Source organism: Helianthus annuus, chromosome 3 (assembly GCF_002127325.2).
Source record: "Helianthus annuus cultivar XRQ/B chromosome 3, HanXRQr2.0-SUNRISE, whole genome shotgun sequence".
NCBI classification, from domain to species: Eukaryota; Viridiplantae; Streptophyta; class Magnoliopsida; order Asterales; family Asteraceae; genus Helianthus; species Helianthus annuus.
In genome coordinates, this window is record NC_035435.2 from 75,347,782 (window position 1) to 75,491,960 (window position 144,179).

The window sequence follows — 144,179 nt, forward strand, 5'->3', positions numbered from 1 at the left end:
AAGTGTCTTGTTGGCTGCTGTTTGCAAATTCAGGGGCTGTTTTGGTAAATTCTTTGTGTGGTGACCAAGTTATCTCTTCTCCAAGGCATGCTAGCTGTCCCTAAACACATGTATGGTTGTGATTTAATGCTTAATGACCAAGAAAACCACTTGTAATGATCACCACAACTATAAATAGCCCATCCATTCACTTCATTCCTTGCTCATTCTCATTCTCTCCTCTTCACATCTGCTTTGGAGCTCTCCTAAGCTGATTTGGGACTTTGTCTTCTTGTAGAAAAGATAGCAAGGACCCTTAGTGAGCATTCTTTCATTCTTTTTATGGCTTTTTCCTTATGTAGTGCAGAAAGTCAAACGTTTGGCCAACAGTTTGACTTTCGGTTTTGACCATCAATTAGTCAAGTCAAAGTTCAATTGAACTTTGAAACGTGATTGTAATCACGATAGTTATAATCCTTCGTGATTATAACCGCTGATTACCACGTTAGCTAGTTGTAGTGTCGAGTCAAAGTTTCGGTCAAAATGCGTTTTAGCACGCATTTTGCCTCGGAACTACTTTAGGGTATCAAAACACTTTGTTTTGATACCAAATCAGTAGGTTAGACATGTTTTGACATGTCTAACTCGACACTATTAGTTTGTGCTTGTTTAGGGTCGTAAGGTAAGCGGTCTAGACAACCGCTTATACTTCCGAACCCGACCCGTTTTGTCGATCTTTAGGATCCGACCAAGCTAAGTTAGTGATCATAGTTTCATGGGGAATAACCACTGAGGTTATAACCTTATGATCACATAGGATTGGTTAGTCATTTGCTAGTTAGCTTGTATGCCCATAGGAAATGACCAAAATACCCTTTCGAAGCTAAAATCCGTATTTTGATTATGTGAACATATTTTTGACATATAATCTGATTTAGTAACATGTTTAGGGATTATTGGGCATGTAAGACTTGGCATAGCACATAGTTAACCATCCGAACATAGTTTTACGCTAATGACGCCTTATAGTGACTTATGTTACCATAATGTGTCACAACGGGTCAAAAGCACTTAGGTAGGCTTTCTAATCAGAATGTTGGGACTATTAAATCATACCATCTGAGTTCAATTACTCATTTGATTTATAGAACCTCATTCTATCCTATCTCCCGATTTAGGAGCCGATTTATTAACATAGTTACCTATACTAGGTGCCGGTTGATTCCGTGACCCTTGGAGCTTAAATTGGTCTTATTCTCAAGACTAATTAGCAATCCCAAGTGAGTACATAGTTCCCCTCTTTTACCGTTTTCAAATATTTTGGGGTGATACACATGTACCTACATGTTACTTTCATGCTTTTCATGCTTTTATGACATAAACTTGCTAGTTTCATCTAGTACATATTTAGTACATGTTTTCACTATGTTTTGCTATGTATGTTAAGCATGCTAGCACATTGATTTGTTACACATTTGTTGCATATGTTTACTTAGCATATGGAACACATTGTTTTACATGACATTTCTGCTATGTATGTTTACTGAGCATGCTAGCACATTGTTTTTACATGAACATTTCTACTAGGCATGTTTACTTAGCATTCCTAGTACATGGCTTTCACATGCTACATTGGTTATGACATTTGGTATGTTCAATCGGGACAATAATACATTCATTAACATTAGCTACGCCGCTCGGACTTATGTAATGGTACCATAGGAATTGACAACTCCCGTTTCCGACTTCCTAGGTTTGTTTGGAAGTTGGGAATGACAGAATCCGACTACATAACTTTAGATGAACCTTTAATTCGTTTAAAGGTTTGTCGCCACAGTCGCAAGGCTTGAATGTATGCGATTAACATTACTGCATAAATGTTTGTAATCATAAAGCATTGTTTTTTTTCTGCAAAACATAACATTTGATTTAAACTTAGGTTTATTCAAAAACATTGTTTTGTACATTTTTACTAAGGGGTTGAGTAACTTCTAGTTATTCATCCTACATGACACAGTTTATACATTGACATTTTTCACATAGTTTAAGTAGATGATTTCCTACTTGCTATGCATTACATTGGTTATACATGATACATGTTTCACATGACATTTAACATGGTTTTTCACATAAACATTTTTGGCATTAAACATGACATTTTGGTTGGTTATTGATAAGTGACTTATGTAACGGGGTTATGTGTTATATGATAAAAGCATGGTGGATACGCCGCTGGTACTTCCTATATATAAGTGCTTTTATTTTATTATACATTGTTCCGTTATCTAAACCACTTGGGCAAGACATGAAACAATTTTATACAAGAACAAGACATTGTTTACAAAGTACACATTTTATCCAAATTCATTTTCACTTGGTTATTCATTAACCACACATTATCATTTCATCATCATTTGATTTTTATTGATTTTCACATGGTTTTACAAAGGAAAACATTTACAAGATTCATGACTACATTTTATTAAACACTTCTTTCAAATACAAGTCATGAATCTGCATAAACAAAACCTATGTATCTCACAGGCATTTTTATGCTGACGTACCTATTTTTACATGTGTTTCAGGTGCTAATGCATAAGGGTGTTTGTGCTTCACTTAGGCGGACTCGGGCCTTAGTGACTTAAAAGACAGTTATTATATAGTTTTAGTTTGAACTCAAGACAATGTAACTTTAATTTTAATAATACAAAACTTTATTTGCCATGGTTGTTGAAACAATAATTCTGTCGCTACTCACCTCCCCGGCGTTTCCGCCACGGCTTTCGTTGTTTTACCGCGGCCGGGGTGTGACACTGTGCACTGGGTTTTTCTAGTTGTTTGTTTGTATATTGGCTCCTCCTTCAGGGTTAGCAAGATTCCCTGTCATATTTATGTATGTTTACTTTGTAATTTATACACAGAAAGTTTCTCTTTTCCGGTGTGTATGTATTAGCTCTTTTTGTAGTTTGCTTACAAAAGTGTGTTGTTTTCTTTTTATGGTTTGCCTTATAAACCAAGATTGTCTGTTCGAGGACAACCTCTGGACAGATTTATAATGTCAGATTCTGTTTTCTAGCATGTTTGTCCGTTCTTTTTGAGCTAGCTAGGCCCTGCTCTCCCCCACAGCCGGGCATTTGGTATGTTGGGTATACCTTTTACACGTGTGTTCGTTTGTTATTAGGTTTGTAGTTTTTATCAAAAGGAACAAGTGGATTGTTCATTGCCATACATTTCTTAGGGACTATGTCCTCCAGTACAAGACTTTACAAAAGGTTTTCCTTGGGGTAACCCCTTAACTAACAGTTAATTTTTACAAAAGTGGCTCCTTGGCCGTAACACCTCGAAAATTCACGTCCTATAATGTATTGACACGTGTCATAAGTTAGAACGTGAGAAAGAATACTCTAGAGGGACTAAAGTTGACAAACATAGAAAGTATGTGAATACAAGGGTTCAAAGTGTCAACAAGGAATAAATATACTTTACAGTAACCCTACGTGATGCTCATACCTTCAAACGAATAAATCATGGGTCATACGGAACTAAATGTGGAAGAAAGTGAGAGATTACAAACTACAGGGGTTAAATGTGTCAACATGTTTAAGTTATACCTCTGAGTGACCTTTTAGCAAACCCGAAGCTTTGTAACGGTAAATTATGCTCACTAGAATGCACGACAAAATTTCGTAAAGTTTCGTTATAATATGAGAAAGTTATGATCAAATTTGTATATAAGGGGTTAAAAGCGTTAACGTTGAAAGTTATGACTTTTTGGGTTAACACGAAGTGATCAAGGACTTAACAAAGTGGGTATAGGTCTTGAGGCCCTTATAAGTAAATATGGAGGACTCAAAATGCAAGAAACAAAGTGTGGTTGACCTTTCGAAGAACCAAGAGCCAAGGGTGCAAACTGAAAAACTTGTGAAACCTGACCACCACCTTCTAGCGGGCCGTGTAAGCCCAGGAGGACCCTTACGCGGGCCGCCTGGCACGCCCAGATGCAGAAAATCGTTTCTTTTGCCTGTTCAGCCCATGTAAACGACATATATGGCCCTTAAACACTTCCAAGAGCTGCCTAAACTAATCCTTAGGCCTTAGGGACACATGTTTAACATCAGGGATCATGGATAGCCTTATGTGTCATGATCTTATGCAACCAAAATCACTATAAAAGGCCACAAGGCTGCAACCATTTCTTCACACCTTCATTCTGCAATTGAGGAGCTTTCTGGAGCTTAAAAGCAGACCCAAGTCCTTCCCTATCAAGCATAGGACTTCAGTAAGTATGCTTGACCTTTCCTTTTTGAGTTTTCGCTTAGTTTTAGCTTAGAAGTCAAACCGTCGTAATTAACGGTTGACTTAACGATTAATCACTATTGGTCCAGTGATTAGTCGAATCAAAGGTAGTTATAAGTTGGTAATCATGTGGGCTTTAAACCCTTAAAAGGGCACTCTCTGATTCCCAATCTAACTAGATCCAATGTCGGGTCAAAGTTGTTTATAAAAAGTCAACAGAAGCTTAATTTTCGATTTAACGCATAAGTAGCGATGTAGAAGGCGTATAACCTATTTCGTCACTCATATAACCCGAATTAGACAGGTTTAGAAATGCCTTCAGGCTTCCTTAGGACCATGTTACATGTTGTTATAACCCTCTGAGCTTGGTTCGTTGTTGCTCCTTTCGTTTAAGCGTTTCCATTAATTGCCTAATGTTGACCAATATGCCCTTGTGACCATAAAACGAGAATTTTTGAAATGTGAAAGGACAATAATCCTTATTACTGATTTATAAAGTTGTCCCTAAAATTTCACATCAGTTGGAGGTATGGATTAGGAGTTATGCTCATTAGCGTAATTATAACGCCTTTAAGTAATTAAAACGGCGCAATTAGCATAGAGCCTATCTAAACCCAATTTTTGACAGCAAACCTTTTACCCACTGATGAAATATAATATTTTGAGATTTTTAAAGATTTTTAATTATTTTTAAACTAATCATAACCTAAGGCTATCGCCTTAAATCGATAAATACCGATTATACCCTTTTTTATGTATAAAATAAGTTTTACATAGTATTTTGACACCAATCCAATTGCTACTGATTTTATATGATAAATAAAGTATTTGAACTTTATAACCTGATCAGAAAACTTAGATTTCCTGTATAAACCGGAAATCGCTTAAAATGACTTTTTACGCGTATTAAACGTATAGTTTGGGTTTAAAACCATTTTGTCACACAAGACTTATCATCAACTGATGTCACCTGTTAAAATAAGTTATTTTACTGATGTATTCAGACCCAAGTTTCAGAAGTATAATTAACGTCCTTTATAATCTTTAAAATGACCAAAATACCCCTACGGGGCGTATTATGAGGTTAAACTCGTTTTGGGCATAATGGAAGGTATCCTAAGGATATCACAACATATTTAGAGCATATTGACTTAGGAAACCTGCATAGGACTCTTACGGTTACCCGTTACGCTATTTACGCGTTCGGTTCGGTTTATGTAACTAGTTTGCATAAATTAGCCGAAACGGGTCAAACCTTGTCGTTTTTATCTCAAAATTCAGAATGTGTTTAGTTTACCCATATTGTACAAGTCTCCAAACTCGTCGGGTCTAAATCACATTCTATTCCGGTCTTCGCTTAATCATGCGTTTTGAACCGTAAAACTTTCCTTAAAACTAACCGGTCTAAGTTACGACTTAAATAAGACCCGTTAGGAATCTAATAGGTTAATAAAAACCTTCGTTCCAGATTGAGAGCCCCAGTAGAAGTACTTGTGCTTGCTGATTAGAATATACGGCTGAGTATAAATTGCATTGCTAGCTCAGGTAAATACTTTTAACTTATTTTCCCTATACGGGCTTGGGATACGGTATTATAATAATACCGCTTGGTCGGGTATTGAATGTTTAGTCGTACTGTGATTAAATTATTGAGGTAACCCGCTTTAATCTGTATTGTTTGAAATAAAAGCCTTTAGGGGTTAATGACCATGTCCCGGATATCCTTGACGTCATTGTATTATAAAATGGCCACGTCTTATGCACGAGGTGTAGGCATACCCCTGACAGTGCATAAGGGAAACGGTATCTCAATCTCTTGTGGGCCTATACTTGTGGCGTGTCTGTTAATCTTGACTCGGTTTCTACATCGGGCCCTGAACGTATAACGAACATGTAAATCTGTATACAAGATTATAAAGATAATTGTCCCAAGTTATAAAAGATATGTTGTGCCTTGTGCATCCAAATCAATTTTATTAAAAACTTTTCAAATGAGTCGGTTAATTGTATTTACCAGTGTAAACTGACGTATTTTCCAAAAAGGTTAAGTGACAGGTACTGAACGTAATTGGCTGGAAGCTCAGGGCGTTAATAAGGAATCTTGCAAGTTCTAGATGCCTAAAGTCTGTTGAACAGTTTTCTTTTATTTGATCCGCCTGTGGATCCTTTACTTTTCGTTGTAATACTTTGACATTACTTTATATTCGGAATGTAATATATTTATCTTTTGCTTCCGCTGTGCATTTATATATTGTGTTGTTTGACCATGATGACATCGACTACGTCACGATACTCCCCACCGGGCCCACCGGTGATACGTGGAAATTCATGGTGTGACAGGTTGGTATCAGAGCCAACATTGAGTGAATTAAACACTAGCCTTTTGTGTTTAATCTCAATGACACAGTAGCACATTCCTTATAAAAAAAAAAAAAAAAAAAAACTTCTGAGTCTAGACTTAACATAGGAATACTCTCAATTCTAATCTGGAATTTATTGCTTCTAATTATTTTTATATATTGGATACGTCGCCAAGCGAAGAAGCTGTATTAGGATTTCTCCTCATCCGGAGCCTTGACATGCTGAACTTCGTACCACGACTAGGATAAAACGTGCATCCAGGGAGAAAACATTCAGTGATAAAGTGAAAACTCCTTTTTGCTGAAGATAGTATCTTTAATAAGTCCTTGTAAGGACATGTTTATCTTTTAGTCCCTTCATGGACAACATCATTCCTTTCAAGTCCCGTTAGGGCAATTATGTACTCCTTTTATCATTTTGTATGAATATAATATATCAAATAAATCAAATTATTATCCCTTTTCATAATTGATCTACCAGTATATATATTGAAAGAATCTTAAAAGGTAAAACCTAGCTTGAATGTCATTAAAGACCTAGCTATGAAGGAAAAACCTGTTTAAAAGAGATTCAGATTCTCGTTAACATCCGCAAACATGTTAACACTCCTGACAACAGTAATACGATAAAATTACACTTGTCATCTTTACATTGGAAAATTCCAAACCCTTATCTAGCCTAGTAATTTAGAATCATGGCTTAAATCATCAAATGAAGATGATCATATTATAAACATCCATTAGTGATGAAGTGCCTACGGACCAAACTTGTTGTCCGATAAGACAACGACCATAGTGGTCAATTGACCCCGTCTAAAGATGTTGGACTACGTCCAAGCATAATAGTTTGTATGATCAATACGATCCTGACTGATATCATCAAATGAAGATGGTCATATTATAAACATCCATAAGTGATGGAATGCCTACGGGCCATACTTATCGTCCTAAGGGACAAGATACAGTTGATGTCTTTGACTCTCTGTCAATAAAAGGTAATGAAATATGTTCAAACCTTAATGCCTAGATTCTCTGAAATCATGGCTTATAAATTAAAACAGTCCTTGTGACTAGGCCTTTTGCGCCACTTTAATATCCTTAATGTTTTATAACTAGGATAAATTATAAGGAAAATATAACTAACAAATTTACCAATATGGGTTATAGTACCATGGTTGATGAATCGTCAAAAATGATGAATCCTTTATAACCCCTGAATGAATCATCGTCAATGTTTATGTAGCAATCAAGCTACATGGCTGGATCGGATGAGGTCAACAGCCACCCGAGGGAGGATAATGATACTCCCAGAATTAATATAACTGGTGCGGAATTACAGGCATTAATAGATAAAGCTGTTACACAAGCTCTCGACAGACAATATGAGGAATTAAGTGATACACACTCTAAGACTCTATCTGTGGCTCGTAGTAAGCCCCCTTCTAAATCACCCGAGTCGAAGGAAGACGATGATCGTAACTCGTCAAATCAAAAGAGTGACCCGTCTAGACAGGTGGTGCTTCATCAAGGGGCACCAGTTAAGACCTGCTCATATAAATATTGTGTCTCCTGCAAGCCCAGAGACTTCACAGGAGAAGAAGGAGCCATCGATTGCATGACGTGGCTTGATGAGATGGACATTGTTGTTGACATCAGTGGATGTGCAGAGCAAGACATTGTGAAGTTTGTTTCACAATCTTTTAAAGGAGAAGCCCTAGCTTGGTGGAGGTCACTGATCCAAGCTACAGGAAAGATCCCTTTGTACAACTTGACTTGGGATCAGTTCATTGCTCTTATCAAAGAAAGTTACTGCCCTTAACATGAAGTTGAGAAAATTGAGACTGAATTCTTGACATTAGTCATGGAGAACTTAGATTGTCAAGCATACCTTACAAGTTTCAATACTATGTCACGATTGGTTCCTTACTTAATCACGCCGGAACCAAAGCATATAGCTCGCTTTATTGGGGGTCTAGCCCTAGAAATAAAGGCAAGTGTGAAAGCATCGAGACCTACTACGTTCAGGTCAGCGGCAGACCTGTCGCTATCTCTTACACTCGATATAGTCAGAAACAAGGCTGCCAAAGCCTCTGAAGATGGAAAGCGTAAAAGGGAGGATGAGGATTCTCATCGCTCCGATAAAAAGACAAAGAGGAACTCAGAGGATAAGAAGAGTTCCGGGTTTAAGAAAGACAACCAGCAGTCGGGTGAGAAGACCAGGTGCGAAACCTGTGGGAAATACCACCTCGGGAAATGCAGATTTGAATCTCAGCCTCTACCTTGTGGGATTTGCAAGTCTAAGGAACATAAAACCTTGGAATGCAAGGAGTTGAAGGACGCAACCTGCTACGGTTGCAACGAAAAGGGGCATATCAAGACTAACTGCCCTATAAATCAGAAGAAGCCCGAAGAGGTCAAGAGAACAAACGCATGAGTCTTCAGGATGAACGCCCAGGAGATGGTGCAGAATGATAAATATATAGCAGGTACCTTTCCTTATCAAGCAGTTTATGCAGAAATTTGTTTGATGCTGGCACAGATGATTCTATAATGAATGATAAATGTTGAGAACTGTTGTCTCCGCCTGTTTAGGACTCCGGTCATCTAATGCGAGATGGAAATTGGCCGTTGATACTTAAGAAAACGCTCCAACAAATCTTAGATTGATATTTTGTATCTATTAGGAATTACTCTTTTCCTGTTACCCTGATGACAAGCTTTCATGCTATCCAAAATTCATCAATATAATAAAGACAGATGTGACGTTTTGATCCCCTGTCATAAAGATGATGGATTAGGTCCAAACCTTAAATGCCATTGATGGTCTTTCGTGACCTAGGCTAAACATAATGAATATATATATTAAATAACATTCATTAAGAATGTTAGTACTATATTGGCCTGTATGGTCTATAGATACCATGGTTAGTATATGTTAAGGCCATCAGGATGAAGAATAGCAGTTGTTGGATTGCAGCTAAGAAATTGTTTTATTGGTGTTAGGAACCAATATCGAGTATGGCAAACTCAGATAAGACAGCTGTTGATCGTGTTATGAATGATGCGACACATGCCGATGATGCTACGATTGTGAGCCTTAGAATTTCCGAAGGTGTTCTTCAAACTATGATAGACGCAGCCATTGGGAAGGCTGTGAAGAAGGCTATGAAAAAGTTCAAGGAGCCCCAGGCTACTCGCTCCAAATTTTATCTAGGACCACATTTCCTTACTCATAAGGAGGATCTTGTTCATGCCTCAAATGCAAAAGATGAGCTAAAAAGGAAAAGGGAGGAAAATAACTCCTAGAGCTCTATGAAGAAGAACAAACAAAAGTCCAACCCGAAACCAGTATGCAAGACCTGCAAGAAGCGCCATTACAGGAAGTGCAAGTTCGAACCAAAATCCCAATCGCAGCCAAGGGCTTGTGGGATCTGCAAATCAAGGGAACATAAAACGTTGGACTGCAAGGACATGAAAAATGCAGTCTGCTTCGGCTGTAATGAGAAAGGCCACATCAAGACCACGTGCCCTAAATATGTCAAAGGAAATGCGGCTAAAGAAGGGAAGCCTAAGAATGAAAGCGCCTAAAATACCTGAACTAGTTCATAAATAATGGCCTCAGGTACGTTCCTTGACATTTTACCAAAGATTTAAATGCTAAGAGTTTTTATTTTGGTTCGGATACCAATAAATCCTTCGTGAACTATAGGCATATATATTAAGTGTAAGGTAAAACTTACAGGTAGAAAATTCGCAGGAACTATTCCTTCTATTCCTGTCAGAATTCTTCAATCATAAGGTCCTAATGTACCCTCTCTCCAGATAAAATACAACATCCTATAAAATTGATATCCCTTTGATCTCCATTGATTTCGAATACCAAATGGTAGGACAAAAGCGCCATATGAGGATTGGTGTATCTTAATGTGTCCCATAGATTGCTTCCATGCCTGATCAGTATGGAGATTTAATGCATGGAACCGCAAGGATATTCAAATAAACATATGGTACTAAAGTCAACCAGTGGTATTCAAAGAAGATATCCAGAATGGAATTTTCCAAGTAAGTGTCTTTGATTAAATCTATGGACTCGTACATGTGTCACAAGCAAGGATGGATGAACTGGAGCCTGAGATTTGGAAAATCTCTGTAATCTCCTTGGAACTTGATTATCTTCTCTTAAGACTACCCTGTTTACCTCCCGATGGGCGAGTAAAGTTAAGATTTATATCCCATTTAGGGCTGCATTATTATTATGAAATCTCCAAGACAGCTAGTACCATTGTTAGAAGGGTCGAAAACCCTGGTTAAGTAAGTTTTGAAATAGAGGATTCATATAGCCTAACTCAATAATTAGAGAGTTCGGTATAATTAATTAAGTAAGACGGTTTATTCTGCTTATGCAATATTACCGCAACCCTAATTAGGCATCGATTACGAAATTCCATCAACTGCCCAGGATCGTCGATTTGTTCGACTAACGACGAGGATTGTTAGTGCATACATCTGTCGACTTCATCTTGTATCGAGTCTTAGTATTAGAATGTTAGATTAGGGCTCATTGTACAAGATTTCCCGACATGTCCGTATGTGGGAAACTATTAGTTCCGCTTATGTGTACATGTCCGTATGTGGGAAACTATTAGTTCCGCGTACGTGTACATGTCCGTATGTGGGAAACTATTAGTTCCGCTTATGTGTACATGTCCGTATGTGGGAAACTATTAGTTCCGCTTATGTGTACATGTCCATATAAGCGAAACCTAGTCCCTATATATACCACATAAGCGAAATCATTTGTAACGTTCTTGTTTTCCATACCGAGGTGCTGCCGGTGTGAGATTTGGTTGTAAACGCTGTTATATCAATCAAAAAGTGTGATTTGAGTGAAGATCTAGCTGTTTCTACGTCAGGTACTTGTTTTTCGCACCTGTATCTGATCAAAACACCTCTGATAGACTCGTTCGGGTCAGAATTCGATCCTACAAGTGGTATCAGAGCTTCAGGAGGAGGAGTTCTACAGAGATTTGCTGGATTTCATTATCATTTCTTGCTTCTACACCTTCTTTCTTAAATTCAGAAAGTTTTAACGGTCAAAATTGAACCAAAATTTCACAGACTGTGCCTAATTGGATATAATCAAACCCTGGAAAGTTTCATGCTGAAATACGGACTAAAACTGGTTCAAATTAACCTTCGAATAGGTTTCGCTTATTCAGACATTGTATAGTTTCGCTTTTGTGACACATTACACATAAGGTTTCACTCCAAATTGCTTAACAGTTCCGTTTTTGTGTCACTTATTGAGAGGTTTCGCTCGAAGTTACATCAGAGTTTCGCTCATACATACACTTTTGACACAAGGTTTCGCTCATATGACCTTTGTAGTTTCGCTTATAGGTGCAACAAACCTGGTTTCGCTCATATGACCGTTGTGGTTTCGCTCATAGGTGCAACAAACATGGTTTTGCTCATATGACACACCTGGTTTCGCTCTTGTGTACACCATAATCCTAGTTTCGCTCATAAGGTCACATTTTCTATTATCGGTCCAATCAGTGTTTGATTATACTGATTTGCATGTGAAGGATATAATTGTGTCGACCACTTCTATTGATTAGTAAAATTAAAATCAAGTCATGAAAGATCAAAGGTCAAATCAGTATAAAATAAGCAATCGGCCCAATAGTAATAATATTAGTTTGTCGGCCACTTGTTGATAAGTTTGCATGTCCATTAATTGACTCAATACATGTGATTAAAATCTTTGTTCAAGGTCATCGGCCCAATCACAAAGTATTATCAAAAGTGTGTTGTCAGTTGCCTTTGGTCCAATTAAAGTGTTGTTTTTAAACGGCTCAATCATCATTGGATGAAAAGGCTTGCGGCCCAATCAAGGATTTTTAAAAGAGTAAAGTTTATCGACCACAATTAAGTGTTGGTCTAATCATCTATATTTTTGTTTCATTTAAAAGGTGTCAGCCAATCTCAGTACACAGCACATTCAAACATTTCTTTGAAATTGTGTTCGGCCCATTGAGTGTTATTTGAGGCCCAATCAGTTGTCAGTTTAGTGATTTTAGAGGCCCGATCAATTACAGTATAATTTGTCGGCTACTTTCATGTGAATATATCGGTCCAATTAAAAGATTTTAGACAAAGGTTGTCGGCCCAACTGTAAGGGCATTAAAAAGAAGATATAACGGCCTAATCACCATCAATTATTAACAAAGTCAATCGGTCACATTCTTAAAGTCAATTTGAGCAGCTTCATTGTGATTAATAAATGCGATCATCATTGAATTGCATGTGAAAGTGTCGAGTACATTTGATTCATGTGATCTAAAAGTTTGGTTCAATCAGCAATCAGTTTGCATGTGGGTTTGAAATACAATACAATTCAAAGGTCCAAGTCTCATGGTGTGATCATTCAAGGGTCCAGTCCACTTGAACTTTGAACCAGTTCGTTTGGAAGTCTGACAAGTTGATTGGAAGTCCAAGTCGTGTTTTTGTGAATCAGGTCGTTTGAAAAGGTCGCTTGAATTTAGTTTAGATTGCTTGAAACTGTTCTAGTTCGTACGGTTTGGAGTTCACAATTGTCAAAAGTTCATCAGGTCGTTCGAAAGTCCATCAGTTTGCACGTAGTGAATCAGGTCGTTTGAATTTGATCTGAGTCATTATTGTCCGCACAGTTTGTTAATCTTCAGTCCGCGCAGAATATTCATCAGTTCGAGTGATTCAGTTCGCACAGAGTATTAGTTTGATTCAGTTGCTTTGATAAATGTTTTAAACTGATTGTGTTTTGTTTGTTTGTGTTACGTCAGGTGATACAGGTGTTTTATAAGGAGAACCAGTTAGCTTGAAAACTTATTTGAAAAATTCTTCGATATCGAAACATGGATTCTGAATTCTACAATGCGTTTGCTACAACTCCGACTAGTCCATCCGACATTACTAAAACCATGACAATGGAGATTGAAACCGGAACAATGCAAAAACCTCCGAAACTTATGGGAATTGAAGATTATCACGGATGGAAGAAACGGTTTGAGAATTGGGTTCAGGCGAATCATCTAAAAGCTTGGGAAAGCATCGAAACTGAATATGAGAGGCCAAAGAATTCAATGAGAGTCGATAAAATCATTTCAGAATTCACGGAGCAAGAAAGAGAGAGTTATAAAGCAGAAAAGATGATGATCAATTTGTTACAACAAGCTATTAAAGAGGATATATTTGTGTTGCTTCAACATGATGAAAATGCTTATTCTATCTGGGAAGCTCTTAAAAAGAAATTTGAGGGAAGTACTGAGATGCTACAAAGTAAAGCAGCTTTGTTAAAGAAGGAGTTTGAACTGTTTACGTGCATGCCTGGTGAAACAACAAAGACTCTTATTAAAAGATATTGTCATCTTGTACGCACCATGTCACAGTTGAAGATTACTAAAACTCCAGCAGAATGGGTTGAAAACCTTGCTGATGCATTACCGCAACAGGAATGGGGTACATATCTGATGATATTGAAGAATTCCGGATAGTTTAGCAGGTTATCGATTGCACAGTTTATAGAGAAGTTGGAGGCACAGGATCTGGAGCAGCAGAAAATTGCTAGAATGAACAGTTCTACTCATCAACAAGATATTAAATTGTACTATAAAGGAAATGTTCAAACTGCTGAAGCAAGTCCAAAGATACAAACTGCATTTAGTGCTGGAAATCAATCTACACCAAGCAGTCAAGGATCAGTCAACACTAGTGGGTTCTCAACGGTGAATCCTCCAAGTGTTCAAAGTTCATATGTTGGAAATGGTCATCTAATTCAGTGCAACGTGGCTTTACATCTTCAAAATGGACAAAATTATTCTGAAGAGATTTTAAAGAATCATATGGGATTATTGGTTACTGCATTAGAGTCTTATGAAGGGTTGATTGCCGGAAAAATTGCTAATCCGATGCTCACAAAGGAAGATTATGACCAAATCGATGCAGAGGAGCTTGAACTGATGGATATTAAATGGGCTTTAGCGAGTGTTTTGAGGAGAGCAGAAAAGTTTAGATTGATTACAGGAAGAAATGACTTCTTGGATGCAAATCTTTCTAATCTAGGATTTGATAAATCTAAAGTTGTCTGTTTTCGTTGCAGGGAGAAAGGCCACTTTAAAAGAGAGTGCAAGAATCAGGAGCCGAGAGGAGCAAAGGAGTCGTCTGGGAAAGATGATTATTATAGGAAAACCATTTATCAGCAAATCACTCATCAACCAAATCAACAAAAAGAAGCTCAAACGGCACATGGAAGAATGATCGAGGATGCAAACAGGAAAGCTTATTATGGCATCGTTGATCAAGATGATGAGAAAATGGCTGAAGGTTTTAGCTGGGACAAGTTTATTCCAGCTGATTCAAATGTTCAAGCGTTTATTGCACATATTGTTCGAAAGCCAGATTTGCTGAAGAAATGGATAGATGTGTTATCTGATGAAGAGAAAAGTGAAGATGAAGGATTTGTTTCATCTGAAAACAGTTCATCAGAAACAAGTGATGATGAAGAAATGGAACAAATAAATCTTGGAAAAACTCATTTATCTTCTGACGCTTTTGAATTTTATTTTGCAGATAAACTGAAGAAACTGAAAGAGAGGAAAGCTACAAAAGATTTGAAAGAAGTCAAAGTGATTGAAAAAATTGTGGAAGTTGAAAAGAGAGTTGAAGTTGAGAAGATTGTTGAAGTCACAAAACCCTGTCTTACTTGTTTAGAGTCTTGTAAACAATGTATAGAAAAAGATGATAGGTTTAGTGAGTTAGAAAAGTTGAAAGAACAATTGTTGTTTGATGTAAAGAATTTGAAAAAGTCGTATGATGTATTGAACAGACATGTGAATAGTCTGGAGAAGACTAACTCTTAAAGAGAGAAAGCTTTGAAGATGATGAATGCTACCATGATGACAAAGCAGAAAGAGATCAACCTGTACATAGAAGAATGTGCAAAGTGGAAGAAAGAGTTGGATAGTGAAACAGCTGAGAATGAAAGAATCAGAAGATTTGTTGGTGCATTACGTCTATTGACTTCGTCTTGTATCATGTTATAGGATAGGATAGTTTAGAATAACCAGTGCACGAGGTTCGAGAAACGAGAAGTGGTTGAATAGCATGTTGGACCGCTTATATGGACATTGTCCATAAAAGCGATCCACACAACTTCTTGGACCGCTTTTGTGACATGTACGTATAAGGGGTTCCAGAATTCTATAAATAGGTGCATGGTTGATTCATTTGTAACGGCTCGAAACTTGTAACGAAGTGCTGCCGAATTGCTTCCAGGTTGTAAACATTATCAGAATCAATAAAGTGAAGCATTATATTTAGTTTGAGCGTCTAATTCACTGATTCCGCCTTTGAATTGGAAAACGACTCTTCTGATCGACTCATTTAGGGTCAACGACGATCCAACAAGTGGTATCAGAGCTCAGGAAGAAGAGTTCAGCTCAAATTTGATCCATTTCTGTCTTCTACACCTTCTTTTTCGATTTAGACAAGTTTCCACGGTTAAAATTGGACGAATTTTTCACAGGACGTGTATTATTGGACAATAACAAACCCTTGAAAATTTCAGACTAAAACTCAAACTAAAAATGGACAAAACAGCCTTCGAATGTAGGATCGCTTTTTCGAACATTCAGGACCGCTCGAAAGAAGTTGTTTGGACCGCTCCAAAATTGGTTTTGGACCGCTTATCTGAACAAATTAGGACCGCTTATTCGTACAATTTTGCATCTGGACCGCTCCAAAAACTGTCTGGAACCGCTCGAGTGTACATTCTTGGACCGCTCGAACGAACAATACTTGAACCGCTCGAACGAACAACACCTGGTCCGCGTTTATGAACCGCTCGTAGTACATCTTTGGACCGCTTTTATAGACAGTTGTGAACCGCTTATCTGACATATTCTGGATCGCTCATTTGTCAAAAGTTCTGGATCGCTTATTAGTCAAAAAGTTCAGTTCGCTTATGTGATCATTCCTGGTTCGCTTATTTGTCAACGTGGTCCGCTTTTCTGACAAATCTGATTTTGCTCGTTCGATCAATCTGTGTTCGTTCAAGTGTCAAGATTTTTACACGACGTCGAGTGTATTTCAATTTACTTGATATTGTTCGAACTGATTAAATTTGCTTGTTTGCTTCCAGTCATTGATTTTCAGGTATTCAAAGATGTCGAACGATAGAGAAGAGCATGATAGATGGTGGAGAAGAGACAGAGCAAGATGGGAGATTGGCAAGTTGTATGCTCCGTTTCAAGAAGCACAGAGAGCTGAGAGGTGGAGTGAAGAGTTGGAATGCTATTTGGATCCGTATGGTAATCCAGTGGTTGATCCAGCGAAAGTTGATTTTGATGCGGTAACTAATGCGTTTCCAAGTGAAGGCGTTTACAACACAAAAAGGCTCTCTGACAAAAATTATTTGATAGAATTCATGAAAGAATTGAAAGAGATTTTTGAGGCAAGCCTACCGAAGGTGGTAGAGTTGAAGAGGAGAAAAGAAGAAGATTTGATGAAAATGATTGAAGAAGTCAAGGCTGTGGTAAAGATTGATGCTGAAGAGAAGATTGAGAAGATACAGAAGACAGAGGCAGCCGATATGTCGTCGATCACTGAGGTAATAAAAACAAAAGATGCTGAAATGCATAAACTTGAAAATGCTTTAAAAGAACAATGTAAAGAAAGAATTGAATCGGAACAAAATTTGAAATCAAGAGTTGAGAAATTAACACAAAAATGTGAAAATCTTGAAAAAGAAAATATGGTTTTGAAAGAAAAATGTTCTACAAAATGTGTTGATTGCATTGAAAAAGAATCTAGATTTTTAGAATTACAAAAGCAATATGATTCTTTAAAACAATCAAGTCAGAGAGTGCAAGAAGCTTATGATACTTTGAAGAGCCAAGTCAAGAGTTTTGATCAACGTTTGTCTGAAACTTTAGTTACTAAAGATTTGTATGAACGCCAGTTTAAAGAAAAGCAAATTGAATTGAACAAGCGTATTGATGAAATTGCTAATCTTAAACAAGTCTTGGCTGAAAAAGAAAAGATTGTTACAAAACTTCAAAGTTATGATGACTCTTCGTACATTCTCGAACGTATTTTCAATATCACACCTGATAACAAAGATACTAATGTTTGTAAAAAGGGTATTGGTTCAGAATATCATCAGGTACCACCACCATTGAGAGACAATTATACTTTTTATGATGAGGAAAAGGTGGCAAAGGGTTTGAACATAGCTGACCAATTACCTGACAGTATCGATGTTACTTACACCAAATCTGATGATGCTGATGATTCAGAGGTGGTGAGTAAGGTGGTTGATAGTGTTTTGAAAGATGAGTCTACAAAAGGTAAGTCTGAATCACAAGATGAAGATGAAGGACATCTTTATGATGGATATCTGAAAGATACAAAATCTGAGAAAAATTTGAATGATGATTCAAAAGGATTGGTCTATACCATGATTGGATCGGACAAACTATTCTTGGATGTGGTTTTCCCGATTCAGAATGTGATTTCAGAGAAAATTGACAAAGTTTTCAAGATGGTTGAAATTGAGAAGTCTGAAATGTTGAAGTTTGCTGGTAAAGGTTTCAAAGGGTCTTATAACAAACCTGGTTCTAAGAAGAAAAACATGAAGTCTGGTTTGGGGTATAAGAAGACACAGAGTCGAAATAGAACTGAAAGGTCAAATTTTCAGACAAAAATGAATTTTGTTCAAGGAAAAAGTTTCACCGAAGAAGAAAAATTCAAAATTGGAAGACAATCTAATGCAGAGTTTGAGGCTATGAAAGAAAAACAACAACAAGCAAAGGATGTTTCAAAGAAAGTTTGTTTTAAATGTGATCAAATTGGCCATGTTGCACGAAAGTGTGAAAATCCAAAGTCTGTTGATGTTAAGACACAGAAATCTGAAAATGTGAAACCGAGGTCAACCAGATTTGATTCGAGACAAACTTGGAGGTATACAACAAACAAGTTTGCCTCTAATCAAAATTGGAAATCAAACTCGAACAGGTTTAATTCTAGACAGACCTGGAATTCTCACACATCATGGAGTCGGAAAACATCGGTTGGTGTGACAAAACCTCAAAAGATTTGGAAACCTAAAAATGTTGTTCAAACTCAAAAGGTTCAGAAAGAAACAAATTTTTACAAAAGAGGTACTCCGAAAGGTCAAGTGTGGTCTGTTAAAAAAAGTGTTGAGTTGATAAAAGTTGAGAAACAGAAACAAATTTGGAAACCAAAAACAACTTCTGAGGAATCAGATGTGGTTGCTTATGATGCAAACGTTCCACCGCTCAAGGCTGAAAATTTTAAAATTCAGGTTGCTAGAATCAAGGTTACACCTAAGGCTCCTGAGGCCTGGGTGGACACCATGTTTGATTAAGTGGTTGGAATTGCCGGAGCTTCCTGGATCGCGAAGCATGAATCGGCATCTATCTTTATTGATTGAAATTTTTATGACAAATTGTTTGTGTATTTGATAAAGTTTGAATGTGCAGGTACTAGATGCAGATGAAGATTGTGAGAGTGTTGCATGGAAAGAGATTGAAGATCCCTGGTTTTGGACAGACAGGGAGTTTGTTTGTTGTTTTGTATGATTTTGTGTTGTGTTTGATGATTAGTTATGTTTGTTGGTTGGTTTGGTTTGGATTGACGTTTGGGATGTTTTTGATATTAGTTTACTTAGAATAAGTGGTGATGGACTATGCCGAAACCCTCACGGCGGAACAAACATGATTACACACAGGTTGAAGAATGCTTTTCTAATGGTCAAAATCAATGGGTTGTAAATCATGGGGGTACGTTATATTTTCTGCAAAACAGAGCATGAGATGCAGAAAATGGATGGCGAGACAAAGCTATCAGTATCGGTTTGTCAAATTTCTTTAATGGTTTTGCATTTTAGGGGGAGAAATATTGTCAGAAAATACAAAAACATTAGAAAATTTGAAAAAATACAAAAACATGATAAAATCAAAAATTTGAGTTTTGCGTAAAAAGAGGAAATGATAGTACATCAGTAGACAGTTACAGTATGCTAAAGATATGTAATGATTAAACAGCATTAAGCAGTCTCACTGATGATATGTCGATAGGTTTTTATACATTTAGTAAGCTTTTTCGGGATATAAACCTAAATTCAAACTTACTTATTTTGTGGGGAACACTACTTGGATATATAGGTAACCCCTGAAATCTCGTTTGACAGGTCTCGTATTCTGATATACTAGGTGTTTATACTCTATGATGTCTGGGGTATTATTCCGGGACTTCTGCTGAACGGTGGTTCTGACCTAGTCCTTGGCTAATACTTTATTCCAAAATGCTTGAAATATAGCATAAAGCCCTCAGCTGATTAGACAATAAAATTGATACTCAGTTGTTGTAGCTAAAAGATTCTCTAAAGGGAACACATTGCAAAGTCGAAGCTGATATCTCTCTGCTGAACGGAAGTTCTGACCTGAGATCCCTCAGTTCTCGCATACCCTAATTTATGTACAGACATCATTGTAGTATTCTTACCTGTAAGACTGAATATTGGGATTCTGGATACGGGAGTATATTCAAGAGGTGGGACACATGAATGAGTTTAAGTCTTAAAACATCTAAATCGTATCCTGAATTAGTTGAAATTTGTATGAAAATTTAAGTGGATCAGTATATTGACAATCTAAGTGAATTGTTTAATTCTTAATGTGTAACGAAGCTCAACGGTACTTGTGACTTGTCAAAAACTGATATGATCCTCTGTCGCATACTCAAACAAAAATATTGTTTGTAAATATGGTTTGTATATATTTCTTTACAGCTTTATATTTTTTCAGAAAACACAAAAAGATTTTGATTTCTGCGTTATTTTCGATAAACCGATGTCTGAGTTGCTGAGTTTCAAAATCTTAGTATGCTGATTGTGTTTCTGAAAACAAAACAATTCATTAATTTGAAACTTGAAATTTCTCGGAAAATTTTCAAAAACATTTGTGATATCTTCAAGGTCATTAATTTGAACTTGAATGATATTTGGTGAGGAAGTTGGATTCTTTATATTGCCATATCTGTTAAGTTTGTTGACAGGGGGAGTGTATTAGAGAACATGTTTAATGAATTTGAAAATATTGTTACTTATGAATGTTTGAGAATTACAGGAAAGATTCAGATTACGATCCCAAAAGCTGAGTCTTAGGGGGAGTCTGAAGACGAGTTTATTGCAAAGAGCTAGGTATCGTTAGTTGAAAAGCAAGGTGATGATCCCTAAAAGCATGGAAGCTTGACGAGAGGGGGAGCTTACTGATGATGAAGATGATCAATGAGAAAGATTGAAGATTGTTACAATCTGAACAAGTTGGCAAAGTTGATCAAGACTGAAGAGGTGGCATAACAGAGGATGTTCACTGAAGACTTCGTCAATATCCGAGGGGGAGTCTGTTGGTGCATTACGTCTATTGACTTCGTCTTGTATCATGTTATAGGATAGGATAGTTTAGAATAACCAGTGCACGAGGTTCGAGAAACGAGAAGTGGTTGAATAGCATGTTGGACCGCTTATATGGACATTGTCCATAAAAGCGATCCACACAACTTCTTGGACCGCTTTTGTGACATGTACGTATAAGGGGTTCCAGAATTCTATAAATAGGTGCATGGTTGATTCATTTGTAACGGCTCGAAACTTGTAACGAAGTGCTGCCGAATTGCTTCCAGGTTGTAAACATTATCAGAATCAATAAAGTGAAGCATTATATTTAGTTTGAGCGTCTAATTCACTGATTCCGCCTTTGAATTGGAAAACGACTCTTCTGATCGACTCATTTAGGGTCAACGACGATCCAACAAGATTGCTGCAAAGTTACAAAGGTTGTGACTGAATTTATCCAACAGTTGAAGGATTTGAAGCGTTTAAAGGTGAAGAAACAAAGTCAAAGAAGAAGAAGGATACTGGTAAGAAACAGGGTGTCTGTTATAATAAGTGTCCGCCTCCGATTTGGGAAGGGTACTCACCTAGAAAACCTAACGAGGAAGAACTAAAACAGGCAGTCAATATTAAGCTAGAATCCGAGATAACCGATGTTCTACCGGACAACATTGACGTCACGTTCACAGTGTCCGACACAGATCATGAGTCCGAACTGATAAAACGAGTGGTCGATCAGGTGTTGGATAAGGATGAGGAGTCATAGTCAAAGTCCGATTCCGAAAGTTCATGTTAGTCAGTTGGGAGTTCGAGTTCGTCCGAAAAGAGTTCAAAATCGTCGGGAAAACGGGTTTATAGGAAAGATTTTTTGTTGTCAAAATCTAATTTGAATGATGAAACATTTGAAGTTGTGTATACTTTGAATGGTTCTGACAAATTATATTTTGATAAAGAGTTTCCAATAAGAGGTGTTAAACCAGAAATGATCAAAAAGGTTTTCAAACTTACAGAAATTAATATTTCTGAAATAAAAGATTTAAATCTTAATGGTAAACCTAAACCTTACACCTCAAGAGTACAACAACGTTTAAACAAGAAAAAGGGTTACAATTCTGGTTCTGGTTTTCAAAAGAAACCAAACCAAAATCGTAGCTACAAAAAGAAAGGACTTGGTTTTATTCCACCTGAAAACTATAAAAATGAAAATTTTTCTAAAAATACAAAATTTGTTTCAGGACCATCTGCTGAAGAGGAAAAGAAGAGCTCATTCTGGAGACAAACAAACCAAGAATTTCTTGCCGAGAAGAGAAAGAATGGAGCTTATGTGAAGAAAGAGACAAGAACCTGTTTTCGATGCAATGAAGCTGGTCACATTGCATGGAACTGTCCCAAAGCGACAAACACAAAAGAGGGAGTTTTTGGAAAACTGAAACAAGTTGTTGTTGATAAAACCGAACCATCAACTGAAAAAATTAAAGTTTTCAAAAATTCAACATTTGAAGTTGGTGAGTGTTCGAAGAGATTTTACAAGCGTAGTGTGAAACTTGACAACCAAAAATGGGTTGTTAAGAAATCTGAGGTAAAATCTGGTGATGAATCTGATTCCACAAAATCAGAGGAGCCACATGAGAGTGATGAAAACTCAGTTCCTTCAATGGATGATGAGAACTTTCCACCATTGAAGACTGAGAATTTTAAAAGGAAAGTTGGAAAGTCTGAAATCTCAAATCAGAATTATTCTGAAAAGGATAATTTTGATGTTGAGAAAAATTTAATGGGAAAGTAAAGAAGATTTTCAGAAAAATGGTTGATGGGAAGGTAAAAGGGGTAAAGGAGTTCTACGCTAAAAAGAAAGCAACTTACACCCCAACTAAATCCGAATTGAAAACACCCAAGGCTGGCCAGGCTTGGGTAGACATTTTTTTTGCTTGAAAATCCTGACTTGCCGGAGATCCCAAGTTTGTAATCGTGGATCAGGAATCGGCATCATTCATGTTTTATGAGTTTGTATGAAAAGTTTTTAAAATTGTTAAAACTTTACAGGTTGAATGACTACGCCGGAGCTTCCAGGTTGGTAAGTGCGAAGCAGGAATCGGCACTTTGATGGGTAAAATGTAGATGATTCGTTCCTACAATTGGTATTGATTGGTTATATCTACAAGTGGTTAGTCTTACAAGTGGTTTAGAGGTTGCTTGATTGCAAACAGTAAATCAAGGACATTAAGTTGTACTTGATTTACTACATTTGATAAAACTGACAAGATGATGAACCATATCCCCGTACTTAAACAAGTGGCAAACTTACAAGTGGTAAAAACAAACTCATTTTCCGAAAAAATCATTTTGATTAAAACAAACTTAAGTGTGTTGAAATCTAAATGAGAAAATGGTTTGTGAAAGGGGGAGTGCAGATTGTTTATGCCCAGTGAATGGCGAATTGAGGCGATTCGATGTCGGTTGTCGTGTTTCTGTATAGTTTGTTTTGAATTTTTCTTCAAGAAGGTCAAGAGCTTAGATAGTTTTCAAATTTCTTTAATGTGTTTGCATTTTAGGGGGAGTAGAAAATTTCAGAAAATCCAAAAACATTAGAAAATTTGAAAAAGCCAAAAACATGATAAAATTCAAAAATGAGTTTCGTTGTAAAAAGAGGAAATGATAGTACATCAGTAGACTGTCACAACATGCTAAAGAATTGGAAAGTTAAAATGTGATAAACAATCTCACTGTGGATATGTCAGTAGGTTTTTGCACATTTAGTAGATTGTGACGAGATATAAACTTAAAAATTCAAACTTACTTATTCTTTGGGTAACAATATCTTGGATATATAGGTAACCCCTGAAATCTTGTTTGAAAGGTCCCTTATTCTGAGATACTAGGTCTTTATGCTCAGTGATATCTGGGGTATTATCCCGGGACTTCTGCTGTATGGAAGTACTGGCCTAGTCCCCGGATAATGCTTTCCGCAAAATGCTTGAAACATAGCATCGCCCTCAGCAAGCTGATGAAACAATAAAATTGATAGTCGCTGCTGTTGAAATCAAAAAGATCCTCTAAAGGGGACACACCGAAAAGTCGAAGCCGTCATCTCTCTGCGTATACGGAAGTATCGACCTGAGCTCTCACGGCCCTCGCATTTAACCCCTGAACAGATATCATCTGTGGTATACTCACCTGTAAGACTGAATATTGGGATCTGGATACGGGAGTATATTCAAGTAGTGGGACACACGGATAAGTTTAAGTTCTTAAAACATTAATATCGTATCTCGGAACAATTGAACTTTGTGTGAAAATTTAAGTGGACAAATATACTGACAATCTAGGTAAATTGTTTAGAACATAAAATGAAATGAAGCTTAACGGTGTTGGTGATTTGTCTCAAAAACTGATATGATCCTCTTACACGAACTCACAAAAATATTGTTTGTAAATATTTCTTTACTGCATTTCATATTTCTTTATTACAAAATCCAAAAAGATTTTTAGTGTGTTTTAGCTTAAAGTTTAAAAAAAATCCAAAAAGATTTTTGACAACTTATATTGAAAAGCTGATTTTCAAAATTCTGAGTGCTAAACATGATGAGTATAATTTGAGGGGGAGTTTGTCTTTAAAACTGATTATTTTTATCAAACCTTCAAATGGTTCATCAGATTGAAAAAATCATTTTGTTTGAGTTTTGAGAGTGAGTCTGAGTTAGTGCATGTGTTTATGTTTGAAATATGTAGGTGAGAGAAATTTTACTTTGAGGCAGAGCTTATGCAGGTCAAGATGAGCCAGGTTATTCGTTCCTGAGATCCGAGCTAGATGAGAGCCAGGTTCTAATACCTGAGGACGCTGATTGGAGGTAGCCAGGCAATGATCTTGAGACATGAAGAGTCAGGCTGAATGATCCTGAAAAGTTGTTAGATGGAAAGCCAGACAACGATCCTAAAGCTGATGATGCTGATGAACTGAAGAAATGCCAGCATATCGCAAGGGGGAGTCTGAAGACCTGCAAGAAAAGATTGAGAGAGTAAAGCCCAGAGACAGATCAAGACTGAAGATGCAAAGACTCGACACTTAAGACTCGTCAACATCTGAGGGGGAGTCTGTTAGTGCATACATCTGTCGACTTCGTCTTGTATCGAGTCTTAGTCTTAGAATGTTAGATTAGGGCTCATTGTACGAGATTTCCCGACATGTCCGTATGTGGGAAACTATTAGTTCCGCTTATGTGTACATGTCCGTATGTGGGAAACTATTAGTTCCGCTTATGTGTTCATGTCCGTATGTGGGAAACTATTAGTTCCGCTTATGTGTACATGTCCGTATGTGGGAAACTATTAGTTCCGCTTATGTGTACATGTCCATTTGTGGGAAACTATTAGTTCCGCTTATGTGTACATGTCCGTATGTGGGAAACTATTAGTTCCGTTTATGTGTACATGTCCATATAAGCGAAACCTAGTCCCTATATATACCACATAAGCGAAATCATTTGTAACGTTCTTGTTTTCCATACCGAGGTGCTGCCGGTGTGAGATTTGGTTGTAAACGCTGTTATATCAATCAAAAAGTGTGATTTAAGTGAAGATCTAGTTGTTTCTATGTCAGGTACTTGTTTTCCGCACCTGTATCTGATCAAAACTCCTCTGATAGACTCGTTCGGGTCAGAATTCGATCCTACAAGGATTAACTATTCCTTAAAATTTATTAAGCAGTGGTTGGAATAACCATCTCACCTTAAAATAAGCTTTCTATAATGGTTGATATATAAGCATCAAGGCTGCTCCTTTGGAGACCTTGTATAGATGGAATGTAAAACATCTATTGTTAGGACAATAGATTAGTAAGTCCAATATTCAGGATCTGAAAGGTGCGAATTTTTGGCAGAAAATCAAGGATTAATGAAAATAGCGAACCTCCTAAATTCTTGATAAGGAATAAGGTTCAACAAGAGATATCACCCAGGAAGGGTGTGCCAAATTGTTAAATTTTCAGGCTAGTTAAGCTCTAAATATATATAGAATCATTCGAAGGAAATCGAATGTATCAAGATCAAGTAGCTTATAAGCTAAAACCTATTTTAGGAGCTTGGCGGAGCTCGTAATACATTGCACCCTAATGACTAGAAGATGTGTTTCGTCAATAAATCAAGGAGCACTACCCAGTAATGATATGCAGATTTATGATATGATAAGCATCCTGTATCAATTAAGAATCGACAGGTTAAGAAGCTCCAAAAGGATACATGTATCTAATATAGGGGTCACCTGGGGAGTTTGGGAAGACTCCAGAAGCGTTATAGAAGTTAAGTCCATTATGCGACAAGGAGCACTTCAAGCACTTTAGCAAATCTCGAGGTCGAGATTTCTTTTAAGGGGGTGAGGATGTAACGCCTCGAAAATTCAGGTCCTATAATGTATTGACACGTGTCATAAGTTAGAACGTGAGAAAGAATAGTCTAGAGGGACTAAAGTCGACAAACATAGAAAGTATGTGAATATAAGGGTTCAAAGTGTCAACAAGGAATAAATATACTTTACAGTAACCCTACGTGATGCTCATACCTTCAAACGAATAAATCATGGGTCATACGGAACTAAATGTGGAAGAAAGTGAGAGATTACAAACTACAGGGGTTAAATGTGTCAACATGTTTAAGTTATACCTCTGAGTGACCTTTTAGCAAACCCGAAGCTTTGTAACGGTAAATTATGCTCACTAGAATGCACGACAAAAATTTCGTAAAGTTTCGTTATAATATGAGAAAGTTATGATCAAATTCGTATATAAGGGGTTAAAAGCGTTAACGTTGAAAGTTATGACTTTTCGGGTTAACACGAAGTGATCAAGGACTTAACAAAGTGGGTATAGGTCTTGAGGCCCTTATAAGTAAATATGGAGGACTCAAAATGCAAGAAACAAAGTGTGGTTGACCTTTCGAAGAACCAAGAGCCAAGGGTGCAAACTGAAAAACTTGTGAAACCTGACCACCACCTTCTAGCGGGCCGCGTAAGCCCAGGAGGACCCTTACGCGGGCCGCCTGGCACGCCCAGATGCAGAAAATCGTTTCTTTTGCATGTTCAGCCCATGTAAACGATATATATGGCCCTTAAACACTTCCAAGAGCTGCCTAAACTAATCCTTAGGCCTTAGGGACACATGTTTAACATCAGGGATCATGGATAGCCTTATGTGTCATGATCTTATGCAATCAAAATCACTATAAAAGGCCACAAGGTTGCAACCATTTCTTCACACCTTCATTCTGCAATTGAGGAGCTTTCTGGAGCTTAAAAGCAGACCCAAGTCCTTCCCTATCAAGCATAGGACTTCAGTAAGTATGCTTGACCTTTCCTTTTTGAGTTTTCGCTTAGTTTTAGCTTAGAAGTCAAACCATCGTAATTAACGGTTGACTTAACGATTAATCACTATTGGTCCAGTGATTAGTCGAATCAAAGGTAGTTATAAGTTGGTAATCATGTGGGCTTTAAACCCTTAAAAGGGCACTCTCCAATTCCCAATCTAACTAGATCCAATGTCGGGTCAAAGTTGTTTATAAAAAGTCAACAGAAGCTTAATTTTCGATTTAACGCATAAGTAGCGATGTAGAAGGCGTATAACCTATTTTGTCACTCATATAACCTGGCAATAAGTATAAGAACAGATCTAAGCTTGTTGATCCGACAATTTTCTGTTTAGACCCGGTTCGGAACCGAAAGTCCCAAAACTTTGACTTTTGCTTTGACTTCAGTTCTGGCCCGAATTAGATAGGTTTAGAAATGCTTTCAGGCTTCCTTAGGACCAGGTTACATGTTGGTATAACCCTCTGAGCTTGGTTCGTTGTTGCTCCTTTCGTTTACGCGTTTCCGTTAATTGCCTAATGTTGACCAATATGCCCTTGTGACCATAAAATGAGAATTTTTGAAATGTGAAAGGACAATAATCCTTATTACTGATTTATAAAGTTGTCCCTAAAATTTCACATCAGTTGGAGGTCTGGATTAGGAGTTATGCTCATTAGCGTAATTATAACGCCTTTTAGTAATTAAAACGGCGCAATTAGCATAGAGCCTATCTAAACCCAATTTTTGACACCAAACCTTTTACCCACTGATGAAATATAATATTTTGAGATTTTTAAAGATTTTTAATTATTTTTAAACTAATCATAACCTAAGGCTATCGCCTTAAATCGGTAAATACCAATTATACCCTTTTTTATGTATAAAATAAGTTTTACATAGTATTTTGACACCAATCCAGTTGCTACTGATTTTTTATGATAAATAAAGTAATTTGAACTTTATAACCTGATCAGAAAACTTAGATTTCCTGTATAAACTGGAAATCGCTTAAAATGACTGTTTACGCGTATTAAACGTATAGTTTGGGTTTAAAACCATTTTGTCACACAATACTTATCATCAACTGATGTCACCTGTTATGTGACAACCCTCACTAAACCAGGTATCCGTACGATTTAATTGATAATTAATTGCTGCCTAATTACTGTGCTTTCTTGAAATTACTGATGAACTGCTACTTGACTGTTGATACTTGTACATATCTGCATCATACTTTATTTACTGTCACTACATTATTTACATACTGAACTCTAGTGACAAACATGATGCACAAAAGCACAGTAGCACTATGAACGGATAACCTATTGAACATGCTGATAAAGCCAGCATCAGGCAGATAATGCCTCTAAGGCCTGTATGAGCCAGAAATATTTTACTACACCCATAGTGAGTGTAGGGATACAAGGATTGTAGAACAGCGTCTCTAGGAATAAGTTACGATGACTGGATGTGCCTAAAACGTACTCTAAGCACAAAACACAGCACTTTAATTAACATATCAGCTTCTGGCTAACTAATAAAGTGCCAAAACATGAGGAAAATATTCCTGACACTTTGGGGAATAAGTTGTGTCACTAAAAATGGTATTAACGACACTTAAATGCTTTGTTAAGCGCTTTAACGGATTACTATCCAACCGAACAACCGAACTATACCCGGAACATGAAAATATTGACATTAACAATATTGGTCTTTTTCTGAGCTAGTTAGGGTCCCTGAACACCCTAACACCCGCTTTAAATCACTACACGCAACTAACCGAGTTAATCACTTAACTTAACTATGACTTAACTATTAGTTGAATTCTAACCAAATGACCCCCCCCCCTTTCCAACAAAACCGTCCCCTAGGGGACATACTTGTACAAGACTTGATTTCTTTTCATTATTATAATCCAAAGTGTTGGATATCTAATAGACACATTAACCAATGGACCAAGAGCTTGTGATTTGTCTATAAGTAATGGCCTAAACACTAGAGATTAATCACTCCACATTCACCACAAACTCTCTCCTCTCTTGCCCTCCATACTCTCGGCCGAACACCCCTCCCCCTCTACATCCATTTTCGGTTCTTGATCCTTCCATTCTAAGCATACACAAGTGTTACGGGTCACGCATTAGGAGTCTTGGAGCAAACGGAAGACGAAGGACCTCTCTACCTAGCTTTTATCCACCTCTTTTTCGCGTAGATTCTTCCCTAGCCTCGAGCTAGAGGTATAATGCTTAAAACTCATACTCGAATTGATCTATGGTGGTTAATAAGATATATGATGATTAAAACTCGGAATCTTGCATTTTGAAGCATTAAAGTCTACTAAAATTACAAGTATTGTTGGTTAAAAGCATATAAGTTGTGTAAAAGTTGTAGTAATTGAAATTTGTGGTTGTTTAGACCCGATCTATGTTGTGGTAGCTCGGATCATCATTTAACCCGGTTTGGTTAAGGTCATGGATCTTGACATAAGCTTGTTTGGAATGAGACAAGGGTTAAAAGGTGAAACTCTACCACACGCGAATCATGAAGTTGTGTAAAAGCGTTTTTACTTGTAAAATAGTGTTTAAAACTAGTAGATCTACGGATCTACAAGTGGTAATTTCAAAGGACCGAGTGTCAAGAAAATCATGTTTTCTAAAAATAGATCTTACATTAACAAGTATGATTTTTATAAACCACAAGTGTGTAAACACTTGTGAAATGAAAGGTTTCGACAAAATAACAATCTTTGAAAAAGATGACGGGAAGTTGTAAAGATGGATTTACTCTAAAAACGAGGTTTTTACGGGATCAAATTACTTTATATAAAGATTCACAAAATATAATGGGATTTACACTATAGTTTCGGAAAAACTACAAGTTCATGTACTTATGCGATTTACATACTTGTCGACTAGTTTGATGTGTCGGAAATTGTTTGGTTGAATAAAGAAGTTGTTGAAATTGATTTAGTAAAAGAAAATGATACGCTTGAAAGCGTGGCCACCTCCAGTTACAGAGGAAACTCTGGCGAAATTTTTCTAAAACCTAACACTTAAAACTATTTACACTACAAGTGTTAGAATTATTTTTGACATGTTTTCAAAATATATTTCGCCACGACTTTATTTACAAACATTCGGAGGTGGGATTTTCACAAAACTAAACGTGATAAATATATGTTTAGTAAATATATTTTCACCACACTGTTTATGATTATTTTGTGAAAATACACAAATATTATTTTTAGAGTAAAAATAATATTTACGAACGTTAACAGATCCAAAATAATACAACGCCTCTACGATAATTATATAAGTTACCCGGTAATTACTATTACCACACGAATGATAAAACGTAACTTACGCATTATACGGAAATATTTACGAACGCATATTTTATCAACGTATTATTTTTGGAGAAAATTATGTGAAAAGAAAATATAATATTTTTGAGAAAAATATTTATATTTTGGAATTAGAAGTAAAAATATATTAAGTGAGACTTAATGATATAATTCGAACGCACATGTATTAAATCCCTCATCCTTGGGAAGGAGATTAACTACCAAGTATATACGAAAAGTAAACACGGAATAGTTGTCTAACTATTTCCCAAAAACTTAAACTATAAAGCTAAGGCACGGCCGTCCGTCTAATAGATTTAGCACATGTAGGTCGTTGCACAGCTGCCTGATTTGGAGTACTTGGTAGAGACGCACCGACTGTGAGTTCATGTCCCCCTTTTCTCTTAACTGTTTTCAGTTTTCTAAACTGCGGGGGTGAAATACATGTTACTATGATTACGAGTACTTTTTACATGGTATGGTTAGCGTAAGGAGGGTTACTACTTAGATCATGTGAGTGGGTAGGCGGGAACTGGAGGCCATTAATCCTCATTGTAGGACCGAGGGACGTAAGCGGTAGATCTATCTGGGTGTAGCGAGCCCAACCCCAGGTCCAGCATAACGGACCTCGGGGTGACTTTGTGCCCCGACGCAAAATCGCAAGGTTTGAGTCTTCCTACTTGCACTTCACACGTATCAATGGCCTTGCAAACCATTGGTGATCTCTTTTTCCTTATTTGCTACATACCAGGATTTTGATAAATACAAAGGTTTATTTACTCACTTTAGCATGAACTCGCTCAACATTATTGTTGATTTTTCAACTTACATGTATTTCAGGGAATTAAAGATCTGGCACGGTATGGCACGTTTTCCCGCTGCACTAGTTTCCGAGGTCATCCGGGGTTTAGGGAATGTGACTCTTTCCTGGACAAGTCACAGTCTTTAAACCATATTTATGTTTTGTTTGTTTGTTGAACAATGTTATGGTTATTAGGGTGTTTCCCGTCAAGACAATGGTATTGTATTTGGTTTTTAAAACTTAATGGATGATCTTGCATGTTTTTAATTCATATAGCTTTGTTATGATTAAGCTATGGTATTAAGAAGTCACACCAAATTAACCACGCTTCCGCAAAGCCAGGGTGTGACATGTTAAAATAAGTTATTTTACTGATGTATTCAGACCCGAGTTTCAGAACTATAATTAACCTCCTTTATAATCTTTAAAATGACCAAAATACCCCTACGGGGCGTATTATGAGGTTAAACTCGTTTTGGGCATAATGGAAGGTATCCTAAGGATATCACAACATATTTAGAGCATATTGACTTAGGAAACTTGTATAGGACTCTTACGGTTACCCGTTACGCTATTTACGCGTTCGGTTCGGTTTATGTAACTAGTTTGCATAAATTAGCCGAAACGGGTCAAACCTTGTCGTTTTTATCTCAAAATTCAGAATGTGTTTAGTTTACCCATATTGTACAAGTCTCCAAACTCGTCAGGTCTAAATCACATTCTATTCCGGTCTTCGCTTAATCATGCGTTTTGAACCGTAAAACTTTCCTTAAAACTAACCGGTCTAAGTTACGACTTAAATAAGACCCATTAGGAATCTAATAGGTTAATAAAAACCTTCGATCCAGATTGAGAGCCCCGGTAGAAGTACTTGTGCTTGCTGATTAGAATATACGGCTGAGTATAAATTGCATTGCTAGCTCAGGTAAATACTTTTAACTTATTTTCCCTATACGGGCTTGGGATACGGTATTATAATAATACCGCTTGGTCGGGTATTGAATGTTTAGTCGTACTGTGATTAAATTATTGAGGTAACCCGCTTTAATCTGTATTGTTTGAAATAAAAGCCTTTAGGGGTTAATGACCATGTCCCGGATATCCTTGACATCATTGTTGTGACACCTGTGTCACCGCGACCATCAAACAAATACCAAGCCGATGAAATATTGTATTTCATACTTGGGATCTTGTATAAATATGTGTATGTTTTGCACATATCAATTATTGTTCAAATTCAAACTCTACATCGCTTTCTGGAGCATTATACGCAAACTGGTGCGTAAACGTACTCAGTTTATTGCGACAAATACTCCGGAACATCAACATACACTCAACGTACCTTAAATAACCTTTACATAAATTAGAAATAAGTTTTGAAGGCTTTGGTATAGCAAAAACAAGTTAATTCGCTTACAGGGACTAAACTTGACAAACTGCGAAAGTATGCCAATCTGAACTATAACGAACATTCCGGAACATGTCCATAAGTTAAACATACCATAAATATCCTTTACATGGCTTAGAAATAGGCTTTGAGGGGTTTGGTATGCTAAAATAAACTTTTGGGTCATTCAGGGACTAAAAGTGTCAAAAAGTGCACAAGTTTGCACTTTCGCGCATAACTTACGTTCTGAATACATCCGGACATCCAAAAATTTATGTAAGCATCCTTATATTATGCCTTAGTGTTTGGCATGAGAAAAATCCATTCGTCGCGTCATTTGGATCGTCTTTCACGCTTATGCGCATCTCGTCGTAATTAAGCGAACATCGCGATCGTACGGCCAAACGAACCGACATCCGACATATTTTTGGGCATGTTTCATGTCCCCAATGTTTAGGCATCATTTTAGGGCCTTAAAGATGGCTTTACAGGTCTTAGAAGGGCTGGAAATAGCTTAAACACGCAACAGGGACCAAATGTGTAAATTCTGCAAGTGGTGCAGATCAGAGAGGGCCAGGCGGCCCGCGTGAGTTTTGCCCAAATGTGAGGCGGGCCGCGTGGGGATGTCTGACAGAAAGATTTTGCATTTAATGCAGAATCTGGCCTTTCGTTCGATCAAAGGGCGATGCCTTTTCACCCAAATGAAGGGCCAAGGGCCAAGTTCAGTGTATTTAACCCCTGGACACATGTACGCACGAGATCAAGGCACGATATTCGATAAAACGATCCTAACGGTTCCACTTTTCCTATAAATACCCCCCCCCCTTTAGTGTAAAAATCACAAAATCAGATCCTAAAGCTCTAAGTTGAAACCATTGTTTCATACCTGAGCTGTTTGATCTTGATTTGCACTCGGGGACCCTCCGTAAGTCTTCTTTCGCTCTTTTATTCGCTTTTCGAGTCCGAAAGTCAACGTTTTGTTGACTTTCTGCATTGACCAGCTTATGGTCGATGCGAAGTTCATGGAACTTCATAACGTGAGCGTGATCACGATGGTTATAGTCCGTAGTGACTATACCTACTGATCACCACGTTATCTAGGCTCAGTGACGAGTCGTAGTTTCGGCCAAAATGTGCATTCTTGCATATTTTGTAACCAAACTACTCGTGAGCATCAAATCCGTTTGTTTTGATGTCAAACCTGTTTTCAAACTTAGTTAAGCATGTTCTAACATGCTTAGCTCGTCACTTTTAGTTTAGTGCTTATATAGGGTCGTAAGGTAAGCGATCTAAACCATCGCTTATACTTTCGAACCCGACCCATTTGGTCGATCTTTAGGATCCGACCAAACACATTAGGTGACCATAGCTATAACCTTCCGAGGTTATACCTTGTGGTCACGATGTTAGGCGTTCCAGACGCGTTCTACGCGAACGACGCGTTAGGGTAGCCTAAGCTACCTAAACGGGTCATGATGGGGCGTAAGCACTTAGGTTAGGTTTCATTTTAGTATGTAGGCTTTGTTAAACCATATTACACGAGTCTCCATACTCGTTTGGTTTACAAACCCGCATACTATCCGACCCTCCGATTTTGGTCCGGTATATTAATATAGCTACCTATTAGGTACCGTTTGATATCCCGTGACCTCTAGCATTATCTGGTTATTATACAAGGAATTCAAAGCAATCTCAGGTGAGTACATTGAACCCCATCTTTTACATGTTTTCGAGGAGTCAATGTGAGTACATTGAACCCCTCTTTTACTGTTTTCTAAACTATTTTGGGGTGAAACACATGTGCCTATCTGTTACTTTCATGCTTTCCTGTTTTCACATCATATGCTTGCTATGTTCAATAGTACATATATAGTACATGATTTCATTGTGTTTATGCTATGTATGTCCATCGTATGCATACTTAGCACAACACTTTACATTACATTTTCATGCTATGTATGCCCATTTTGTGCGTACTTAGTACATCGTTTTACATCACATGCTATGTATGCCCATTGTGTGCGTACTTAGTACATTGTTTTACATTACATGCTATGTATGCCCATTGTGTGCATACCTAGTACATTGTTGCACATTGCATTACTGTTGCATATGCTCATCCAGCATATGAACACATCACACTACATTTTGAACCGTTGTACTCTACAATACATTTCATGCTACGTACGCCCATTGTGTGCATACGTAGTACATTGTTTCACATTGCATTACTGTTGCATATGCTCATCCAGCATATGAACACATTACACTACATTTTGAACCGTTGTAACCATTTGACTATGTGAACCGTCTTAACCCTTCAATTTCATGAATCGTCTGTAACCATTGAACCGTGTAAACCAGTTGTATCCGTTGACATGGATTACATTTGACAATAGACATTTGACTATACAAGAACATTTCTACCGTTGTTAAACATTTCGTCTTGATGGTTTGGTTTGAGTAAGTGATTTAAGTAACGAGGCATGTGTAATATGATACAAGCATGGTGGATACGCCGCTGGTACTTCCTATATATAAGTGTTTGTATGGTATTACATATCGTAGCGTTATTTGAATCATTTCAATTTGAGACATAGAACATTTTATACAAATAACACATTTTTCACAAGACATTGATTTACAAACAACAAATCTTATACAAACTCTTTTTACATGGTTATTCAGTTAACCATGCATTGTTCTCTTATTTATACATATCATTTGATCTTACCGTTTTTCAAATGATTTACAAGACAAAGCAAAATACGAGGTTCATGACTAAACATTTTCTCAAACTCAAGTCATGAATTCCGTTTTCACAAAACCAATGTATCTCACAGGCATTTTTATGCTGACGTACCTATTTTCACATGTGTTTTCAGGAGATGATGCATAGGACTTATCAAGACATACTTAGGCGGACCTGTGCCTTAGTGACTTAAAACGAGACAAGAACTAGTTAATTTATGTTATGTACACTTTGATTCTTGTTTAGACAATGTAAACCTTCATGTTTGATTTATAAAACGAAACTTCATTCGCCATGGATTTGAAACATTTGATTCTGTTACAACACTCCCCGACGTTTCCGCCACGTTTTGTATGTTCTACGTGGTCGGGGTGTGACAGAAAAGATGGTATCAGAGCCAATGGTTATAGGGAATTAGATTATTAGTAATGCTTTGACCTAGTCTATAACCTTCCTAGGACCCTAACGCGAGTTCACTTACGTTTAGTCATAAAACAATACCGTCACCTATCCTTAGGCGACGACCACAACAAGAACATAAATTTCAAAACTGCCTTGAAAACTAATCATCTGTTCTAGGATGATTGTTTACTAGGTTTTGAACCCTCGATTGTAAGGTTTTGAACCCTTTGTTATAAGGTTTTGAACCCCTTTGAATTTTCAAAACTCTCGTCAAAGTTTTGGGTCCTAAATAGTGTGAACACGTGGGAACTGGAAGAGTGAATGCCTGTACCCTGGGTTTTCTGTCTAAGGTTAGAGTGTTCGTACAAATCCGCATAATCGGACCAGTCACTCTTACCTGGGAACTCTTGGGGTGAGTGTCCACTTATAGGCGAGCATGTCTTCGCGATACACTATGAGGATCTATTTGCTTTGATTCAGCCCTGGTGTTGTTTGTTTGCCTCATGATTCAAACAAGTGACCATCAACCGTGATTATGGTCAGTGATTGTAACATCCTATTCTTACCCAATACCATTTTATTTGTTTCCTTTCATGTTTTCCTCTTTTAGAATGCCTCCTCGACGCGAACACCAGGTAGCAACTGCCGAGCTGGCAGAAATTATTACGCAGCAGATGGCTGCTCAATTCCCAAATCTCTTTGCTCAATGGAACCAAGCCAACAACAACAACAATGGTACATGCAATTTCAAGAACTTTAACTCGGCTAAACCACTCAAGTTTAGTGGTTCTGAGGGAGCAACTGGGCTTCTCCAATGGTTCGAGAGCATCGAGAATACCTTTCGCCACGTGCAGTGTCCGGAAAATCGCAAGGTCGAGTTTTCTTCGAGTGTGTTTCAGAAGAGGGCTCTTACATGGTGGAACGGGGTAATGAGAGACCGTGGTGCAGATGTTGCTCTAGCACAAACATGGGCTGAACTGAGAGCACTTATGATGAGAGAGTTTTGTCCTCGTCATGAACAACGAGCGTTGGAGAAGGAGTTTGATGATTTGAAACAAGATAGTGGCGAACATAGGGCATATACTGATAGGTTTGAGGAGTTGAGTCTACTTTGCCCGACTATGGTCGCCCCACTCGACAAGGCTATCGAAAGGTACATCGACGGCCTGCCTGACTCGGTACAAGACATTGTCACTGGTAGCAACCCTACCACACTCCGTCAGGCCATTGAGCTATCTGCAACCTTGACTGAATCGCAGGTCAGAAAGCATAAACTTTTTCGAAAAGGTGACAAGAAATCGGCCGGGGAATCGAACCCAATCGAGGAATCAAAGACCATGGATGAACAGACTGAATCTCCTAAGAAGTCAAGGAAGCGAAAGGCTTCTCAGAACTTCGCCGTGGTCGCTCACAATGGTCAAGCCGTCCCCAACCAACCAGCTCAACCCCCTGCTAGAAAACCATACAATGGAACTGCACCCTTGTGCCACCAATGTAGCCTCCATCATCACGCTAATGTACAGTGCCGCAAATGCCAAACTTGTGGACTCATAGGCCATACAACAAGAATCTGCCCAGCTGCAGCTGCACCAAACCAAGCTGGCAACAATCCCGCTCAAGGTCGTTTCCTACCAGGTTCTTGTTTCAACTGTGGCGAGATGGGTCATTTCCGAAGAAATTGCCCAAAGCTTGCTAATGCAAATCCAGCACAAGGATGATCACCCGTCTGACTAGAAGACAACATCGTTTAGAAATAATCATGTCTTATGTATTAAGTTTCTTTTGTTGTCAAGATCCAAGGAACAGTTGATATCGTTGTTTATAAATAAATCTTTCATTTACATTGCAATGTATTTCTATGGTTGCATGTATAAACGACATATCCCTTGCAATACCGACAATCAAGGAACCGTATTCCTTGAAGAACAAACTACCCCCAAAATTCTCCCATTCTATAATCGCTTGCGTCTTCCACGGAATTCCTAAGTACCCGTTTATTCTAAGGAAACGAAGTACAAGGCGCAGGTTACAACACAAGACGAATACCCAAGGTACCACTATAAATCCTTAATAGGGTACCTAGGAATTTCCCGTAAGTCTTTAATTGTTGTATACCTTCATTCGAATGTGGTGATTCCTTGTAATCAACAATCGAATTTTGGGAGATCTTTCTATCTTCTCAGATAGATTCCAGTGAACATTGAGATCCGTCGACAGGTTTCCATATCCGTATTCAATCGATAACAAGTTAATAACAAATTACGATCAGATTAAACAATTATGTGACTATGTGCTTATGTGTTTCCTTATGTATTGTTGTGTGATCCAAATTATGTTATCCAAATCTTCGTAGAATCTTACATATCCGTGTACAAGAGATTCATAGTAGGATGCCCAAAGGTATTACTTAAAATCCTCAATGGACTTCTATGTTATAGTTAAGCCCCTCGGATTATAAAGTACTACTTCATAATTAGACCCCTTGAGTGGTCTAGCTAAACAGATTCATCCAAAAATCTGGTTAGGGATATCATGTGATGATATAGCTGAAAGGACTCCTTGGTGGCCTAACCAAGAGGATCCCCTGTCGATCTAATTAAAAGGAACCGATGGAAGTCTAGTCACCCTCGTCACAAGTTTGATATCCTTCCCCAAAACATTACAAAACAAACTGTGCGGACTGTGCAAGGGATTACGTAATTATGGATGCATACATAATTAAGGAATTTAGTGCACAGAAATCACAGCAAGTTCTGTCATGTGTCTAGAGATAACCCTATTCATTTCCAATTCTGATGAAGCATCCGTTGAGGAAAAATGAACTAGCTATTCATTTTTCGCTTCTGAAGAATATCCGTTGAGGAAATGAATATCCGTTTATCCTTCATTTCCAAATCTGAAGAATACCCGTCGAGGAAAATGACCCCGTTTGTTCATTTTCGTTCTGAAGATTTATCCGTTGAGGAAATGAATATCCGTTTATCCTTCATTTCCAAATCTGAAGAATACCCGTTAAAGATGACCCCGTTTGTTCATTTTCGTTTCTGAAGATTATCCGTTGAGGAAATGAATATCCGTTGTGTAATCCTTCATTTCCAACTCTGAGGAAGCAACCGTTGAAGATGACTCCGTTAGCTCATTTTCGTTTCTGAAGATTTATCCGTTGAGGAAATGAATATCCGTTGTGTAATCCTTCATTTCCAACTCTGAGGAAGCAACCGTTGAAGATGACTCCGTTAGCTCATTTTCGTTTCTGAAGATTTATCCGTTGAGGAAATGAATATCCGTTGTGTAATACTTCATTTCCAACTCTGAGGAAACAACCGTTGAAGATGACTCCGTTAGTTCATTTTCGTTTCTGAAGATTATCCGTTGAGGAAATGAATATCCGTTGTGTAATACTTCATTTCCAACTCTGAGGAAGCAACCGTTGAAGATGACCCCGTTTGTTCATTTTCGTTTCTGAAGATTATCCGTTGAGGAAATGAATATCCGTTGTGTAATACTTCATTTCCAACTCTGAGGAAGCAACCGTTGAAGATGACCCCGTTTGTTCATTTTCGTTTCTGAAGATTTTCCGTTGAGGAAATGAATATCCGTTGTGTAATCCTTCATTTCCAATTCTGATGAAGCAACCATTGAAAATGACCCGTCTGTTCATTTTCGTTTCGGAAGAATGACCGTTAAGGAAATGACAAGATATTGCCTTACATATCATTGGTGGTTATTAGGCAAATTCACAAATAGACTCCTACGAATAAATTTCGGGACGAAATTTCCTAAAGTAGGGGAGACTGTGACACCTGTGTCACCGCGACCATCAAACAAATACCAAGCCGATGAAATATTGTATTTCATACTTGGGATCTTGTATAAATATGTGTATGTTTTGCACATATCAATTATTGTTCAAATTCAAACTCTACATCGCTTTCTGGAGCATTATACGCAAACTGGTGCGTAAACGTACTCAGTTTATTGCGACAAATACTCCGGAACATCAACATACACTCAACGTACCTTAAATAACCTTTACATAAATTAGAAATAAGTTTTGAAGGCTTTGGTATAGCAAAAACAAGTTAATTCGCTTACAGGGACTAAACTTGACAAACTGCGAAAGTATGCCAATCTGAACTATAACGAACATTCCGGAACATGTCCATAAGTTAAACATACCATAAATATCCTTTACATGGCTTAGAAATAGGCTTTGAGGGGTTTGGTATGCTAAAATAAACTTTTGGGTCATTCAGGGACTAAAAGTGTCAAAAAGTGCACAAGTTTGCACTTTCGCGCATAACTTACGTTCTGAATACATCCGGACATCCAAAAATTTATGTAAGCATCCTTATATTATGCCTTAGTGTTTGGCATGAGAAAAATCCATTCGTCGCGTCATTTGGATCGTCTTTCACGCTTATGCGCATCTCGTCGTAATTAAGCGAACATCGCGATCGTACGGCCAAACGAACCGACATCCGACATATTTTTGGGCATGTTTCATGTCCCCAATGTTTAGGCATCATTTTAGGGCCTTAAAGATGGCTTTACAGGTCTTAGAAGGGCTGGAAATAGCTTAAACACGCAACAGGGACCAAATGTGTAAATTCTGCAAGTGGTGCAGATCAGAGAGGGCCAGGCGGCCCGCGTGAGTTTTGCCCAAATGTGAGGCGGGCCGCGTGGGGATGTCTGACAGAAAGATTTTGCATTTAATGCAGAATCTGGCCTTTCGTTCGATCAAAGGGCGATGCCTTTTCACCCAAATGAAGGGCCAAGGGCCAAGTTCAGTGTATTTAACCCCTGGACACATGTACGCACGAGATCAAGGCACGATATTCGATAAAACGATCCTAACGGTTCCACTTTTCCTATAAATACCCCCCCCCCTTTAGTGTAAAAATCACAAAATCAGATCCTAAAGCTCTAAGTTGAAACCATTGTTTCATACCTGAGCTGTTTGATCTTGATTTGCACTCGGGGACCCTGCGTAAGTCTTCTTTCGCTCTTTTGTTCGCTTTTCGAGTCCGAAAGTCAACGTTTTGTTGACTTTCTGCATTGACCAGCTTATGGTCGATGCGAAGTTCATGGAACTTCATAACGTGAGCGTGATCACGATGGTTATAGTCCGTAGTGACTATACCTACTGATCACCACGTTATCTAGGCTCAGTGACGAGTCGTAGTTTCGGCCAAAATGTGCATTCTTTCATATTTTGTAACCAAACTACTCGTGAGCATCAAAGCCGTTTGTTTTGATGTCAAACCTGTTTTCAAACTTAGTTAAGCATGTTCTAACATGCTTAGCTCGTCACTTTTAGTTTAGTGCTTATATAGGGTCGTAAGGTAAGCGATCTAAACCATCGCTTATACTTTCGAACCCGACCCATTTGGTCGATCTTTAGGATCCGACCAAACACATTAGGTGACCATAGCTATAACCTTCCGAGGTTATACCTTGTGGTCACGATGTTAGGCGTTCCAGACGCGTTCTACGCGAACGACGCGTTAGGGTAGCCTAAGCTACCTAAACGGGTCATGATGGGGCGTAAGCACTTAGGTTAGGTTTCATTTTAGTATGTAGGCTTTGTTAAACCATATTACACGAGTCTCCATACTCGTTTGGTTTACAAACCCGCATACTATCCGACCCTCCGATTTTGGTCCGGTATATTAATATAGCTACCTATTAGGTACCGTTTGATATCCCGTGACCTCTAGCATTATCTGGTTATTATACAAGGAATTCAAAGCAATCTCAGGTGAGTACATTGAACCCCATCTTTTACATGTTTTCGAGGAGTCAATGTGAGTACATTGAACCCCTCTTTTACTGTTTTCTAAACTGTTTTGGGGTGAAACACATGTGCCTATCTGTTACTTTCATGCTTTCCTGTTTTCACATCATATGCTTGCTATGTTCAATAGTACATATATAGTACATGATTTCATTGTGTTTATGCTATGTATGTCCATCGTATGCATACTTAGCACAACACTTTACATTACATTTTCATGCTATGTATGCCCATTTTGTGCGTACTTAGTACATCGTTTTACATCACATGCTATGTATGCCCATTGTGTGCGTACTTAGTACATTGTTTTACATTACATGCTATGTATGCCCATTGTGTGCATACCTAGTACATTGTTGCACATTGCATTACTGTTGCATATGCTCATCCAGCATATGAACACATCACACTACATTTTGAACCGTTGTACTCTACAATACATTTCATGCTACGTACGCCCTTTGTGTGCATACGTAGTACATTGTTTCACATTGCATTACTGTTGCATATGCTCATCCAGCATATGAACACATTACACTACATTTTGAACCGTTGTAACCATTTGACTATGTGAACCGTCTTAACCCTTCAATTTCATGAATCGTCTGTAACCATTGAACCGTGTAAACCAGTTGTATCCGTTGACATGGATTACATTTGACAATAGACATTTGACTATACAAGAACATTTCTACCGTTGTTAAACATTTCGTCTTGATGGTTTGGTTTGAGTAAGTGATTTAAGTAACGAGGCATGTGTAATATGATACAAGCATGGTGGATACGCCGCTGGTACTTCCTATATATAAGTGTTTGTATGGTATTACATATCGTAGCGTTATTTGAATCATTTCAATTTGAGACATAGAACATTTTATACAAATAACACATTTTTCACAAGACATTGATTTACAAACAACAAATCTTATACAAACTCTTTTTACATGGTTATTCAGTTAACCATGCATTGTTCTCTTATTTATACATATCATTTGATCTTACCGTTTTTCAAATGATTTACAAGACAAAGCAAAATACGAGGTTCATGACTAAACATTTTCTCAAACTCAAGTCATGAATTCCGTTTTCACAAAACCAATGTATCTCACAGGCATTTTTATGCTGACGTACCTATTTTCACATGTGTTTTCAGGAGATGATGCATAGGACTTATCAAGACATACTTAGGCGGACCTGTGCCTTAGTGACTTAAAACGAGACAAGAACTAGTTAATTTATGTTATGTACACTTTGATTCTTGTTTAGACAATGTAAACCTTCATGTTTGATTTATAAAACGAAACTTCATTCGCCATGGATTTGAAACATTTGATTCTGTTACAACACTCCCCGACGTTTCCGCCACGTTTTGTATGTTCTACGTGGTCGGGGTGTGACAATTGTATTATAAAATGGCCACGTCTTATGCACGAGGTGTAGGCATACCCCTGACAGTGCATAAGGGAAACGGTATCTTACTCTCTTGTGGGCCTATACTTGTGGCGTGTATGTTAATCTTGACTCGGTTTCTACATCGGGCCCTGAACGTATAACGAACATGTAAATCTGTATACAAGATTATAAAGATAATTGTCCCAAGTTATAAAAGATATGTTGTGCCTTGTGCATCCAAATCAATTTTATTAAAAACTTTTCAAATGAGTCAGTTAATTGTATTTACCAGTGTAAACTGACGTATTTTCCAAAAAGGTTAAGTGACAGGTACTGAACGTAATTGGCTGGAAGCTCAGGGCGTTAATAAGGAATCTTGCAAGTTCTAGATGCCTAAAGACTGTTGAACAGTTTTCTTTTATTTGATCCGCCTGTGGATCCTTTACTTTCCGTTGTAATACTTTGACATTACTTTATATTCGGAATGTAATATATTTATGTTTTGCTTCTGCTGTGCATTTATATATTGTGTTGTTTGACCATGATGACATCGACTACGTCACGATACTCCCCACTGGGCCCACCGGTGATACGTGGAAATTCGGGGTGTGACATTGGCGGTTTTCCCTTGGGAGCATCTTTCATCTTTTAGATGTTACATGTGGTATTTCCTGAGTTGCATAAGGTTCCATGTCCTTGGAACTTCCTTGCCTTGAAGTGTTTCCAGTTTGCAACTTCCCTTGCCGTTTGCCCAAGTAACCCGGTAGGGTCCTTCCCAGTTGGGCCCTAGTTTACCGGTGCTCTCTTGCAGGCTAGCTTCATTTGCTCTCAGGACCAAGTCTCACGGGACAAGATTGAGCTTTTTCATCTTGGCATTATAATAGCTTTCAAGCTGCTTTTTCTACTTAGCCTCCCTGACTGCTGCTATTTCCCTTCTTTCTTCAAGCAAGCTCAGGTTCATTCGGAGGTCTTGCTCATTTTCGGCTTCTCTAAGCTTCATTCTGGCAGTTGGGGACCCTATTTCATCTTAGATGACAGTCTCCGTCCCATAAGTTAAGCTAAAGGGGGTTTCTCCATTGCAGTGCTTGGGAGTGGTCCTATATGCCCATAGAACAAATGGCAATTCCTCCAGCCATCCTTTTTGCTTCCTCCTGAGTCTCCCCTTCATTCCCTTGATAACGCTTTGATTTGCTCTTTCTACTAACCCATTGCTCTGGGCGTGGGTGACAAGGGTAAACACTTGGCATATGTGCATCTGCTCGCACCATGGCCTGAAGGGTTTTCCAGCAAATTGAACACCATTGTCACTCGCCAGTTCCTTTATGACCCCGTATCTGCAGATGATGTTGTCTAGTATAAACCGTCTCATTTGTTCCCTGGTTATCTTCGCCAAGGGCCTTGCCTCTATCCACTTGGTAAAATAATCGACGGCGACCACCACATATTTAACCCCTCCTGGGCTTTCTGGGAATGGCCCAATTATTTCAATGGCCCACTTCTGGAAGGCCAAGACGTTGACACGGGTATCATGGGGTGCTTATGGCGGTGCGTGATGAATGCATGGAACTGGCAGTTGTCACATCTCTTGATTTCTTCCGATGCTGTCTCATACATTCTAGGCCAATAAAATCCCGCATTCGTCGCCTTTGCCACTACTGTCCTTGGCCCAGAATGCATGCCACAAATACCCTCATGTATTTCTCTAATCACATACTTAGCTTCTTCACTGTCGACGCAATTCAAGGATGGGCCCAGGTATGACCTTCGGTAAAGTTCTCCGTCAATCAACTCGTATGGCAAAGCTTTGACTCTTACCTTCCTGGCTGCCCAATCTCCCTCAGGTAGTATTCCATCTTTGAGGAATCTTACAATCGGTGTCATCCATGTCTCCTGTGCGTTTTCAATCGCAACTACCTCTTCTGTGCCAAAGGAGGGGGAGGTTAGGACCTCCACCTTGACTTCTCTTGCCAGGTGGTCAAATGCCACAGAAGCCAGCTTGCTAAGGTTATCAGATTTCCTGTTTCCCCCACGGGGGATGTACTCTAGCTTGAAGGTCTTGAAAGCCTTGGCTGTTCCCTTCACTTTGGCCACATACTGAGCCATTACATTGTCCTTGGCCTCGTACTCCCCTTGGTACTGCTTGACTACTAGCTGTGAGTCAGTACTGGCCTCCACATTCCTTGCTTTCATCTTCTTAGCCAACCTTAGCCCTGCCAAAAAGGCTTCATATTCAGCTGTGTTGGTATTTTCGAAGTCCAGTCTGATGGCATAAGTTAGCTCAACTCCTTCAGGGCTGATCATTGTGATGCCCGCTCCACTTCCTTCTTCGCTGGAGGCCCCGTCTGTGAACAGTTTCCATGTTGCCTCATCCTCCTTTTCTCTTTCCTCATTCTCCAGGGCCTCCCACCTCAGGAGCTCTTTTTCTTCGTCCTCCAGGACCTCTGCCAAGAAGTCAGCCAGTATTTGCCCCTTCGTGGCAGTTCTGGCCTTGTATTCCAAGGAGTGTTCTCCTAACTCAACTGCCCATTTGGCCAATCGGCCTGAGAGCTCCGGTCTCCTGAGTACCTTTTGAAGTGCCTGGTCCGTCATTAAGATGACTTTATGTGCTTGGAAATACCTTCTCAGCCTTCGGGAAGCGAATACAAGAGACAGATCAAACTTCTCGAAGGGCATGTAATGTTCCTCCGGGCCTTGAGTGTCCTGCTGATGAAGTATATGGGGATTTGCTTTCCCTCTCTTTCCACCATCATTACCGCACTTATGGTTGTTTTTTAGGCGGACAAATATAGGAGTAAGTCTTCCCCGGGGACTGGAGTAGCTAAGGTTGGGAGATTGCAGATGTAGTTTTTCATTTCTTGGAAAGCTGTCTCGGCTTCTAGGGTCCATTTGAACTTGTCTGTCTAGAGACAGTCCTTCAGCACCTTCATGAAGGGGAGGGTCCTGTCAGCTACCTTTGAGAGAAAACGATTCAATGCAATCAACCTCCCATTCAGTTGTTGAATATCCTTTAGGGATCGGGGGGATCGCATTTCGGCTACAGCTTGGCTTTTCTCCAAATTGGCTTTGATCCCTCCCTTGGTGACCACTACTCCCAGGAACTTCCCTTCCTCTACCCCGAAGCAACACTTCCCAGGGTTCAATTCATATTTACGTCTTGCATGGCCCGGATGGTCTCAGCTATATCGTCTATCATGGCCATTTCTGTTAAGCTTTTTATGACAATGTCGTCGACGTACACCTCCAGGTTCCGTCCCCGCTGCTCCCTGAAGAGAGTGTTCATAAACCTTTGGTAAGTGGCCCCCGCATTTTTTAGTCCGAAGGGCATCTTGGTATAGCAAAAGGTCCTTTCGTCTGTAATAAAAGCAGTCTTTTCCTCGTCTTCTATTGACATTTGTATTTGATAGTATCCTTTGTAAGCGTCCAAGAAGCACTTCAGGGGGTACTGAGATAGGGAATCCACCTGGATGACTATCTCTGGGAGGGGATAATAGCCCTTGGGGCATGTTTTATTCAAGTCTTGAAAGTCAATGCACATTCTCCACCCCCCCCCCCATCTTTTTTCTTCACAGGCTGCCCTTCTTTTGCTGGGACCCATGCTTCGTTTCTTTTGCTTTTCCGGCCTTGCCCAGGTGTATGTGTTAAGTCGATGCTCGGTCAGACTTCTTGGGATTCCCGTCATGTCTCCGTGTTGGAACGCAAACACGTCCACGTTTAGGAGAAGCAGTTCTTTAAGGGCACTTTTGCATTTGTCGCTCAGGTGGCTTCCTACCTTAAATATTTGCTCCGGGAACCTGTCACAAAGGACCCATTCCTCTACTCCTTCTTTCTGAGGCTTTTCAGACACTTCCCCCTCAGAAACAGAAGACACTACCTCATACGAAGATTTTACCCCGGCCAAGCCCTTTGGCGTTTGGAACATTGTTTCCTAAGGTTGAGGCCTGTGCTTGCAAGTCACCGATCCCAGGTCTTCCTAGGATTGCATTATATTTTGAGGGTGCCCGGACCACTGTGAAAGTGAGGGTTATGGTTCGGGTACGATCCCCTACCTCAACAGTAAATGGGAGCCTGATTTTTCCCAGGGGGTGCGATACACTATTGTTGAAACCAACAAGGGGGATTGAGTCTTCCTCCAGCCTATCCCTTACGTACCTGTCAAACCTTAGGAAACAATGTTCATATATTACTTCTACTCCACTTCCCCCGTCTACGTGTATCCTGGCTACCTTGTGCCCGGCTATTATGGCTGAAATATTGAGGGGGAGCCTTTGCACCTCGTTTTCTTCCAGGTATGGCATCAATATGGGAGCTCTCATGCGGTCTGGGGGACCCAGGACCCTAGCTTTCACACTCCTAGTAGTGTCAAGCTCATTCCTTCGCCTGATCATGTCTACATCTGCCCTTCCAGGCTCCCTGACATCCTTTCCCTTGCGATCCCCTCCCCCTTCTTTGATTTCTCTAACCAAGTGAGCCAATTTACCCATCTTTACCGCGACCTCTATTTCCCTTTTTAGGTACATGTAATCATCGGTTCTACGACCGAAGCCCCGGTGGAAGTCACAGTATTCGTTCGGTTGTGCCTTTGGTCCCGGCTTTATGTGGTGGCCTTGGAAAAGAGTTCTTCACCCTCTTAGTAGCCAATATTTCACTCGGGGTTTTGGTGAGAGGGGTGAAGCTATCAGAATAAGGGGGTAGCCCCCTACCCCGGGGTCTGTATGGGGAGTATGTGTGTCTTGCCCTGTCATCTAGCATCTTATCAAAAGCTGGTTTTCGTGAGTAGGGCGTAACTTTTTCTGGGGGTTTTAGAGTAGGATTGCTTCTCCGGGTCGGGGTGTCCATTTCCTTGGCTTTGCTGACCGTGTCTTTGCCCCTGACAAAGGCCCTGACCCTGTCCATGAGATTATCAAATGAATGTGGGAACTCTTCCCTAGCTTTTCACACAGTTGGGCATGCTTTAGTCCTTTGATGAAACTACTGATCTTCATGACCTCCGGGACATCCTTGATGTTCATACTTTCTTTGACAAATCTCTCCATGTACTGGTCTATCCGTTCATTATCCCTTTGCCTTATATGCATGATTTCGTTTGGGCTTTTAATCACTTTTCTTTGCTGGCCAAAGTTCCTCAGGAACTTCTCGCTTAACTCTTCGTAGCTGTTAATTCCTCCTGGGGGAAGGCTGTCAAACCAGAGCCTGGCTCCCTCCGTTAGAGTTTGTACAAACATGTGGCACCAAACCGGCATAGGCCACCGTCCCAGTTGTCCTGCGCCTTTGAAAGCATGGAGGTGATCCTTAGGATCTCTTGTCCCGTCATACATGTCGAAGTTCGGAGGTAGTTTAGTCTTGGGAGGCATGGGTGCTTCAGCGATTCTCCTGGTGAACTTCGAAATCTCAGCCAAATCCCGAGGGAGGTAAGATTGATCCAGACCATCGTCACTTTGATTCTCCTTTTCCTTTTCTTTTCCTTTCTGTTTCTTCCCTGTAATGAGGTCTTCTCTTTCCTCCGAGGACATCTGCCTGAGGGCTGTCATGAAGGTTTCGAGAGGGTCAGTGCCACCGTTTTTGCTTTGTGGATCTACTCCTTCCTGATTGGATGGTGTGTCAAATGATAATCTAGCCCTGAGGCTATTGAGTCTCTCTTGTCTTTCTAGATCCTCGAGATGTTTTTTCAACTTCTCCCTGTGCATGGCAACAAAATCTGGAGTGATGGCCTCCTCCTTCTCCAGGGCTTCTACCTGGTTTTCATTTTCTTACTTGTGAGTGATGTCCTCCACTGTGACCTTATCATGATCGTTTTGCACCGTTTGGATGGTTCGTGAACTTGGTGGTGTTGCCATGTTGTTTCTTCTCGAATAGGTTATCACAACGTCGGTGTTTTGGAGTGAGATTACCAGCTAGGCTGAATAGTCCCACGGATGGCGCCAATGTCGATTACCCAAATCCCTGATTACGTTCAAAGGGTCTTCGCTGACGTCGGAATATCCCAGCCTTTGAGTACTACAAAAAAGAAAACCGTTAGCCTCGCCACGGGGGACCCCAAAGGGGGAATCCGTGACCAAGCTCCGCGTGAGAATAAGTAAAGTTGCTGGAGAGTATGAGAAGCTTAATCCGATGAGTGTGATCATCGGAATGTTTCTCTATGGTGTGAATCTAATAAATATGTGTGTGTCTTTAATGTAGAGGAATTATGGTCGGAATAAATATGAGAGTATTTAGTGTGATACCTTGGACTTGCCGTTAAGACCATCCTTTACCTTCCTTATATAGCCGGAAGCCCTTATCTCTTCGATGGGATTATACCGAAACGATCCAACGGGTTCTATCAGACTTTGGGGGACTCAGACACGTGTCTGAGCCCCAACGGTAAGATCTTTCCCTCATTTAATGGTGCTGGCTTGATAGTAAAGTGCCAACCGGAGATACCATTCTTGTCATGCATTTAATGCTCCTTTTTCCCTTGCTAAATATCTCTGTTTCCCGCTCAATTTATGAGAAAGTCCCTTAGTGGGCAAGTTTCAGCATTTGGGCTTTTACTTGTTGGGCCCATGTAATAATAGCCCAAGACGGGTAAATGGGACAGCCCATAGGCCCGTCGTCAACCACAAATATGAAAATACAAACGTAATTTCAATTTGAATTTGTGCCAACACAAACGACAACACCAATGGAATTTATCTATCATGAACATACTATGTGCCAAATGATGAAATGCTTTTACATGAGAGGGAGGGACTGCAAGTTTATGCATGAAGTATCTATATGTAGGTGGATGTATATTAAAATTCAGCAGGAACAACAAGAACCGAATCTGGCAACATAGAATTGCACACTCCCACCCCACCCCACCCCACCCTCATATTATAGCCATACACTATATAACCAGAATAATTTTCTTGGATAACAAGGAAACTAGTTGCAAGAGAATCCTTGAAACAAATTACCTCTGACAAACTGCTATGTTAGTCGCTACACAAAAGCATGTGAAAATGATTCAAACTGGGCTTTTGAAGTTTAAAATCCAAGCGTATTCAATAGATCTGCAAACCATTTGTATTGTTAATACTTTGCTTTTTAAGTTAAAAGGGAAAGGTTGACCACTGCAACGTGTTGAAAAAAGAAAGATAAAAAACATGTGGATCATTGTACTCTAGTTTTTATATGCTAATCATGTTAAGATGATATTTATAAGACATTACTAGGAATTAGGATCAAATACAAAGTCTCTTAATTGTAAGAAGGATACAAATGCTTCAAAAAAACCCATTTAAAAAAAAAAAAAAAAAAACTTAAACATCTACCACCACCCAAAAACCTCACCCCACCCACCCACTCCCTCCCTCATCACCCACCCCTTTTTTTTTTTTTTTTTTTTTTTTTTTTTTTTTTTTTTTTGCGGAGGGGGTGGGTGTTTAGTTTTTTTTTAGATTTTTTTTGAGGGGGTGAGGGTAGGTTTTTTTAGGTTTTTTTTTGGGAGGGGGGGGGGGGGGGGGGAGGGGGGGTTAGGTTTTTGGGTGGTGATGGGGTGGAGGTGGGTGTTTAGTTTTTGGGTAGTGATGTAGTGCGTTTAATTTTAGGTTATTGGACACTTGTCACTCTATAAATCATTCTTACACTTCTTACAATTAGGAGCCTTTATAGAATAACTTGACTCCGTTACCAGAATTTACAGTAGCGCTCAAATTTATGTTTGATGTCATGGCCTAGTTGCAAGATCCCCCACCACATCTTTCAACTTTGATGGCACGTAGGTTCTTTGCACTGTTTGCGTCGAGAGGTAATTCTACGAGCTTGGGACACTTGTGTATTTGCAAGGTATTCACAGAAGGCAACTCTACATCTGAGCATATCTATGTTAACATCCATAAATTGTGAATACGGGGCTGTTTGGCAGCATCTGAATAGTTAAGTACTAAACTAGTAAGAGATCTGAACCATTAAGTGCTAAACCATTAAGAGGCCTGAACCATTAAGAACTTGTATAATGCTTAACCGTTCAGAGACAAATGTCTGACCAATTCAGATTAGAGGTTTTAACCATTCAGACTCTGTATAATGCTTAACCATTCAGAGGCAAATATCTGAACCATTCAGACATATGCTCGTGAAACAAACAGTCTGAACCATTAAATGCTGAACCAGCAAGATGTGTGAACCATTAAGAGCCTCAATAAGAGGTAAACAAACAGCCCCAACGAGTTGTAAGTGTTGGTAAAATATCACACCACTATGACATCTTGTATTTTCATATTACTGTCCGTATTGTATTAAAGCGTGTTTATATTATAATTGTGTGTTTATACTTAAATTTCAATAAATAAAGTCATTATGATGTTTAGAAAAGCCTTATTATGCTATGGGTTGTAATTAGTATGTGTAAATTACTGTATCGCGTAGCAATAAAATACCTGATACGAACATTGATGACAACCGGGTTAACATTATATATAAATATATATGTGTGTGTGTTTTAATGATTTACGATAATTTATAGATCGTGAAAACGACAAGGATTCGCGAGTGAATCGATTTACGCGAATTAAAGGCACACCGCAAGGGCACGGGCTAACTAATCCTAATCAGAAAATCATTATTATTTTTAGTATAAAAATAATTATTTTAACTTTGAAAATATATTATCATAAAATTTGCGAGCGAATACAAAAATTTGACGCAAGAACGGACTGAAACAGAGTAGTGTATGCGATATTGGATAAGGAGGTAAGGAGCCAATCCGTGAGCCTACTCCATAAGCCCAAGCATAAAACCCAAGCCTAAGCCCATGGCTCAAGAAGTCCCTATTAATACCCTCATCATGTTCATTTCTTCTCCATTTTTACCTTCATCATCTCTCTCTACACTCTCAGTTCTCTCTACTCTCTCCCTTTATAGAAGATCCGGCTAACCTCCGGTGACCTTTCCGGTGATTTTTTTGGCAAAGTTTTCAGGTGAGTGAACTCACATTTCCTACTAACTTCGATGTTCCTGTTTGCATGGCGATGTTAGTTTTCGCTAACTCAGAGCGGTTTGAGCTCTAGAGCAACTCCAATGAGAGTTCCGACCAAATTCCGGCGAGTTTGTTTTCAAGTTCTCTCTTTATGTATGTCAAGATCAGGACTTTAGGAGCCTCTATGCAAGTTTTAGGGTCAATCTATTTTCAGGAAAAATTCAGGTAAGATCCTTAGTTAAGATTCATCTTGCTTTGCTTTTAAATCTTGTTTTTAAGCAAGTTGTTCACAAAACTAATGGAATTTTTCACGAAGTCAACAAAAACAAGGAAACATTTGATTTAAATGATTTAGATGGTTTGTTCATATAGATATGGGTCGTAGGTGGGGATGGGCTTTTCTCCCAAATACTCATATTCGTACCCGTATCGTACCGTACCGTACCGTACCTGTACCGACATGTATCGGTATCCTGTTTTATTGATTTTGTTATTTGGTAATGGTACGGGTACGGGTACTGGTACCGAATTTTATATAGACCTTTAAAAGTTTTTTATGTTATGTTTTATTTCGTATTATGGTATTTATAGTACTCGTATTGATTTTACCTATATTGCACCCGTATCATATTGGTACTCGTACCAATTTTACCTATTTGGTACTCGTACTATATTGGTACTCATGTCAATTTTACCTATTTAGTATCCGTACGAGTGCTCAAAAACTAAATAAAAACAAAATGGTACCAAAACGGGTACCGTACTGAAATACCCGTACCGTACCTATATATTTGGTACGGTATTTGGTACCCAAATTTGTTAAAATTCGATACCTGTATTTTCGGTACCGATACGGGTATGGGTACGAGTACTGTATCAATCCCATCCCTAGTCATAGGTATATGCCATGCGTGTAAGTGTTCTTGTTGTTTGAAAATGATGCTTGAAATGTGTTAGATTAAAAATGCAAACATGGTTTCATTAGGGGATATATCAAATCTAATTTTTGAGATTTTTTATGTTTGAAAGTACTTTATTAATTGCATGTATGAAATCATCTTGTTTAGATACATTGGATGAACGTTTGGTGTTCGAAATGCTTTCAAATGATTAGAATTATACATGCATGTAAATAATGATTTAAGATCTGGTTATATGATTTAATGTTATTTTACATATTATAAACAGATCTCATAATAAATTTAAAGTAGTATTGATTTTGGGGTGTTTGGATATGCGTACTATGCTTGAAATATGGTGAAAATGGTAGATTTAATCATGGAAATGGATGTTATTTGTAGATATGATGATATAAACATGTTATTTTGCATCTATAATACTAATTATGAAGTATGGATTTGATTGTGATGATTGAGCATGCATACAAAGTTATTTTAGGCTTAAAAGGGTCGTAAAAATGTTAATTTTCAGTATAAAAGATGCTTATGTGATGGAACTGGTTTAGGACGGAAAGTTAGATGTATTATATATCTAATAAATAGTTCCTAAGGTGCAAAAATGATCATGTTTTGATTTTGTGCTTATATGGAATGTGTGTTATGGATTGTTGTATGTATACGTATACTTATGTTATCAAGTGTGTGTATATATATATATATATATATGTGTGTGTGTTTGTTTGTAGTTGTTATATAAAAAGGTGTTAGATAAAACTTTTATAAACTTACTGTCCACCACTTATAAATTGATTAACATGTCATAGTCACCAACTAGTGATCCAAATTTATGGGTTAATGAAATAAAATGTTTTGGGGGTCTAATAAGTTGAGTGAACAACTTCCATAGTATACTTTTAGTTGGATTCTAAAGTGTCCCTCGTATATAGGGCGCTTTAGGGTTGAATGTCTATTTTACGGGCTTAATTGATAACTTCATTATGCACCCAAACACGCAACCCCCTTTTGAATTAATGTTTTACAATTTTTGTGGGAAGAACATGTTTTATTGTTTATTCAAATGACATGACTATAGACAACATTATAAGGTAATACATGATTGGTCTTGAGAAAAGGAAATGTGTGTCCCCCCTAAGAAGGTGTGTGTGAATCCTTTCGAGGAAAAGAAGCATGGGAATATGTCCCCGTCGCCGTAATCAATAGCCTTTGTAAGGGTACAGGGTATAGATCTATCGGGTTTGATAACCCACTCTTGTGAATAGTCGTTTTGGTCAATATTTAACGAGAGAATATATGTTGAAAGAAAATGTGGGACGAAAAGAAGTCTTGTATTGATTATGGGCTCATGGTTGTGAATAATTTATCATATTTCTTAGAAGCTTACGATATTACCACTTGGTTTAAAGTCGTCATGTGTTTTAAATGGAAATTAACTTATCATAATGTTAAATTGAGTTGAACTTTTAAACTCACCAACCTTGTATTCACACTTTTTAAGCGTGTTTTTCAGGTACCTAGTGACTTCAGAATTTGAAACGGGTTTTTGGCAACCTAATGCCTTCGGGCATGATGTTTTAAGACAATGAATATTTTGTAGGTTGATCCACATAATGGGTCCTTTTCCCAACTAAACACCTTAAACTTTTAATTATGAATGACTATAAAAGATAATTTGATTCTTAATGCTGATAAACTTATATTTATGGTTGCCAACATCCATCACCACCATGCGCCTCTTTCGCTGCAATTTTTAGGGAGTGACAACCACTAGTTAATAACATGTTGATCTCTTCAATACCTGGGCAATCTCTTATCTTTAGACGATGGATATGTATAACCTGTTGAACCACAGTATTTGAGAACACTACTTTCAATTGAGAACATTCACTAAGAACCAAAGTCTTAAGGTTCAAGAAGCCAACGGTTTGCATGAGGGTTTCAAGTTTGTTTCATCTTAAAACCAAACTACCATGAAGGTGATGCATGCTAATGCTTGACATCCTGATTTGATCTAGATGCTCCATAGTATTGTCTTTCATCATGATTGAGAGCTTTTACTATAACTAAAACCTCTTCAATTACTGGGTTAATGGCTAGCTTATCAGAAGACAATACAAAGCTATCATAACCATAGAAACACTTTAGAATTTCAAGGTTTGGAATTATTCGAAAACCAATATAAACTTGTAATGCACTAGAGTTGAGGATTCTTCTATCCATTAAAACACATATAAGGTTGCCTTGTTTTGGAATGAAGATTTTTAAAGTATCATCCCTGACTTGAGTGACATCGTCATCTACAACATCATCTTTAAAGCAAAATTTTAGCGTGGTTAATTCTTTCAAAGTGAAGTTTCTCTATGAGATCTCCTATCATCTCATTGCACCATGGCATATATGCATCTTCATCCATATGGACAACCTATGATTTTACATCTATGATTAACTCCTTTAGTGAAGAGAGTTCACTTATCAGAAGATGACTCAAAGAACTATCTCCATTGATAGATACCATCAATCACCTCAAATGTTTAAACCTTTTGATTATAAAACCACGTATATCAAGAACTTCAAGCATATGAACAAGACCTTCAATTTTTAATGGAAGCTCTTTTGACATAGCACATCCATTGACATAAAGAACTTTAAGCCTTTGTATGTTGCTCATAGAAGGCATTGACTCGAGTCCGGTTTTGTAGAGGTCCAAAACAAGCAACTTTTGCATATGCTCAAAAAACGACCTCGAAATGGTTTTCAGCTTTGGATTATTTTGTAGAAAAAGTGTTGTAAGTTTTTATCAATGTAGCTTAGTAGGTAAAACATTAATTCCACTATTAGCCAAAGAGATCCAGTGTGTACCTTCGCAATCATTATTGAGTAGTTTTTCAAGAGCTTCTTGTCCTACTAAACACTTAGAATTGATCATGTTCTTGTAATATCTTCAGTGTTGTTACCCTAAATACTCTATCATTGGTAACATATTTGCTAATTTCAACCTTCATTATGTAAAGAAATTGCTAAGAGATTATCCACTATGTCTTGCCTAGTCACACTTTTACTTTTGAGAATACCGTATTCAAGAAGTTTATGAGTTGTCTAGCAATCAAATAAGCAACCTATACAACATGGCGCCATCTAGAAATTATAATCTGGTGCATCAACACGACGTGGGGGACATCTTACACATCTTATCAGCTAGAAAGTATAACTTTATATATCCACACAACGTGGAGGACATATTAAACGTTTGCTTCAATGTAGACTAGGTAACAACTCTTCTTGAAATCGACAGAATTGCCCTGTTCATTAACCGTGAAGCTTTGCTTATCTGATTCTCGTAGGAATTTGAAATTCCACTCGCACCTCTTTCAACTGAACTATTTAGACACTAAAACTAATAAGTATTATGTATCACATCTTGCAATATGTTTAACATTTTTGAAAGATTCTTAAACCAAAATCACCATTACGTTGTTAAGATTATAACCATATAAAATTTTTGGAAATAACCTTCAAAAAGTTGATGAACAAAGTACAAGAACAAAAGGGTGTATAAAATAAACTTGAAGTAAGCAATCGTTTACAAGACTTGTTCAAAAGAGCTTAGATTCATCATGTTTTGATGAATCCCATTAGTTTATAATAACAAGGTTAATATAGTGGTTTGATGAGGAGAAATTGGTGAAAAACACTGAAAATAACTAAACAAAAATCAGTACCGAAAAACCTAAAAGAAAGCTCTAAGCATTAAAACCCTAACTATAGGTCTTGAAATATTCTAAAATTTGTACAGTACCTTTGGGATGTCAAGACAATATTTTTTAAGTGTCTAGTTTTATAATAATATTTATTAGTCATAAAAAGATACTTTACCAAATTTCAAGAGAATCCGAGTTGAGGAGCTGTGGTTTTAAATAAGGGCTTTAAATTACGTTTTAAAGACTTTTATTTACATTTTCTTAACAAAAACACTAAAAATATGAAAAATAATATTCTTTCCAGAAGTTTATGAATTCAGAAAAGATTTTGGGAATTTTGTGGAATTATTTGGTCATTGGAATAATTTATAATGAATTTAGGGGATAAACAAGTATTTAAATCAACTTCTATTTCCAAACCGACATCCATAAACTATAGAAATAAACGGTAAAACCGGTAAAATAACAAGTATCGAGAGGTAACCCACATGCCTCGAAGATAGTCATATTTCTGAAACTTCATGGTATGGATATTTGGAAACCTATAAGTATAAAACGTAAGTTGTAGTTTCAGAAATAAACGTTAACAAGTTTCGTTGTAAAAACAATCACCAACCACTAGCCTTATCAACACTATATACACTTGGTTTAGGGTAGAAGTCCTAACATGTCTCATTCGGATTAGATCCGAGGTCTTATTAGTGCCTCTCGCTTTGTAGAAATCGTGTAGTGTCGTACGCTTAGCAGAAGTCTTCGGGTAGAAGCAGGAACATGAATTTTGTGAGTTCACGGCCCTTTTTTACTTGTTTTATACTTCGCGGGAGAAACATGCTTAGTTTGTAATTAATTATGCAATTTATATGAAACGTGCTAATTGTTTGATGATTGATTTTTCATACTCGTACATGCAGATTTAGTCACAAAAACACGTAAGATATCCATATGATTTGGAGATGAAATGAACTTAGTTTATGATTAACTATTCAAATGACATGAATGTGCTAATTGCATCATGGGTGATTTTCCATACTCGTACATGCATATTTAGTTACAAAAACACGTAAGCTATCCACATGATTTGGAGATAAAACGACCTTACTTTATGATTAAATATACAAGTGACATGGAACATGCTAATTGCATCATGGATGGTTTTCCATACTTGTACATGCATAATAGTCAATAGAAACCCGTAGGGTGTTCATATGATAATACATGATAATACGTAAGCTTGATCTTGATTGTATTACAGACATGAAATGTAACATTACCACAGAACGTCCTCTACTTAGTATAACCACTAACTAGTATAACCATGGATATTCTGAAAAGATCTATTTGGTTTGACAAACCCTTCATGGTTAGTCGCGCTAACTTGTCCAGTATGGTAATAAATGCATGATATCCATAACGTTTTGTATTTCTGGTGAACATTGGTTTAGGGGCAAAAATAGCGTCAGTGTTTGGTTATACGACCCATGGTAATTACAACATTATTCATCTTTGCTAGCTTAACAATAAGATCACTCAGGATATGTGTATCCGGTGTATGAAATGATTAAAAACTGATAGAAACCATTAAAGTTATGGTTGACGAAGTTTGTCGACATAGGTGTTATGTCTTACATTGATCTATATGCCAAGTAAAAAAAGATATAGGTATTATGTCTTTTGTTGGTCTATATGTTGGTTTATTAAAGATATAGGTATTATGTCTTTCACAGGTAAGTATGTCGGGTTATTAAAGATATTGGTATCATATTTTTGACGAGTAATTATGTCGGGTTATTAAATGATACATGCATTACCTCTTTTATGGGTATATGTATTATGACTTTCGTGGTAAGTATATACATTTTTCAAGGATATATTTATTAACAAGTATGATTGGTTTTCAAAGATATGTTAATCTTATCTTTTCAAAAGACAAAAGACGAGTATGTTGGATTACAAAGATGTGTCTATTATACATTTTAATGATGATCTTTTCAAACATAAAAGGAAAATGATTTACATTATGTCGAACAAAACCTATGAACTCACTAACTTTATGTTGACATTTTTAAGCATGTTTTTCAAGTAACGTTTAACTATGGCATGGTTGGAAATAGGCGAAATGTTCGAAACCTTAGAAGGTCGAGACCTTGACATGTTCAAGATAGGCTTTTAGATTGAACAACTACCTTGAAGGTGTATAGCTGACTTGGCGTTCAGCATTCCACAAACCTTAGTTATATATTCAGCTGCATATATAATGATACCAAGTCATGCCCAACTATAACTTGTGGGTGTGACATAACCCTACATCTATAATCGCGTACCATGTGTGCAAACGATAACAAATCCTCAATATAACCCAATATCAATAATCACGTACCATATGTGTAAGCAGTAACAAATGCTTAATGTAACCCCACATCTATAATCACGTCCCAAATGATAAATGAATACCTAAATGATGTACCAGATACTCAATGTATACCTACATCTAGAATCACATACCATGTGTGCAAGCAGTAACAAATACTCAATGTAATAATCATGTACCATGTGTTAAAGCAGTCACAAATGCTCAATGTAATGTTACATCTATTATTATGCACCAAATGATCAATGAATAACTAAATCATATACCAGATACTTAATGTATATCTAAATCTAGAATCACGTATCAAATACACAATGAATACCTAAATCACGTACCAGATACTCACTGTATACCTAAATATAGAATCACGTATCAAATACATAACGAAGACCAAAATTACGTCCCAGATGCTCAATGCATACCTAAATTTAAAATCACATATCAGATATACAATGAATCCCTAAATCTAGAATCATTTTCATCAGTCTTTTTTATAGAAGGTTTGTCATTGTTCTTCTTTGTTTCGAAATTTTCTAGCAACTGTTAAATTCATTTTCACATAATTCAACCAAAGAAACTACGTAGTGTACTTACCTCCATTTGTTAGGACCATTGGTATTTAAGATATCATGTTTGGGTGTCTTGGATAGGTTTTAGAAGTCTAGGGTTAAACCATAAAAGCTTAATAGTTGTTTTACACTTTGGCAGCGCATTTATATCACTTGCATATTTATAAATACGCGACTTGCATATTTATGAAAACGTAGGTAACTGAACCTATAAATAGTAAGTGTGCACCCTAGGGTTTGGAGAGGTCTTAAGTGTGTGTTTTTGAAGGTGTAAACGGGTTTTGGAGCTTATTGTGTGAATCCAGGAGCTGATTTGTAATATCATTTGGGATCTATGTCATTTTATGTTTTCTTGAGTATTGGTTTCCTTTTTTCATCTAGTTTCTAGTAGATCTATCTCATTTTCATCTTATTTCTTTTGTTTTTTGTTAGTTTATACACATTCAAACACCTAACTAATACATGTTTGTGTGTAAATCAATGATTATCACTGTGATCCGTAGTAATTGGGACTTACATCATCTTTTTTTTTTCGAAGGCTCCATTTCATATTTATCTGATTGTGAAGGTTGTTTATTTCTACCTGTGAAACTTAATGACGTACTTTAGATATATAGAATAACATAATGCACTTATGTTGATATTTTAAGTGAACAATCCATGCATATTTCGTGTTGAGAAGATGAATGAGCGATTTAGGTTTTTGCAAATTCCTAATTTTGATTTTGAATAATGAAGAGAATGAAGAGATGGTTTTGTTTAAAGAGATGGGTTTTCAATTTTTATGACGAAAATGCCTTTTTTCCATTTGTTCTTTCAATAGTAGAATGGTTTAATTTACGTAATTGCTACCTCGTCTTTTTGAGCCATAGATCTTGCAATCGACGACCCATGTTGTCCTATAGCCTTTGCACGGTATAATCATCCCCTAAAACATAATGTATAATTTTTTAAAGCCTTAAAACCTTTCAAATCCCCGAATCTCTTGGAACTCTCGTATTTTGCCCATCACTTAAAAAATTAGTGAAGGAGATACAATGTTATTGATAAAAGAAAATTGACTAAAGTTATCTTACAAAGTGTCGAAATCTATGAAGGGTACAAGGACACAATGGATCGCAAATATGATAAATAGCCGAGAAATATAACTTAATGTCGAGTGAAAAAAACATGTTAAGTCGCAAAAGACATAATGACGCAAACAAAGAAAAGACACAATGAATTGAGACTTCTTAATTTTAGGAGACTAATATGTATTTGGAATAAGTATAATGTACTTCACGGCTTAACGTACGTTAACGTACGCGACAAATTTACGCACGTTAATATGAAAATCACGCACGTACAAAACTGATAAAACCTAATCACGCTTTCAGCAACTTGGATATAATCACGCATACATGTGTGTAATCACGCATGGGATTTTGATCAAATATATAATCACGCACGTTATAAACTTAATCACGCATGTTGTTTTTCGTCGCATACGTTAACGTACGTTAAGCAGTTTTGTACGTTAACCTTTCTCTATGTATTTGAACCTTACCCAATAAAATTAACTCTTTTTAGGATTGATATGAATTAAAAGAGTTTTTTAATAGGTTAGACCGGTGAACACGCTTTCAAGTGATTAACACAACCCATTTACTAGGTTTGCATTTGAACACCCTCTACTTTTATAGAACATATATTTCAAGTCTAACATGATTTTTGTCCTTAGGTGTTGAAGATGTATGGTCCGGAACCCGACACAAGTAGATAAAATACTGTACCTGAATTATTAAAAGTAAACCCAAAATAATCCACACTAATTCACGTACTATTTTGTTACACAATCGTGAGAAAGGTAATGTTTATCCCTGATGAATGGAATTTGAGATGTCACTATCAAAACATGTGGTATCCCTGATGCATACCATGTGGGACCACATCACGTGATAGTGACATCAACCGTAAATTCCCTCCAATAAATAGTTAATGCAAAGTAATATTCAGGTATGATACTCTCACAACTTTCACTTTTACACTTTATACATTTTATCTCCGATCAAATACTTATTTTCATGGCAGATGGTGATTACATGAGGACCTCTCTTCCAGTGGTGAAGCTCATGGTGTCCTATTTTGAAGCAATCACGTCGAAGAAAGAGGCAAGTTGAACAATATTTGGTCAGAAGGTTGTAAGTTGAAGCAATCTAGAAGCCAATATTTCGGTGACGAGATTTCATTCTTCATTTGACAGCATCCAGATCCGAAGAGGCGACCGAAACATGGAAGCTGATATTCCACCACAATCGTCACAGAACGCCACCTACCAGTGCTCCCACAACAGGCGCCATAGTTCCACCATTAGCAACGTCTCCTAACTCCTCGGCACCTGTTTTCAGTCTTGCGTTCTCCGTCGTAATGACTAGAATGGAAAAACTACCACAAACAAGCCATATACCAACTACTGTTGTTCCAGACATCCTTGTCCATGGCACAAGCTATCTTTAACCACTGGCGCTACCACAAACACAAACGCAACAACTCCTCCTTTCTGGTTCTTTAGAAACCCGACCCGAGTGAGCTTCTGGTTCTTTAGGAACAGGCCAAGACAAGGATACTCTTATCATTGCTTGACATTTATATAAGGAACAAAACAATGAAACATAACTAACATGCAAACTCGTGACTTCCATATCGAGAAACGAACACAACCAAAACTTAAAACAAAATACAAAGTTGCCTGCCTATAAGCCACAACCAAAAGAGACAAATGTATTTCTTTCATAAGCTCATACAAAAAGAGTAGAGAAATTTGCATTAATTGTACACTTATTATGTTTTCAACGCACACGGAACACCTACACCACTGAACACAGTAGAAAGTTGGTCAGTAAAGCCAGCCAATCTATTAAAAACAAATACGAAATCTCTATTGAGCACACTTACGTTTCAATGGGAAGTCGAGCCACTAGCTTCATTCTCCAAGAAACGAACAACCACTACCGTAATATTATCAGCACTACCTCTCTCAGAAGCTTCCTGCACCAGCCTTTTTGACGCATCTTCTGGGCTCTCAATCGGTTTCACCATCGCAACTGCTTCATCATTCGTCACAACATCCCACAGACCGTCACTAGCAAGGATCAAAAACTCCAGCGAGTTATCAACTTTCTCCTCTTGAATCTCTGGGTCAGCCACCACATACTGCTTCAACAACTTATCACCAAACGCACGAGAAACAGCAAGAACGCCACCAACTCTCCACGTTCCAGCCCACATCACAAACCCGCCAGCATCCTCAATCCTCTGTCGTTCATCACTTTGATCCGGCTTATGGTCACGAGAAACAGCAAACGCTTTACCACCCCTGGAGATAACAGCGCGTGAGTCACCAACGTTTGCCACCAACAAACGGTCGCCAACTAGAATAGCTGTCGAAGCAGTTGATCCAGCATCTCGGTTCTGATTGTTCTCTGATTTCAGAAACTCCGTGTCCGTATGACTGTACGCATCAGATATAGCTGCTTTCGTATCCGATATAAACTTCGGATGCTTAATCAGAGTATTAAAAAGATGATGCTTCACATATTCCGCAGCGCGAGCACCGCCATGACCATCAAACACTCCAAACAAACCAATCATTTCACCATCTACACAATCGATTCTCGCTTCATAAAAATCCTCCATCGAAGATCTCTTTCCGGGAGAGCTTGCAAACCCATAGCTAAACTTTGAGTCTTCGCTCACACCACCACCACTGTCCGGGGAATCACCATTAGATTGACCCGGGATCGCAGACGTTATCGAATCCAGATAGCCCATATTCCTATAAAAACAAGGTTCAATCTTAAATCAATATCCAAACAAAAGCTGATCAAACAAAACAAATGCCTTATTTAGCTAATCCTTTAAACAAAAAATTGTACAAATCCAACTTCATATTATCTTTGCAAATTTAACACAAGTCAAAGGATACAACGATGAATCTACATATTAATATTAATAGATCAACATTAAAACAACAAGATTTACTTTCCGTAAAATATGAAATTACAAGGAACAGATTAGCGAAGAAAGAATTACCTGTTTTGAGATGAATCTGCAACAGGGTTAAGATGAATCGGCGTGAATCTGAAAAGGGGATCGGAAAATGATAAGAAGAAAACCTAAAATTATGCAAACAATATTGATATATATATATGCGGATAGAAAATTGTTACATGGTTGCGCCTATCGATGTTGAGATCTGATCCCAAAAATCGGAGAGAATATGATTGATTGGATTCAAGAAAGAAATATCTATTTGTGGAGCTAGGTCAAAAGGTTGACATTTTGACTTTTGTATTTGCTCCTCTTCTCCTATAAAAGGCCAACCATTCATTATCCAATTTGCCCTTTTTTATTGTTTTGTAAAATAACACTTATATTTTTTAACTTTTGAAAATTACACCGGTTGTCCATCAGGTTTGACACTTTGTTACTCAGATAGTCCCTGAAGTGGATGAAGGTTAGTTTTCTCTGTTAAGTCCATCTGAAATTACATATTTACCCCTCCCTATAAAAAAGTAAAAACCAATATGGATTATTAAAAGTGTGGGCCCACCTTATTCACCCCTCCGTTAGACCGCGGGGTGTGGGCTTGGGTTTGGGGCGTGGGAACCAACCCAACACCGCTTTAGACACACCAGGCTAGCCAGGGTTACGGCTTTGCCCCTCTAGCGTGGCTATGAAGCCTGGCGTGGGGCGGGTTGGCTAGATGATGTGGATGGCTGGGATTGGCTAGCAAAATATGACCGTTACCCATAGCCGTTTAGGCTAGCTGTTGGCCATGGCGGTAAGGGCTGTCACACCCTGACTTTTGCGGAAGAGTATTATGTGTGACTTGCTTAATATCATTGCATTCAATTATGCCAAACAACTAAATGATAGAAACCATGCTGTTCATCCATTACTAAGTTTCAAGATATTACAACCCACATTGTTTAATACCAATAAAGACTTTGAGTTTAAAATACAAACCTGTAGGATCGTTTGCACGACCAAAACGAGTCGTTCAGAAGAGTTCTAATCAATATGAAAGGCGGAAACAGACGTATTGATGTTGAAACAGCTTGATATACACATTAACTGTCTTGTTTATTGATAAAACAACGTTTTACAGGCTAGAGACACTTCGGCAGCACCTCGGCACCGGAATTAGAACGTCTACAAATGAAAGACCAAGCACACATATTTATAGGCAAGTCATTTCGTGCGAAATGGATATCTGCCTATTTCGTACGAAATGGACATGTTCCATTTCGTACGAAATGGCATTTCCATTTCGTGCGAAATGGCTGCATCTCATATGTTTCTCGTTTTTTCGATCTTCGTGCCCTGATCTATCATACTAGTTACAAGACTCGATACAAGACGAAGTCAACAGACATATGCACCAACAGACTCCCCCTTGGATGTTGACGAAGTCTTCGGTACGAGTCTTCAGCATGTCGACTCTTCAGTCTTGATCAGTCTTCTCATTCTTATCCAAAATATTCTCCATTGTACGTATCCTCAATCTCTAACTCCTCATTGTCTTCAGAATCTCACCCTGACTATTCCTGGATTGCAACCTGGCTCTCCAAAAACTTTATCAGGTCTTTTGATTCGTTAAGTTCTTCAGCATCTGTAGCTTCTGTCTTAAGTATTGTTCCAGGATCTGAATCTGGTTCTAACATCTTCAGACTCCCCCTATCAATAAGCTGGGATCGCAGTCTGGAATTCGCTATCGCCTTAAGATCGTATCCTGGCTCAAAATCTGCTCAAGTTTTCACAGGATCTGAGACATCTCCTGGCTCTCCGTAGCAACAGGATCAGAAACCTGGCTGTAACCTACACAATCCTCTACCACTTGTAAAATAAACAATTTTGACATTGATAAGCTTCTTGAATTTGTAACATTCAAAATTTTGATTCAAATTCATGAACCATCTAATCATTTCAAAATTATTTCACATCTCAAATAAACTCTCCCCAAACTGTTCATCATGTTTAGCACTCGAAACTTTGAAAATTAGCTTTTCATCATCAGTTGTCGAAAATCTTTTTGTATTATTATTTTTTTAAATATGCTAAAACACATTCTTTTTGGATTTTGTTTTTAATGAAAAAACAGTATAGAAATATTTACAGATAATATTTTTGTGAGTTTGTATAAGAGGATCATATCAGTTTATGAGACAAATCACTAACACCGTTAAGCTTTAAACATTTTAAGTTCTAAACAATTTACTTAGATTGTCAGTATACTGATCCAGATTAAATTTTCACACAAAGTTCAACTGTTTCGAGATACGGGATTAGTGTTTTAAAGACTTAAACTTATTCGCGTGTACCACCTCAGAATATACTCCCGTATCCAGACTCCTATATTCAGTCTTACAGGTGAGTGTACACTAATGATATCTGTAAACGGGTAAATGCGAAACCATGAGAGCTCAGGTTAGAACTTCCGTTCAGACAAAGAGATGATGGCTCGTCTTTAAGTGTGTCCCGTTTGGGGATCTTTTCTTCAACAACACATGATTAGCATTTTTCAATGTTTCATCATTTTTTATGCTGATGGCAAGCTTTAAGATTAAAGCAGTGCAGAGCATTATACGAGGACTAGGCTATTGCTTCCACAAAATCAGAAGTCCAGGTATAATACCCCAGATATCATCACGCACAAAGACCTAGTATGTCAGAAATAGAAAGCCCTTCAAACAAGATTTCGGGGGTTACCCATATATCCGAGAGATGTTCCCCATGAGATAAGCAAGTTTGATATTTTAGGTTTATATCTCGAAGACAATCTACTAAATGTATAAAAACCTACTGCATATCGTCAGTGAGATCGTTTATCACGTTTGACTTTCCAATTCTTTAGCGTGCTGTGATAATCCACTGATGTACTATCATTTCCTTTTTTTTCACAACAAAACTCAAATTTGATTTTTCAATGTTTTTGGCTTTTGAGATTTTTATCATGTTTTTGGATTTTTCAAATTTTAGAAATTTCTAAAAAAAAATTTACTCCCCCTAAAATCAAAATTATGTTTCAAATTTTGATTTTCTGGGAAAATTTGAAAACAAACTGTACAAAGAAAGTGACTAACTGATGAGATTAGCTTCAATTCGCCATCCACTTGGCGTAAACAATCAGAACTCTCCCTAACAACAAACTATTTTCCCATTATGATTTCAAAACACTTAAGTTTGTTTTAATCAAAATGGTTTTTCCGGAAAATAAGTTTTGTTGAAATTCACAAACCACTTGTAGGTTAGGGGTTTCATCACATTGTTTTTCAACCACTTGTAAGAAAGTTAAATCAAGTTCAACTTAATGACCTTGATTAACCACTTGTAGGAACAACCACTTGTATGTTCACTTATCAACCAATACCACTTGTAAGCTGAAATATGACAATGTTGAGATTTTTGAGAAAGATGCCGATTCCTGCTCCACGATTACCAACTTGGGAGCTCCGACAAGTCAGGATTTTTATTTAAAAAGATCCACCCAAGCCTGACGGTCCTTGGGTTTGCCAATTTTTTGTTTTGAATTTTCGTTTGACAATGATGGAAAGTTTGCATCATCCATTGTTGACACGGAATCATCACCTTTTACCTCAACAGATTGCTCCTCTAACTTTGATGAATCAGATTCATCGCCCGAACATGGCTCTTCTGACTTTGACGAGTCAGATTCATCGCCAAAACGTGGCTTTTTTGTTTCTGAAGAAACAAATTCATTGCCATCCTTTATTGGAACCCAATCCTTACTAGATTTAGGTTTGCCAAATTCATCAACGTGTGATGTGAACATCTTTTCACCATTTCTTTTATACGCAAAAACTTTGATAAAGACTTTATCTGAAAAATTAACTTTCTTTGATTTTTTATCAGTTTGATTAGTCAATTTTTCTTTCTTTATCTTCTCTTTTGTCCTCAGATTTGTATCTGATGAATTCGTTTTGCTTGACTTACCATTTTCTGTTGAGCAAATCGATTCATCAGAACTTTTATCTGAATCACTAGTTGTACCCGAGGACAAAATCTTTTCAAGATACTCCCTCGCTTTCTTTCTTTTCTTTCTCAGTCTATCTTTCTGCCCTTGTGATAATTTCACTTTCTATTCTTTCACTTTCTGTTCTTTGGGCTTTTCTTCAATTTTGACTGAGTTCTTCACCATTTTATGAGATTCAGCCCTCGATCTTCTCTTTGATCTCATTGGGCAATCTCTGGCAATATGACCTTTGATTTGACATTCATAGCATCTTCTTGTTTCAAAACTCTTACTCTGGCAGTTAACATCAATGTGTCCTTGAAAACCACATTTGTAGCACACCGTGTTATCGTACCATTCACCACTTTTAAACCAAACACTCAGATCATGGCATTGATTGGCCTTGTAATAATCCTTACTTCTCCTGTAAGCTTGATTTGACTTTTGAGCACTGTGGTCAAACCTGCACCACTTATTACCAACTTTTTGTGAGTTTTGATTTTTAACTTTTTGTAGTTTTTTATAATGATTGGATGATTGAACTGATGATCTTTTATTGTTGTTTTGAAAATTTTTCGATTTTTTAACATTTTGTTTTTGTTCTACATTCTTCTTAAAAGGTTTTTGCTTTGAGCATTCACCTCTTTCAGTAGATTGTAAAACTGTTTCTTGAAATTTTTCTTTTAATTTCAAAAAAAAATTCTTTTTCTCATCTTCATCATCAGATTTATCATCACAATCTTCAATTATGACTTTGTCATAATTTGTGACATTGTCACTTATTGGAATTTCATTGATCGGTTTTGGACATAAATGATCTAGTAATACTGACGAGGCCACAAAACCTTTCAATTTCTTTTCTAACTCACCAATTTTATTTTTAGCATTCTCAACTTCATTTTCAAGTTGAGTGATTTTCTCAAGATGAGAATTTATTGCTTTTTCATTTTCAATTTTATTTTTATCTAAAACAGATTTTTCATTTTCTAAAACTTTTATTTGACTTTGAAATTCTGTTTCTTTTTCTTTTAAAATTTTTTTTTCTAATTTTAGCCAAAAAACATCTTCTTTTTCTAAAATTTTTATTTTATTTTGAAGTTCTTTTTCATTTTCTTTTAAATTTTTGTTTTCCAATGTCAAACTCTCCACATCTTTCAGGAGTTTGACATTGTCTGCTCTAGATTTATCACATTTTGAGCACACAAGTTCAGATCTTGAAGTTTCAATTTTCTCGGATTCTTCATTCCTTGAAATTACCTCTGTGTCTATCTTGTATGTACCTGCATAAAAAATTTTAACAAAATCAAGAGGATTCATATTTTCGTCAATATAACAACCCCTCCTAATATCATATTTCATAACATATTTTGCTGCAAGACACATATATACTCTTCTTCTCATTTCAACCATCACATCCAAACTTATTTTTTCTAAGTTCTTTTCTGTTTCATTTATCAAATCCTTCTTTTTCTTGTCATTTTCATACTTGTGTGTTTTCAGCTCTCTGATAAATTCTTTTGGATAAAATTTCGAAAATCTAGAATCCTTTTTCAGATTAATCAAAAATTCATTCCACTCTGCAGGTAACGCGTCTGCAAATTTTGATATCTGTTCATCATTTGACATTCTTATCTTGTACCTTTTTAAATTGTCAATTAAGCTTTCATACCAGTTTTCCAACTCATCCAACTTTTCATCTTTCTTACATAAAAAACATTCAAATCTTTTAACCCAATCATTCTCTTTCACATCTTTATACCTACTATCCCAATACCCGTCATACCAATTATTTAATCTTTCAAGATCATCGTTTTCGTATTCGTCAAACATTTTAACCATACTTCAAGATTTCCTTTCCGTAGAATATGAAATTACAACGAACAGATTAGCGAAGAAAGAATTACCTGTTTGAGATGAATCTGCAACAGGGTTAAGATGAATCGGCGTGAATCTGAAAAGGGGATCGGAAAATGATAAGAAGAAAACCTAAAATTATGCAAACAATATTGATATATATATATGCGGATAGAAAATTGTTACATGGTTGTGCCTATCGATGTTGAGATCTGATCCCAAAAATCGGAGAGAATATGATTGATTGGATTCAAGAAAGAAATATCTATCTGTGGAGCTAGGTCAAAAGGTTGACATTTTGACTTTTGTATTTGCTCGTCGTCTCCTATAAAAGGCCAACCATTCATTATCCAATTTGCCCTTTTTTTCATTAGAGTAAGACGCATGTTGGTTTTGTAAAATTATACTTATATTTTTTAACATTTAGAAATTACACCGGTTGTTCCGTTGATTTGATAGTTTGTTACTCGGATAGTCCCTGGAGCAGATGAAGGTTAGTTTTCTCTGTTAAGCCCATCTGAAATTACTTATTTACCATTCCCTATAAAAAAGTAAAAACCAATATGGATTATTAAAAGTGTGGGCCCACCTTATTCACGCCTCCCTTAGACCGTGGGGTGTGGGCTTGGGTTTGGGGCGTGGGAACCAACCCAACACGCTTTAGACACACCGGGCCAGCCAGGGTTGCGGCGTTGCCCCTCTAGTGTGGCTATGAAGCCTGGCGTAGGGAGTGTTGGCTAGATGATGTGGATGGCTGGGACTGGTTAGCAAAATATGACTGTTAACCATAGCCGTTTGGGCTAACTGTTGGCCATGGCGTTAACCGCTATGTAAATCATTTTTTTTTAAATTTTTACTAATTTGTACCTATAAATACTCACCCCAAACCCCCAATTTTTCTACACCTACTTTCTTCAAACACAAATTTTCATCCAAAACCAACCCAAAAACCGAAAATGGTTAACTGGACTGAGGAGGAGGAGCTAGCGCTAGTGACGTCAATCGTTGACGCACGACGAACGCTACGCCGTGGTCAAACCGCCTACTGGACATGAGCGTTTCAGGAATACCAACAACATGTTGGAAACGCGCGTCACAACTTGAACGCGTGTCAACATAAGTGACCGGAGCTAAAACCGCACCTGGATCGGTTTAAAGCATGCTTCGATCGTATCCATGCGGTCGACCTAAGCTACGACGATTGAATTGAGATCGCCAAAATCGAGTACATGCACGGTGGGAACCCAGAATTTCGTTGGGTTCCCCATTTAAAAATTTATCGTACTTTGTAATTTTTTTAGAATTTATAATGAAGTTTTTTTTTTATTTTATTAGGATTTATTAAGTTGTTTTTTTAACTTTTTAGGATCTATTAAGTTGTTTTTTTTTTTAATTTATTAGGAATTTATGTAACTTTTTCATTTAAATTCAATTAGTGGCGTGCTTTATTTTATAAACGAGATTGGTCGACCCGCGCGTTGCGGTGGTATTTTAGTGCTGAATTTTTAAAGGTCTAATTTTATATCATTGAAGATAAAGTTAAATACATAGTTCAGGTAGTACAAAAAAGTGTAGGCTGCTACGTCTTATTACATATTTTAGGCATATTTATCATTGATGGACATATCACATTGCATATTTAAACAAACTGTGATCTATGACACACAAAACGTTGCTTCTTTCTTGTAGTCGCAGGTATGGCCTTCCTTCTGGTAGTAGCAGGTGTTGTACAAAAGGTTTAACTTGAAGAATTTCTGACCAAAAGGGACCTGCACTTTAAGTTGTGTTTCTTCAATACTACTTCTTTCTAGCATTGGCAGGTGTTGTACAAAAGGTCTGAACCGTAGAAGTGCTACCCAAAATGGATTTCACCTAGCCTTAAAACTGGGGTTTTTTTTTTATTGCATACAAAACGTAACTTTTTTTTTCTGCATTGGCAAGCGTTGTACAAAAGGTTAGACCTTCCCAAAAAGGATACTTGCCGCATAGCAGATTAGGCTTCTAGTATTTGGCTTGTTTTTCACAACAACCTGTGTCTGTAAAATTTACATGTGTTAGCTATTTTGAACTGTACTTATACCTACCTGATGAGTGTTAATGTTAGTTTTGGATGTAAAGTTACCTGGTGAATGCTGGAGTGCCCTTTTAGTCGTAGTGGTCTTGGGGTTTGGTGGGGGTAACATGAGGGCCTTTGGTGGTGTAGTGATCGTATGAGGATCAGTTGGTGTTGTGTCGCCATTGTAGCATTAGTTGCCTTGTTGACAACAATTGATTTGTCCTTTACGGTCAGGTTAAATGTCATGTGATTACCAATTTTCTCAATGATCGGGTGTGGAAGTATCTTGGGATCCGTGTATCCTTGCTTGATTATCATCTCTTCGCAGGTAGTACCCAACATGTCAGTCATGACGTTGTTGAAGAATACCACATCAGTGAACGAGTTGCATCAATGATCGATGCGTTTACACAGTACCTGTTAAGTCAAGGGTTGAATGTTAATCCATGATATTTTGTTATTAGGAATATTAAGGATTGTATATTTGTCTTACATGTACTTTGGTTGTGGGTTGTTATCATCCTCACATACAAAGTGGATTGAATCACTTTTTTCTTGGTACAACTTCTTTGTACACAAAGAGCACTGGACATAGTACCATTTACGGGATGCATAGATCTCTTTTATCTGTGCATGACAGGTGAAGCGGGACTGTGGCACCTGTAAAAAAGCTATATGAAGTTAGATTGAATGGGGGTTGTATTTAAGAATTTAAGAGATGTAAGTGTTGGGAGAGAGACGTTGACAGTTTTGTTTGCTGATATGTTTTTAAGCTCTTGGACTGTCACTGTGTTCTCTATGGGTTGTATTGTCTTTCCTGCTAGTGATGCTTTCAGCCTAAAATTAACATTAACAGACGATAAAGTAGTGTTTGTCTTGGTATTGATATGCCTACAATTGGTAGAATGGAATACCTGTCGACATGATGTTGTATCTCTGGGAATGTTGGATTGACAACAATGGTTGTTGCATTTGTTGATTCCAACTGTTTAGAACCTGATACAGATAAATTTTTTGGAACATAAGTACTTTAGAAGTTTAATAGGATAACATCTTAGGTTTGATCATATTTATTTATGTTTCAGTCAATGTTAAAGCCGTAATTATTATGGAGTACCAGTTGTGGACATGAAATTGGATATTGTGTTAAGTTCTTTTTAACACAAAAATTGAATCTTCTTTCAAGTATTTGAGGTTGTGTAACCATATAGTGTAATAGTAAACGAACCACAAAATCATGTGAATTTATTTAATGTTATTTCAAGAACTAACCTTGGAAGTCAGTGACTAAGGTTGATGTGATTGCCAGAATATCGCCAGGTATTGTCTCATTCCCGATGAGGTCGCATTTTTCTGGCCATAAAGTGATCTGAATTGGATTTTCTCTGTTGCAAATTAAAAGTATTATTACTTAGCTTTATGGAAAAGATGTTATAAAGGTTATATGTCATTTAACCTGTCATCTTCCATGTCAATCTTTCGTAGCCTTTTGTTTGTTCTTGTGGTACTCGGCCAGTGCTTTTTGACTCGACCTATGAAGTCTAAAAGTTGACACATACTTTAGACTTCATATATTATCAAGTCTGTATCTAAAATTTAGATGTGTATACCTGTAAGTAACTTCATTGACTCTGATCGACTTTTGATTTCCTCGTAATTAGCGAAGTTAAAGTACTGGGTCGGTATGTTGGTGTCGGATAAGGGAACAAATCTTGCTCTTTTTCCAATTCTGAGGGATGCGTTGTGCTGTACGGTTGGCATATACTTTCTTGGCTCAACTACTATGTAATTGTTGACCCTGTAGCATGACTGAACTTTGATGATTGAGTCAAAGTATGCTTGTTCCTTTTGGTCTGCTATTGCCTAAATAGCGTCACCCTACAATTAATCAAACATGATGTTACTTAGAGCATACGACAGGTTAATTTAGTTATGCATAAAAAAGCAAGCTTACGTGTTTGTCAACGAACAGGTAACAGAGCTCCTGACTTTGGCTTTTAGTTTGGCTTTTAGCTGATGGCTCTTGTTTTTTGCCCACCGGTATCCATGTTTTCACAACCCGTATTTCAATTGGTTCTGGTTTGTCATGTTCTTTCATATCAGACAGACGCTTGGAAGACATTGTTGTGTGAATGTAGATGACTGTTTTGTGTGTACCGTCAGTTTGCTGTAGGTTGATGATCATTATCAGTATGTAAATATAATATATATCATGTAACAATGTAAATGCTATAAGTATACACATTATTGAACTGGAAAAGTAAAAAAATTGTCTTTTATCTGTGTACACTATTGGAACAAATGGCTTTAGAATCTGTGTATAATGTGTTGTGTCTCTATACATTACTTATTTCAGCTAGGAAGTCAGAGTATACAATGTTATTAGTTGTGTTTGAGTCATTGCCTTCTTGTGGGACAATAAGAATTTTTAGTGCATTGGGTGTAGTTGCTCTAAATAGTGCTACGTACAATTGACCGTGACTGAATACCGGTTGTGGTAGGTATATTCCTATTTTGTCTAGTGATTGCCCTTGGCTTTTGTTTATCGTCATAGCATAGCATAGCCTTAGTGGAAATTGTTTTCTTTTGAATACAAATGGTAATTCGTTATCTTTGTAAGTCAAAGCAATTCTAGGTATGTACACACGACGACCGATAAATTTGCCTGTGATTATGTGCGCTTCAATAATTCTTGGCAACAATTGTGTAATTATTAGTCTTGTGCCATTACAAAGGCCGTCAGTTGGGTTTAGATTTCGAAGTAGGATGACAGGTGCGTTGACTTTTAATTCAAGGGAATGTGGGGGCAACCCATTAAAGTTTAGAAGGTTTAAGTATTCAATTGGATATAGCGTTTCAGTATCGCCATGATCACCAGCATGAGGAGTAATTGAATCATTACTAATGTAGGTTGTGGTTGTTCCAGGGGTCATGTTAATAACCACTGAGTTGATTTCGTCTACTGTATCATTTTTGGGACACACAATTGCCTTTGTAGATAGTGTTGCAGCTGATGGGTTTTCTAAAGTGTTAGTGTCATATATAAAATGAATAAGATTTGTCAGTGCATCTTTCGTAAAAGGTATTAGGTATTTTGATGGTATTTGTAGTTTCCGTGTGTTTATTGGTTCATTTGTATCCGGTGTTCCTAACATACCGTCACCTACAACTACCAGCCAAGACGAAAAGCGGTGATCAAGTTTTTGTCTTGTAGACTAAGATTTGGTCTTTGAAGACGCATGTTTTCAGTCAGTTTGTAGATGGTGAAATCCTTCCATAGATATGATCTTGGTAGAGAAGAAGCTAAGATCATTGCCTTTGAAGATTTTGGGATTATCGGGAGTGTCTGTCTGAAGTCTCCACCTAGTAACACTGACTTTCCTCCAAAAGGCTCTACAGAGTTATTAAGTAAGTCCTTGAGAGACCTGTCTAATGATTCAAAGCATTTTCAATCATTCATTGGTGCTTCATCCCAAATAATAAGTGATGTTTCACTTAGTAGTTGGGCAAGATGAGTGTTCTTTTTTATATAGCAAATTGAGTCATCTGTCATATCTAACGGGATTTTAAACCGAGAATGAGCTGTTCGACCAGAGGGTAAGAGTAGTGATGCTATGCCAGAGGCTGCAACTGCTAGGACAATACTTCCTTGGGAACGTAACGCTGAAATGATCGTCGTCCATAAGAATGTTTTGCTAGTTCCACCATGTCCGTAAACAAAAGCCAAGACTTGCTTTCCGGAGGAAACAGACGATATGACATGTTCATAAATCATTCTTTGTCGAGAATTAAGACATGCTCGAGAAGATTCATGTTCAGATGCAAGTAATTCTTTTCTTCCATAAGTAATTTGTTATTCAAGTGCTGAAGCAAATCAGACTTTGGTATAGGTAGTCCGAATTCAGAAAGAGATGAAGGAGAGGCTCCTGAACGAAGTAATAATTCAAGTTCGTATAATACATATTGTCTCGGGTCATCGTCGTTGGCTATGTCATGATTCCGTTGCCCATCGTCTGCCATCTTACGCCATTGCTGGTTCCATAGCTCTACCGCGTTTGAGATCTCACAATACAATAGCATTTGCGTGAACAATGAACGTAACTCTGAAGCAGTGGCCCAACCTTTAGCTTCGTCAAATGTATATGACCACTCTCTGTCGTCTCCTAGTAATCCTAGTTTTTCACATGCACTACGAAATGTTGGGCAAAGTTCACCATGTACTGTTCGTATACAGGCATAGGAACGACAACCTCTTTGATGACCTAGCAACATCCACAAAAAAAACGTCTCTCCACAACTTGGATGTATGTATATGAGTCGTCCTATCGCAGGTGTCTTATTTGACACTCTACACATCCAACATTTGCCTGATGGATCCCACCTGTATTCCATGAGATAATCAAAGTAGCGTAGATGTCGCCCGCTGCTGTCTTTCTCATTGTTTCTCAACTATTCTTTCAAAGTAGTGCGTCTATAGAATGTGTTTGCTGCTATGTTGTCTAGCTGATCATTATCTTTAAACGTGATGTGTTGCATGTTTTCTAGATGAACAGCAAGGATTTGCACGGGAGGATTTCTGTCATGTATTAGGAAATTAAGTATTCTCCAGGAGGCCTCATGAGGACATATGAACCTCGCGTCAAGAAAGTTTTGAATTTCATCTACATGAGGGGAATCAGCAGTATGTGTGTCCTCAGTAAGGGAAGGTGATTTTTTAATCGTGTAACGGATACGATCAGCTCCCTTTGATATGTACTTGAACAAGTATTTGAGGAGCGTACTCCAACCACAGTATTCAACATTGATGTGAGCCATATAATGCATAGATAAGACACAATTGTATGGTACAACGTACCCGTTATCTATTTTCATGCCATTCTTTGTTACAGTGAATCTAGTTGATTGTCTTCTGCAATGAACATATCCACTGTCGTCGAATGATGTTACTTCCTGATATTCTTTTGGATAGTTCTTAGAGCAAGAACCAGAGGACATGCATGGCGCATCTGGTTTAACTATACCGCACGGCCCATGAATCATGAGATCCGTGACAATCTTATACAGTTGAGGTTCTAGGATAGGGTTTGGTATCTCAGCAGATATATAGTTGTCAACGTCTGATGCGTCTTTTATTCTATACGGCTGAGTAACCCACAAAAGCAAGTGACAATGAGGAAGGCCCCTCTTTTGGAACTCGATCGTGTATAAATCTGCAGTGGAGTTAAGAAGCAAGTCATATCAATATAACCTACGGGACATGTTTTATATTGATGACGTTTACAAAAATATTGCGCGAAGAGGTAATGATTAGAAGACTACCTACAGCAACATCATCAAATGGTTTATTGGTCTTCAAAAAATTCATGATTGATTTAACCTTTAGTTGGAATACTCTTGCGATGATGTCTGGTCGATCTTGGGCCTTCAAGGATGGAAACCTTGCCATATATCTTTCAATCTCTGGCCATCTCACATTACATGTAAAAGTAATGAAATATTGTGGATTCCCATGCGCTCGGCATATAGCCAAAGCATCTTGGTAATGTTTATACATGTACCGAGGACCACATATGAAAGATGAAGGCAACACAATTCGTTTGCCAATATCACGTCCTTCAGTATCACCACGTTGAACCGCGTCATGTACACCTTGAAGGAATTCAGTACGAAAGACATTTTGATTCATTCTATAGTAATCAAGGTGGCTTTCCTCAATACATACATAGGCATCAACTGTTGGTGCATACATCTGTCGACTTCGTCTTGTATCGAGTCTTGTATTAGTATTGTTATATCAGGGCACGTTGTACAAGAAAATGTCAAGTCATATGTTTGTAAATGCTGATTTCGCTCGAGAAGGTTAATTCCGCTCGAAATGACTTTAGACACTTTCGAGCGGAATCACGAGATTCTAATTCCGCTCCAACCTGTTCTGATGTCTTTCGAGCGGAATCAACGACCCTATATATAGTTCCTTCGAGCGAAATCATTGTAACGATCTTGTTTTCCGGTACCGAACTGCTGCCGAAGTGCCGATTGACTGTATAGCTGTGAAATCATTAATACAAGGCAAATTTAAGTGAATAAAGCTGTTTTTCAAGTCCATTTCTTATTTTCCGCATCTGAAACAGATAAGACTTCTTCTGATTGACTCGTTTGGGTCAGCACGCGATCCTACAAGTGGTATCAGAGCTCAGGACGAGGAGTTCTTGCCAAAACAACCTCATTTTCTGACTTCTACACCTTCTTTTTGAATCTGAACAAGTTTGAATGGTCAAAATCAGCTAAATTTTCCACATATTGTATAAAACTACCTATTAACAAAGCCTTGAAAGAATCAGAGCAAAATTCAAATTAAAAATGGCAAAAATAGACTCGAGAAGTGATTCCGCTCAAGAATACACATTCTGATTCCGCTCGAGGGTGTATTATTCCGCTTGAGATTCAATTGATTCTGCTTCAAAAGCCTGTTGGTTTCACTCCAAAGTGTTAAGTTTGGTATTCCGCTTCAAACCATAAATGTGATTCCGCTCCAAACCATAGATGTGATTTCGCTCCAAAGTGTTAAGTTTGGTATTCCGCTTCAAACCATAAATGTGATTCCGCTCCAAACCATAGATGTGATTTTGCTTCAAAGTGTTAGTTGAGATTTCGCTCCAAACGTGAAATTGTAATTCCGCTTGAAACAAGAAGACGGTGATTCCGCTCCAAGTTTCATTGTAATTCCGCTCCAACTGTTACTTCGCTTAAACTTGACTGTTTTTGACAAACGTGTTATCAAATCATGGCCGAGGAATTCTACAATGCATTTGCTACACCCGTTGCACCAGTTACCGCTGCTGAAACAATATACAGTGAGAATGAGATGGGTACTCATCAGAAACCACCGAAGCTGATGTACATTGAGGATTTTCAGGGTTGGAAAAACCGATTTGAGAACTGGGTTCAAGCTTACAGATTCGATGCATGGTGTTCATTGCTAAAAGATTATGAGAGACCAAAGAATGAACGTGGGCTTGAAAAGGGTTTTAATGATTTTACAGAAGCTGACAAGTTGAAATACACAAGTGAGAAAATGATGATCAGCATTCTTCAGCAAGCAGTTAAAGAAGATATATTTGTCTTGCTTCAAATAATGGTACATCTAGATCAATTTGGGAGGCTTTGATTCAGAAATTCAGAGGGAGTGCTGATATGATCAAAAACAAAAACGCATTATTGAAGAAATCGTTTGACATGTTTACTGCGTTTGATCATGAAACAACAAAGCAGACCATTGATAGATACTGTCATCTGGTTCTGGAAATGGGAAGATTAGACATTCAGAAAGAGGATGATGAGTGGGTCGATAAATTAGCTGAGGCGTTACCACAGCATAAGCGGGGAACTTATTTGATGGTTGTGAAACTCATGAGAAAGTCCGAGAGTATGAATTTGGCACAATTTATTCAGAAGATTGAAGAACAGGAACTGGATATTCAAAAGACAGCTATCATGACAAATCCAAACGCCAAACAAGATGTCAGTCTGTATTATCGAGGAAACAAGTTTGAGGCTACCCCCAGCCAGAGTCCAAAGACTAGTACTGCTTTTAGTGCTGATGGGTCATCTAGTCCAAATGCTAGCACTACAACTCAAAGTGGTGGATATACTTCATCATTCTCAAGCTTTGATCCAAACAGCAACACACCAAGCCCTCAGAAGCAAAATTCTACAAATCTGCAATGCAATGTGACCTTGAACATTCAAAATGGTTAACATCTTTCTCCTGAAGTGGCTAAGCAACACATGGCGTCTCTTGTTGCCATGTTAGAGTCGTATGAAAGCTTGATTGCAGGAAGAATTGGAAATCCGATGCTTACAAAAGAAGATTATGACCAAATTGATGCAGAGGAACTTGAGTTGATGGATGTGAAGTGGAGTTTGGCTAGTGCGTGTAGAAGAGCTGAAAAGTTTCAACAAATTACTGGCAGAGATGAGTTTCGAGGAATGGCTACCTCTCCACTGGGTTTTGACAAGTCAAAGGTTACCTGTTTCCGATGTAAAGGAAAAGGTCACTTTAAACGAGAGTGTAAAAACCAAGAATCAACTGGGAGTCAAGATAAGAGCAATTATTATCATAAATTAATATTTCATCAGATCGATCAACAACCTCAACAAAAGGATCAGAAAACTGCTCATGGGAAAATGATCGAAGAAGCAAACAAGAAAGCTTATTATGGTATAATAGATCAAGGTGATGAGTTTGTTGCAGAGGGATTTAGCTGGGACAATTACATACCTGGTGTGACTAGACCTGATATGGCTCTTGTTACCAAAATTTTGGGTGAAAATGAAGATTGTCAGAAAAGGATTCCAATATTTCCGGATCTAGGAAGTGATGTTGATACTGATGATGAGGAAGAATATCTTAACAAATGTAGAAAAAGTATTGATCCTGACAGCTTTAATTTTTTCTATGCAGATAAAGTTGAGATGCTGAATCAGAAGAAGATTGCTCGTTTGAAGAGAGAGCTAGAAGCAGTAAAGTTACTCGCTGATGAAAAGGCGAAGATAGAAGCTAGAGAAACAAACTTTGAAGTAATAACTGAGAATGCAATTGAAAAAGATTGTCGAAGTAGAGAAAGTGGTGGAGAAAATCGTTGAAGTCGAGAAATAGTTGAAGTTGAAAGAGTTGTCAAAATAGAAAAGATTGTCGAAGTAGAGAAAGTGGTGAGGAAAATCGTTGAAGTCGAGAAACTTGTTGAAGTTGAAAAGACTGTTGAAGTTGAAAAGATAGTTGAAAAAGTGGTTGAAGTCACTAAGCCTTGTGAGAAATTTTCAGAATCTTGCAAAGTCTGTGAAGAAAAAGATAAAAAGATTGCTGAGTTAGAGAAAATAAAGGAAGATTTACTATTTGATGTGAAGTATGTGAAGGAGTCGTATGATGTGCTGAACAGGACAGTTGATAGTCTGAAAAAGACAAACTCAGAAATTGAAAAAGCGAATGACAAAATGAGTGCAACTTTGATAACAAAGCAAAGCGTCATCAATGATTATATTGAAGATTGTGCTAAACTGAAGAAGGAGCTAGAAATTGAAAAGATCGAGAGTGAAAGAATTAAACGATTACTGTTGAGTTACAGTACTTGCGATTATCTGATTGATCGTGTTTATACTACTGTTGTAGGTCTTGAGGCTTTCAAGAAGGAAAAGACTAAAGATGCTGATACTGGTAAGAAACCAAGTGTCAAGTATAACAGATGTCCGCCTCCTATCTTTGAGAGTTATTCCCCCAGGAAACGCTAATGAGGAACGGGTAGACAAGGCTCTAAACATCAAATTAAAGTCTGAAATCACTGATGAATTACCAGACAATATTGATGTCACATTCACAGCGTCTGACACTGATCATGAGTCAGAGTTAGTTAAGAAAGTTGTTGATCAGGTGTTGGATATGGATGAAGAGTCAAATTCAGAGTATAAGTGAAATAGTTCGAGTTCGTCTGAGAAGAGTTCGAGTTCACCGGTTAAAAGGGTTTACAATAAAGAATTCTTGTTATCAAAATCTAATTTGAATGACGGATCAATCAAAGTAGCATATACATTGAATGATTCAGACAAATTATATTCTGATGAGGAATTTCCAATAAGAAGTGTAAAAACTGAAATGATCAAACAGGTTTTCAAATTAACAGAAATTAATATTTCTGAAATAAAATATTTAAATCTTTCTGCAAAACCTAAATCTTACACTTCAAGGATTAAACAAAAAGTAAACAAGAAAATGGGTTACGGTTGTGGTTATAATTTCCAAAAGAAATAAAACCATAATGGTAATCTCAAAAAGAAAGGTCTTGGTTTTATTTCATCAGAAAATTATAAAAATCAGAAAACTTATAAACCAAAAACAAAATTTGTTTCAGGAGGAAGTTCAGAGGATGAACAGAAGAAACCATTCTAGAAGCAGTCGAATCAAGAGTTTCTTGCTGAAGTGAAGAAGAATGTGAGAAAGTTTGCTCAAAGAGTTGACAGAAGAACCTGTTTCAAATGCCAGGAAGTTGGACATATAGCTTGGAATTGCCCCAAGACCAACTACAAAAAATAGGGAGTTTCTTCTAACTCTGTTTTGAGAAAGACTTGTGTTGATAAGAAAGAACAATCTGTGAAAAATGTTAAAAAGTTTGAAAATTCTACTTCTAAGGAAGGAGAAAGTTCAAAAAGGTTTTACAAAAGAAGAGGTGATTTGAGTAAACAAAAGTGGGTGGTTAAAACAAATAGTTGTTCTGACAATGAATCTGATTCCATAAAATCAGAGGAGTCATTGGTTGAGAAAAAGATTGTGAGTTCTGTTCCAGAAGTGAACGATGAGAATTTTCCTAAATTGTCAAAGGAAAATCTGATGTCGAAAGTGGGAAAGGTAGAGATCTCAAATCAATTCTTCGCTGATAAGGGAGAATTTGATGTTGAGAAGGCTTTCAATGGGAAAGTCAAACATATTTTCGGTAAGATGGTTGACAGGAAGGTAAAGGGTGCTAAAGAATTTTACAAATCAAAATGTTGGTGGGATAGATGTGTTCCAAGATCACCCAAGGCTGGTCAGGCTTGGGTGGACATTATGTTTGATTAAACACCTGACTTGCCGGAGCTCCCAGGTTGGTAAGAGTGGAGCAGGAATCAGCATCATTCTTGAAATGTTTGTTTGGTAAATCTACAGGTGATATCTTTAAATTGTTATATTTTGATTTACAAGTGATTATGGTTGGTGAGTGAACCTGTAAGTGGTTGAAAGAGGTTTTCATTGACAAGTGGTTAATCAAGGTCATTAAGTTGAATTTGATTGGACCATACTTACACGTGGTATTTTGGAGAACAAATGATGAGTTTATCCCCTAACCTACAAGTGGTTTGAAATTCAACAAAACTAATTTTCTGGAAAAACCATTTGATTAAAACAAACTTAAGTGTTTTGAAATCACAATGGGAAAATAGTTTGTTATGAGGGGGATTTCTGATTGTTTATGCCGAGTGGATGGCGATTTGAAGTAATTTGATATCAGTTGTCAATTTATTTGTACAGTTTGTTTTCAAATTTTCCTTTAAATGTGTTTGCATTTTAGGGGGAGTAAAAATTTCACAGGAAATCCAAAAACATTAGAAAATTAAAAAAAAAGAGACAAAAACATGATAAAATCAAAAATGAGTTTTGTTGTATAAAAGAGGAAATGATAGTACATCAGTGGACGATCACGGCATGCTAAAGAATTGGAAAGTTAAATAGTGATAAACGGTCTCACTGATGATGTGTCAGTAGGTTTTTGCACATTTAATAGATTGTGACGAGATATAAACCTAAATTTCAAACTTGCTTAATTCGTGGGTAACATCTCTCAGATATATGGGTAACCCCCGAAATCTTGTTTGAAGGACCCCTCTTTCTGAGATACTAGGTCTTTATGCTTAGTGATATCTGGGGTATTATCCTGGGACTTCTGATAATGCGGAAGCAATGGCCTAGTCCTCGGAGAATACTTTACGCTTGCTTGAAAAATAGCGCTGCCCTCAGCATAAATGATGAGACAATAAAATTGCTGATCTATGCTGTTGTAAAAAGATCATCTAAAGGGGACCAACCAAAAGTCGAAGCCGTCATCTCTTTGCTGAACGGAAGTTCTGACCTGAGCTCTCACGGTTTCGCACCTAACCCCTTACAGATATCATCTAGGTATACTCACCTGTAAGACTGAATATTGGGATCTGGATACGGGAGTATATTTTGAGGTGGGACACGCGAATAAGTTTAAGTGCTTAAGACATTAATCTCGTATCTCGAAACAGTTGAATTTTGTGTGAAAATTTAAGTGGATCAGTATACTGACAATCTAAGTGAATCGTTTAAAACTTAAAATGTTTAAAGCTTAACGGTGTTGGTGATTTGTCTCAGAAACTGATATGATCCTCTTACACAAACTCACAAAATTATTGTTTGTAAATATTTCTTTTCTGCATTTCTGTTATTAAAACAAAATTCCAAAAAGATTTTCAGTGTGTTTTAGCATAAAATTTCTGAAAAATTCAAAAAGATTTTAGACAAGTGATATTGAATAGCTGATTATCAAAATTCCAAGTGCTGAACATGATGAACAGGTTTGGGTGAATTTGATTGAAAAGTTTTTCTAAGAAAAGAAATTTATTGTAAAAAAAATGATTTTAAGAATGACCACAGTTATTCTGAATGTATATTGAAAGTAGGGGAGTCAGTGTTGGTGCATACAATTTTAAAATTTGTTAATATCTTATTTTTATGAATCTTATGTTTTGGGTAGAGAATCTGCAGGTGAACCTGGTAGCAATGTTTGTTCATGAAGATAGCTAGACTACGATCCCAGCACAAGTTGAGGGGGAGTCGGATTGACAAAGAGCAAGGTTCTGATCCTGAAAGTGCAGATGCTGATGAATTTAAAGAATCAAGAGATCTAACCAAGAGAAGTAGAATGGAACAAAGAGTTTGAGAAAGTTTTTGGAAGCCCGAAGTCCGATAAAGACTGAAGTTGCAAAGACTCGACACAGTCAGACTCGTCAACATCTGAGGGGGAGTTTGTTGGTGCAAACATCTGTCGACTTCGTCTTGTATCGAGTCTTGTATTAGTATTGTTAGATCAGGGCACGTTGTACGAGAAAATGTCAAGTCATATGTTTGTAAATGCTGATTTCGCTCCAGAAGGTTAATTCTGCTTGAAATGACTTTAGACACTTTCGAGCGGAATCACGAGATTCTAATTCCGCTCCAACCTGTTCTGAAGTCTTTCGAGCGGAATCAACGACCCTATATATAGTTCCTTCGAGCAAAATCATTGTAACGATCTTGTTTTCCGGTACCGAACTGCTGCCGAAGTGCCGATTAACTGTATAGCTATGAAATCATTAATACAAGGCAAATTTAAGCGAATCAAGCTGTTTTTCAAGTCCGTTCTTATTTTCCGCATCTGAAACGGATAAGACCTCTTCTGATTGACTCGTTTGGGTCAGCACGCGATCCTACATCAACAATATATTGTTGTAAAAGCCGACCTCCCCTTAAAAGTAGACTATATACGTTTGACCGATCATGTAGCAGATAACTGTAATACATGTTCATGGTCATCTTTTTGTTTTGTGATTGGTTTCTATCACGTAGACGGAGGTCAGGTGACCAACCACTTTCACCATGAATGAAGAGTAATGGATATTGTAATGGCATGTACGACTGATGGAGTTTATTTATACGTTGTGGGCCACCGTCTCTTTGTCGAATAATAATGTCAAAGCGACAACATGTCGGATCACCATCAGACACAATTGCACCAATACAGTCCGGAGACATAGCATTTTTGGAGCCATAAAGACAAACGTTAAAGTGTGGTACATCGGTAGAAGAACACACGTCTCTTGCCGTACAGAAAGTCTAACTAACTTATTATACGTTTCTAATGTTTTAAGAAGAAAGGCTACAATTTTAGGTTCCAGCCGTGATTGTCTATCAGAAGTAAAAGCGTGTAGTCTGTTGGAAACTTCGTTCTCTGTGTCGTATATATACATTTGAAGGAAACGCGGTCGCTCATTTGGTGGTGGGCATAAAGTACCTAGCCAGTGATGAACCTGACCCTCAATCTTAAAAACATAAGGTCCCGAACCATCATTAACAGTATCATCTACTATGGCACCAAAAGAGGTCATAGAAAACATAGAATTATATGCCCTAATGTTTGTAAGAAAGTCAAGTTGCTCATAGAGCTGGACAATAGTAGCATGAGGTCGTTCAGGCTATGGAAGTGTCACACGACCTTCTTTGCAACATTATGTATACACAGAACGTTGGCTGACCGAGGCTGAAACTAAGCGCTCGTCATACCAAAAGTAAGCGCCGCAAAACTCACAGATTCTATCACAGTCATCAATATCTAAGTATGATGATCTATTTGCAGATGAGTTACGAAGTAGAGTAGCGCGATAACTAACATGTGCTGACGACTGATAAAAATGATTGTTATTCAACGTCAGTAATGAGCCTGGTGATGAGTCTGGTGGAACAGTAGACTGGCGGCGAGTTTTTTTTCTAGGTGGCATGTCCAATGGACAACAAACTAATTGTAGATATGTAATGACAGCAAAGACGAATAAAGTATAAATGACAATTTATAAAACCAAGCACAACAATAGACAAATTTTGGAGAAACCGTGTTTACCTTCAAACGCCAAGCTATTGAGCACTCTTACAACAAACGGACACGTGATGAGCCACAACCAAAAGCTGACAACTTAACTGTTAGAAAAAAAAGCATGCGATTAGCATGAGTGTCGATAAAGGTGAGATACACTAAATTTGTAACTGAGAATAAACAGATGAGGCTACACATAATCGAATAAACAACCAGCTAAGAATTGCATTTTGTCGACAGTTAAAAATTTAGTGGTTTTACTCTGAAGTATACTTACACACTAAGGCCCTTGAATGTCAGGTTGTTAATGGATTCTTCTGGGTGGAAAACCAGTTTCTAAACATGATTCAAAGGTCCCCCGTACAACATCCCTTGGTGTAAGTGATCGCACAGAAATCATTTTATCCCCACGTTCTAATTTTCCGAATATTATTAATCAACGGGAGGCATCTAATCTCCTATGAATTTGTAGTTAATACCCTTGGGAACTGGGTCTGATTTCGCAAGAACTTTTGGTTGGTTAGTAATTCTTCCACTTGTTTTTCAGTTAGTTGATTTTTACCTCAATCACCATCTCACATATAAGATAAAAGATGTACCTTGTGTAGTTAGGGTTATTTTACTGTATTTAGTATGGTTGGCATGGCTGTGACACCCAAGTATACTAAGGCGTAATTTATGTTGGATCTACTCATTATTTCACATTATGTATATGCTTTACTAAAGACAATAAAAAACTAAACATTATTATAAGTAAACCTTTACATCTGCTCAAACTTCACAAAAATAAGAGTATAACTAAAGGGCATGCCACGAACATTCTCTACAGTATTGTTGGTGTAATTTATATTGGATCTATACATTTTTCACAATGAATATATGATTTATTCCACACAACAAAAGATAAACATACTTTTATACAAGAGTTATCTGTGTTATTCACCAATTATTTCATAGTGAGTGTATATAACACAAATTATTATATATATTCTTGAACAACTTTTAATCCTGCTGTTCTAGGTCGAACGATCCTGTTGACGCCATTGAACGCTTAGATATATTTGTCAGTCCTTAAACTCATGGAGTATCAACAGTTTAAATGAACACAATATAAGTAACAATGATGAAGTAATATAGTAATTAAGCACACAATATTGAAAACCTTCTTTGAGACATTTAAACAAACACTTGGTGTGCACTAAGGAACCCATAAGCAAGAAATGAAATTTAAAACCATGGAGCCTAAAATCAAAAGCCTAAAGTGCAATCAAGCATAAATCTAAAACCCAGCTTCAATACAAAACTCAGAAGAGTGAATAAGCATAAGAAAATTTATGGAGCACAAAAAAAAGAGGAACCGAGTATAAAGCTAAACTCACCTTTAATGGAGTTCACAAAGTTTAGATTAGAAGATTCACACTGAAGAAAGCATGGGATGAAAAGAACAAACTTCAGTGATGAAGATGTAAAGTAGAGAAAGGTGTAAAGGCAGTGGAAACGTGGCAAAGGAGGAATGTGGCATTGTAGGTAACGTGGCAAGAGTAAAAAGAGATGCTTGGATTAGTTGTACACATAGCTTGAATAAGTTGTAAAAAATTCTACAGTAAAAGTAACTCACATAACCATTTTATAAATTAATATAGGGAAAATGTCAAAATATTAAAAATAAATAAAATAAATTTCCACATGTCAACCCAAGCCCCTAACCCACGCTGTTAAGGGGGGTGGGGGTGGTCATCACTTATCACTCACTCATCACTCACAACATCTAATCAAGTTCCGCCATGTCATCAACCATTTTTCCATCACTCACAACCTTTTTTAGTGACAATGGTCATCACTCACAACACCCAACAATAAACCCTCACACCCCCTCACATCCATTTATCACTCAATACCCATAACGCGTAATTTTATCACGCAAATATATCATCACTCGTTGAAAATGTTGGTGGTGGTGGGAAACATCAAAGTTCCACGCGTGAAAAGTAGCCCATCACGGAGAAAGAGCCCACCACCCCTAGTCCCCTAACACATCCCACCTTTTTGGGGTGGCCTGGTGGAGCCCATCTCCGCCACATGTCAACCCAAGCCCTCAACCCAAGCCTCAAACCCAAGCCCCACACCCAGCGATCTTATAAACAACCGGGCACCATCACTATAGCCACCCACCTCCACCTCCACCTTAGCTACCTACCTCCACCTGACCCCACCTACCTCCACTGCCACCCTGAACCTACAATATACATACACATACCATGCATTTTACTCATATATATATATATGCATAAGTAATTGAATAAGCACCCTAACAGTAAACCCTCCATCCGGTGGTTGCAACCCATGGCTACTTAGCAGATCAAACCATGGTTCATTTTTGGGGGCTGTTTGTTTACCTCTTAATGAGGCTCTTAATAGTTCAGACCTCTTACTGGTTTAGCACTTAATGGTTCAGACTGTTTGTTTCACGAGCAGATGTCTGAGTGGTTCAGACATTTGCCTGTGACAACTGGTACCAAACCGGTAATTTTCGTACTATTTTAATATTATTTATTAATTCAATTATGTGCTTAAATGTCAACATTATGTGATTACTTGCTTTACATATGAATTCATGCATGTTTTATACTTCAAATATTGCCTTGTGCATTACTTTAAGCGTTGCGTCAGAAAGACTAGTAAACTCACCGGTAAGACACACTGTGTCAGCACTTCTGCAGAAAGCAGTCAGACGATAGATTTAGGGCCTAGGAGTAGGTCCAACATCTAAAATACATTAAAACCCAAGTATGGATACAAGGGTTAACATATAAACTTTCCGGAAGCTAAACTATGCACTAAAAGACACCCGAAACTCACTTTAAATGCTGAATTATGCAAAATTCAGCAGAAAATCAGCTATAAACAGCATTTTAACACCAAAATATTATGCAAAAATGATGTTTTAGTGTCCAGAATAACTTACAAAATGTCGGGAATTGAAACTGTCACAAAAGGTGCTTCATACTTAGTATACTTAGTGAAACTGCGCAATTTAGCATTTTAACGAACCGCAACGAAAAGAATAACCGGACACTACCCGAAACATCAAAATTTGACTAGAAGCAATGTTTTTATGATATTAAGCTAGTATTGGTGATAGAAGACCTTAAAAATCATAAAAACACCTAAACACACTTAAACTAACCTAAACCTTCTAGTTTCCATTTAAAACCCTCAACTTCCTAGAAATTACATTTTACCCCCCTCCTTTCATCCTTGGCTAGCCCATGGGCCCCATTTTCTTTTGATTATTAAATTTACCAATGTAGCATAGATATGGGACATGTTATACTATGGATATTAAGTTGTGGGGGTTATAAGAGACATGAAGGTAAGTAGTAACAATATCATTCTCACACTTCACCAACATCATCTTCCTCCCTCCTTCCCTCCTTGCTCTCGGCTCACCCACACCACACTACCACCATCATTTTCATTCACATATCAAGCAATCTAAGGTCACTACAAGGTGTATGGAGGCTAACTAAGAAGGATTAAGGTGCTAGAACTTGAAGGACCATTTGGAGGAGCTTTTAACCACTCACTTTCTTCCATCTTCATCATCTTCCTTCTTGTGCCACTTCCCTAGTCATTAGAGCTAGTTGTAAGCCTCTTGATCACTAATTTAGTTCATGTTTATGTTATGTACAAGTCTCACCATCTAAATAACTAAACTTTAAAGGATGAAAATGAGAAGATCTAACATAATCATGAAGAAAACAAGTGATTTTAGTAATTTTTGGTGTATGTAATGAAGTTGATGTTGTTGAATCTTGTGTGTATGTTTAGATCTAGTATGTCAAGCTTGTTAGAAGTTTAGATCTAACAAGTTTAAGCATGGATCTTGAAAGATCCATGGTTAAACTTGAAGATGAACATGTGAAACGCTTATGTGAACTTGAAAAATGAATCTTTAGTCTAAAGGTTTCATTTTTTGCCTTTGGGTCCAAAAAGGTTTCACCGTTGCCATTTTAGTCCACTGGGTTAACTTCATCCATTATTTATGTTAACGAGAAGGGCAATTCGGTTATTTTATATGGCTAAATTGCTCTTCTAGTTAACAGAATTACATATAAAAGGACTAAAAATGCCCTTCTTGTTAACAGAAAAAATAGATGAAGTTAACCCAGCGGACTAAAATGTTAACGGTGAAACCTTTTTGGACCCACAGGCAAAAAATGAAACCTTTAGAGTAAACTGCCAAAATGGCTCAAACAACATGGACTAAAATGACATTTAACTCTTTATAAAATAGTTATCTTTTTAACAACCAACGAATACTATACAAGCCTCCTCACCTGTTGATGAAATTCCTAAATACGCAATCATTTTAAATTTAATTTAAATACATACATTTACTATGAGAGGAAATAGTGCCAGGCAGCAGCCTCACACCCCATCATTGGTCGAGTCTTTTTGTATTTTACTTTCGACATTCAACTTCGCTAAAATACGTGTTTATCCCCTCCGCATTTAAAAAAGTTTTATTTTTATTTGTTAACTTTGTTTATATACGTGTTTAGTTCCTCTGCTATAACTTTTGTAGTGTACATGTTTAATCCTTCAACTTTTATTCATTTTAGTGATTGATCGCTTTTTGTATCTTGCTTTTAAACCTTCAACTTTGTTAATATACGTGTTTAGGCAATCTGTTTAAAAAAACTTCATTTTTATTGATTAACTTTTCTTCATATGCATGTTTAGTGCATCTGCTTTAACTTTGGTTATGTACATCTTTACTCCCTCTATTTTTTCTTTTAGTATTTCATCTTTTAACCTTTTCCCCTTAATACGGGGAAACAGTGACCGTTTGCTATTGGTGGACAAACGCTATTACTCTTGAACTTTAATAAAGTTACTCTATGACTAGCATATTTTTACCTTATGTCTGGATGTAATTTTTATTGAAATTTTGTTATAAATAGTATGTTCAAGTAACCGAAACAGAAACAGAAACATACATGTTATCAAACTGAGATATATTCTGCTTAGGGCGGGCATAATACTAGTTTACAACAAATGGATGTATTAAATATGAAAAAATATTTGCAATAATTTATCCTGACCTGATCAAAAGTCGGTCAACTCATGCTTAGTCTTCGTCGTCTCCTTACCTACCAGATTTATCGCTGTCCACTGATGCAACGCCGAATATTCCGATGGATTTGATAACTTCGATTTTAGCATGACTCTCTAGCCAACCAGTCAGGTATAACTTAATATGAATTTGAGTTTAGTGGAATTAGTTTAATTCAGTAACGATTAGTCATTTTATATAGTATTGACATGTTTTGTACGAATTCACTATACATAAAGTTGGTATCGATAGTTAATATTAGATTCTAGATTGAGTGAATGTTTGAATTCTGATTGTGGTGTGTTTTGAGTATGGATGGCTAAATTGCCTTTTTTTTTTTTATAACAATAAGTTAAACATCATTAATTTTTGCCTTTTTAAGCCAAAAATCCCAATTCCTCCCCTTAAGGTAGCGTTTGTTTCATGGAATGGAATGGAATGGAATTGGGAAGCTTTTCTTTGTAAAATTGATCTTGGTTTGGGGAGGGAGGAATTTGAAATCCAATGAATTTCTTTAATCAATAAAATTTGTGACTATTTCAACATTCCATTCCATTCCTTCGTTAGAGTGAAGGATTTCTAAGGAATGTTGAAATAGTCACAAATTTCATTAGAGTGAAGGATTTAAATTCCTCCCTCCCCCAACCAAGATCAATTTTACAAAGAAAAACTTCCTAATTCCATTCCATTCCATTCCATGAAACGAACGCTACCTAAAAGTTTGGTTGGTGGATTGTGTAGTATTGCAATTTGTAACTTGATAGACTATAATACAAGGCCTCCTTATATCTATAACAGAAAAGTATAACTAACTACTAACTGCCTATAAAAATTCACATGCTCGAATACAGCTATTTGACTACTGTTGTTGCTTATTGTAGGTTTGTATTGTCTTGATGGATGAGGAAGTTGTTGCTGCAGCAGTACTTCCAAAAGCAGCTGAAACAGTATGGGATTCTATCCAACGAATCACCGAGGCTTCAATCTGTATGAATGATAACCATTCACGCTTCGAGGCAAAAATGCAGACCCTGTGTGCAGTAAGGGATGATCTGAAGGATAGAACCTTAAAATACAAGTCAACAAAAAACCGAACCATGGAGGACTGGTTTCACAGGGTGATGGCGGTTGAAAAGGTTGTGAAAGAACTTGAAAGCAGGTTCACAGAGAAGCAACAAACCTCAACATGGATTCATTTACTTCCCCGGTCGAAGCTCAGCAAACAAATGGCAACCATGTGCTTAGAAATTGGTGAACTTGTGACGGAAGGACATCAATTGGGGGATACTTTGGTCCACAAAGTTGCTGAGCGCGTAGTGAAGGTGACAGCCCCGGATATATCGTATATTCCAACACTCCAGGGCGTTTTGGACAAAATACTGTTGGATCTATCAAATGAAGATCTTAAAGCAGTAAGGGTGATAGGAATGTTGGGGGCAGGGAAAACAACTATATTGCAGAATTTGAATAACCATGAAAAAGTTGCTAGTATGTATGAAAGAGTAATCTGGGTGACGGTTTCAGGTGAGGAAAATAACAAGGAGAATTTGAGCATAGAGATGCTGCAACATGTGATAGCCGAAAGACTAATAATGGACACCGAAGATGCTACAGATGCTTACAAAGTCGCCAGAAGTATAAATAAAGAACTAGCAGATGTAAAGTATCTGCTTCTACTAGATGATGTCAAGGCAGAACTTGATTTAGAATTGATAGGTATTCCTGAAGGAGCCAAAGGCAGTAAAATAGTCATGACAACAAAATATCGAAATGTTCGGCTTCCTTCATGTTCCAGTATTGAAGTGAAGAAGTTATCTCAAAGCGAGTCATGGAACATGTTCCATAGGCTATTATCTCTCCCCAATGATGTTAAAGGTAAGCCACAGCTTGAACGCATGGCTCACAAAGCTGTTTCTTTGTGTGGTGGTCATCCATTGATGATAAAAATGGCAGCACGTATCTTCAAGTCGATAGAAAACCATGAACTCAGTGAGATAAGTTGGAGTGACGGGTTACAAACGTTAAGAAGGTGGCCAGAAAAAGGAAATAATGAGCCCATGAAAGACTTGCTTAAGTTCTGTTGTGATCACTTGGATCAAGAACATAAGCCATGTTTTCTTTACAGTGCATTGTATCCAGAAGACACTGAAATTTCCACAGAGGGCTTATTGGAATGCTGGGACGCTGAAAGTTTTCTTAAGGGAAGTGATGATGCAAAAATTGGTGGACGCAATATATTGCGTCGCCTCCAAAATTTAATTTTACTTGAGGAAGGTGCAACTGGGAAATATGTAAGGATGCATAAGTTGATACGCGCAGCAGCATTAAATCTATTGTCGGAAGACAGGAAAGATAGATATCTGGTGAAAACGAGTGAATTGCAGCAAAAACTCAATGGCGTTATTCCAAAGCGCCAGTGTGTTGATTTGTGGACGGATAAGGAATGGATCTCTTTGGCCAACAATTCACTTGATAACTTACCTGATGCGCCCCGTTCAACTCAGCTTTCCACACTCTTTGTCCAGAAATATTCAAAACATAAGAAGATTTCTGATTCATTCTTTCAACACATGCCAAGCCTTTTGGTTTTAGATCTTTACATGACAGAGATCATGACACTACCATCATCGATAAGGAGGCTATCAAGTCTTAAAGTTCTTTATCTGAATGGTTGCAATGTGTTGAAAGAGCTTCCTGGTTTTATAGGACAACTTAAGTCTCTTGAAGTGCTTGATATCCGTGGCAGTGGAGTTGGTAAATTACCAAATCAGATTTTAGGCCTAACTCGAATGAGGCGTTTGTTAGTATCCTTTACCATGTCAACACAAGACAACTATGATGTGCTTTTTAAATTATCAGGACTTGAAGAGTTGATCATTGATGTGGATTCAGAAATGGAAGAATGGTGTAATACTTTGATTGAAGATGTAGTTGAAAAAGTCAGCACACTACCTAAGCTGATTTCTTTCCAGTTTTGTCTTAACAACATGGTTATAGATGTGATACAGGTTGTTGATGACACTGTGAAGATCTATGTACCCAATGAAAGACATCTTAGAAGTTTTCTTGAAACAAGGAAAGATTTTGAAACACGTTCGTTTCAGGTTTACATTGGATGTTTCATGTCTTGTGGCCCTGAAATCCCTGAATTCTACCGTTATGATAGGTACCTAAAGTATCATTATGGGAGGGGAGAAAATGATGCCATCAATATAATACTTTGCAAAGTAGATGCATTTGAGTTGATCAACCACAATGACATTGAGTACCTATCTAGCAATGTCATCGAAAACATGGATTATGTTCAAGGTTGTCTAATTCAAAGTTGCAACAACATGACAACAATTGTCGGCGGTTATCACACACAAAACAAATCATTATTGCCTAATTTGGAAAGGTTGGATGCAATTCACATGCCTAAACTGGAAAGAATATGGGAGGGCCATGTGCAACCGGGAAGCCTATCCAAACTGAAGACTTTGGTTCTATGTAACTGTCCAGTGATGACTATGGTATTTTGCAATGCTATAGTTCAGCAACTTCGAGAACTCCAACATCTAGAAGTTCAAGACTGTTGTAGGGTTGAAGAGATTGTTATGTGTTCTCAGGATGTTAGCTCATGCGCTTTCCCAAAACTAAGAGCACTGATTCTTTGTAATATGCCAAGTTTAAGAAAGATAAGCACCAGAGTAGCTTGGACTTCATTGGAGACCTTAAAGATACAAGATTGTCCCACACTAAAAGAATTGCCCTTTGATATGAGCAGTGCAATGGGGCTTCAGAGCATTGAAGTGGATAAAGATTGGTGGGACGATTTGCAATGGTCAAATTCTAATGTCAAAGAACGCCTTGCTCGTTGCTGCTTTTTCAGGTAGATTTCATTTTGGCAACCTAAACTATACTTTGTTTTACTTCTATATTTCATATATGTTTGATCTCTAACAGTCATCACTGCTACGATTTGAATCTTGCAAAGTATTAAACTTGGTGAAAAGAAAAAAACAATAACATGCTTCAAAAAACCCTTGTATCCATCAATGTGTTGATGTGCTAAAGTTTATATATATGCAATGCTCATTTCAGGCAGCCGACATAGCAATTTGGCCTCGACTATGTCAACAAGAGGTTTTCTTTCCAAGGGTAACTAGTACTAGTTCCAAAGTGATTGCTGTGTGTGAACGCAAACATTGGGTCATTAATTCATTACATGTATTTCAATGAATAAAACATATTGTAGGGGTCGACTTTGAATAAAAAAGTAACAGCTTTATGTAATTAGAAATACTGTATCATTATATGTGCCGCCTCTGCCACCCCACAATAGCTCCATTCTTGTCGAACTGTGTTATATTCACACGCAGTTAGCCTTTAGTTTGTTACAGTATTTGATAGAAGATTATTATTTTGTCTCGTATTCTGTTGTATCATCTATAGGGATGAATGTTCAGCCATATTCAATGCAGCATACACATCCAAAATTCACTGTATTCTTAGTACTTAAGCTTTTCCAAGTCAAGCGCACTGTTAATAATATATATAATTCCTATTTATAAATAGAGGAAACTGCAATTTTACACCCGGGGTTTGGGAGCGCTGAAAACGTTACACCCTATTTCAAAACTTTTGCTGTATTACACCCCGACGTTTTCTGATTGCATCAATGTTAGACCCTGGATCTAAAATCAGTTAAAGTCAACCTTTACCCACTAACGGTCATAGGGTATAATGGTCATTTTGCCTTTTTATTCTATCACTTACACCCTATTTCAAAACTTTTGCTGTATTACACCCTGACGTTTTCTGATTGCATCAATGTTAAACCTTGGACCTAAACTCAGTAAAGTCAACCATTACCCACTAATAGTCAAAGGGTAAAATGGTTATTTTGCCTTTTTATTCTATCATTTTTACACCCACATCTCTTCTTCTTTCTTGTTCTTTCCTGAACAAGAACACCATGAACAAATTATATTATCTGCACATGAACAAGAACCCAGATCTTCATGAACAAATAAAAAACAAAACACCTAGAACTTCAAGACACCATGTTCATCTTGATCTGAAAAATCCATGAAACACATCATCATTAGTTAATATCATCAACATCATCTTCATCTCACAAACCGAACATCATCAACATCGAACAGATCTGGTGACTAAGAACATCAACATCGAACACATCATAGTGAAATTCTCCCGCGCTTCGTTACGGGTTATGGTGGAGATGAAGAAGAAGATGGGGAATGGTAATGAATCTTGAATGGATACGCAGATCTTCAGAAATTTTGTTTTTAGTAATAATAATAACTAGTGAAATTCTCCCGCGCTTTGTTGCGGGCTTTTGGTCGGCATCGTTTTGGTTCATTACAATACTAATACGATAACAACACTTGGTATAGCAATCGACACGTTCTTTATAGCGACCAAAAACCATAAATAAAAATACCGGTTCCGGGGTGTTTTTCGGTCGGTATTGGTTTGGTTCGGCTCGTCATGGTATCGGTATGATACCGATACTCGATATAGCTTAGGATACAAAATAATAACAATAACAATAACAATAACAATAACAATAACAATAACAATAACAATAACAATAACAATAACAATAACAATAACAATACTAATACTAATACTAATACTAATACTATTTTGCAACTATAACTATGTTTTCCAACGATGTTATACTGTCAAATCGAGAAAACCATTAACACATATACGGTAACGGTATCGATGTAGTTTGGTCGGCATCTGGAAACGGTTCTTGACGATAAAGGACAAAAAAATCAACTATTTGTTATCCATTCGGATATTTCTTTTATCAAATCACACATAATAATAAGCACATCGTAACAGTATATTCGGATTTTTTAAACAACACTATAATATATTATTACAAAAAAGGATAAACGACGTCATTTTATAAAACATAAAAATAAACCGATGTTATACGGTACATGTCCCGATGTTCAAATGCATTGGTTCAGTTCGTTATAGTAAAGAAACTCAAAAAATCAACCATATTATCCTACGTATACAAAACGTATGGGGGACAATAGTTGTGCCACCCTATTCGTTTAAAAGGGCGGCTGCCTCAATTTTTTTTTTTTTTTTTTAACTTTTAAGCTTAATTTTCATTTTCAATACATACAAAGAAGATGGCAGGGCATAGTATCTCTCTGCCATTGGTTCAAATGGGCGGCCAGTCCTCCCCATTGGACCAACCAGTTTATTATTTTCTACCCACTTTAAAATTACGTTTTCGCCCCAGTTCAAAATAAAAATATGTTTCCCCCCGGATCAAAATTACGATTTTACACCAGTTTATTATTTTATACCCACTTTAAAATTACAGTTTTGCCCACAGTTTAAAATTACGTCTTTGCCCCCCAGTTCATGCTTTTGCCCCCAGTTAAAATTTACGATTTTCCCCTTGGTTCAAAATTACGATATCACCCTCAATTCAAAATTAGGTTTTTCCCCCAGTGCAAAATAAAAATATGGTTTTCCTATAGCTAAAAATTAGGATTTTACCCTCGGGAAAAAAAATGATTTTCCCCCAAATAAAAATAAAAATATGACTTTGCCCACAGCTAAAAATCGTATCAAGGAGCTGCCTAACACTCTTTTTACTTTTTTTTTCTACCAAAACTATAGTGCTATTTTTTTCTAATTGGTTAAGAATTATTCGGCCATCGCCCCGTAACACGGGCGGGGCATCACCTAGTTTAACCTATAAGAATAAAACTTTTTTTAAATCATAGTTAAAAATAAATACGTGACCAAGTATATTTAGAATTAATGCACGATTTGTTTTATAATTTTGTTTTATCAGTTTATGTTTAAAAAAATTATATAACCTTCATATAATTATAGAGTTAATTACATAGTTAGTCCTTGTGGTTTGTACAAAATAACATACTTAGGTACTAATAGTTTAAAATCACCTTCTAGGGTATTAACTTTTCATTTTGTAACGTTTGGAGATATTAACTTATAGGGCATTAACATAGTTAGTCTCTGTGGTTTGTACAAATAACATACTTAGGTACTAATAGAATATGATTTTAAACCTACAAATAACGTTTATACCTCCAAACGTTACAAAATGAAAAGTTAATACCCTAGAATGTGATTTTAAACAATTAGTACCTAAGTATGTTAATTTATGCAAACCACAGGAACTAACTATGTAATTAACTCTATAATTATATCATATAGTTTTTTTATTATTTAATATTAATATTAATATTGACATTGATATTATATTATTGAACAGGTGTGCTGGTTTGGGGAAAACTAAAAAAAAAAAAAATAATAAAAACAAAATTTTTTGACTTAAATCATTGAAGTGTTTTAATGTATACGATCAGAAAAAAAAGCATAAATGACATTTTTATAAATAGCTTTCAAAATGATGGATAACTCACCAGTCGTAATGCGGCGGGAGCGTAAAATCATGCCGAATAGCACCAATACCATATCACCTCCAGCGACAACCAATACTGAAGTTACGGTGTATTAATGTAAAGAAATTAGACTGCAACGTAAAAAATAGAAAATAACAATTAAGTCGATTTAGGACCCCGCACGTTGTAACGAACGTGTCAAACAGGGAAAAGATAGACGACATAAAAACGTTGAACCACACACACTACAAGAAAAGACCACTATTAGCGGCGACACCTTTAGCGGTGACAGGCCAGCTGTCGCTGCTATTGGTCGATCCGCGTCAAACCCAAACCCCAACCATTGATCATTTTTTTGATCTAACAGTTGGGGATTAAAGAGGCAATACCGGCGACGACTTAGGGTCAATAGCGGCGACATCCTTTCTCCGCTAAAGGTAGGTGTCCCACTTTAATCCCCAGCCACACATATCTTATCCTGGTTAACCCTGGTTAACCTAATAGCGGCGACAAAGGAACCAGTAGCGGCGACAGGCCGTCGCCGGTAAAAGTCTTTCCGTAAACAGCCTATACAGCGCCATTTCTTCCCTCCTCCTTCACTTTTCCCCCCAAACTCTTCATCTTACCACTAGAGACACGCATTTTTTCACCAAATCGGTTAGTTTAACTTATTTTTTGTTAAATCTCTTCTCTATTTTGTTATTTACATGTTATAGACTTTAATTTTTGCTCGTTTTTGTGTATATTTATGTTTATGGAAGAAAATTCGGATCACCACCATCACCTCTCCGGTCACCACCATCACTTCTCCGGTCACCACCTCGTCTCCGCGGTCTACATCTACTTGAAAGCTTGAAATTACGGTTAGTTTTATATGAGTTTTTTCAAAGTTTAGAAATTGTATAATTTTTTGTTTAGTTATGTAAATGTATATGTAAGAATGTATGTTTGTATGTAAATGTTTGTGAAAATGTATAATGTATGTGTATTTGGTGAAAATGAGTATATGTAGGTGTATGTATTTGTGTATGTAGGTGTATGTATGTGTATGTAAGGATGTATATTTGTATGTAAATGTTTGTGAAAATGTATAATGTAGGTGTAATATGTGACACTCTGGAATTTCCCCGAGCACTATCTTATATATATATATCATTTCGTGTATATACATTATTAAATGAAACTATGGATTATTGGTTATTATGTGTTGTATGTATGTATATTATATATATGTGTGAATATTGCTAGTGAGCCGAGACCCCAAGGACCCGACTCGAGACCGCCCGGTCTCGAGTGAACAGTGAACAAGTGGGCCGGTTGGGGCCGCAACCCACTTGAAAAACCCATAGGGTGCATGGCCCTCAAACGGGTTATAAAACCCTTGCTCTAAACCAACTTATCCCTCTTGATCAACAATCATTCTTTCACTCTCTCTCTCTCTCTTCATCCTCCCTCTCTCTCTCTCTAGAAAACCTTAAACCCTAAAGCATCACCTCCACTCTCCTTCCTCTCTCGGATCAAAACCGGTAATAGCAAGGACTTCCGGTTCAAGCTTCGGATCTTACTTGGAAGCTTATTCATCATATTATCACACCTTGAGCCTAGCCGGTTAGTATCTCCTTTGGTTGGATATTTAAAAGTTGTTGTTTATGTATGATGATTAGATAAGGTCCTTTCTTGATGATATGAGTAGCATGTTTTACTTGATTAACCATGTTTCTTCATGATTTATATATGAACGGTTTGGTAAAAAGAGGATTAGAACCATTCGGATTATGTTAAGTGTTATAGTAACCTTTTTATCTTAGTTATTTTGCTCCCAAAAATGCATGGTTGTGAACGATGAACTATTTGAATATAGGATGAACTATTTGAATGTTGACATAAATATTTGAAGATGCCTTGTTTGATCCATTTTAGTTATAAATCAGACAACAAAACATGTTTTTGGAAATGCTATTGGTTAGTACCAAATTTCATGAAAACAGAATTCTATTGGTTAGTACATGTGACAGGTTCTAGAAGGTTTATGTGCACGTAACTGTGGTTGCGAGTCGAGACCTTTGGTTGCGACTCGAGACCACCTCATGATGACTCGAGACGAACTTCAGGGACTCGAGACCAGCAAGGTCTCGACTTGAGACTTCATGATCTCGACTCGAGACTGGACTCGAGACCTCTGAGGTTGCGACTCCTAACTGGCACCACTCGAGACCAAAACATGATAACACGAGATCTCCTGGTTGCGACTCGAGACCGTGTGTTCTCGAGTCGAGACCGTCTTGTCTCGACTGGGCTGCCCACTATGGTTATTGGGCCACGTCATGTTTAATTGGGCTACCTGTTTAACTGGACTATGTGTTGCTGAACTCTGAATGACTGTGTAAATATTAGGGCCGGCCCAATAACCCAATGTATGTTTGTATGCATGCTATGTGTTAGCTATGTGTAGGTTATATGTGATTACTTGTACCCCAACTTGACCTATATTTGGTAACCATGCTAGGACATGGTGACCAACGTGATTGACCGGGTAATTAATCTACCGAGCAACCCAAGGTGAGTTCACAACCTAAAGCGTGCATTCCCGGTGGTTTGGGAAACGGAACTAAAAACAACACTATCCCCTTATGGGGGATACAACTTACTTTTCTTCCCTTGTTATTGGGAACCTTTAGTTAATTACTGTTTATACGGATTGCAACAAACGGCACTAAACGAAACTCTATCACTCAAGTCCCTACTACATAATACCGATTAGTCGCCGGGGCCAGGCGAACGGGTTATTAGTTGATAGCGCTATTTAGGTTTTACCAGCCTCACACCGTGCCCGTGTATGGGATCGGTCGTGAACTAATGTACTCAGGCATCCGTCAATGATGATAGAACATTGACATCGGGGCATCCTGCGGAAACGCAACGGTTACCTAGTGTTCGGTATTGGAAAAACAGTTTAGTCGCTAACTTTTGGGGTAGCTCCCCATGGCATGTATAAACGGATAAATTAACTGGTGAAACAAGTTTTTGGTAATTAAAACTGGACAACTAGTGAACTCGCTCAACATTATTGTTGACACCTTACTACATGCTTTGCAGGTAACCAGTGACTGAGGAGCTTGCTGCTTGGGGATGTGTAGTGTTCGTCTACCCCTGTGTTGGGTGCTAAATAAACATGAACTATGAACCTTGTTTAAAACTGTTTTGCTTATGCTTCCACTACTTACTACTATTTGAACTTAAAACTTTAAGCTCGAAACATGATATTTGCTAATCGTATGGTTAGTGAGTATTACTTTGGTTATTAATTCAATTATTCAGTATAATTGGTGGCTGGATCCTGGTCAGTCACGCCCTCAAGCGGATGGTACTCCGCAGGTGGAGTTTGGGGGTGTGACAGATTGGTATCAGAGCCATTGGTTATAGTGAACTTGGTTTTAAAAAGGGGAAAAATCTTTTTAAGAAAAACCAGACTATAACCCGTGACTCGTGACAACACTACACTCCAAGTGCAAGACTCGACTTATCTGACCTTATAGCTCGGACCCATGTTTACTTGCTTGTTTGTCTTATGCTTTCTGCTCTGCTATACGTACTAGTTTGCCTAATTAGATAGATACGCCTCCCCCCTTCTATCTCATTCTCGCTATATTACGACATCACACTCATACTATGTTTTCTGGCTATGAAGACAATGAGTGGACACGGACGAGGAAACGTCAACATGACTCAGGCTCAGTTCACTAACCTGATTAACACGATGGCTGCAGCTTTCGCAGGTCACCCTGGAGGTAAGCTCGTTGTTTTAGGATGTTTAGATCCTACCGCCACATCGTCTTTTCACCTCTGAACCCATTTCGCTTCACTCCTCACAACAGGTCAGCATGCGCCTGTGCAACCACGTGTTTGTACTTTCAAGACTTTCATGGATTGCAAACCTCTTCCTTTCAATGGCACTGAGGGTGCCATAGGGCTTCTGCACTGGATCGAGAAGGTGGAAGCTGTCTTTGCTGTCTGCGAATGTCCCCCTGCTAATTGGGTGAAGTTTGCTACTGGTACCCTTGAGGGAAGCGCGCTTTCCTGGTGGAAGGCGCAAATTCAAATGCTTGGTTTGGAGACTGCTAATGCTACTGCATGGGAAGATTTCAAGGATATGATCAAGGAAGAGTATTGTCACAGGGATGACATCCACAAACTCGAGGACGAGTATTATGGTCTCAAGATGGTTGGGTCAGAGATTGAGACCTACACCAAGCTGTCCAACGACTATGCTGCACTTTGCCCAAACATGTCCCGACCCATGTATCGAAGGATCGAATTGTACATCAAAGGCTTAGTCCCAGAAATCCGGAGCCATGTGACCTCGGCCAACCTCACTACCATATAACTCGTGGTTCGTCTTGCCCACAGACTCACCAACCAGGCTGTGGAAGAGGGCAAGTTGCCCAAAAGGATCAGTATTGCGGAAGGAACTTCTAGTGATGGCAAACGAAAGTGGGATGGAAATCAGGGCAAGGATGCTAACTCTACTCAGGCCCCGGCCCAGCAAAGGAAAACTGAGAACAACAAAGGCCCTCAGCAACAGGGTGGCTACCGGGGAAGCTACCCTAAGTGCAACAAGTGTAACAGGCACCATAATGGGGCATGTAACAAAGGTCAGTGCCAGCGATGCAACAAGATGGGGCATGAAGCCAAGGATTGTAGAAGTCAGTTCCCGGCAAGGCAGAATCAGCAACAACCCCAACAGCAACAGCAGCAGGGAAACAACCGCGGATGTTTTAAATGTGGAGCAATAGGGCACATGCGAAAGGATTGCCCTGAACTGAATCAGAATCGCAACAACAACCAGGGAGCTGGGAACCATGAACAAAACAACAATGCGGGGAATGGTGCAAGAGGAAGAGCTTTTGTGATTGGAGCTGGAGAAGCACGGAACGACCCCAACGTCGTGGCGGGTAAGTTCCTACTTGATGATCGTTATGTTTCTGTGTTATTTGATTCTGGAGCCGATGCTAGTTATGTATCCCTACGTATAAGTAAGAAGCTTAAGCACCCACCTGCGTTATTAAGTTCTAAGCATATCGTCGAGTTAGCTAATGGTAGAAACATCGAGGCCTCGCACGTAATCCACGGCTGCAAGCTAGAATTGTCTGGTCAAACGTTTAGTATCGACCTTTTCCCTGTCAAACTTGGAAGCTTCGACGTCGTCATCGGCATGGATTGGTTATCCAAACATCGCGCTGAAATCCTCTGTCAAGAGAAAGCGGTTCGTATTCCTCGCCGCTCTGGCAAACCCCTCGTCGTTCAAGGTAACAAGGAAGGAGAAGTCACAGGCATTATCTCGCTTCTAAAAGCCCAGAAGTGTTTACAAAAAGGGCACACCGCTATCTTAGCACTTGTCTCCGACACCCACGAAAAGGAAAAGAGGATTGAAGATTTTCCAGTAGTACGTGACTACCCCGAGGTATTTCCTGAGGAACTACCTGGACTCCCTCCCCACCGTCAGGTCGAATTCCAAATCGAGCTAGCTCCTGGAGCAGCGCCCATAGCTCGTACGCCTTATCGACTAGCCCCTGCAGAACTGAAGGAACTCTCTACGCAATTGCAGGAACTATTGGATAAAGGGTTTATCCGTCCTAGTTCATCGCCCTGGGGAGCACCAGTACTCTTTGTTAAGAAGAAGGATGGCACATTCCGAATGTGCATCGACTATTGTGAGCTGAACAAAGTTACCGTCAAGAATCGTTACCCTCTCCCACGCATCGACGACCTATTCGATCAGTTGCAAGGATCGAGCTACTATTCTAAGATTGACCTGCGATCAGGCTATCATCAGTTGAGAGTTCGTAATGAAGACATCTCCAAGACTGCGTTCAGAACTCGTTACGGTCATTACGAGTTCCTCGTCATGCCTTTCGGAATGACTAACGCGCCTGCGGTTTTTATGGACCTCATGAACCGGGTGTGCAAGCCTTACCTCGACAAATTCGTGATTGTGTTTATCGACGACATCCTGATCTACTCGAAAAGTCAAGAAGAGCATGAACGACACCTACGCCTTATCCTCGAACTCTTACGCAATGAGCAATTGTACGCCAAATTCTCGAAGTGTGACTTTTGGCTTCGAGAGGTCCATTTCCTTGGGCATGTGGTCAATAAGGACGGGATTCACGTTGACCCCGCTAAGATCGACTCGATAAAGAATTGGTGTTAGAGCATGTGAGATCGTTGGTACTTGTACTGGATTAGTTTAGTTGTAGTTTGTATGCCTTTTGAATGTTTAGGGGGTTGTTTTGTAATTATCTAGAAGTAATATTCCTGACCTAGTGTAGTTAAGATTCCAGCAAATTTATAAATTTGCTGGTTAGTCAGGATGCTAGTATAAATACCCCAAGCATTGTAACTCATTCAAGCTTTTGGCTCTTGGTGGAATCAAGTGTTGTTTACATTCTTATTGAGCTTTGATCTGATTTCCAAGGTTGTTTATTGTTATATCATTCTGTTTGGATTCAATACAACACTAGTTGTATTCCTCAATCCATTAGCTTCACCTTCATCTTCATTCTTGATATTTCTTGACTAGTCATAGTTCAAACACTTAATCAATAGGTGTTTTGGACTAAAACAACCAACCACTGTGATCCGGATACGTTTTGGGATCTACAATTTGGTATCAGAGCCTTTGTGCTCTTGGTTGTTGTGTTCTTGTTAAGATTTTTCATTGTTTTGAAGGTTTTTCAAAGTTTCAAGGTTTTTCAAATTTTTGGGCTTAAAATGGATTGATTTGGTGTGTTTAATTGATAGGTTGTTGTTAATACTTGGTTAAGGAGTCATTTTGGTCATTTTGGTGCATCAAAACATGGTTTTTGGGCTGTTTTTGAGTGATTAGAGGGTTTTAGTTCGTGATAAACCCTCTGGTTAGCGAAGATAACTTGAATACAGCGATGAGTTTTTGAATACAGCGAAGATAATTTTGAATACAACGAAGATAATTTTGAATACAGCGAATATATATTTTGAACGTAGCGAACATAGCGATATTGTCTGAATCGCTGAGTGTTCCGTCGCATAATCAGCAAATTAGCCGACTAACGTTCGAGCGAATTTGCTGATCATCAGCGAAACAGTATCATTTGACCCATTAGCGAATTTATCGAAGGCGACTTCGAGAACCGTGCTAGCGAATCACAGCGTTCCTATCACGGTTTCCGGCAATTATAACCTAACTTCGTTTGGTGTTTGATTTGTCAGCGAAGATAAATTGGTGTTCGTGCAGGATCCAACATCGTGTCAGCGAAGATAGCGAACAAGTTAGCGGAGATCATCAGTCAACATCGTTCGCCGGCGAAATTAAAGATCTGTCAGCGAATTTAAGCCTGTTTCAGCACACGTTTGTCAAAAACAAAGAAAAATGTCGCTAAATCAACTAAGTCCAATCGCTCAAGCGGAACTTGAAACTGGAACCACAACTCGCCCACCAAAGTTGAAAGGAGCGGAAGATTTTAGCACTTGGAAAACTCGCATTCAATCGTTCTTCGAGTACACGGATTACAATCTGTGGCTCTCCGTTACGGCCGGACCTCACGTTCCTACGGTAGTTAGAGGAGATACGGTGGTTCCTAACAACGATGCTACCACCTTCACTGACGAAGACAAGGCCCTCATTCAACGTGATCGTCGTGCACACGCCGCTCTAACCATGGCTTTATCAACAAACGACTGCAACATGTTTGAAGAACACCGAACTGCTAATGCACTCTGGAATGCATTGATCGAGTACTATGAGGGAAATGAAGAACTGATCGAAAGCAAGAGAGATATGGTGCAAAAGCAATACGACATGTTTTGCGGAGTCCGTGGAGAGAGCCTGTCTGATCACATTAGCCGCTTCCTAAACATGATGACCAAAATGAAGAAAGCTGGAAATCCTGTAACCAATCGTGCTGCAATAAAGAAATTGCTTGACTCGCTCCCCAAGGAATGGAGCCTGCAGTGTATGATGATCAAGAAGGAATTCCTCAACAATCCTAATCCTGTTACTCTGTCAGATCTGATCAACACTCTAAGGGCATTTGAAATGGACGTAAACAAGAGAGAGATGAACACTGCTGGATATCAACCTAAAGCGACTCAACCTTCAGCAGGACTGAAGAATGTAGCGTTTCTCGCTTCAGGGGGCATTACTCCACAAGCTTCTGATCTAATTTATGCAAATGCTTCCGCAAGTGCATCTAAAGCCCCACAACTTGTTGAGAAAACGATCACTGTCGATACTCAAGCACTGAAAGTTTCAACCGAGAATGTGGCACTCTTCAACACTTTCCTAAGCAGCTATGAAGCCCTAATGTCTGGGGAATTGAAGAAGGAGATGTTTACTGCCGAAGACATGTATCAGGTTGATCCAGATGATATGGAAGAAATGGATCTGAAATGGCAAATGGCCATGATCACTCTGAGATTGAAGAAGTTTCAAGACAAGACAGGCAAGCGATTAGGTCTTGGAAAAGCTGGTTTTGACAAGTCTAAGCTGAGGTGCTACAACTGTAAGAATCTTGGACACTTCAAGCGTGACTGTCCGATGTTGAAAGAGGGAAACAGTGAAGCTACTCCTGCTGCTAAACAGATCACTGCCGAAGAGAACAAAAGCAACGCTTCTCCCAGCACGCCAAAGGCTTTGGTTGTTGAAGACTATGACTGGAGCGAAGAGATCACTGAAGCTAAGGAACAAGTCAACAAAGCACTGATGGCCAAAATCTCTTGTGAATCATCTGCAAAGCACTTTGAGAAGCAGACAACGGGAATCCCAACTGGAAACAATGATGCTGACCAGGGATTGAAAGGTATTCTGCCTTCAGTGGAGTCTGGTGATAAAGCTGAAAAAGATGCTGAGAAAGGAAAGGATAAAGTTCAAGCTACAACCATGAAAGCAGATGCATCAAAAGAGAAGGCTGACAAAGACTTGGTAAATAGTATTCCACTTAGTTTCAAGGAGAAGTTATGCTCCGAAGCATGCGTTGATGTCGTGGCACATTATAAATTCCTAAATCTGGAGTTTGAAAGGCAAAAGGACAAAGCTTTAAAAATTAATAATGAGCTTAAACAAAATGAGGCTGCATATCAGAGAAAGTTGAACTCAACTTTGGCTGAAATGCAAACTCTTAAAGAATTTGTGTTTAGAAAAGATTTTATCATAAATGATCTTACTGAAAGGTTAGAAAAAGCGTTAAATGAAAAGAACAAACTCCAGATTATAATAGATAAATGGAATGTCAGTCAAAAGGCCTTTACTGACATCAAAAATTGCCAACGACCAACGTTTGTGAAAGACGGGATTGGTTATAAGGATAGGCACGGAAATGAAAGAAAACTTTTCTTTCCGCCTCACAGCAAAAACTACGTGCCTATGCCTACTCCTCATCCCGAAAATGATCTCATAAATGAAAAGGCCTCAGTTGAACAAAATGAATTTTATGAAAATGAGACAACTGCTAACTGTTCTAAAAGCAATGCAGATTCCATTGAGTGTAAAGAAGATGTGTGCGATGATGATGGAGACTGCGGAGGGTCAAAAATAGGAATTGGTTATTCAGGCGACAGTTATTCCACCGTTAACTGGTTCGTCTGGAATTGTTCTAAAAACAATGTTAAGGATGAATGTAATAGTTTAAGTAGGATGGATGACTGTAATGGCCAAGTGCCTAAAACTAAATCTGTGGATGACTGTAAGGGCCATGTGCCTACATTTGAGACCCGTGATCATGAACCTTATGTGTCTGAATGTCATGGTTTGAATTATGCGTGTCGTGATGATAATGTTGCTTGTGAATCTCCTGTATTTGTGCCAGAATTAAAAAGGAATAGCTTTGGAAAATTCCTTACAAAGGAAATTCCCGAATTTATTCCTTCCAGAACAGGTATGACAGAATCAGAAAAGAAAGCTACTGAAGATCAAGATAATGTAGAATCAAGCACCATTATCACAGAAGACGAACATACATCAGAAAGTTCGCATTCAGAAATCTCAACTGAAGATCAAGCAACTAGTGATGAAAGCTTCGAATGTTCAAGTTGTGAAGCAAGTGAAGAACAAAATTCAAGCAAGGACAACACGTCTGAAAGCTCACTCGATTCAGACAGTGATGAAGAATTTCCCGAAGATGAAAGCAGAGTGGACAAGAAAATGAAGAAAGCAAAAAGCTCAAGATTCTCATCACATACATCATCTTCTCACACCAAAAGACCCAGACATAAAAGATGTTTTCGCTGTGGTCATTTAGGACATACAGCGAAACATTGTAAAACCAAAAAGTTTCCTAAACCGGAACATGATTTTATTACAAACGTCACGCAGCAACTAAATTATCTTAAGAAATCTGTTAAAAATCTGGTTGATTCAACTGCGTATCTTTGGAAACAAAAAGAGGTCAAAGTGGGTCAAAACCACGATAGATTTGAAATGAAACAGATTTGGGTTCCTAAATCAAACTAATTTGTATATTTGTATATATCAGAATAAGCTCCAGAAATGGCTTCGAATGCTCATGGAATACATCTGGCACGTCGACAGCGGATGCTCAAGACACATGACGGGGTTAAAAGAATTATTGAAGAACTTCCGCTTTATTGATGGCGACTTCGTGTCCTTTGCCGGAGACGAAAAGGGAGGGAAGATTGTTGGAGTAGGCGATGTAGTATCCGAAGCTCTCACGCTGGAAAATGTCAACTATGTTCCAGAGTTATGCTATAATCTCATGAGCGTCTCTCAAGTGTGTGATAAAGGAATCTCAGTGCTGTTCAATGACATGGAATGCCTGTTCCTGAAGCCGGGTTATGTTGTTCCTGCAGAAATGATCATGCTTACTGCTCCAAGACAGAACAACACATATGTGCTCAACATGAAGAATGCCAAGACAAATGACAATCTAACATGCCTTATCTCTAAAGCTTCAGAATCGGAGTCACTGCTTTGGCATAGACGACTGGGCCATGTCAATTTCAAAAATATGAATAAACTATCTAAGTTAAACTTAGTTAGAGGTCTTCCGATTAAAGAATTTCCATTTTCTGAAAAATGTATTGCATGCGCCCAGGGAAAACAGCATAAGAAACCTCACAAGACCAAAGCAGTGAACACGATTTCTGCACCACTTCAGTTACTGCACATGGATCTTTTTGGTCCTATCAGTGTTAAAAGTCTTGCTAAAAGCTCTTATTGTTTGGTTGTAACAGATGATTTCTCTCGTTTTTCGTGGGTATATTTTCTTGAAGCAAAGAGCGAGACTGCTGAAGTATTGAAGGCATTCATTCCCTTGATAGAGAACGTAACCAAACGGAAAGTGAAGTCCATAAGAAGCGACAACGGGTCTGAATTCAAAAATCAGACCTTCATATCATTTTGCGCAGAAAAAGGAATTCATCTTCAATACAGTGCAGCCAGAACTCCTCAGCAAAATGGAGTCGCTGAGCGTAAGAACAGGACGCTGATCGAAGCTGCAAGAACAATGCTGGTGGACTCCAAGCTTCCAATCATCTTCTGGGCTGAAGCAGTTAACACAGCATGCTACGTTCTGAACAGGGTGCTCATCGTGAAACCGCATGGAAAGACAGCATACGAGCTTCTCTTCAAAAGAAAACCCCTTATAGATTTCTTCAGGCCATTCGGATGTTCGTGCACTCTGTTGAACACTCAAGACAATCTCGTCAAATTTGAGGCAGTAGGTGATATCTGCTACTTTATGGGGTATTCATCAACTCAAAAGGCTTATCGTGTTTACAACAAACGAACAAAGATGGTGATCGAATCGTACTATGTGGACTTTCAAGAAGGAAATTACACCAACACTGGAAGCACTCCTGACTGGTTCTATGATGTGAGTGTGATCTTCAATAACTTTGAAATTCCGGAAACTGCGTCTGACCCTGAGCCAGTCGAAGACGTTCAAGTTGAACCCTTGTTTGACTCGTCTGACATTGGTTTCACTCCTTTCACCACTCGATTATCTCCATCATCTGCTGATCCGATTATGGCTGTAAATGAATCAAATGGTCACACTTCGCCTGAGAACACCCAAGAAAATGGTGCTTCTTCTTCACAGGCAAATGTGAATGAGCCAACTCAAGACGATGATCCACCAATAATTTATGTCGACGAACATTTCACCAACCTTCCGCAGCAAATCGAATCTCTGACAAATGCAGGTTACAAGACAAATAAAAATCATCCTCTTGAAAATGTCATTGGCGCAGTAGAAGAAGGAGTACGTACTCGAGGGCAGTCAGCTAGCATCAACAAAGGTCTCTTCGCAGCCTTTCTTTCACAATCAGTTCCACGTGACATCGAAGACGCTATTCAAGACTCCAGCTGGGTTCAAGCGATGCAAGAAGAATTGTCTCAATTCAGGAAACTCAAAGTGTGGGAACTCGTAGATCTACCTGAAGGAAAGTTCCCTATCGGTACAAAATGGGTCTTTCGAAACAAGATGGATGATCGTGGGGTGGTTATCAAGAACAAGGCTCGATTGGTGGTGCAGGGTTTTCGACAAGAAGAAGGGATCGACTACGAAGAGGTTTTTGCTCCAGTCGCTCGATTGGAGGCGATCAGAATATTCCTGGCGTATGCTTCCTACAGAAATTTCAAGGTCTTCCAAATGGATGTCAAAAGTGCGTTTTTGTACGGGAAAGTTAAGGAGGAAGTTTACGTGTGTCAGCCTCCTGGGTTTGAGGATCCTCATTTTCCAGGGCGCTATTTTAAGCTGGATAAAGCACTGTACGGCCTACATCAAGCCCCACGCGCCTGGTATGAAACTCTGTCCACATACCTTCTGGATTGTGGTTATTCCAGAGGAACGATTGACATGACACTCTTCACCAAGAAGGTAGGGGAAGATGTTATGCTAGTCCAAATCTATGTGGACGATATCATATTCGGGTCAACAAACGAGGACTTGTGCAGAGAATTTGAATCTATCATGAAGGCAAAATTCGAAATGAGCATGATGGGAGAACTGAACTTCTTTCTGGGTTTAGAAGTGAAGCAAAGGGAGGATGGAATTCTGATTCATCAAGCTAAATATATTCGGGACATTCTCTCGAAATATAACATGAATGACTGCAAAGTGGCAAGCACGCCATTCGCCACCCAAACAGAGCTCACTTTAGATCCTCAGGGAAAGCCGGTGAACAAATCTTTCTATCGCTCAATGATCGGATCTTTGATGTATCTGACAGCAAGCAGACCTGATATCATGTGGGCCGTTTGTCTTTGCGCTCGTTTCCAGACAAATCCAAAGGAATCCCATGAGATTGCCGTAAAGCGCATCTTCCGCTATCTGAAAGGAACACCAAAACTAGGGCTTTGGTATCCTAAAGATAGTAATTTTGACTTAATTGCTTATTCTGACAGCGATCATGCAGGTTGCAAAGTGGATCGTAGGTCGGTTTCAGGAGGATGCCAATTTCTGGGAAATCGGCTGATTTCATGGCAAAGCAAGAAGCAAACAACAGTGTCCACGTCAACAGCTCAAGCGGAATACACTGCGGCATACAGTTGCTGTTCACAAGTTCTCTGGATACAGAATCAGTTGCTGGATTACGGAATCAACATCATGAAGACTCCGATATTCATCGACAATGAGGCTTGTCTGGGAATTGTGAAGAATCCCGTGCACCACTCCAGAACCAAGCACATCGAAATCCGCATTCATGCAATTCGAGACGCTTACGAAAAGGGTTACATTCAAGTGGTGCCAGTGGATACGACACAGCAACGTGCCGACATCTTTACGAAAGCTTTTGACAAAACCCGTTTTAACCAGTTGGTAACCTGGTTAGAAATGGTCAATTTCCTTGATTGGAAATGAATCTTGTGTTGATTAAAAAAAAAAAAAAAACTTTTTAATTAAATATTAATAAAATAATAACGTTTTTGCTTGTTGAAAATAAAACGGATATTGAAAGACGTCGCCTACCAAAAAGATTTTCTGTTTAAAATTTTATTTTCGGGCAAATGGACTTACGAAAATGAAAATTTTAGGGGGGATATTCAGAAAATCCTTGAAACAGGATGCTTATGTCAGACTCCTGCTAGAGGAAGTGATAGATAATTGCTAACACTTTGTCATTTCTTTGAAACAGAATACAATATACAATCAGGGTACCAAGCAACGATGTGTCGGTAGATTCAGCAATACCGACGAGTAAACTGCTGGTAGGGAGCCGAACATAATATCTACACAAGAATTCTGGCTTTTCTCAGGCATTACGTACCTCAGTGGGTAACACGTTGCGGCATATGGCTTAATGGTCTTGAATCTTGCGTTGACGGATTGCCAAAGTCTGAGATTTCGGGTCTTTATATTGGTATGTCATTCGGAGGATATCATAGTTGCTCTTCTGCTTTACGGTGGTACTGACCTAGACGCGATGCTATGATATTCTCTTATTAATAAGTGCCTTAAAAAAAAAAAAAAAAAGGCCAAACCCTGTATAATAAGCGCCATTATTGGCCAAAATCCATAATAAGTGCCATATTTGGCCAAATTCTCTGATAGAACAGTAGGCAACTCTGCTGTACGGTAGTACTGACCTGTTCGCCGAACCTTCTATCTTAACCCTCGATAGTTCCTGGAATCTCTGTTGTACGAAAGTACAGACCTGATCTCCGTTCTATCGTTGAAGAGAATGAATCCAATATACTCACCCGTTATGAGGAATCTTTGTGCATACCTTGATCGCGGGGGTATGTCCTGATGTGGGACTCACGAGGGCGTAATGATTCTATTTTCAATAGCTTGTGTGGGGGCCATCGAAGACTTGTCAAAATTACCGAAAACATGATAAAACACGCTCTCCGAAGGTACGTTGAAAGAAGGATGCATGGATTTAAGCGGACAAACATACTGACAGTTTTTCTTGTGCCCTGGTTAGTAATATAATAGTAATAATATATAAAGAATGTGGCAAGTGTTGGCAGTATGATCTTCTGCAGGTAAGTTCGGTAAGCGTCAGTCATTTCAAGAAAATCTGAGTTAAATGAATCCTCGCAATGCAAGAAAGTTGAAGTTCGGAGTCAAAATGGCCCAAATTTTAGCATCACTGTAAATATTCCAAAATAAACAAGCTTTCAAACATAAACGGGCACGTTTTTCGAGAACGTTTGAAATCCTCAAGCAAAAACCAAACTTTTTGAAATTATATACAAGCCGGCGAAATTAAGATACCAGCGAACATATAAGTTCGCTGGTTATTTTTTTTTTGACCGTACCTATATATACCTTTTAACCGTCTTAGTTCAAATTTTTACATCTTCTTCTTCATCGCCGGTCCTTCTCTCATAATTTCCGATCATCTATTTTCTTTCAAAATAATCAACACAATATCTTTTCAGTCAAAGAATATCAGGTATGTTTGTTGGTTAAATTTAAAGTTCATTGGTCTGATAATTATCTGTTTGATTCGCCGATTCATGTTAGATAGCATTGTATCAAGTTTGTTTGAAGGTTTTGGGTTAGTTAGTGGGGGTTTGCTTGATAGATCTGTCTTTGGATTTATGTTAGGAGGATTAAATCATGTTCTAGACCGTATTAATCGTTGTTGTCTATCTTTTGAGTCGGTTTTTGGGTTGGTTAAGAAAAGGGTTATTAATAAGAAATCAATCGGTCACAAACTGTCATGAGTTTTTAGAAAGGGTTTTATAAGAACATCTTAAACACAGCGATGAATACAACGATGATAGCGAAGTTAAGGGAAACCCAAAAGTCTCGAACGCGAGTTCGAGCAATCAGCGAGCGATTTAATTCGCTCGGATAGTGATCAAATTCGCTATCTTCGCTGATCAATCATTTCCGGTAATGAAACGCTGTCTTCGATAGTTACCGAGATCAGATGTGTTAGCGAAGTCAGCGTAGATATCAAGTCTTGAACGCGAGTTCAAGCACCGTGTCATTTGATCTAATTCGCCCGGATGGCGAGAAAGATCGTGATCTCCGCTGACAAATCAGTTCCGGGTCAAAAACATGTTCTCGTTATATTCGCTAGCGGATTTAACTTATGTGTCCGGTAATCTGTGTCTATGGCCAACATCAGCGAAGATACTTTTTGATCTGGCAGCGAAATTGCCACATATATTCAATTTTTTTTAAAAAAAAAAAAAATTTGTTTATGTCTTTTGTAAATTCAGAATTCGTACATAGTCTATCTGGTATCAGCACACTCTAACTTGCCTCGTTTTCTGTGCAGTATGGTGAAAGTACTCGAATGGGATAAAACCCTCAAGCATAACCAGAGCATAAATCTCGATCAAGTACCAACTGACTTCGAAGATGTATCGAAATGGGTTCGCAATAGCAGAATTGGTCATGCAGTAGAGACTTCCGTTCCTGTCTATCCTCTTCACATTCGAGAATTCTGGGAGAACGTAAAGCTGGAGTCAATAAACAACAAACCAGGAATCTCTTCAACAGTACGCAACAAAAGAGTGGAAGTGACAGAGGAAAGGGTACGTAAAGTTCTGAAGCTCAAAGACAACGGTAATGAACCACAAAGCATGAGTCAAGACGATATTCTTGACGGTTTCAAAGGAATGGGATACGCAGGGGATTTCAGAAATAAGAAGGAGATTAAAAGGGGCGGTCTAACTCAGGATTGGAGGTTTATTGTTTATGTAATTTCGACAAGTCTAGCGCATCGAAAAGGCGGGTTTGATGGCTTAAATTTGGAATGGTCTGCAGCTATGCTGAGCCTATGCACAAATCAAAAATTCAATCTCTCTGGATTAATTTTCAATTATATGAGAGAAAATGCAAATGGAGCGACTTGGGCGATGTATCCGAGATTTATTCAGATGCTCATAAATGATCAGCACAAAGACCTCCCCAATGACGGAAATACCTACAAATTCCACGTGCCCACAAGTAGACAATATACTGAAATCAAAACCAACGAATGGGTTTTGTTGCACGACTGGATGTACAGAGCTGAAAGACTACCCATCGTGAAAGCTGCATATCAGAGGTATAAAGAAGGGGTCAAAGCTAAACAACAGAGAGCAGCACAAGCACAGGCCGAAGCAGCCGCCAAAGAAGGAAGTAGCAAAGAAAAACGAAAGGGCAAGCAACCTGCAGATGAAGAACCTCCTAAGAAGAAAAAGACAACAGGAGGTTCTGAACGTTTGATGAGTTCTGCAATCAATGCGGCACAAACTGAAGAGCAACGTAAACATATTCAAGATCTGAAAGACATTCATGCAATGCAGGAGAAAGAGAAAAGAGAAAAGAGCCTGAAACGTAAAGAAATATCTTCTTCCGAGATGCCCGAAGTAGTTCCTGAAGAAGCTCAAGACCTCAATGATTTCGTTGATCAAATTCTTGTTGATCCTGACGAGGCACAAGCAGGCGAAGGTACTTCAAAGGTTTCCCCAGTCAAACCCACCAGAATCTCAAAACCACCCGTTGTTCCACAAAGGCTACGACCATTTCAAGACTTGTTTGATCGATTGATAAAAGACACCGGGCCTTCCGTGGCGAAAGAAATTTGTTTGTTAAAGAATCAAGTCAATGATACAAACATCCTGAGAGAGAAACTCAAGGATCAGAGAAAGAAGAACAAGGAAATGACGGCATACATGGCCAAGCAAGCCAAGTTTGTCAGATTTCAGCAAGCTAGTTTGGAGAAGCTCTACAGGATGATGCGGGGAATATGTGAAAAAGCGAACATTGAGCCGATGTTTACATTTGATGAAATCTTCGATTTTGAAGCTTTCATTCAAGAAGAAACGGCTCGCAAAGAAAAGGAAGCCGAAGCAAAGAAAAAGAGATTAGAGTCGGTTGAAAAGGAATTGGAGGGAAACGAAAGCGAAGAAGAGGAAGCAAATCGAGAAGTCATGCCACCAACCTTTGTTGAGTGGGGGCTAGAAGACGAGGTCTTATATGAGCAAGAAGACGGCAAGACATTTGCTCCTGAACATCCCGAGTGGTTCAGAAAAGAACGAGAAAAGCTCCCTGATCTTCATCAAGTGATAAAGGTCGTTAAATCTGAGGAAACTGAGAAAATAATTAGCTGGATGTATGATAACCTCAGGGGCATGTTTGTAGTAAAGAGACGGGGTGGTGTGATACAATATTTCGCAACAGGATTTGATCTTTTCTCGCTCCCAAGGTGGGATTTAAGAGAGCTTGGGCGTATGAATTTGCTAAACCATGGCGACAGAGGCATCGGAAGAGACTTTGAACGTCTAATTACGAGCGAATGCGACAAGAACTTCCCTAATCATGCCCCACAGCGCCCAAGACGCCGAGTGTCCAAAACTTCTTCTGATCCAGTAACAGGCAAGGGAAAGGTGACGTGGGTTATTAACCCTGCTAAAGTAGTCACCAGAGTCAAGCTTCCGGAAGAAATCCCTGTGGCTCTTAAGGATTTCAAGAAATGGTTCTACGATAGTCAAACCGGTGAAGCTGTAATAAGGTCGAACGACAATGTTGATATTCGAATACTGGATCCTATGGACGTGTTTCAGTTCGGGCTCTCTGATCTCACCATGCTGAATGCAAGTCGTATCAATGTCGGAGCTGGAAATGCAAATCTTGAAGAGGCAGCACTGTTTCATCGAGCAGTGGAGCGTGCCTGGAGATTGAAAAGGGAGATGCTCGACATGGTAGACAAAATAGAGAAGCGAAAAGAGAAAGAGCAGAAAAAGAAAGAAGGTCGAAGGAAAAAGAAACACGAGAAAACCATGGAAGGAAGCTCTGCCTCAACTGTAGATCCATCCACCACCGACTCTCAAGCCACACCAACACCTCCGGCCTCATCCACATATGAGGCCACTAAGGAGGACCCAAAATCAAGTGAAGCCGTCATTAATCAGGAACCTCCGGTAGCACCAACGGAGATTGTCGCACCACCAGAAACGATCATTGTAGAAGAAAATCCAATCGAGCCAGAAAAGCAAACTACGGAAGATCCAGTGGTTACAACAGAAGATCCAGTGGTCACCACGGAAGAATGAGAAGACAAGCACGCAACGATCTAGGGGGGATATTGTTAGAGCATGTGAGATCGTTGGTACTTGTACTGGATTAGTTTAGTTGTAGTTTGTATGCCTTTTGAATGTTTAGGGGGTTGTTTTGTAATTATCTAGAAGTAATATTCCTGACCTAGTGTAGTTAAGATTCCAGCAAATTTATAAATTTGCTGGTTAGTCAGGATGCTAGTATAAATACCCCAAGCATTGTAACTCATTCAAGCTTTTGGCTCTTGGTGGAATCAAGTGTTGTTTACATTCTTATTGAGCTTTGATCTGATTTCCAAGGTTGTTTATTGTTATATCATTCTGTTTGGATTCAATACAACACTAGTTGTATTCCTCAATCCATTAGCTTCACCTTCATCTTCATTCTTGATATTTCTTGACTAGTCATAGTTCAAACACTTAATCAATAGGTGTTTTGGACTAAAACAACCAACCACTGTGATCCGGATACGTTTTGGGATCTACAATTGGCCTACGCCCAAAACACCAACCGAAGTTCGCCAGTTCTTGGGATTAGCAGGATACTACCGCAGATTCATCAAAGGATTCTCAAAGATTGCTCAACCCCTGACGACTCTCACTCAGAAAGGCATTACTTACAAGTGGAATGAAGCTCAGGAGTCGGCCTTTCAAAGGCTAAAGGATAACCTCTGTAGTGCTCCTATTCTCTCGCTGCCTGAAGGCACTGACGACTTTGTGGTTTACTGCGATGCGTCTATCCATGGGCTCGGTTGCGTGTTGATGCAACGCGAGAAAGTTATTGCCTACGCTTCTCGACAACTTAAGACGCATGAAAGAAACTACACTACGCATGACTTGGAACTGGGAGCAGTGATTTTTGCTCTTAAGATATGGAGACACTACCTGTACGGTACCAAGTGCACTATTTACACCGATCACAGGAGTCTCGAGCATATCTTTAGGCAAAAGGAATTAAACATGCGACAACGTCGATGGGTCGAACTCTTGAATGATTACGAATGCGCCATCAAGTACCATCCGGGCAAGGCCAATGTCGTGGTAGACACCCTCAGCCGAAAGGACACTACACCAAAGCACATTCGAGCGCTACAACTTACCATCCAGTCTAACCTCCCTATTCAGATTCGAAAGGCTCAAGTTGAAGCACTGAAACCGGAAAACATCAGGGCTGAGTCCCTGCGAGGACCGAGACAGCGACTAGAACAGAAAGAAGATGGCGCTTACTATGTAACAGGGCGCATTTGGGTTCCACTCTATGGAGATTTACGTGAACTCGTGATGGACGAAGCCCATAAGTCCCGTTACTCAGTACATCCTGGCTCGGACAAGATGTACCATGACTTAAGGACTACATATTGGTGGCCTGGTATGAAAGCCCACATAGCAACATATGTCAGCAAATGTTTGACTTGCGCAAGAGTCAAGGCAGAGTACCAGAAACCAGCAGGCCTACTCCAACAACCAGAAATCCCAAACTGGAAATGGGAGCAAATTTCCATGGATTTTGTTACAGGGCTACCTAGGTCTCAACGCGGAAATGACACTATTTGGGTAATAGTAGATCGATTGACCAAGTCCGCACACTTTTTGGCTATTAAGGAGACAGACAAGTTTTCTACCTTGGCGGAAGTTTACTTAAAGGAAGTAGTTTCGAGGCACGGGGTGCCAACCTCAATTATTTCCGACCGAGACGCTCGTTTTACTTCGGAATTGTGGCAAGCTATGCACAAATCCTTTGGCTCACGTTTGGACATGAGCACCGCTTATCACCCGCAAACGGATGGACAGTCCGAACGCACCATCCAAACCCTAGAAGACATGCTTAGAGCATGTGTGATCGATTTTGGCAAGAATTGGGAGAAGCATCTACCGCTAGTGGAATTCTCCTACAATAACAGCTACCACACTAGCATTCAGGCAGCACCTTTTGAGGCATTGTACGGTCGTAAATGCCGATCACCTCTCTGCTGGGCGGAAATCGGTGATAGTCAAATCACGGGCCCAGAGATGGTGGTAGATACAACGGAAAAGATTGCCCAGATCAGACAACGCATGGCGGCAGCTCGTGACCGTCAGAAAGACTACGCTGATAAGCGCAGGAAACCACTAGAATTCCAGGTCGGTGACCGGGTTCTACTTAAAGTCTCACCCTGGAAGGGTGTGGTACGCTTTAGTAAACGGGGCAAGCTTAATCCGCGATATATCGGACCATTCGAAATTGCCGAGAAAATCGGTAAGGTGGCTTATAGATTGAATCTGCCTGAAGAACTGAGTGCGGTGCACAACGTCTTTCACGTGTCTAATCTGAAGAAGTGTCTGTCAGATGAAACACTCATAATTCCTTTCAAGGAACTCACTATTGACGAACAACTACACTTTACTGAGGAACCGATTGAGATCACGGGTCGAGAGATCAAAACCCTCAAACGTAGCCAGATACCTCTTGTACGAGTCCGTTGGAACTCGCGACGTGGCCCAGAGTTTACCTGGGAGCGGGAAGACCAGATGAAGCACAACTATCCCTAGTTGTTCCCAAATGGAAACCCCAGCACTGAAGCTACGACCGAATTTCGGGACGAAATTCCAAACTAACGGGGGGATGATGTGACACCCCGTTGAAACATTCTCATGTATACTAGCTTGACAGTGACTGCCTTAACTTTCGGGACGAAAGTTCTTAAAACTTGGGGATAATGTGACACTCTGGAATTTCCCCGAGCACCATCCTATATATATATATATCATTTCGTGTATATACATTATTAAATGAAACTACGGATTATTGGTTATTATGTGTTGTATGTATGTATATTATATATATGGGTGAATATTGCTAGTGAGCCGAGACCCCAAGGACCCGACTCAAGACCGCCCGGTCTCGAGTGAACAGTGAACAAGTGGGCCGGTTGGGGCCGCAACCCACTTGAAAAACCCATAGGGTGCATGGCCCTCAAACGGGTTATAAAACCCTTGCTCTAAACCAACTTATCCCTCTTGATCAACAATCATTCTTTCACTCTCTCTCTCTCTCTCTTCATCCTCCCTCTCTCTCTCTCTAGAAAACCTTAAACCCTAAAGCATCACCTCCACTCTCCTTCCTCTCTCGGATCAAAACCGGTAATAGCAAGGACTTCCGGTTCAAGCTTCGGATCTTACTTGGAAGCTTATTCATCATATTATCACACCTTGAGCCTAGCCGGTTAGTATCTCCTTTGGTTGGATATTTAAAAGTTGTTGTTTATGTATGATGATTAGATAAGGTCCTTTCTTGATGATATGAGTAGCATGTTTTACTTGATTAACCATGTTTCTTCATGATTTATATATGAACGGTTTGGTAAAAAGAGGATTAGAACCATTCGGATTATGTTAAGTGTTATAGTAACCTTTTTATCTTAGTTATTTTGCTCCCAAAAATGCATGGTTGTGAAGGATGAACTATTTGAATATAGGATGAACTATTTGAATGTTGACATAAATATTTGAAGATGCCTTGTTTGATCCATTTTAGTTATAAATCAGACAACAAAACATGTTTTTGGAAATGCTATTGGTTAGTACCAAATTTCATGAAAACAGAATTCTATTGGTTAGTACATGTGACAGGTTCTAGAAGGTTTATGTGCACGTAACTGTGGTTGCGAGTCGAGACCTTTGGTTGCGACTCGAGACCACCTCATGATGACTCGAGACGAACTTCAGGGACTCGAGACCAGCAAGGTCTCGACTTGAGACTTCATGATCTCGACTCGAGACTGGACTCGAGACCTCTGAGGTTGCGACTCCTAACTGGCACCACTCGAGACCAAAACATGATAACACGAGATCTCCTGGTTGCGACTCGAGACCGTGTGTTCTCGAGTCGAGACCGTCTTGTCTCGACTGGGCTGCCCACTATGGTTATTGGGCCACGTCATGTTTAATTGGGCTACCTGTTTAACTGGACTATGTGTTGCTGAACTCTGAATGACTGTGTAAATATTAGGGCCGGCCTAATAACCCAATGTATGTTTGTATGCATGCTATGTGTTAGCTATGTGTAGGTTATATGTGATTACTTGTACCCCAACTTGACCTATATTTGGTAACCATGCTAGGACGTGGTGACCAACGTGATTGACCGGGTAATTAATCTACCGAGCAACCCAAGGTGAGTTCACAACCTAAAGCGTGCATTCCCGGTGGTTTGGGAAACGGAACTAAAAACAACACTATCCCCTTATGGGGGATACAACTTACTTTTCTTCCCTTGTTATTGGGAACCTTTAGTTAATTACTGTTTATACGGATTGCAACAAACGGCACTAAACGAAACTCTATCACTCAAGTCCCTACTACATAATACCGATTAGTCGCCGGGGCCAGGCGAACGGGTTATTAGTTGATAGCGCTATTTAGGTTTTACCAGCCTCACACCGTGCCCGTGTATGGGATCGGTCGTGAACTAATGTACTCAGGCATCCGTCAATGATGATAGAACATTGACATCGGGGCATCCTGCGGAAACGCAACGGTTACCTAGTGTTCGGTATTGGAAAAACAGTTTAGTCGCTAACTTTTGGGGTAGCTCCCCATGGCATGTATAAACGGATAAATTAACTGGTGAAACAAGTTTTTGGTAATTAAAACTGGACAACTAGTGAACTCGCTCAACATTATTGTTGACACCTTACTGCATGCTTTGCAGGTAACCAGTGACTGAGGAGCTTGCTGCTTGGGGATGTGTAGTGTTCGTCTACCCCTGTGTTGGGTGCTAAATAAACATGAACTATGAACCTTGTTTAAAACTGTTTTGCTTACGCTTCCGCTACTTACTACTATTTGAACTTAAAACTTTAAGCTCGAAACATGATATTTGCTAATCGTATGGTTAGTGAGTATTACTTTGGTTATTAATTCAATTATTCAGTATAATTGGTGGCTGGATCCTGGTCAGTCACGCCTTCAAGCGGATGGTACTCCGCAGGTGGAGTTTGGGGGTGTGACATAATAGGTGAAAATGAGTATATGTAGGTGTAGGTGTATGTATTTGTGTATGTAAATGATGAATAATTGTGCATGTAAATGTTTGCAATTGGTGAAAAATGTGTATGTTAGTATGTATGTTTGTATAAAATATGCAAATGTGTATGTATAAATTTTGTGGTTTTGATCAGAATATGTGTTTGTAAGTATGAATGTGTATGTGTAAGTATGTACATGTGTTTTATAATTATGTTTGTGTGTTGGTAGTATGTTAATATGTGTGTATAAAGTATGTAACCTTGTGTATATAAGTATGTGTTAATGTGCATAAATTATGTTTAAGCTTCATGATTTATATGTTTATGGTCACGTTTGAAAAAAAATATGTTTAAGTTGATAATTTCTATGTTTATGTTTAGGTTTGAGAAAAAAATATGTTGAAGATGATAATTTGAATATTGTTTATGTGTAGGTTTGAAAAAAAAAAGTTTAAGTTTGATAATTAGTATGTTTGTGTTTAGGTTTAAAAACATTTATATTTAACTTTGAAAGATATATATTAGTTAGGAAAGGGTAATGCTCCATAGAAAACCTTATATTTTTAGAAAACTTTGCAAACCCATCTAATGGCCTACATTTGGCCACATGTCCCAGCTTCCATAATATCCTTTTCAATCTTGAGGGCACATTGGTAATTCTACATATTCCTAGCCCACTCAAAAAGTTATATTGTCCAAAGTGATTTGACACCCTCATTAATATCTAACATCACATCATTCTCTTTCATCCTCCTCCATTTTCGATGAACCAAATTCAAATTAGAAAGGTTGTTTTTTCATAATTTCTTCATTTTCTTAAACCACTTATTTCAAACTAGATCCACCACTAAGGAACTATGGAGCATCCATCAACAATGGTAGATCTATGGAGCACCATTAATGTACTGTAGAGTATTCATCTTCCTAAACAAGATCTTTACTACGATCTGGGCTAGTGGGCTTTGGTTCGCTTTTCTTCTTCTTCTTCTCTCACCTTCCAATGTTCGTCCAGATCTTGTGGTGAACAGGGGTGTGAATAAAGTTTCTTCCTTTTTTATTATTTGATTCGATTTGGGTCCAATATTTGTGGTGATATTTTGCGATGAGGTAATCTTGATTTAGTTTCTTGATTTGATTATTGCATTGTGGGTTTTTGTTTGTTGTTTGGATATGATGATTTAGGGGGATCTCATTAATGTGAAACACGAACAACAAGTCTATTAATGTTCACGTTTTTATCTTGCTTGTTTGCTTCAGTAGTTTTTTTCTTTTCAGCCGATTATAGAATATGGGTTTTGAAACACGAACACCAAGTATAATAGTTAATGTTTGTAATTAGACCGTTAATGTGTCTTATAGATTACAGATTACAGTTTGTATAATTCCTACCGTTATTGTGAAACACGAACAACCGTTAATGTTCGTATAGATTACAAATTATAGACCGTTAATGTTTCATATTTTAGATCTTTAATGTTTATGTCATTATCTTCATTTGTGTCCTTATTTGATGTTGTTTTCTCATTTTCAGCCGTTACACTTGCTGAATGAAAAAACCATGGTTATGAATGTGTTAATAGTTATGGATACAAGGGAAACAAGATCCATTTCTCGGGACAATTGGTTTCGTCAAACGTGGATCAGATGCTTAAGGATCATGACCATGTTTATGTTACAGCACAACACAACTAACACGTGTTATAGTTTGAACTTCTGGACATGCATGTGTTACATGTGACATGAAACCCATGTACAACATAACACGTGTTACGTGTGACATGAAAACACATTTTTATAACTTCCTGACATACGCACACCCACATGTTTACAAACCGCTTCAAGACCGACCCAAACAATAAAGCAAGGGTAGCCGCTGAAAAGCTAAGGCAGCAAAGGTAGCCGCTGAAAAGCTAAGGCAGACCGTCAAAGGAAGCTCCACCATTTTCTTAGTGCTATGTATTTTCGTTTACTAGTAATATGTAATGTGAGACTCTTATTATTTTGTGTAGTACATGATGTTAAAACGGTATCGACTTAACACATTTTGTGTTGGAGTCGGCCGTGTTGGTACTTCTGGTGTTACTAAGTTACTATTGCTGTAACATTCACCAAAAACGGGTGTCTTAACACACGTTATAATAGACGCTTAACACACGTTATAGCAGGTATACTCTGCTGTTAATAAGTTACTACTGGAGTTTATGCATCCATTCTGAAAGTCCTAACACATGTTATAATAGAGGCTTGACACACGTTATATCAGGTATACGGGTATGGGTATAGTAAATGCCCCACCATTTTCTTAGTGCTATGTATTTTCATTTACTCGTAATATGTAATGTGAGGCTCTTATTGTTTTCTCTAGTACACGATGTTAAATCGGTCTAGACTTAACACATTTTCTGTTGGAGGCACCCGTATTTGTACCTCTGTTGTTACAGTTACTATTGAAGTAGGCGCTAGTCGGGCGGTGGAGTACCGACTAGCGATTAATCGGGATTAGTCGGATTGAGATTTTACATGTAATTTTTAATTATATATATGCACACCCATTTTTATACGTGGTTTTTAAAGTAGACATGCTTTAACACCTTATTAACCAATTGTTTATAAGTAATTGGCATAAATTTATAAGGTTTAGTCAAAAAAATAGCCGACATATGGCCAAAATTTGGCCAGAATAGGATCGTCATTGACCGCCTAGCAATTAATCGATCGTTAATCGGTGAACCACCGATTAGTGATTAATCGGGGACTATTCAGAGACTAGTCGGGATTTTTACAACAATGGTGCTATGTATTTTCATTTACTAGTAATATGTAATGTGAGACTCTTATTGTTTTCTCTAGTACACGATGTTAAAACGGTCTAGACTTAACACATTTTCTGTTGGAGGCGCCCGTACTTGTACCTCTGCTGTTAGAGTTACTATTGAAGTCTATGTATCCATTCTGGAAGTCTTAACACATGTTATAATAGAGGCTTAACACACGTTATATTAGGTTTACTCTGTTGTTATTAAGTTACTATTGGAATTTATGCATCCATTATGGAAGTCTTAACACATGTTATAATAGATGCTTAACACATGTTATATATTTCAGTCGCTTAATACATGTTACAGTATGTATATACACATCATGGTGTTTTGGAAACCACTAGCTTATACATGACACCATGTTAGGTTAAACCAAGATTATAACAGAAGCTTAACACATTTTATCCCAGGTATACATGACACCATGTTAGGTTAAACCAAGATTATAACGGAGACTTAACACATTGTAAACCACTAGCTTATACATGAATACATGTCAGGTTACAAAAAGATTATAACAGTGGCTTAACACATGTTATACATTCCAAAATGTGCAAAACAAATGACCCGTTTCATATTATATATTCCAAAATTACCGGTACATGTGTTACCATAAATGGCTCGTTTCATATTACACGTTACATACTGTAACACCTCGAAAATTCACGTCCTATAATGTATTGACACGCGTCATAAGCTTGAACGTGCGAAAGAATACTCTAAAGGGACTAAGGTTGACAAACATGGAAAGTATGTGAATTCAAGGGTTCAAAATGTCAAACAAGGGATAGATATACTTTACAGTAACCCTACATGATGCTCATACCTTCAAACGAATAAATCATGGACCATACGGAACTAAATGTGGAAGAAAGTGAGAGGTTACAAACTACAGGGGTTAAATGTGTCAATATGTTTAAGTTATACCTCTGAGTGACCTTTTAGCAAACCCGAGACTTTGTAACGGTAAATTATGCTCACTAGAATACATGATAAAAATTTCACCAAGTTTCGTTATCGTATGAGAAAGTTATGACAATATCCGTATACGAGGGGTTAAAAGCGTCAACGTTGAAATTTATGACTTTTTGGGTAACCATAAAGTTACCCAAGGACTTAACAAAGTTTGGTTATGTCTTAAGGCCCTTAAAAGTCAAGTTAGAGGGCTCAAAGTGCAAGAAATCATGATAAGATCAAGTGTAGAATGACCAGGGACCAAAATTGACAATTATTGAAAGTTGTTGCCAGGTCAGACAAGGCTAGGCGGCCCGCGTAAGACTTCTTAAGAGTCTATGCGGCCCGCGTAAACATGCCAGATGTAGAAACTCGTTTTTGTTGCCTGTTCAGCCCATGTAAACGTCATATGCGCCCCTTAACACTTCCAAGAGCTGCCTAAATTAATTCTTAGGCCTTAGGAACACTTGTTGATCATCAGGGATCATGTATAGCCTTAGTTGTCATGATCTTGATGGATCAAGAACACTATAAATAGCCCGATTGTTGCAAGACTTGATCACTCATTCATTCCTTCCTTCGTCTTCTGATCATTTCTGGAGCTCAAGACCTCCTTATAAGCTTCCCTAATCGTGCATAGGACCTTGGTAAGCCTACTTAACCTTCCCTAATCATGTTTTGCTTAGTTTATATCTTAGAAGTCAAACCGTCATAATTAACGATTGACTTAACGATTAGTCACTATTGGTCCTGTTGGACCGTGTTCCGACCCTAAACAGTCAGTTGAGATAGTTCATCTTCACGTATAAAGGCGGAATCAATATATGCGAAGTAACACAGCTTTTCCTTTTCAATTCCTTCTCATTTATTGCTATTTGAATCAGTTTTGACAGAGTTCTAGCACCAATACAATGATCAGGTTCCGCTTCAGTGTTCACCAAAAGACTAACTAGGTTTCGCTTATGGTGACTATATATAGCAGCTGAGCTTTCGCTTATACGACTGCCTAATAAGCGAAACTACCTCAGATCAAATAAGCGAAACTAACAACTGACACATAAGCGGAACCTTTTGTACATACAAGCGAAACCTTAATACAAAACCTAATTTTGACTTTCTAGATCCTATGTTGACCTATCTTGACCTAAGACATAATGCAGACGTAGTCAACAGACATTCCATGCATCAACAGACTCCCCCTTGGATGTTGACATAGTCTTCAGCTCCTGAGTCTTCAGTCTTGGTCTTTTCTCCAACTCTCTGTCTTCACATCATTCAATCTATCTTCACAGGTTTAAGATCACAAACTGGCTCTAACTTCCATCTTCCCTTTGACTGTTGATCCAGACTCCCCCTTTCACAGACTTCCCCTCTCTGTATGCTAGAATCTGAGAGATCTGGTTCAAGCTTTAACAGTTAGCTTCCGTTGGGAATGATAAAGTCCAAACCTGTTACTCAAACAATAACATTACACTTCTATCTTTTCAACAATAAATCACTAACACAATCAACTTTAAAAAACCACTCAAGTATTCAGGTCCAAATTAATGACCCTGATTACTCAATTAATCTACCAAATTCAACTTAATGACCTTGGTTGATCATTTGACGAATCAAACTGATTTTGTAAAAACATTTTCACATTTTCTAAAACAATGTAACAAGCATCAACTTAATGAACTTGTTTTAACTTTGAAAACATCTTCAAACTTCAACAAAGTAAGCTCTCCTCATTCTTCAGCTCAGAACTTTCCCGCATCTGCTTCAATCTCTGAGAATCCAACAATTAACTCTCTACTTTGGTTTGTCAAAAATAAAGCAGAAATGTAAAATCTTTTTGGATTTTATCAAAGTGTTCTAAACTAAAAATGAAATATAGAAAACTTAAATTGCAGAAAATAAAGTAATTGAACTATATACAAACTTATTTTTGGCGAGCGTGTCAGGGAATCATATCAGCTTTTCAGACAAATTACTAGTACCGTTAAGCTTTATTACATGCTCAGACTTAAACAATTCACCTCGATTGTCGATATACTGATCCATTTTAAATTCTTACACAGATTTCAATCTATTCAGGATACGATTTAGATGACTTATGAACTTAGCTCAATTCATGTGTCCCACCCCTTGAATATACTCCCGTATCCAGAATCCCAATATTCAGTCTTACAGGTGAGTATACTACAATGATATCTGTACATAAATTAGGTATGCGAGGGCCGAGGGATCTCAGGTCGATACTTCCGTATACGCAGAGAGATATCAGCTTCGACCTTTCAGTATGTCCCCTTTAGAGGATCTTTTAGCTACAACAGCAGCGACTATCAATTTTATTGTTTCATCTGCATGCTGAGGGTTTATGCTGTGTTTCAAGCATTTGGTGAAAGTATTAGCCAAGGACTAGGTCAGAACTTCCATTCAGCAGAAGTCCCGGAATAATACCCCAGACATCATTGAGTATAAAAACCTAGTATATCAGAATACGAGACCTTTCAAACGAGATTTTAGGGGTTACCTATATATCCAAGTAGTGTTCCACACGAATTTCGCAAGTTTGAAATTTTAGGTTTATATCCCGAATAAATCTTCTAAATGTGCAAAAACCTATCGACACATCATTAGTGAGACTGTTTAACTCATTTAGTCTTTACAAATCTTTAGCATACTGTAATTGTCTAGCCGATGTACTATCATTTTCCCTATATACATAAGCTCTTTTCCAATTTTATCATGTTTTTGTATTTTTGCATTTTTTACTGTTTTTGTATTTTCTGAAAATAAACTATATACAACTATCTACTCCCCCTAAATACCAAAACAAGTAAAAAAATGACAAACCATTGCAGATTGTTTCTCGTCTTCATCCGCAACAGCACTCTCATCAACGCTCACAATTCCATCCGTGACCGAAAGCAATTTCATACCGTTAAGTTTTAACAAATATTTAAACCGATTTTTATCAAAAGCTTTGGTATGCAAATCAGCTTTTTGTTCGTCAGTGTGGATTTTCTCAATTCGTATCAACTTTTTCTCGAAACACTCGCGAATAAAGTGATGACGAATCTCTATATGTTTAGTTTTAGCGTGATGTACTGGATTCTTAGTTATATTTATTGCGGCCTCATTATCAACAAACAGAGGTGTGTTAAGAAACTGCAAACCGTAGTCGCGCATCTGTTGCTGTATCCACAGGATCTGAGAGCAGCAACTGCTAGCAGAAACGTACTCTGCTTCACATGTAGATAACGCCACAGACGTTTGTTTCTTACACTGCCAAGTAACCAATCTAGGTCCAAAGAACTGGCATCCTGCTGTTGTTGATTTTGTATTGACTTTGCAGCATCCGAAATCTGAATCGGAATACCCTTCGAGCGTAAATTCGCCTTTCCTAGGATACCACAACCCTAATGTGGGTGTTCCTTTCAAGTAGCGTAATATCCTCTTGACAATGATCATGTGCGAAGCTCTCGGGTTAGATTGATATCTTGCTGCGAGGCACGTTGGGTACATGATATCAGGACGTGAAGCAGTTAGATACATCAAAGAACCTATCATGGAATGGTAGAACGTTTCATCAGCCCTGTCTCCGGTGAGATCTGGGTGAATCCCATGATTAGTCGCAAGTGGGGTAGCAGCAGGAGTAGAACTTGACATTCCAAATTTCTCTAGAATATCATGCACGTACTTTGTCTGGTGAATGAAAATTCCCTCAGGAAGTTGTTCAACTTGTAAACCCAGAAAGAATTTCATCTCCCCCATTGATGACATTTCGAATTTTTGCTTCATCACCTGTTCGAAATCTTTGCACAATTTCTCATTCGTTGACCCAAAAATTATGTCATCTACATAAATCTGAACGATCAGAAGATGTCCGTCGACCTCTTTCGTGAAGAGAGTGGCATCCACTTTTCCACGTATGAACTTGTTAGCAAGTAGGTGTTGAGATAAAGTCTCGTACCAGGCTCTCGGTGCCTGATGGAGACCATACAACGCTTTGTCCAGCAAATAAACTTTGTTCTTGTGGATTGGATCAGTAAAGCCCGGCGGCTGACCGACATAAACCTCCTCTTTGACCTTCCCATAAAGAAACGCCGATTTTACATCCAACTAATAAACTTTGAAGTTCTTCCAAGACGCAAATGCTAGGAAAATTCTGATAGCCTCTAGTCGTGCTACAGGAGCATAGACTTCTGTAAAAACAATCCCCTCCTGTTGACTAAAGCTCTGAACAACGAGTCGAGCTTTGTTCCTTACAACCACTCCTCTGTCGTCTCTCTTACCCTCGAATACCCATTTCGTATTGATTTTCCTTTGACCATCCGGTAAGTCCACTAACTTCCACACTCCCAACTTTTCAAACTGACTTAACTCATCTTGCATTGCTATGACCCAAGAGTCTTTAGTAAGCGTCTCTTTATACGTTCTCGGTTCGATCTGTGAGATAAAACAACTTAATGAAAATTCAGTTTGTAAAGGTGCTACTATAGAACAAAAACATGTTAAGCCCTGGTCTATTTGACGTCTTGTACGAACGCCTGAATGCAGTTCTCCTATGATCAACTCCTCTGGATGATAAGAAAGAGTTCGCGGCATCACTTCGCTTGGAACATCTACATTTCCCTCCAGATTAGTAACATTTTGATCTGCATCTTGTTCACCAACTTGGTTTGTTTGATTTGACAACTGGATAGAGTCTGAATCACCATGATCAAAAACTTGCATGTTTTCAGCTTCTTGATTATCATTCACCTCCGACTGATTACCAGGAGCAACTTCATCATCATGTTCACCAGCATGACTAGGACCTGCTTCATCATCATTTGAAGTTTCCCGAGGTCTTCTAGAATACTCTGCTGGGAACCTGAGCTGCGACTCATACTCTCGCAAAATATCCAGCTCATCAAAGAAATCTTCATCTTCCTCTGATTCTTCTCTCATGTCAAACGAATCCCAAAGTTTGTCATAATGATAACGCCATGAATCACCAGGATTCTGTGGCGGCATAGTGTGACCTTGACATTCAACATTCGCTGCTTCAATAATCCGCTTCTCACTTGGAACGAAGACACGTCGCTATGGATTGGCATAACCAACAAATATTCCCTCAATTCACTTCGGACCAAACTTTCCATGAGGCTCTATAACTGTACAGGGTGACCCGAACGGTTCTAGATACTTCAAATTCGGCTTGCGGTTATTGATTAGCTCAAAACATGTCTTGTTGAACTTCTTGACAGTAAGAACCCTGTTGAGTGTATAGCATGCAGCAGAAACAGCTTCAACCCAAAAATTTATCGGTAATTTTGAATCTGCAAGCATAGTTCTAGCCGTCTCGATTAGCGTCCGATTTTTGCGTTCTGCGACTCCATTCTGCTGCGGAGTGTACGGAGCACTAAACTCATGCAGTATACCTCGTTCATCACAAAATTCTTCCATCTTACTGTTTTTAAATTCAGTACCATTATCACTTCTAATTCTACTGATAGCCCTCTGGTACAGATTCTCAACTCTTTTAAACAACACCATTAAACTGTCAAACGTTTCGTCTTTTGATTTCAAGAATGAAACCCACGAAAATCTGGAATAATCATCAGTTACGACCAAACAGTAGTAATCTCCTGTAATACTCTTGACATTCACTAGACCAAACAAATCCATGTGAAGTCTTTCCAAAGGTCTTGAAACTGAATTGAATTGCTTTGTAGCGTGTGACTTTTTCTTTTGTTTACCTTTGACACAGCTAATGCACTCCCCTTCCAGATGAAAACCTTTGACATGAACTCCTGTGACCAAATCGTGATGCACCAAGTGATTCATTTTTCTAAGATGAATATGCCCCATTTTCCGGTGCCACAATCTTGATTCTTTCTCAGTTGCTCTGGACACGAAACAATGAGCCTGACCCGTGGTTGTAGTAGCTACGCTCATGTCCAACACGTACAGATCATTGACTCTTGGTGCCCTCATGATGATCCATTCCCCAGGTATCACAAATCCCGATTTCAAGATCAAACATTCTTTGTCAGTGAAGTGAGTAGTATACATCCTGTCATAGATCTGGGAGATACTCAGCAGATTATTCTCCAGCTCAGCGATTTAGTTAACTCTCTCAAACGTTACGATTCCGTTGGATAACGTTCCTTCACCTATAATCTTTCCTCCTTGATTACCCGCAAAACCTACGTAACCACCATTTATATCTCTTACATCATATAACAACGCGGTCTTCCCTGTCATATGTCTCGAAGCTCCACTATCCATGATCCATCTGGATACAAGTTTTGGAAGATCCTACACATAACAAACTTTGACTTAAATAACTTCAAGAAAGATGCCGATTCATGCTTCGCAATCCAGGAAGCTCCGGCAATTCAAACTATTTAGTCAAACATCGAGTCCACCCAGGCCTCATCAGCCTTAGGTGTAACCTTGACTCTCGCAATTTGAATTTTGAAATTTTCAGCCTTGAGAGGTGGAAAATTTGCATCATAATCAACCGTAATTGATTCTTCAGCCTTTTTCACTTCAGAAGTTGAAATTTTCTTTTCAATTTTGGGTTTCCAAACCTGTTGAGATAATGCAACCCTTTTGTAAAATTTGTCGTTTTTAGTTACCACCTTCTTTACGGGTTCATTTTTCACACTCTTTTTCTCAACAACGATTGGTGTTTTACCCTTCACATCAACTTTCTTATGTTGAGTCTTCACAGTTTCAGTCTTAGGTTTCACATTGGTACACTTTCATGCAATGTGACCAACTTGCTTACATCTGAAACATGTTCGAGTATCAGCCACTCGACTAGTACCTTCAGACTGAGACTGAGAAGCTCTTTTCTCAAAGAACTCTTTATTTGATTTTGAAAAAATTTCTTTCTCTTTATCAGCAAGTGAACTCGAACTATTCACAAACTTTTTCTTCTCGACAAACCTCTTGTTTGGAACATTTCTTTTCTGATACGATTTACCCCCTGATAACCACCCGACCAATTGTTTCTGTTGTTATTATAAACACGTGGTGGATTAACAGATTTCTTGTTTTAAACCTTTTCTTTCTCAAACCTCATTTTACTTTTCTTTTGACTCAGATTGTTCGCTGCTGACAACTCAACTTCGACCAGTTTGAAAACATTTGTCAATCTGTTCATGTTTACATTCTCAATCGGAAACTCTGAATTCGAAAACAACTTATCCGATCCCGACATCTTGTACATGACAAGAGTAGGTTCATCATTTAAGTTGCTCTTGGACTTTTGTTTCGGAATGTATTTGTCCAAGAAACACACATCTTCCTCAGTAGTGTCACTATCTGTTTTAAGCACATTTTCAACAACACCTTTTACAATATCACTTTGAACACTATCATCATTGGAAGATGTGAACGTGACATCAATGTTCTCCAGAAGTTTAACTTCACTTTCTTCCTCAAGTTCAACCAACCCAGATTGTTTTTTCGTGTAGTTATCAAGAACAGGTGGTGGAACTCTATGAAAACCCACCCCAGTTCCATCATAATACACGTCTTCGCCAGCTTTGTTTTTGCCAATGGGTTTTGGAACAATATGTTGCAAAACAAAGCTTGCGGAGCTATAGCTGTTAAGCTTCAACTGGTCGATCATTAGGATCCGACCAAACACATTAGGTGCCAATGGGTTTTGATGCCAAACCTGTTTTCTAATCTTAGTTAAGCATGTTCTAACATGCTTAGCTCGTCACTTTTAGTTTAGTGCTTATATAGGGTCGTAAGGTAAGCGATCTAAACCATCGCTTATACTTTCGAACCCGACCCATTTGGTCGATCATTAGGATCCGACCAAACACATTAGGTGACCATAGCTATAACCTTCCGAGGTTATACCTTGTGGTCACGATGTTAGGCGTTCCAGACGCGTTCTACGCGAACGACGCGTAAGGTAGCATAAGCTACCTAAACGGGTCGTGATGGGTCGCAAGCACTTAGATTACGTTTCATTTTAGTATGTAGGCTTTGTTAAACCATATTACACGAGTCTCCATACTCGTTTGGTTTACGAACCCGCATACTATCCGATCCTTCCGATTTGGTCCGGTATATTAACATAGCTACCTATTAGGTGCCGTTTGATATCCCGTGATCTTTAGCATTATCTGGTTATTATACAAGAACTTCAAAGCAATCTCAGGTGAGTACATTGAACCCCTCTTTTACTGTTTTCTAAACTGTTTTAGGGTGAAACACATGTGCCTACTTGTTACTTTCATGCTTTCCATGTTTTCACATCATATGCCTGCTATGTTGTTAGTACATTATAGTACACGATTTCATTACATTTCATGCTATGTATGCCCATTGTGTGCGTACTTAGTACATTGATTTACATTACATTTCTGTTGCATATGTTTACTCAGCATATGGACACATTGATTTACATGAACATTTCTGCTTCGTATGTTTACTTAGCATACTTAGTACAATTTTTTACATCACGTGCCTTCATTTTGTTATGACATTTGGTTTGTTTAACATGGGACAATACATTCATTAACATTAGCTACGCCGTTCGTTAGTAGGTAGTGGTACCATAGGAATTGACAACTCCCATTCCTGAAGTCCTGGGTTTGATAGGATTGTAAGGAATGACCGAATTCGATATACATAACTTAGATAAACCTTTAATTTGTTTAAGGGTTTATCGCCACAGTCTCAAGGTTTGGACGTATGCATATTTCACAATACCGCATAAATGTTAATATCAATAGAGCATGCATTTTTCCATTGAACATAACGTTGATTTAAACCACGTTTTACTTCAACGACTTGTTTTGTGCATTTTACATATGGTTTAAGTTGATACATTTCGCTTACCGTACATGATACATTTTGGGATACACATTACATGATTTTCATTGAACAATAAACACGTTGACATTGACATACACATTTGGTGGTTTACATTGAACATAGACATTTCGACATGGTTTACACAATAACACTTGGCATTTGGTTTATACATGAACAATCTACATGGTGGTCGGTTTGGGTAAATGGTTGGTGTAACGTGGCGTATGTAATATGATACAAACATGGTGGATACGCCGCTGGTACTTCCTATATATAAATGTTTGTATAGTATTACATATCGTAGCGTTATCCAAGTCATTTCACTTTAGATACATTACATTTTACACAAATAACATATTCTTCACAAGACATTGTTTTACAAACGAATTATCTTATACGAACTCATTTTACTTGGTTATTCATTTAACCATACAATGTTTTCTTATTTATACATATCATCTGATCATATCATTTTTCAAACGATTTACAAGACAAAGTAAATTACAAGGTTCATGACTAAACATTTTCTCAAACATAAGTCATGAATTCCGTTTTCACAAAACCAATGTATCTCATAGGAATTTTTATGCTGACGTACCTATTTTCACATGTGTTTTCAAGAGATGATGCATAGGACTTATCAAGATATACATAGGCGGACATGTGCCTTAGTGACTTAAAACGAGACAAGAACTAGTTAATTTATGATATGTACTATTTTGTTCTTGTTTGAACAATGTAAACTTTCATGTTTGATCAATAAAACGGAACTTCAATTGCCATGGATTTGAAACAATCGATTCTGTTACAACACTCCCCGACGTTTCCGCCACGTTTTGTATGTTCTACGTGGTCGGGGTGTGACAGAAAAGTTGGTATCAGAGCCCATGGTTATAGGGAATTAGGTTATTAGTAATACTTTGACCTAGTCTATAACCTTTCTAGGACCCTAACGCGAGTTTACTTGCGTTTAGTCATAAAACAATACTGTCACCTATCCTTAGGCGACGACCACAACAAGAACATAAAATTCGAAACCGCTTCGAAAACTAATCATCTGTTCTAGGATGATTGATTACTAGGTTTTAAACCCTCTATTGTAAGGTTTTGAACCCTCTGTTATATGGTTTTGAACCCCTTTGAGTTTTCAAAACCTCGTCAAGGTTTTGGGTCTTATTGTGTGAACACGTGCAATCTGGAAGAGTGGATGCCTGTACTCTGAGTTTTCTGTCTAAGGCTAGAGTGTTCATACAAATCCACATAATCGGACCAGTCACTCTTACCTGGGAACTCTTGGGGTGAGTGTCCACTTATAGGCTAAAGCATGTCTTCGCGATACATTAATATGACCTTCTTACTTTGATTAGACACCGTCTCATTTGTTTGCCCTAGGTAACAAACAAATGATCGCAATTTCTATGCGTTGTCATCTTGTCTTATTTACCGATAACATTTCATTTATTTCCTCCTATATCCTTCATTTCCTCCAGAATGTCTCTTCATCGCAACGACGCGCAGATATCCGGGCAGACTGCCAAATTTGCCCAGCGGATAGGCGAAGTAATTCTGAAGACTGTTGAATTAGGCTTTGCCATGTCTCGTCTCAACAATGAAGCCACTCAAGGGCCACCAAAGGAAGCAGAAGTCAAGCCTGCACCACCAGCCAAGAAACTAATCAAGGAATCAAAGACCATGGATGAACAGACTGGATCCCCTAAGAGGTCAAGGAAGCGAAAGGCTTCTCAGAACTTCGCCGTGGTCACTCACAATGGTCAAGACATCCCCAACCGACCAGCTCAACCCCCTGCTAGGAAGCCATACAACGGAACTGCACCCTTGTGCAACCAATGTAGCCTCCATCATCATGTCAATGTAAAGTGCCGCAAATGCCAAACTTGTGGACTTATAGGCCATACAGCAAGAGTTTGCACAGCCGTAGCTGCACCAAACCAAGCTGGCAACAATCCAGGTCGAGGTCGTTTCCTACCAGGTTCTTGTTTCAACTGTGGCGAGATGGGTCATTTCCGAAGAAATTGCCCGAAGTTTGCTAAGGCAAATCCAACCCACGGATGAGCAGTTGGCTGTTTAGAAGATGTTGTTGTCTTATGCTTTTGTTTCTTCTATTTTGCTTGTAATGTGAAACAATCTGTCCCGTTCATAAATAAAAGTTGTTGTTCGCAATTCTGATATACAAAGTATAGTTACATGTATGAATGGCATTCCCCTATGATGCCTACATTAAGGAACTATGTTCCTTGCAAACTACTTTCGTGAAAATTCTTCCCATTTTTGCGTTTACTCATGATTTTCTTAGTAAATTCTAAGTACTCGTTTTATTCTTAGAAACGAAGTACAGGAAATAATGTGACATTACGAGTAATCGTGCTTCTATACCTTTAAATCCTTGTTTAGATAACCAAGGATATCTTCAAATCTCATACCCATTACGTTCTGATTTCTTCAAACATGCATAGTTTCAAAAATATTTATCCTCATACATTGACTTAACTTTCAAATTCCGCCCCATATGTTGCCATGGCATATTGAGCATCTCAACCTCATAAGCATTTTACTTCGTGTTTTGACTTAAACACGTCCAGTGCCAGGTTTCGAAACATCTTCAACTTCTAAAATCCATATGGGATCTTTTATCCCCATAATTAGTCCCTTGTGGATGATTATCATACAAATCAGAGTCCTTAATTGGATTCCTCATGTACCAAAATTCGATCATTTCGGTTCCTTAGAATCGAAATCGAATTTTCTCTTTAAGATCTTTCTATCTTTATAGTTAGATTCTTAGAAATATTTAAAGCACCAATCAAAATCCACTGATTGGATACCTGGTGTGCTTTGAATACATGTGCACAGTTAGCAGAACAAATTAACAGAATGATAACAAATCAAGTTAAACAATCTTTGTGGTTATATGACTATGTGTTTATGCATCTTGTGTTTTCTATTATGCATTTTGTGTTTTTGTATACTCTGGATATTCGTTATCCAAATCCTCGTGGAATCTTTCATATCTTCATATGAGGGATTCGTAGTAGGATTTCCAAAAAAGGTACTATCTTAAATCCTTAATGGACTTCTACGTTGTAGTTATGTCCCTTGGATTATAAAGTACTATTCCAAAGTTTAAGGGCAATATGTGTTGATATAGTTGAAGAGATTGGTTCGACAATCTAGTTAAAGACATCCTACGTCGATGTAGTTAAATATTCCCCGTGGGTAGTTTAGTTAAATAGATCATTCGTTGATCTAAGTTAAAGAGATTGGTTCGGCAATCTAGTTGAATATATCATGCGTTGATATAGTTAAAAAGTCCCTCGGGAGGTCTAGTTAAAGAGATCCTACGTCGATCTAAGTTAAATAGATTGGCTCGACAATCTAGTTAAAGACGTCCTACGTTGATGTAGTTAAATATTTCTCTTGGGTAGTTTAGCTGAAGAGATTATTCGTTTGATTTTTTTTCCCATACGCATTATGAAATGAACTGTGCGGACTGTGCAAGGAAGTACGTAATTATGGAGGCCTACATAATTATGGAATTCAGTGCACAGAAACCACATGAAGTTATGTCATGTGTTAAGGCCTACAGTGACAAGAGTAATGATACGGGAGAAGTCTTGGATTTTGACCCATGTCATTCATCCTTACACTCCCCAATTCTGATTTCAAGCACACACAAGTTTCCTATGATAACTCTTCACGAGAAACGTTCTCCTGCCCATAGTTCGAAACTCCATGTTTTGTTACTACAAGGACTTCACTTTGTGGGTTGAAATTTTCGCTATGGATCCTAACATGGCCCAGAGTTTTACCTAAGGGTTCAATGGATTTGTCTGAAAGCGAAACCGTCACGGCTGTCTTCACAAGTTTCCTCTAAAACTAAATTTCGGGACGAAATTTCCTAAAGTAGGGGAGACTGTGACACCTGTGTCACTTCAACCATCAAACAAACGCCAAACCAATGAAATATTGAATTTCAGACTTTGGACATATATAAATATGTGTATCGTTTCCACACATCAACTCTTGTTCGATTTCAAGCTCTAAATCCCTTTCTGGAGAATTATACGCAAACTGGTGCATAAAACGTACTCAGTTTAATGCGTCAAATACTCCGTAACATCAATATATACTCAACATACCTTAAATAACCCTTACATAACTTAGAAATAAGTTTTGAAGGCTTTGGTATGGCAAAAACAAGTTAATTCGCTTACAGGGACTAAACTTGACAAACTGCGAAAGTATGCCAATTTGAACTGTAACAAACATTCCGGAACATGTCCATAAGTTAAACATACCATAAATATCCTTTACATAGCTTAGAAATAGGCTTTGAGGGGTTTGGTATGCTAAAACAAACTTTTGGATCATTCAGGGGCTAAAAGTGTCAAAAAGTGCACAAGTTTGCACTTTTGCGCATAACTTACGTTCTGAATACATCCGGACATCCGAAAATTTATGTAAGCATCCTTATATTATGCCTTAGTGTATGGCATGAGAAAAATCCATTCGTCGCGCAATTTAGATCGTCTTTCGCGCATATGCGCATTCCGTCGTAATTAACCGAACATATCCGGGATATTTTTGAGCACATTTTAAGTTCCCTATACTTTAACATCATTTTAGAGCTTTGAAATGGGGTTAACGGGGCTTAAACGTGTCAAAAATGCATCAAATACCAAGTTTTGGAGCTGCAGGGACCAAAACTGTAAATCTGCCAAACTAAGGGCTTACGGACCGTAAGCCAAAACCCATACGGTCCGTAAGGAGTCCCCAGTACAGCAGATTCATTGAATCCACTTGCAGTTGGCCTTTCGTTCGTTCAAGGGGCAATGCCCTTTCACCCAATCAAGAGCCAATGGCCATTTTCAGTAACCACAACATTTTGACAAGTGTACGGGCAAGATCATGGCACGATATTCGATAAACGATCCTAACGGTTCTACTTTCCCTATAAATACCCCCCTGTTGCCAAAAACCCATACAGTCTGATCAAAATGCTCTAAGTTGATGTCTTTGCTTCATACCTGAGCTCTTTGATCTTGATTAGCATTCGGGGACCCTCCGTAAGTATTCTTTCGTTCTTTTATTCGCTTTTCGAGTCCGAAAGTCAACGTTTTGTTGACTTTCTGCATTAACCAGCCTATGGTCAACTCGAAGTTCATGGAACTTCATAACGTGAGTGTGATCACGATGGTTATAGTCCGTAGTGACTATACCTACTGATTACCACGTTATCTAGGCTCAGTGACGAGTCGTAGTTTCGGCCAAAATGTGCATTCTTGCATATTTTGTAACCAAACTACTCGTGAGCATCAAAGCCGTTTGTTTTGATGCCAAACCTATTTTCTAATCTTAGTTATGCATGTTCTAACATGCTTAGCTCGTCACTTTTAGTTTAGTGCTTATATAGGGTCGTAAGGTAAGCGATCTAAACCATCGCTTATACTTTCGAACCCGACCCATTTGGTCGATCATTAGGATCCGACCAAACACATTAGGTGACCATAGCTATAACCTTCCGAGGTTATACCTTGTGGTCACGATGTTAGGCGTTCCAGACGCGTTCTACGCGAACGACGCGTAAGGTAGCATAAGCTACCTAAACGGGTCGTGATGGATCGCAAGCACTTAGATTAGGTTTCATTTTAGTATGTAGGCTTTGTTAAACCATATTACACGAGTCTCCATACTCGTTTGGTTTACGAACCCGCATACTATCCGATCCTTCCGATTTGGTCCGGTATATTAACATAGCTACCTATTAGGTGCCGTTTGATATCCCGTGATCTTTAGCATTATCTGGTTATTATGCAAGAACTTCAAAGCAATCTCAGGTGAGTACATTGAACCCCTATTTTACTGTTTTCTAAACTGTTTTGGGGTGAAACACATGTGCCTACTTGTTACTTTCATGCTTTCCATGTTTTCACATCATATGCCTGCTATGTTGTTAGTACATTATAGTACACGATTTCATTACATTTCATGCTATGTATGCCCATTGTGTGCGTACTTAGTACATTGATTTACATTACATTTCTGTTGCATATGTTTACTCAGCATATGGACACATTGATTTACATGAACATTTCTGCTTCGTATGTTTACTTAGCATACTTAGTACAATTGTTTACATCACATGCCTTCATTTTGTTATGACATTTGGTTTGTTTAACATGGGACAATACATTCATTAACATTAGCTACGCCGTTCTTTAGTAGGTAGTGGTACCATAGGAATTGACAATTCCCGTTCCTGAAGTCCTGGGTTTGATAGGATTGTAAGGAATGACCGAATTCGATATACATAACTTAGATAAACCTTTAATTTGTTTAAGGGTTTATCGCCACAGTCTCAAGGCTTGGATGTATGCATATTTCACAATACCGCATAAATGTTAATATCAATAGAGCATGCATTTTTCCACAGGACATAACGTTGATTTAAACCACGTTTTACTTCAACGACTTGTTTTGTGCATTTTACATATGGTTTAAGTTGATACATTTCGCTTACCGTACATGATACATTTTGGGATACACATTACATGATTTTCATTGAACAATAAACACGTTGACATTGACATACACATTTGGTGGTTTACATTGAACATAGACATTTCGACATGGTTTACACAATAACACTTGACATTTGGTTTATACATGAACAATCTACATGGTGGTCGGTTTGGGTAAATGGTTGGTGTAACATGGCGTATGTAATATGATACAAACATGGTGGATACGCCGCTGGTACTTCCTATATATAAATGCTTGTATAGTATTACATATCGTAGCGTTATCCAAGTCATTTCAGTTTAGATACATTACATTTTACACAAATAACATATTCTTCACAAGACATTGTTTTACAAACGAATTATTTTATACGAACTCATTTTACTTGGTTATTCATTTAACCATACAGTGTTCTCTTATTTATACATATCATCTGATCATATCGTTTTTCAAACGATTTACAAGACAAAGCAAATTACAAGGTTCATGACTAAACATTTTCTCAAACATAAGTCATGAATTCCGTTTTCACAAAACCAATGTATCTCACAGGCATTTTTACGCTGACGTACCTATTTTCACATGTGTTTTCAGGAGATGATGCACAGGACTTATCAAGATATACATAGGCGGACCTGTGCCTTAGTGACTTAAAACGAGACAAGAACTAGTTAATTTATGATATGTACTATTTTGTTCTTGTTTGAACAATGTAAACTTTCATGTTTGATCAATAAAACGGAACTTCAATTGCCATGGATTTGAAACAATCGATTTTGTTACAACACTCCCCGACGTTTCCGCCACGTTTTGTATGTTCTACGTGGTCGGGGTGTGACAACTCCCTATCCGGATCCCATCTTCTCGCTCTTCTAGCTTCCAGATAGATACGAGAAATTCTAATGATTCTGTTTTCAGCAATCATTTTCCTATAGCTATACTTCTGTTCTTCAGTACGATCATCTTTCCATGGAATAGGTTCATCGTTTTTCGCCATGAATGCGTAACCAACCGCATCTTCTTCCGGTAAAACTTCTTTACTCCAATCATACCCCTCATCATCATGTTAGATCACCGCAAGAGCTCTAGATTTCTCTTTATTATCTTCAGACTGCTTCAATCTAGGCGGCTCAGATTTATTCTGATGATAAATCGCCTTCTTGTAGTAATCATCTCTGAAAGGGTTTTCTGACTCATCAGCATAAGCGTTCCTGCATTCTCGTTTAAAGTGACCTTTCTGCTTACACTTGAAGCATGTCACCTTGGATTTATTGAACCCCAGCTTAGTAGATGGACCACCAATCGTCTTCCTGCTGGTAACTTCCATAAAACGTTGTGCTCTACGAACAGCACTTGCCATAGCCCAACGAATATCGATTAGCTCCATTTCTTCAAGATCTATTTGGTCATAGTCCTCTTTCGTTAGGTTTGTGTTACCGATCTTTCCAGCTACTAACCCTTCATACGATTCAAACACTGACGCCAAGAAGACCATTTGTTGCTTAGCCGACTCCTCGTCAAAATTCTGTGCATTCTTCAAATCTATTGCAATGTTGCATTGAAACTTCGCATCAGAATGACTTGCAGATGATGAAGATCCACCGTGATAACCACTGTGATTTCCACTGCTTTGACTGCTTTGACTTTCTCTGCTTGCTGTCGACACATTCTTAGCAGAATGCAGTCTTGGGAGAAGTAGCTTTTGGCATCATGCTTTTCGGATAATAAAGATCCAAATTTTGCTGGTAAGATGAGTGATTGACTTTGTACGTCTTCTTCAACTCTAACTCGTGACTTTCAAGTCTCTCAATCACCAGATCTGGAGTCAACTTTGCAGGCTCAATAGTGTTTTTCAGCATAAGTGCATAGTATCTCCAATCCACCTCGTCTGGTAATGAATCGAACAATTTGTCAACAAGTTCTTCATCAAAATATTTGATTTCATGTCTTGCTAATTCCAGCTTCAGATGACTGAACCTTTCTATCATTTTACAAACTGACTCATTCTTGAGACAACCAAACATATCAAACTCTTTCCTAAGAAGTTTCTTTTTACTTTCTACAATTTCAGTACTTCCTAGACATTTCTTTTCTAACTTTTGCCAAAGATCTTTTGCATTTGAATAATCGATCAAAGAGATGATGTCCTCCCGAACAGACTGAAATAACAAAGCCACACATTTTTGCTCGGCTACAAATGCATCAATCTCTTCAGCCGATCTTAACGCTTCACCATTCTTGTTTCTATTGGCATAACCGTTCTTCAAACTTTTCCAGCTGGGAAATACGAATGCCATCAGCCAATCTTCAAACTTCCTAGACCACCGACTGTACTCCTCGATAGCCATAAGCTTTGGGGGTTTATTGAATGTTCCGAAGGCACTTTCCGATTCCCAAGCTTCCTTTTTCTTTTCTTTCGGCGGATTCTCATTTTCTTTGCTTGATGAAGTATCATCGTTTCTGGAATTTCCCGTGAATGCGTACATGTCGCTGAACGGGTTCAAGAAAATATCATCCATTTTGAATGTACCTGCAAAATCAACAAACACTTAGACAAATTTTCGAAATTTTAGAAGGTGATGACTGATAAGCGAAACTATCAGCAATTATGACAATCAAG

The 144,179-nt window shown here is 38.3% G+C and overlaps 5 protein-coding genes and 2 long non-coding RNA genes across 8 annotated transcripts; 4 read left to right on the plus strand and 3 right to left on the minus strand.

Moving 5' to 3' along the window:
• Positions 1–44,777: 44,777 nt before the first annotated feature.
• On the minus strand, positions 44,778–46,184 carry LOC110931399. Its single transcript, XM_022174796.1, has one exon. It carries the CDS (start codon positions 46,182–46,184, stop codon positions 44,778–44,780), a length of 1,407 nt encoding a protein of 468 aa, XP_022030488.1.
• A 5,952-nt stretch (positions 46,185–52,136) lies between these two features.
• LOC110927636 lies at positions 52,137–54,836 on the plus strand. The gene is made up of 2 exons (XR_002585783.2): positions 52,137–52,464; positions 54,667–54,836. It is a non-coding gene; the product is annotated as an uncharacterized LOC110927636 (long non-coding RNA).
• A 7,661-nt stretch (positions 54,837–62,497) lies between these two features.
• LOC110928895 (probable protein phosphatase 2C 59) lies at positions 62,498–64,178 on the minus strand. Of its 2 annotated transcripts, XM_022171948.2 has the most exons (4): positions 64,000–64,178; positions 63,863–63,910; positions 62,726–63,605; positions 62,498–62,645 (listed from the first exon to the last, which is right to left on the minus strand). In XM_022171948.2, exons 1-3 carry the CDS (start codon positions 64,158–64,160, stop codon positions 62,729–62,731), a joined length of 1,086 nt encoding a protein of 361 aa, XP_022027640.1. In that variant the 5' UTR covers positions 64,161–64,178; the 3' UTR covers positions 62,498–62,645; positions 62,726–62,728. The 2 variants fall into 2 exon arrangements, with proteins under 2 accessions (XP_022027640.1, XP_022027639.1); XM_022171947.2 differs by having other exon boundaries at positions 62,498–63,605.
• A 6,993-nt stretch (positions 64,179–71,171) lies between these two features.
• LOC110928896 (replication protein A 70 kDa DNA-binding subunit C) lies at positions 71,172–87,408 on the minus strand. Its single transcript, XM_022171949.2, has 11 exons — positions 87,272–87,408; positions 85,920–85,996; positions 73,670–73,882; positions 73,326–73,593; positions 73,172–73,256; positions 72,988–73,100; positions 72,630–72,711; positions 72,456–72,552; positions 72,209–72,375; positions 71,782–72,132; positions 71,172–71,695 (listed from the first exon to the last, which is right to left on the minus strand). The coding sequence occupies exons 4-10, from the start codon at positions 73,474–73,476 to the stop codon at positions 72,063–72,065; spliced, it is 765 nt and encodes a 254-aa protein (XP_022027641.1). The 5' UTR covers positions 73,477–73,593; positions 73,670–73,882; positions 85,920–85,996; positions 87,272–87,408; the 3' UTR covers positions 71,172–71,695; positions 71,782–72,062.
• Positions 86,191–87,165, plus strand: LOC110928897. Its single transcript, XR_002586728.2, has 3 exons — positions 86,191–86,269; positions 86,365–86,411; positions 86,913–87,165. It is a non-coding gene; the product is annotated as an uncharacterized LOC110928897 (long non-coding RNA).
• Positions 87,409–90,946: 3,538 nt separating the features above from the next.
• On the plus strand, positions 90,947–95,410 carry LOC110928898 (disease resistance protein RPS2). Its single transcript, XM_022171950.2, has 3 exons — positions 90,947–91,143; positions 91,893–94,882; positions 95,095–95,410. The coding sequence occupies exons 2-3, from the start codon at positions 91,908–91,910 to the stop codon at positions 95,105–95,107; spliced, it is 2,988 nt and encodes a 995-aa protein (XP_022027642.1). The 5' UTR covers positions 90,947–91,143; positions 91,893–91,907; the 3' UTR covers positions 95,108–95,410.
• A 10,916-nt stretch (positions 95,411–106,326) lies between these two features.
• Positions 106,327–108,254, plus strand: LOC118490422. Its single transcript, XM_035988058.1, has 2 exons — positions 106,327–107,379; positions 107,930–108,254. Exons 1-2 carry the CDS (start codon positions 106,327–106,329, stop codon positions 107,990–107,992), a joined length of 1,116 nt encoding a protein of 371 aa, XP_035843951.1. The 3' UTR covers positions 107,993–108,254.
• The last annotated feature ends 35,925 nt before the right edge of the window (positions 108,255–144,179 follow it).

What these genes read in the sequence shown, in the direction of transcription:
- LOC110928896 (XM_022171949.2), bottom strand. Translation starts at nt 73,476, where the DNA reads ATGCCAACCGTACAGCACAACGCATCCCTCAGAATTGGAAAAAGAGCA. An exon ending in ATACAACATCATGTCGACAG is followed by an intron (nt 72,553 to 72,629) that starts GTATTCCATTCT and finishes TGTTAATTTTAG; the next exon opens with GCTGAAAGCATCACTAGCAG. An exon ending in CAGCAAACAAAACTGTCAAC is followed by an intron (nt 72,376 to 72,455) that starts GTCTCTCTCCCA and finishes GCTTTTTTACAG; the next exon opens with GTGCCACAGTCCCGCTTCAC.
- LOC118490422 (XM_035988058.1), top strand. Translation starts at nt 106,327, where the DNA reads ATGAAGAAAGCTGGAAATCCTGTAACCAATCGTGCTGCAATAAAGAAA. An exon ending in AGAAGGCTGACAAAGACTTG is followed by an intron (nt 107,380 to 107,929) that starts GTAAATAGTATT and finishes AAAGCAATGCAG; the next exon opens with ATTCCATTGAGTGTAAAGAA.
- LOC110928898 (XM_022171950.2), top strand. Translation starts at nt 91,908, where the DNA reads ATGGATGAGGAAGTTGTTGCTGCAGCAGTACTTCCAAAAGCAGCTGAA.
- LOC110931399 (XM_022174796.1), bottom strand. Translation starts at nt 46,184, where the DNA reads ATGGACCCTAGAAGCCGAGACAGCTTTCCAAGAAATGAAAAACTACAT.
- LOC110928895 (XM_022171948.2), bottom strand. Translation starts at nt 64,160, where the DNA reads ATGAATGGTTGGCCTTTTATAGGAGAAGAGGAGCAAATACAAAAGTCA. An exon ending in ACATCGATAGGCGCAACCAT is followed by an intron (nt 63,911 to 63,999) that starts GTAACAATTTTC and finishes TCCCCTTTTCAG; the next exon opens with ATTCACGCCGATTCATCTTA. An exon ending in GCAGATTCATCTCAAAACAG is followed by an intron (nt 63,606 to 63,862) that starts GTAATTCTTTCT and finishes TTGTTTTTATAG; the next exon opens with GAATATGGGCTATCTGGATT.